This window comes from Balaenoptera acutorostrata, chromosome 16 (assembly GCF_949987535.1).
Source record: "Balaenoptera acutorostrata chromosome 16, mBalAcu1.1, whole genome shotgun sequence".
In the NCBI taxonomy this organism is placed as follows: domain Eukaryota; kingdom Metazoa; phylum Chordata; class Mammalia; order Artiodactyla; family Balaenopteridae; genus Balaenoptera; species Balaenoptera acutorostrata.
The window spans coordinates 28,213,288-28,352,521 of NC_080079.1; the positions used below are offsets into that span (position 1 = coordinate 28,213,288).

Below are 139,234 nucleotides of genomic sequence, written 5' to 3' on the forward strand. Positions count from 1 at the left end.
CTGATTACATGTTAGATACTTTCTCCCTCACCTCCCTGCATTTAGGACTCCTAGGGAGACACAGAAGAGGGAGGGCTGAGCTCCTTCTCTTGCTGGCTATCATATGTAGGGACATCTCTAGGGACAAGCTTCATTTTGCCCAGGGGACTTTTCAAGCCACACTACCCCCAAGATTCTGACATGCCTCGTTGGGAGGACATGCTCCCCATCCTCGAGGCTGAAAATCACTAAAGCTGTGAGCCATTGTTTCTGTTGTGAATATGTCATATCTTTTAGGTTTGTTGAGGAGTAAAACAGATTGAGAACCACTCGGTTAGTAAACTAACCTAGGACCAACATATGAGTGGAGGTTAGGGCACTTTTGGATTCCACATTCATTTATTCAGGAAACATGTATTGTGTACCTACTGTGGTTCGGGCACTATTATAGGTGCTGTGGGCATATAAAAGTGAAGATATGAGTAGTTGCTTAATGGGTAGAGAGTTTCAGACGTGCAAGATGAAAAAGTTATGAAGATCAACTCCACAACAATGTGAATATACTTAACACTACTGAAGTTAAACACGGTTAAGACGGTTCTTATGTTATGAGTTTTTCATCACAATAAAAAGTGAATATCACAATAAAATGCTGCCTGCCCTCAGGTTTTTCATTTAAACTGGAGAGAATCATTTGTACAGGATCAATAGGAATACATGGTGTAGCAAATACCAATCAAGTTAAGTCCCAGCCAAAGTGAGAGAGTGGCATGGACATATATACACTACCAAATGTAAAACCGATAGCTAGTGGGAAGCAGCCGCATAGCACAGGGAGATCAGCTCAGTGCTTTGTGACCACCTAGAGGGGTGGGATAGGGAGGGTGGGAGGGAGGGAGATGCAAGAGGGAGGGGATATGGGGCTACATGTATACGTATAGCTGATTCACTTTGTTATAGAGCAGAAACTAACACACCGTTGTAAAGCAATTATACTCCAATAAGGATGTTAATAAATAAATAAATAAATGAAGAGCAGTAATTATAAAAAAACAAAACAAAACTTAAGTCCCAGCTCACAACAACTGCCCTTCTTTGAGAACAGCCCCAACCACAGAGGTGTACCTGAAGTAACGATGTGCAGTGTCCTTGCAACTTGACCCTGACCTCTGGCCACCTCCTAGGGGTAGACAACCAATCTAAGCTGCACCAATTTTTCAAACTTGAACGGAGAGACTGAAGCTGGCTGAAGCTGTTACCTTCATGGCAGTGTCCATATACTCCCATTGCTGAGGCCTCCAGAACTGCCCAGCTTCTTGCCTTTTCCAAGGCCTGGTTGGTTAGCTCCACGTCTGATTCTGAGAGCTACGGCAGAATCCTTCCAATACATCCCTGCATTTACCGAAGCTAGCCACAATCATTCTCTGTTGCTTTCCACAAATAACTTCAATTATAACCCAAACCAGTGGTGCTCCTTCTGGGAAATGAAAGTTGTCAATTGAGGATTTGCTGGTGATAGGGGAGGGGAGGTCTTCAGTCAGAAAATAGCATGGGTGGTTAACTTATAGATTAAAATAGCAAACTCTTGTTCCATAAGCAAACACTTTACCCTGAAGGAGCTGTGTGTTGCTTGTTACAGGCACGGGGTTATTTTCCTTCTGGAGGTATGGGGATGGCAGGAGGACAGAGTTGTGTAAGTAGCCTAAATTATTCCGAGTTCCTCCCCCATTCTCCTGGTCGTTATTCAGTTGCCAAATGTCGCTGGTCTGAGAAGACTGGAAGGAGAAAGCTGGAGGAGGCTGTGGCCTGAAGCTGAGGCTGCTGTTGTCCTTCCAGCAGCCTGGGCCGGGACTGCCAGTCAGGAAAAAGAAGAGAGAAGGGAGCAGCCCCGGAAGCTGTCTTTTGGAGACTGATCCAGCTGGTTCGAGGTTCCTCCACAACTCCTAGCAAAATGTTGCCCGGCATCAGGACCTGAGATCACTGCAACGTGTGGGGAGACTGAGTTAGAGGGGACCGAGAGAGGTGCCTTAATGCCTGCCCTGCACGGGGCTGTGTCCCTGCAGATGGGAAGGCCCTCTTCACCCAACAGCCCATTTCTACTCAGCGCCGGGCACAGAGCCACACTTAGCAGAGTTCAGTGAACTGTGGGATACAGGGGTGGAGAGACGGAGAGACCACGGCAGGCGCAAGAGGCAGGGCCAAGAGCCTCGCAGGCCACGGGAAAAATGCGGGGCTTGTGACCCAGGAGGGGCCTCGCGTGATTCCTCAATAACCTCGCGGATTTCTAGGCCGGAAGTCAAAGGGCGGGCCCTGGGATGCTCTTGGATTTCGAAACTGGAAAGTAGGGAGGGGATTTGGCGGATTTAACGGTTCAGGACCGAGGTCATCAAGGAAGCGGATCTTTGACGTATGTTCCAGGCTCAGGTAGGCGAGGTGAATCGTATGCCCGGCCTGCGGCGCTGAAGTCATTGCCCGGGAAACGGGAAGGAGGTGCCGCCAGCCGAATTTTGACTGACAGGAGCCAAGCAGGGGCGGGACTCTGCTTCTGACTGGCTATGTCCCCCATGAGGGGCGCGGCTCACCTATGACTAACAGGCCCAGGGGCGGGGTTGGCTTGAGACTGACAAGCTTGACGGGGAGAAAATGGGACTTGGTTTTGGCTCTTAGGACACCAGCCAGGGCGGAACTAGGATAGTCTGACTGGCATGAGTCCACAGGGCCTGAGCTAAAGCTGGCCCAAACCACCTGTCCTTAAGATGCCGGCCTCATTAGCCCCAGTGACCAAGGAAAAGAGCAGGATATGGCCACCTGGTCCCCTCCCTATGGCCAGGGTAAGCCAGGCCTCCAGGTCCAAGCCATTTTTTCCCTTAGAACGTAGGCCAGGAGAGAGGAAGAAGGCTGGGGAGGAAGGCCAAGGATGCAGATGCAGGTTCCCAGAGAAGGTTCCTGGAGTCTGAGCACTGGGAGGAAGAGAGGAGGCCCAAGAATGGGGCCGATTATTTAACTGTGAGAACAGTGCTATCTCTACCCAAATGCTGACTTCCGAGGAAAATTCCAAGCACGTGGAGGCAGTCTGGAAAACATGCCTGGCTAGGATTTGCCCCTAGAGAACCTGTGAAGTTAGCTTAAACCAACCGTTTTTTCTTTGAGAAGCTGGTATGGAACTAGGAATGAAAGATGGCAGGAAAGCCTTCCTTCTCACTGGCCCACTGGTGCCCTGGCCAGCCTTCTCTCTGACGTGGTTTAGTATTATCTGCAGAGCACAGATAATTGTTATTAAATGTTCTTAATGATTTTGTTTTACAGAGATTCCAGCACCTCACTCCCGAAGTGGGTTTCTTTTACCTAGGTTTTCCAGTAAAAGTGCATAGGCCTCTTTTCAAGGGGATTGCCAAAGGCCAAAGCTGTAACTTTAGAAACAGGCTTCAAGATTTGACCCAGGGCTCCAGGTGGGCTTGGTGGGAGGCACTGTTCCCCGGCAGAACAGGATGGAATTGAAACTGGTTATCTAAATGTCTTCCCATAGTTAATCAAGAATGGGAATCTTTGCTTTTACTCCTTCAGCTATAAAACCCTCAAGCTTGGAAACTCCTCAGTGGCTTTGGTAAAAGGTCTGTACACTTGTGGGCCCGTCAGTTTTGCTGGCCTGTAAACAAACTGGGCCCAGGGAGGAGATGTCCTGGAATGTCAAAGGGAGTAGGAGAATGACCTAAAGTTCGGCTGGCAGGTGAGGAAGAAGCATAGAACAGGCTTCATAGTCACTCAACTTGGCTTGAATCCTGGCTCCACCACCACATAGTTGTGTAGCTGTGGGCAACATTCTTAATGTCTTTAATAAGCCTGTGTCCTTGCTATGAATGGACATAACATGTCCGGCCTCACAGGGGTCGTTGTGGAGATCGAAGGAGACAATGAACTTAAAACACTTGGCTTCAGTAAGCCTGCCTGGCACAACAGGGAAGGACTCAGTGAGCAGTAGCTGGTGTTACCCCAAATGCCCAGCAAGTAAACTCCTACTTCCTAAGAGGATCGAGTGAGCGCAGGCCAGGGTAACAGGTCACTTGAGGCTGTTGTGGGACCATTCAGCCCTAAAGATTTCTCCTGACCCCCTAGTGTGAGAGCTTTAGGCTGAAAAAAAGGGAGATGAAGGGTATTTCCTGCAGGGAATAGGGAATGGATTTTGTTATAGATTCATTCACGTTTATTCTTTTGAATCTTCCTAAGCCAAGGCTTGGTAAGAGAGGCAACTATTGGGGGAATTCCCTGGTGGTCCAGTGGTTAGGACTCTGCACTTTCACTGCTGAGGGCAGAGGGCGCGGGTTCAATCCCTGGTCAGGGAACTAAGGTCCCGCAAGCCGCACGGCCAAAAAAAAAAAAGACAACTATACACTGTTTAATAGTAGCTCTCACCAGTTGTACATAGGCATGAACAGGACTTTGGGCCTTATTTTTCCTAGAAAAAAAAGGGTGGGGGGGGCTCATAAGCCGGGAGGGAGTAGAGGGCCCTGGGATGGGGGAAAGGGGTGTTAACTAGCAAATGGTACCGACCAGGCTTGTTCCAGTGTTGCATCAATGAGTGTAGGGGTGTAGAGGTGTGCTGGTGCCCTAACAACTCCTCTGATGGAGCCAGGCAGTCCTTAGCCCTCTAGCCTTCCTCTCCCAGAGGCCACCACCCCATGCCAAATGCCTGAAGGGAACCAAGAAGCCCAGAGCCTGAGTTGGTTTGTAGGTGTGTGATCAGCAAACCCGCATCCCCGCCCCCGCCCCCCGGCCAGAAAAGAAGGAAATGAAGCCAGCACTCCATCTGCTGAGGGAATAGAAGGTGGAGGCATCTACCCACATCCCTCCTACTTTAGTACTCTGGGTGCTGATGGAGGACTGATTTTTCTAATCTCAGAGCTCCCTCTGCTGGGGGCTGAGGCTCCCTACAGAAGGGGAGGGAAGAGACTAAGACCTGAACTTTGCAGGGAGAAAAGGGAAGGCCGCAGGCAGGAAGCTCTTCCTGGGCACTCAGGACATGGAATTGAGTGAAGATCAAGAAGTAGACAGGTTTTCGGTTTATTGAGTAACAATGGCACCATAGCTTTTATTACTGGTGGCGGTTGGTTGGGGGAGCAGGAAAGTGCTCTTAGAGGATCGCACTGGGGCCTTCACCCCACTTCAGCCAGAGGTCACAGGAGCTGGAGTCATGGTCCAGCTCTGCACTCCGTGAATTCACCAGCACATATTCCATCCCCAAGTCCACCTCCCCTTTGGACCAGCCGTTGACTCCTGGGCCCTTCCTCCTCTTGGAGGTGGGGGGGCGGGGGAGCAGGGCCAGGCCTCAAGAAAGAGAAGGAACTAAGATCAGGATCCTGCTGAACGTCCAACAAGATCAGTGGAACACAAAATTCCCTGTCTTGAGATCATACGCTCAGGGCCTAGTTGCCCTTGAGGTGTCCTAGTTACAGCCACTCAGACACCTGTGGAGTTTAAGCACCATTCCCAAGCTGTGTCCCTCCGTAAGAGGGTGCAGTGGGGGCTCTTAAACAGGAATGCTTGCTCTGCCTTTGTGGCTTTTTGGTTAGGGGAGGGGGTTGGGATTGTAACTTTGGACTTAAGGTTATGATGTCAGTGGCCCAAGAACTCCTAGGATTGTGCCTAAAGATGCCCGTACTACAGTGTGGGGGAGATGGGGAGATGGCAAGAGCAGTACAGGACACTGACACTCCTTTGTTCTAGCAGAGAAGAGGAGAGGAAATGACCCGTTCCAGGATGTGGGGAATGCGATAAGCCCCCTGCCTCCCTTATCCCGACATGTCGTCCTCTGCCATCCCAGTTCCTGAGTCAGCTTCGGAAGCCAGGAAGCAGAAATCTGAAGGATTCAGCCCAGTTTAGCCTGCTAGTGTCCCTCAGTCTCTGTCCTGAGATCCTGGGTCTCCTCCTGTGTCCAGAAGGGGCAAGGTTCCATCAGAAATGACTTGGCTGGTGGAACTGTTTAGGCGAGAAAGTCCTGTAGCCTGACCGGCTGGCAGGTGACAGGAAGCCAAGAAGGGAAGCCAGACATGAGGCTATCCCAGGACAGCCTGTACACACACGTATCACATATGTACATATGTAGACACACTAGCGCAGACGAAAGGGATCATGTGACCCTGCTCTTTGAAATCAGAGGAGAGAAAAAGGCTATGGGGGCATCTCTCCCAGCCTAACGGATTGCTGGTCTCAATGGCTGCTCCCACACCAGGCCCCCGCCCAGTACCAGGCAGATGGAAAAGTCGCAGGGACGGCAAGGCTCCACTAAAGCAGCAGCCCAAGGAGGTGAGAGAGGAGGCCAGGGGCTGACGCCCCCTCAAAGCCCCTTGTTGTAGTAAACCACTTCGATACTGGGGTTTTGCTCATGGATCTGAGCTCTCAGCTCCGGCTCCAGCCTCCTCACGTGTATGGAGCTGCAACAGAACAGTGCAGGCAGGCTGAATGTCCCCTGAGCCCACCGCCCTCAGCTGGGTGCCCCCCGATCACCACCCCTCTTCCTCCCAGGCTGCTGAATCTTCTCCTTCGACTTCCAGAGGCCCAGATCACGGTCATTCCCCCACCCCCAGAATAAGTTGAATGCCTGCTAGGCCTCCTCCTGGAACACACTGAAGGAAACTAAATCAGCTGCTCCCAGAGATGTGGAGACCTGTCTGAAGCCCCCAGCCAAGCCTGGGGGCAACACTTACCTTCTCTGGGGGAACAGGGCACAGCACAGGGGGGTGGCAAATACCAGGCTGAGGGAGAAGAGTGTTGGAAAGGTTTGTGAAGCTCTGATCTAAGAGTGTTCCCTCCCGGCACCCCACCCCATCTCTGGAGACAGCCCCTAGGGGTGGAGATTGATTAAAGCCAACGATGACATTAGGTTCTGGCTGAGGAAAGAGCCTCCAGAGCAGTGACCCAGAGCTCCACAGCCAGTGACAGAATCAGGAATTAAATGTGCATGAAACTCTGGGCTGGTACCAAAAGGTATATTTCCATGGTTTCCATGGTAGATGTAGAACCCGTTCGACTAGATTCTTGACCTTCAAGAACAGAGATCACTCCTAACACACACAGTATGCCCTACAGGTGTCCATGACCCCTACCAGCTGAATGTATGAATGAATGATGTATTTAAACATCTTAAAAGCAATAAGACCCACCCACATCCACCACAGAAAGGACACTCCCACACATTCTAGCTAACCCCCTGCACACTTACCAGAAGCCCACCAGTCCCACCTGCAGGGGCGCCCCCAGCCAGGGGCGGTGCTGTGGGGAGAGAGAGAATGTAATGGTGTGTGTCCCCTGCCCCCCTCACCCCTACACATTCACCCACCACGGCTCTATCCCATCAGCACTGCCTTTGAGCCTCTGACATGTGGCCCTTTTCTTCCCCCCAGTCCCATAACAGGGACTGACCACCCTCCACTCCAGCCAGGCCCATTTGCTGACACCCTCCCTAGCGTCCCACCACCCATCTTCACCTCTCAGAATCGCTTCCCACACTTCCTTCAGGAGCTGCTTTCTTCAGGAAGCCTCCTCTAACCCTCCACTCCCTCCTTCCCATCCCACTGAGTGAATCTGTCCCTTTCCAAACACATCTCCTGCTCTGCACACCCTTCTTGATTTGCTCCAGCCTTAGAGGCCACCAATCTATTGCTCCGTGTGCATGGTTGGCACTCAATAAATATTTGCGAATAAATGATTCAATAAATGAGCCAGAGCTTGTATCCCTGTGCCTTGCTTCTCCATCCTGTTCGTGTGCGGGCGAGCCTGTGTGTGTGTCTCAATGTTTTTTGTAGCTGACAGCACGAGCATGATATCAAGCGTGGCTGTGATAGTCCATCCCTATGTGTGTCAGAGGTCTCTGGAGTGACACCAGCTTCCTTCAGGACAGAAACCCTTTCTTTCCTTCCCTTCCCTTCTCCTCCTGCACCCTCAGTGTTCCTTCATTCCAGCTCAATTTATTCTTGCTGAATGAATTAATGAAGGTGGAAGGGGTAGCACAGGGGTGGGGCAAACAGGTAGCAAGTCTTAGACTCAAGTCAGGTTGGAGAGGAAGTTGGGGACCGGTCACTTCTGCCCCCAGTCACCACTACTTCTAGGACGGGAGAGGTGAGAGTGACCTACCTTTAGGAAGTCTTTCTTCTCCAGGGTGTCCATGATCACGGGGGGAATGGCTGAGGGGAGAGCAGGGCAAGGAGGGAGGGAGTTAGTAGAGTGAAAGTCAGGACCCTAAGGAAGGGGCGATCCCCCTTTGCAGCTCCTCCCACTCCCCCCAGAGTCCTCAAACCCCCCGGATAATGGCACCCCCTTCTCTTAGAGCCGCCCATGCCCCACCGAGCCACTCCTGCCTCACCCATGGCAGGAATCGCCATGCAGATTCTTGATACCACCACCTGGAAGATTCCTTGCTTGGCTGCGGCCACCGAGTGGCCAAGCCTCTGACCCTGTTCATCGGTCACCGGGATGCCCACCTGTAGCTCTCTGAGAAAGGAAGGGGGTGGGGGTCAGATCACAAATCTGACCTGCCATGCTCTCACGGGCAGCTAGTCCCCTCAGACAGCCTAGATTCAAAGGCTGGTTCTCCCACCCCAGGATCCCAGCACCAGACTGAGACTAGGCCCAGCAGCTCGTGTGGCTGGCTGGTGTGCCGACATGCACCCTGGGCGTGCACACGCCAGGAGCTGGGGCCACTCACCTCTGCCTCATCAGGGGGATGTTGATGCAGTTGGCAGCTGCCACAGCTGCAAAGGGCACAAATCTGCCAACCAGCGGGGGCAGATGCTGGGGAAGGAAAGATGTCATTTAGTGCAGGGGTCCCCAACCCCAGGGCCGTAGACCGGTACCTGTTAGGAACTGGGCCGCACAGCAGAAGGTGAGTGGCAGGCGGGCAAGTGAGCGAAGCTTTATCTGCCGCTCCCCATTGCTCGCATTACCACCTGACCCATCCCCTCACCCCCGTCCGTGGAAAAACTATCTCTCACGAAACCGGTCCCAGGTGCCAAAAAGGTTGGGGACCGCTGATTTAGTGACCCTAAGGGCCATGGGGTGGTAAGGAACTCTGAGGAGAGATATGGGGAGCCTGTAGGTTGGGATGGAGGAGTGGTAGGGAAGAAGGAGGCAGATAAAGCGTGAACTGGGGGGGCAGTGGAATGGGGGGGATTTACCTTGGTGAGGGATTTGAGTCCCAGGGCCGTGGCCACAGCCCCGGTGGTAGCACTCACGTAAGCCGTTCCCAGCTGCCTGTGGGCAGAAGAGCCAGGACACAAGGTGGGAGGTAAACAGTCCAGCATGTGGCTCTTTGCTTCAGGGACATGAGGTGTGGGAGGGTGGCCTCATTGCAGAGAAACGTCTCCCCTGCTCCAGTGCAGACTTGTCTGGAAGCCCCAATCCCTACCCTTGAAGAGGACTGGGTCCCCCAAAGCATATACAAGAAGACCTCAGGCCCTCAGTCAGGCCAGGAAAGTGAGTGGGGGGCAGGCTGAGAGGAGGGCGCTGAGCCACTGGCTGCATAGGCCCAGGGGAACAAGAGAGAGCAATGGAGGGCCGGGAGAAGAGTCCCAGGGAACAAGCTCTCACCCCACAGTGATGGGAGCGTCGCCACTGCGGTTGGAGTAGTTAACGATGGCATTGAAGGACTGATTCACCCACTGCCAGAACACCACGGTTGGGGTCTTCCTGAGGGAACAAAGACACTTACTTCCACAGTGTCCCACATCCTTGGACACTGATAATAAAACCCCAAAGGTTAACCCCAAACCTTCAGGAGGGGCAATGTTGATGCCCCTAGAACGTGCTCTGGTGACCCCTGCATGACCCTCCTTACACAAACACACCCATTGTCTCTGGGGTGGGAGGACCCCGGGGGCTGAGTTCTGAGGAATGGAAGGGATTCTAACACAAGCTCTCACCCACCTACTATTTTCTGCCCAAACTGACCCAGAGAGGAAGTGCCTAGTCATCAAGTTACACTGTAGCTTGGACAGAGCACCCAGGGAGGAGACACATAGGATAGGACCTGCCTGTAGAAGGTGAGCATGCAGCCGGTGATGGTCATGTTCATGGGCACCTGGGCTGACATGCGGCCAATCAGGACCACCTTCTCCCCTGTGTCCGGATGGAAGGCAGAGTCGTACACATACTTGGCCCTCCAGAGCTGGTCCTCGGTGAGCCCTGGCGTCACCACGCCAGCCCTGCAGAGGTTGGCAAGGAGGAAACAGGCAATTCTAGGGGGCAGATCTGCCCTCCCAAGCCCTGCCCACCCAGCTCAGGGGAAGTCTGGGCAGAGGACCAGGCACTTTGGCTCCCAATCTCAAAACAAAGGAACTACTTGTCTCTGGGGAAGAATCAAGTCTTGCCAGAAGGAGGGCTCCTATTTCTATTTCCCTTCTAACCACACAAAGAGGGGTGCCCTTCTGTTTCTGCCCAAATGCTAGGTCAATGCTGGGTAATGGTGGTTTCCAATGGGTCAAAAATGGCTGGGGTGTTGCATGAGTTTTTCCTCCTGGAGACAAGGAGGCTGCCCTCCCACTTCCTTGGGACTCAGCTGAGCCCCTCTGCCCTTGCAGAGGGTGGCCCAGCAGTGGGACAGGTCCTTGTAGAGGGTTTGTGAAACACAGAGCAGTCCCCTACCCACAAATATCGACACCACCTCCTCAACCCAAACACCCTGAAATCCTTTAAGTTAAAGTTCTGTGCCCTAGTTGTCTGTGATTCCAACAGAGAGGGCAAGGGAGTGAGAGGGTGGAGGAGTGGAAGAGGGTCACGCTCAAGTTAGGGGAGACAGGTGCAAAAGGTACTGTATTAACAGCAGGGAATGAGCCCCTGGGTTAAATGGGGCTGGGGGTCACCTGTAGTTCTGCACGATGTTCCGGGAAGCTTCTAGCTGTGCCCCAGACAACAGCAGATTTCGGGGGTCGGTCACAGTGAAGAAGTGCCGGGCTCTGCCCAGGAAAGTGCTCTGGTCCCAGCGAGGTTCCTGGATATTGATATCTAAGGGCAACTCACCCATTTTCTGCAGGGCAGGCACCAAAGTCAGAGGACTCCAAGGAGGGGTCCAAGGACTCCACATGGGGGAGACGTTGGTGGTGCTGCCCTGGTCCCTGCCAATCCTTCTAGAGCTTAAGATGACTCTAGATAGGTAAGCAAGGATGTGGGGAGGAGATGTTTCCTAGGCAATGTTCCAGCCCCCCTGGGCCACTAGAGAACATGGCCAGGAAAACAGATGTCCTTGCACTCTGGCCTGGTACAGATTTTCATGAGTGAGGATTTACATGTGTGTGGTTGACGCATGAGCCGCAATTAATCCCATGCAGCTACTCTTGTGCTCTGTATGCACAAAAATGCAGATTATATGCATTACACATCCACGTTCATGTCAGCTTTAGGCCCCAGTTGCCTTGAGACCTACATACAAACCCCCAAGGCTGTTTGGGAAGATGGCATAAGCCATCTCACACCCCAGGCCCTGACTGGAGGAGAGCAAGGGTTCATTGGCAACTCCAGGGCTTACCTATTCCAGATCTCAAACAGGGGACTCTGATGCCAGACAGCCAGGTGTGCTCGTGGGCATGCAAAGTCCCCTCTCCAGACCCATCTTCCTCAGCTCACACTGAATGGCCCAAGGCTCTCCTTGTTCCCTAGCTGGGCAGGGCTGGCACGAACACACATCCACCTCTCCCTGAGCTACCTGCCTCTAAAGGAGCAGGATTCAGTGAGTGACCCCTCCACTCAGCACAGAGAGGAAAGCCTGAAGCATTCATCTGGCCATGTTGGGCAAAATCCTACAGAATGACTAATCCTCTCCAACCACACTTCCTCCTTCACAGGCAGACACACCCTCCCCTCTCACACACTCACATTCACATACCCACACACAAAGACACCAGCATACACGCCCTACACAGACCTGCAAACAGGGTGGACACACCCTGCATACAAAGACCGTTACTTACACACACACACAGCTCATATCCATCAGTTGCAGACACTTGAATGTGTGACCATAGAGTCTCACCCCGACATTCCCTCCCCAGCCAACCTCCCCTCGTGCCCTAGAGCCGAAGATGCTGAATCTCGCAGGACAGAGGCAACTTTCCTCTCTGACTCCCAGCCCTCAAGCCCCTACTCCCCTGACCCCCGAACCCCGCCCGGCACAATGAGCACTCACGCTTTCCTAGGCTCCTGGGCTCCCGTCCTCTGCAGCTCTCAGTCCCGCCTTCCTCTCCGCGCGTCGCCCCCGCCCTCACACTCATCACGGGTAACGTCACGCGTGACGCTCGCCAGCCTGAGGGGCGGGGACTCCCTTGGCGCATCCGCCCGGCGAGGCCAGGGATTGGCAGAGCCTGGGGGCGATGGGTGTCATTTAAGGGCGACGCCCCCAGCCCGGGCCACTGAGACCCGGCCCTACGCTGTCTCCCAGAGCCAATCCGGGCTCAGGGATCAGTTCTGGCCACGTCCCCAGCCCGAGAGAGGAGGGGAGGAGCTGCCCCATTTGCTTGCAGTCCCTTGGCTGGCCTCGGGAGGCACCCGGCCTCTGCAACAGGGGGTCTAGGTGCCCGGGGCGAAGGCGGGCGTCGTGGAGGGGCATCCTCTGACGGTACGCCCGGAGGGACTCGGGTTACCCTCGCCTTGTTTACTTGATGGCTGCCTTGGCAGTGGCCTCTGCCTACTTGGACCCCTAGTCTCCTACCCCGGTTCCCTCAAGGTCCTCTCGCAGCACCTTGGCATTCTCACCCCTTCACAGTCCGGTTCTGCTCGTGCCTGTGCCTCTTCGGTGTCCCCAGCCCTTTCCTCCTCCCCAGTCCCCTCTATACTCCCCTCTATAGCCTCTAGCTCCACTGGGTCCCCAGTTTCCTTATGCCCCAATCCCTACCCCTGCATCACAGACCCTGGCCGCAGTCCCTGCCCCGGATGTGAAGGGGCAGAAAGCTCACGGTACCTCTGTCTGCATCAAGAAAGTGGATCAGAAAGATTCTTCCTCCTTCTAGTGTCCTGGAACCAGCTTCCCTGCCTTGCGTCCTTTCCAGAACTGGGTGGCCAGAGAGACACTTTCTGACATAGAAGGAGGATGCATATGAAGGCAGCGCTCAAACACACACACACACACACACACACACTCCCAACTCACCCAGTCACCATACAGAGCATGCGTGCTGCACACCCAGGTGCCAGCCCGCGCTCCTGCCCACCGCAGGCTCACGCCCCGCTCTGCCCAGGTGGCATTCCCTCGCTGAGGCCTCAGGGGTGACCGCGGAGGGGTGGCAATTTCATGAGCCCTGGTAGCTGGTTTGGCCTGGAGAAGATGTGGTTCTGGGCTCCCCCGCGCTGAACCGGTAGCGGGAGCCGGGCGAGCTGAGACCCAAGGCCTAAATTCGCGGTGTGGGGTGGGGCACCAGAACTCGAACTGGAGCGGGTAGAACCCAAAGGCCCAGATTACAAACGGCCGTCCGGGGCACCCAAGGGAGATGGCTGGAGGGAGTGATTGGCGGCCCTCGCAGCCAATGGGAGCCAGGGACTGCGCTGGGCAGCCCTATTCCTGCAGCCTCGGCGGGGCTTGGGCGGGGATCCCCCTGCTGCTGCTGCTGTCGCCCGCGCCCGCGGGCGGGCGAGGCTGGCGGCTGCAGCACGCGCGAGCAGGTGAGGAGGGCCGGGAGGACCGAGCCGGGGGTAGGGTGCTGCGTTCTGGGTCCCGGAGCTGCTCTGAGGAATTTGGCCCAGGTTTTGCGCGGGATGTTGGGGGGCTCTCGCCAGCAGGTCCTTCCCCCAAGGCTGGGAGAGGTTCACGCCGCTCTTTGGACGGGAGGGAAGAGGGGACAGAGGGGACCGCAGCCTGGGGCCTGGGGATCTCTGGGGCCCTTGGCTGCAGTTGTCCCAGGTTCTGAAGCCCCTCGAGGCCCGAGCTCCTGGGGCTGGCCCCCTACCCACATACACAGGAGAAGTGGTTCAGAGAACTGTCCTGGCCCAAATTTCTCTCACACTGCTTGCAGCCCTAGGGCCGGCAATAATCTCATCTCCACTCTCTCAACCTCTACTGAGGACTGGGGACCTACCGGAGTAGATGACTCAGCTGAGAGCAGGAACTAGGGGTGAAAGAGAGGTTCTCACCCACCTTGTTGTATAAATGGCTCCAGAAGTCCACAGTGGTGGCTGGACTGGGCAGTTCTCTGGCCAGGGGGTGGGAGAGGTGAGAGGCCTAAGGCATGGGAGGCAGGATGCTCCAAGCAGGGGGTGGGGTGGAAGTTCTGGGGGGGCAGCGGGAGCAGCATTCACACCCCTTCCCCAATCCCTGCTCTCCCTGTGCAGGCCTGGAGCACACACTCCTGAGAGGCAGCAGAGCTCGGGGACTCCAGGTCCCTGAGATCCCAGTCCGCACAGAAGGCTCATGGAGCCTGGGGCACGTGGGGCCCTCCTCTCAAGGGCTAGCAAGTTCCCTCTGGACCTGTAGGGCACCACCCCAGTCTAGCCACCATGGCGCATGGCTTCCCAGTGGGCTTCGACCCAGTGGGCCTCAGAGACCTAAGCTCTGGCTCTCTGAGCTCCCTGTCCTCCCGAGGCCACCTGGGCAGCGAGTCAGGCTCTGCAACCCGATACCTGCTGAGAAAGCAACGGCGGCTGCTGAATGGGCCCCTCCGCGGAATCCGAGCCTCATCGCCCATGGGCCGTGTCATCCTCATCAACTCCCCCATCGAAGGTGGGAGCAGGGCCCAGCCACCGGGCCCGGGAACTGCGGGCGGGGGGGTAGGAGACAGCAGGCACTAGGCAGGAGAAGGCAGAGCCAGTGTGGGTGGGGGAACTCAAGAAATGGGAATCGTAGGGATGCAGGGAGAGAGGGCCTCTGGTATCCCATAGACTCTTCCTCATCTACCCTTTTCTCACCTTTAAGCCAATCCTTTAGTGTTCCAGGATTGTGGAGAGGTCAGAGGTGGGAGGTCTGGCATGGAGGTAGAGAAGGGGGGTGTGGTATGCCAGCCCCCAAGGAAGCAAGGCAGAGTAATAAATTGGCCCCTCACTCCTATGGACTCTTCCTTTCTCCAGACCCATTCATGTATGACTTTGGGGGGTGGGCAGGATGGAGAAGGACATTCTTCATCAACCAGTTCATTGTGTGCCCAGCTCTGTGCTGGGCTGTGAGGAGTCAATGTCCAGCTGGACAGACAGAATTAAAGGCTTCAGGTGCAGAGGACGGAGACAGAGGTAAAGTGGAAGATGTTCCAAAGAGTGGGGAGAAAAGGAGGGTTGAGGATAGGGAGGGAGCCCCAGGTCTGGGCCCTGAGGGAGGGGGACAGCTAATCTTATGTAGTTGCTTAACGTTTCATTGCACACCTATTGTATACCAACTCTCGTTAGGTCCTGTGGGAACCTGCAGAAAAATAAGGCTCAATCTTCACCTTCCAGAAATTTCCAGTGTAGAAGGGCTTAGAGACAGAGCAATGACAGCAGCTGATGGTGGGGCAGAGATAGCACAGACAAGGTTGTAATGGAAAGCATGGAATATGATGGGTGGGCACTTCGGAGACAGCCTGGCTGCAGTGACAGATGTGAGGCGACAAAGAGCCGGTGACCAAGGCAGGACCTTGAATACCAGCAGGGGAGTGGGGCCCCCTGGGCCTGGGCTTTCCGTGGGTGGGACCAGATAAGTATCTCCAGCCCCGATCTTCTCTCTCAGCCAGCAGGGCTCCCCTGGCTGGATCCCAGCCTGGACTTTTCAGCCTGCTCCTTCCCGCTGACTCAGCTGGGCCCCTCTGTCCCCTACGCAGGGCACCAGGGCAGGGGAAGAGCATGTTGCTCAGGGAGCAGGCTTTCCTGCACCAGGGGCCCATCACGCTCACCCCCGTCATCCGCCAAGCTCGGCCTCCACTTCCGGTGAGCAGCAGGGCAGCGAGTCATTCTGGACATGGAGCAGAAGTCACCAGATAAGCTAGGAAACACAGAGGGGGAGAGAGGAGGTGCTGTAGCACGGCCATTGCAAGTCCCATCGTATTGGAAGAACTACGTCATACCTCCCCCTCACATGCCCACGTACTCCATGCCCAACTGTGATGCCAGGCCTATGCACTGTCCCTCTAAAGATCCTCTTCCAGAAGTTCCATGGTGCTCTCTCCCTCTGCCTCACCCCAGTGCCCTAGTGCAGCCAGGAGAGCAGCATCCCCTAGCAATGGAAGGACTGGGGCATTGCTCCAGCCAGCTGGCTTGTCTGGGTTGGGAACCTGTGAGCTCAGAATCATCCCCTCTGCCTGAGCACAAACATCTCCCAACTCACCACAGCCTGGAGCCTCTCCCCCATGTTATTATCAATATTTAGAACTTTCCAGAGGCCTAAAGTTAACTGATAAGGGAGACACAGTGGGAAGGGGAACACTGCCACCCATATCACCCAGGAGTTCCCACCAACTCCTCAAACTCAGTGGGTCCCAGAGAAATGGTATTATCTTTAATCCCAACCAGCCCTTTCTTCTTACTCTCCTAATTCATTCATTTATTCATTATTCCACTTATTATTTCATTGATTAAAAAAAGACTTAGCAAATATCAAGCACAGTGCACCATACTGGGGATACATTGGTGGAAAGAATTACTAAGTCCCTACCGTGATTGAGCTTACAGTCCAGTGAAAAGAGAGCAAGAATAAATAATATACAAATAAGCAAATGACGAGAAAGGATGGTAAGAATCTTGAAGGTACTAATTTGGATGATATGATAGAGCAGTGGTTCTCAAACTTCAGAATTCATCAGAATTGCCTGGGGGGCTTGTTAAAAGATAGGTTACTGGGCCCTACACCCAGAGAATCTGATTCAGTGAGCCTGTGGTAAAACCCCCAAGTTCACATTTTTAATAACTTTCCAGGTGCTGCTATGCTGCTGGTCTGGAGAGCTCGCTTTGAGAACCATTCGAACAGAGACTACCTGGGAGGAGGGGGAAGGGACTTTCTTAGGTAGGGTTGTCCAGGAAGGCTTCTCTGAGAAAGTGGTGTCTGAGCCAGGAGGAAGTGGAAATAGGAAGTGGCTTTATGAAGGTCTGGGCAAGAGCATCGCAGGCAGAGGGAACACTGAAAGGACTGGCCGGTGAGAGGAACAGGAAGGCGGTCACTGTGGCGAAAGGTCATGAGGCTGGGGAAGGTGGCCAGAGGTGAGTGTAGAGAGGTGGGCAGAGGAAAGCCCAGGGAGGGCTTTATTGGGCGTGGAAGGAATGTGGATCTCCTTCTAGAAGCAGGGGTAGGCACTGAGGTTTTTAATCAGGGGAAAGGCATGATCTAGTATGAAAGTTGACTCTGGCCACTGTGTAGAGAATGGATTAAAGGAGGCAGGAGTGGAGGAGATAGTGAGGAGGCTGCCGAGTGCCTGGAGGGATGCCTGGTGGCCCCAGGCTAAGGCAGTGGAGGTAGAGGATCTTCCCTCCTCAGAGGCCCCAAGCTCCTAGGCTCAAAACCCCAGATTTGACATCCCCCTGGCCCAGGGCCCTAGGGAGGCCCCCCGGGGAGAGACTGAGGAGAAAGAAGGTTGGAGGGCAGGAGAGCAAAAGGCTCCTTGTCTGGGCTGAGAAAGTCCTGGGACCTGTGCAGACAGAATCAGCTAGGAAGCCCCAGCATCTCCCACACCTCTGTCCTGCACTGTCCCCACCTACAGGCTGCCCTTGGGGATTACTTCCTGAGCTGCCCTGCTCATGTACTGTAACCTGTTTTCTCTTAGATCGAAAAGAAGTGTGTGTGTGTGTGTGTGTGTGTGTGTGTGTGTGTGTGTGTGTGTGATATTTCTCCTCTCAAACACCTCTGAGTAAGCCTTCCCCAAGAACTCTGACCTTTCCACCTGGGACCCAACTTACCCCTCCAGTCCCCTCACTTTTCTCTAACCAAAAGGCCACCTCTGAGCCTTTGCTCACTCCATCCCCTCATCAGTGCCTTTCCCTTCCCCTCCACCCATCCAAATCCCATCCTCCAAGAAACCTTCCCTGACAGCTCCAGTCCCTAAGGACTCCCTCCTCTGACTTTCCCCATCACTGATGGAGAGGACCACTTCTGTGCTCTGGGCACATACTGAGGCATGGTGGTTTGAGTTTCTTTCCTCATGTAGTCAGTTAGCTCCTAGAGGGTGCTAACTCAGTTAGCTCTAGAGGGTGAGAGCCCTCACCTCCAGGATCACAGAGTCTATGAGATACAAGGGGCCTCAGGGATCCTTCCACAACATCCCAGACAGGGACTTACTAGGTATCAGCTTGTATGCCTCCAGTGATGGGAAACTCACTACCTTTCTTGGAAAATTCATTCCATTGTCTGCCAACTGAAGGTTTTAGAAAGCTTTCCCTTATTAAATCTTCCTCCATATAACTCCACTGCATGGGCTTGGTTCTGCCTTATGGATTACACAGACAAAAACATCTAATGCCTTTTATAGAAGAGCTCTTCAACTATTTGAATACAGACTTACCATACTCGTCTCTGCTGCAAGCTGGAGAGCCCAGACTCCCTCAACTGTGCCTCGTAGAATGGAATCTTGAACATCTTTCCCATCCATCTGACTCTCAGAGTGGCAGGATTTTTCAGAATTTGGTCTATCCCAGGCCTGTGGTCATGGGTAGCTTAGTAAGGCTTAGACACACACACACACACACACACACACACACACACACACACACAGAGACCCTGCATTATGAGGAAAGGAGAACAGTGTCTTCTAGCATGGAGTCCTGTCCTGCCTGCTCCCACACCCTCCCTGGCCCATGGTCTCAAAATCACCCAGAGAGGACTCAGAAATTAGCTACCTACCCCCTCATTTAGGGCCCTGGGTGCCGGTGCCCAGCAACCCAGCCTTCGCAGGCCCCAAGCTGGGGAGGCCAGGGGCCCTCTGTGCCCAGAATGGGCAGGGGAGTCATGCCTGTGTCCCTACGCCAACAGCCAACAGCGATGAAAGTGACATCATCCATGCAGTTCGAGTGGAGAAGAGTCCAGCTGGGAGGCTGGGGTTCAGTGTGCGGGGCGGCTCTGAGCACGGCCTGGGCATCTTCGTCAGCAAAGTGGAGAAGGGGAGCAGTGCAGGTGAGTGGGGCCCAGGTCCTGGCTTCGGATGTGACCCCCACTTTGGTGGGGTGCGGAGATGCTGTTGTCAAGAATAAGAGGAGAGGGCCCTCAGCTTTGGAGGGCCTGATCCAATGGGGAGATGGAAGGGGCTAATGAACAGGTAGGTCCCTGTCTGATGACAGATACTCAGACCCTACCTGGGGATCCCAATCTCATCAAAGAGGTTTTACCCCAGGGAGCCTAGTCTGATGGGAGAGGCTCAGCCTCAACCTGGGGGACTTCTCCCAAGCGGCCCATGCCAGCCACCCCTCCCCTGGTGCAGAGCGGGCTGGTCTGTGCGTGGGTGACAAGATCACCGAGGTGAATGGGCTGAGCCTGGAGAGCACCACGATGGGCAGTGCTGTGAAGGTGCTGACGGGCAGCAGCCGCCTGCACATGATGGTGAGGCGCATGGGCCGCGTACCAGGCATCAAGTTCTCCAAGGAGAAGACCACATGGTGAGCAGGCCTGGTCCCACTCCACCCACCCCAGCGCCACCACCCAAAGCCGTGGAGGGAGAGGCCAACGGCACAGGGCTCAGCCGGGGGCCTGGCTAGTATGGCTTCTGCTCTTCCCATCCCCTGGCACTGGAAACACAGGAATCCGACAGCCCGACCTTGAAATGAGAAAAGGCCATTTCCTTCCCCAGGCCCTCCTCTCAACACTCTGCTGTCTCAGACCCCAGTGGCCCTGCCCCTCCATGCTGCGGCTGTGAGCCTGGGGACAGTACAGGGCCTCTCCCTCGGGGCCCGGGGAGGATTTGAAATGGGGCCTGGCAGTTAGAGCTGCTCAATAAAGAGAGATTTGCGTGGTTCCCCTGACTTGATGAAATCTATGTCCCAGTGAAGATCTCAGGTCTGGGAGTCCCCCAAAGGCAGCCCTGCCTTTCCTATGCAACTGTCTTGACTGCTGGGAGGTGAGGGGGTGGCCGGTGGTGGATGAGGGCCCAGGCTGAGGGCCCCATGCTGTTGTCCAGGGTGGATGTGGTCAATCGGCGGCTGGTGGTGGAAAAGTGCAGCTCAACGCCCTCTGACAGCGGCTCAGAGGACGGCGCACGGCGCATCGTCCATCTCTACACAACCTCTGACGACTTCTGCCTGGGCTTCAACATCCGCGGGGGCAAGGAGTTTGGCCTGGGCATCTATGTGTCCAAGTGAGGGCTGGGGCAGGGTATGGAACGGGGTTGGGCTGGAACCTGGTGATGGGTCAGCAAGTGAGTCCTGGCCAATGACCTAGGTCAGGGATGGGATCTGGAGAGGGGGTCGGGGGTCACCAGGAGGAGGGTCAAGGGGTTTGACTGGGGTATCCCTGTATCCAAGTGAAGAGTCTGGAATAGGGTGAGGGAGAGCAGCCAGGTGGCCTATCAGAATGCCTCCTTTCTGACCCCAGAGTGGACCATGGTGGACTGGCTGAGGAGAACGGCATCAAGGTGGGGGACCAGGTCCTGGCGGCCAATGGTGTCAGGTTCGACGACATCAGCCACAGTCAAGCCGTGGAGGTGCTGAAGGGCCAAACACACATCATGTTGACCATCAAGGTGGGCAGGACTGTGGGAGACAGGGAGAAGCCAGACTATAGGAAGGACTTCCCAGACCACTCTAGCACTTAATGTTGCCCATCGCTGTGCAACTTATGACTTTCCACAGCCTCGTGAGAGGTAGGGCAGGCATTGTCCTCATACCTATTTCACAGAAGAAGAAACTGAGGCTCAGAGAGGTGACGTAACTCAGGAATCACAGTCAGTTACTCAGCTGATCAGTAGGAGGGCTGCTTTCTGTCCAGCTCCCCACCAGATGTGTAGGCCAGTGCCCCTTTGGATGAGTGGTGGAGGTCTAGGGCCCTCCACCCAGAAAGGAGTCCTGCCCAGAAAGGGGTGGTAGCTGTGGCTTTGGGCAGGACCTGGGTAGTGGGCATCCTCAGGGCACAGGGCAGGGAGGTCTGGGCTGGAGCCAGAGATTGGATTTCAGGGGATGTGCCTGGATTCATTATTCATGTGGGTCTCACACTTGCCTAAGGATCAAGTCCTTCTCACCCTGGCTCCCGGAGGAGGTGATGTCTCACTCTCCCCTAGCGCCCAGCCCTGGCCCCTGCCCCCGTCCCTCTCCCTTGCGAGACTTCTTCCCTCTCACCATTCAGTGCCTCCCCTGCCACCCCCCCCCCACCGCCTCTATTTCCCACCTCTCCCACATCCCATTTCCCCCTTTCCTTCCTCTCAGATTATCCCAAACACTCCTCCTCTCTCCCACTCTGCCCCCATTCATTCATTCAATATTTTTGAGTACCTACTACACGGCAGCCACTATGCCAGGTACTGGGTCACAGCAGTGAACAAGATAGACAAGGTCTCTGCTACTGGAGGGAAACAGACAAACTAGGTGCATGCGGACTGTGACAGCTGCTGTAGGGAAATTAACGGAGAGGTGGGATGGGGTAATTTGGGAAGGCTCTTTTAGCCAGGGGGGTCAGGACCTTTCAGCTCTGAGGAGGTGACACCTGAAGAGCTGGCCATAAGACGAGCTGAAGGAAGAGAATCCAGGCAGAAGGGACAGCAAGTGCAAAGGCCCTAAAGTATAGAGGAACTTGGCACGTTCAGAAACAAAGTGGCTGGTGTGGCTAGAACATGATGAGCTCGGAGGAGAGTAATCAGGTTGAAAAGTTGACTCCTGTCCCATCGCTCCTCCATTCTTACCCCCCCTTCTCACCCACTCCCCTGTGCCCTCCTGTGCCCACCATGCCCTTCCCAGGAGACCGGCCGGTACCCTGCCTACAAGGAGATGGTTTCTGAATACTGTTGGCTGGACCGATGTAAGTAGCCAGGCCTCCAAGGTTGGAAGGAAGGGGCTGAGGCCCTAAATTGGGGCTGAAATCTCTGAAGAATAAGTGGGCAGGGGCACCAAAATCTCCTCAGGACTTTCACACGCCCAGAGCCATTTCTCGGCTCTCCTCCGAGAAGCTGCGGTTCCTTTACAGGCTCTCCTGGGGTCTGGAGTTGCAGGGGGTGGTTGAAGAAGAAGTGACTTGCTTAAGATCTCTCAACCAGTCAGTGGTAGGACGGCTGAGCAGCTGGTTCCCTAGACCCCATGCTTACAACCTTGCTGCCGCGCAACGTTACCCCCTGCCGCCAAGCCCACGGGTGGCCTGCAGCCCCAGCAGGGCCCCAACGCCACCCGGCCAGATCGCTGAGACGCCCCTGCCCTCCCCACTGCCCGCAGTGAGCAACGGGGTGCTGCAGCAGCTGTCACCAACCTCGGAGAGCAGCTCCAGTGCCTCCTCGTTCGCCTCCAGTGCCCCCTGCAGTTCGGCCGATGGCTGGAGCTCCCTGCCCTCGGACTGCATGGATGTCTGCCTGGGGCCTGAGGAGCCAGGCAGCTGGGGCCCAGGCCGGGGGCGGGCAGACACGGCCATGCAGACGGAGCCAGACGCGGGGGGCCACGTGGAGACCTGGTGTAGCGTGCGGCCCACAGTCATCCTCAGGGACACGGCCATCCGCTCCGACGGCCCCCCGCCTGCCCACCGCCTTGACTCTGCGCTCTCTGAGTCCCCCAAAACTGCTCTGCTCCTGGCCCTCAGCCGACCCCGGCCCCCCATCACCCGCTCCCAGAGCCACCTGACCTTGTGGGGTATGTGGGGGATGGGTGGCTGCTGCTCTCTCCAAAGCCCCTGCTCCAAAACCTGTCCCGTACCCTGTCCTGGGCCCCAAACCTTCCTTTGCGCCAGGCTTTGCCCCAGTGCCAGCTGCAGAATACACTCAGACCCTGCTCTGGGCTTCATTTCAAACTAGTCCTGGGCCCCAAACCTACCCTCAGCCCCAGCCCCAGCTTGTCAGCCCTGGGCCCCAAACCAGCCCTAACCCAGCCCCTCCATCCTGTAGTTCCCAGCCCTGTCTACAGACAGACAGACAGACAGACACACGCACACACTCCTCACATAGCTGTAGCTGTGGGTGGGGGAGGGGTAGAAAGCTGGAAGAGGAACCCCAGCCCCGTGCTCATCCCCACCTCCCCACATGGCTGCAGATCCCGTCTGCCCCCTACTCTCCTTTTTCTCTGCCCCTCCCCACACCCCTGCCCCTCGTCCTTCCCTTCTGCCCACCCCTCCAGCCCCCCGGGTGCTCCCTCGTGTCTGCAGAGGAGAAGAAACAGCGGAGGAAGGAGAAGTCGGGGTCCCCTGGGGAGAAGGGGGCCCTGCAGCGCTCCAAGACCCTGATGAACCTCTTCTTCAAGGGAGGGCGGCAGGGGCGGCTGGCAGGGGACGGGCGCAGAGAGGCATGGACGCTGGATAGTGGGAGCACGGCCAAGCCCCGCCCCCACCCGGACCTGGAGAAAGGTAAGTACTGGGCAGGTCAGCCAGGCGGGACAGAGGAAAAGTCCACTCTGGCATCCAGCAGGTCTGAGCTTAAATCCCACACTGCTTCGTCCTAGCTGTGAGCCACCACTTCACCTTGCGAGCGTCATGAGTAAAATGAGAGTAATAATACCTATTTCTTTGGGAATAATGAGGAATAAGTGAATTAGTGTATGTTAGTCACTTAACACATGGTCTGACACACAGAAGGTGCTCAGAAAACATAATGGTCCTTGTTATACTGCCTCATCTTCCCATTTTACAGAAGGGAAAACTGATGAGAGTCACAGCATAGACGAGAAAGCCTTGGGTCAGATCCCCGTGATCTTGGCGCTGAGGGGAGGCAGGGCACTCCTTTCCTAGAGCATTTGGCTTCACCTCCCCTGGCCAGAGCTCCACAGGCTTTACCCAGTTCTAGAAACATCTTGAGCAAGGCCATTTGTAGATCAAGGGCCAGGCAGGAAGGCCTAGACAGGCTTCACTCATGTCAGGGGCTTCCTAAGGACCCTTACAGAGGGTTTCTCATCTCTCTGGTGAGATTCAGAGACTGGACCAAAAATGGATGAGTTGAGACTATCGGGGTTGCCTGTAACAGAAACTCAACTCAAGCTAGCTTTAAAAGGCGCTTCTTGGCTCAGCTACTGGTGTAAGCTGGGTCTAAACGTTTAAACAATCTCCTCAGACATCTGCCCCCTTCATCTTTTGGTTCCTCTTTCCCCTGGGTTGGCTTCATTATCTTGCTGGCTTTGCCACTTGGAGGTAAGAAGGCCACTGTCGCTTAGCAACCCAAGGGGAAGAGCTTCTCCTTAAATAGTTCCAGCTGAAGTCTCAGGCTCTCATTGGCCCAGCTGGGATCACATGCCCAACACATCACTTGTCACCTGGGAGAGAGAGAGGGTGCTTTCATTGGCCAGCCTGGGTCGTGTGTCCACCCTGGAGTACAGGGACTGAGAATGGGGGGTGGGGTGGGATGGGGTGGTCCCCAAGTAAAATCAGGGTGCTGTTTCCAGAAGGGGGAGAGGAGGTTGGGTAGGCAAAAACAACCAGGGGATGAGGGGCTGGGCCCTGCCCCTCCCTGGGGTCTCAAGGTGACAGTCTCATGGGAGAGACAATCCCTTCAAATCAGGGCAGGCCAGCCCCCTCCCTAAACCCATCTCTTTTTCCAACGCCCCCAGGGCCCTGCTCTCTCCTGGTTCTCCTCCTGCTTCTCTGGCCATTCCTCTCTCTCCTTCAAAGGCTCCTCTTTTTCTCTCTGTCCCTTGAAGGTAGGTGATTTGCCCTTGGGGTTCTTCCCTCCATTCATTCGCTTCCAAATGAACCTCCATGAGCAGGGTGCAGACTGGACCCTCTCTTGATCCAAAGCCTTCACTCACTCCCCATTGCCTGTGAATGAATCCCTGGCCTGAGCATGGCCTTCAAGAAACTTGTCAATAGCCTGGCCTCTTGCTTCCTGGTCCTACCACCTTCCAGCCTTGAAGGCTCCATTCCAGCCAGTGATCCAGCCAGTCCTGAGCCCCCAAACCCCATTTTCAGATTGGGGACCAGGGCTGCAACTGAACCTCTTTCTTCTTCATAGCAGGGGGAGTGGGGTCCGTGCAGAAGTTTGTCACCTGGAGGCTGAGACGTGGTAATGCATGCATCCCTCTACCAAGCCTGGTTTACAGTAGAGCTGCAGATGGGGTGCATACTGGGGGTAGTAGCTTAGGGGCTTTGGGCTAAACTCAGTTGGGGTCAAGCACAGGGGATCAGACAGATGGGAAGGTGCACATTGGGGGGCAGCTAAAAGAATTGGACTATACTTTCTAAGAAAGATAGGGTTGCAGACAGATATTGGGGTGCATTTTTGAGGAATGGGAGCTTGAGTTGAGTCTCCCCAAAGACAGATTTTTGGAGAGATGAGGGAGGTAGCCTTGCTAGAACTCTAATGGGGACAGATGAGTATGACAGTGCATGTTCAGGGGGCCCAGGGGGCACTGGGCTAGGACTCCACTAAGGAACAGCCTGGGATAGGGGTCTGTGTTGGGGGCTGAAGGGCCTGGATTGGAGCTCCAACGATGAGCAGATTGTGTGGGAGACCATGGTGGGGAGCATCTGGGCTAGGCTGGGATTCCATCTGGGGTACATGGGCCCCTTAGCCAGTCTGTTCTGGGGTCTGACCCCACTGAGGGAAGCCCCCCTGCTTCCTCTTCTGATGGCTCCTGGCTCCTTCATCATACCCTTTTGCTCCTGCCCTGCAGACCGGGAGAGGGGCCGGGCTCTGCTCTCTGCCAGGTCCAGGAGCCCCTCCAGCCAGCTGCCCAACGTGGATGAGCGGGTGCAGGCCTGGGAGAGCCGAAGGCCCCTGATTCAGGACCTGGCCCGGCGGCTGCTGACTGACGACGAGGTGCTGGCTGTCACCCGCCACTGTTCCCGGGTGAGCCTCCAGCCCGTCCCCAGCCCTAGTACATGGTCACTCAGTCTCCCAGCCCTTCATTCATTCACGCCACTATCTATTGACCAGTATCTGGGCTTGACGCTGTGAGGCCAGTGATAAGTAAAAGCAGAAGTTACCCCTGTAACTCGTGAGTGCACACAGTCACACAGACATGTGGACACACAGACACACAGACACACACACACACGCTGAGCTCACAGCCAGGAAGGGAAGATAGACAGTAACTAAAACCTAAGCACCCATAGTGACAAATCATGTGAAGTACTGTGAAGAAAAAGAACATGAGAAAATAACCTAAGAGGCACAAACTAGATGGCATGGTCTGGGAGGGCCTCCCTGAGGAGGTGATATATTTTTTTTTTTTTAACAATTTTTTTTTTACTAGCAGCCTTTTATTTATTTATTTATTTTTTAAATTTTATTTATTTATTTATTTATTTATTTATTTTTGGCTGTGCTGGGTCTTCGGTTCGTGCGAGGGCTTTCTCCAGCTGCGGCAAGCGGGGGCCACTCTTCATCGCGGTGCGGGGACCGCTCTTCATCGCGGTGCGCGGGCCTCTCACCATCGCGGCCCCCCCCCCCGCCGCGGGGCACAGGCTCCAGACGCGCAGGCTCAGCAGCCGTGGCTCACGGGCCCAGCCGCTCCGCGGCATGTGGGATCCTCCCAGACCAGGGCTCGAACCCGTGTCCCCTGCATCAGCAGGCAGATTCTCAACCACTGCGCCACCAGGGAAGCCCAGGAGGTGATATTTAAGCTGAGGAGAGGAGCCAGACCAGACAGGTGATGAGTTTGGGACCTGAGTCCCTGCAGTCACCTGCTCTGTTCTCTGTTCTCTTCTAAACCCAGGCTTCCCCACCCCTCATGCCTCCTTCCACTCCTGGGTCAGCCAACAGGCCTGGCCTCATGCCAATCCCCCTCCCCTGTTACCCAAGTCAGTAATCTTTTGTCCTCCCAACATACCCCAGGCCTCCCCCAACACCTGCACTGTTGTTCTCTGTTTCGTTCAACTTCAGACAGAAGCAGAGGGCCCCACGGTGGGGTAGAGGGTAGATCTGAGGGAGTCTTTGTAGCCTGGGTGTTGGGGAGGCTGCAGGAGGCACAGGCCACGCCCTCCAGGAGGATTGGAAGGCCCTCTCCTATCCCTCTGTCTCAAGAACCTGCAGGTTTCCTGTGATGGGTTCCTTGTGCTGGATCTGCATGAGTGCACGCGTGATCCTGTATACCAGGGCAAGCTGGAGTTTCAGGAAATTGTTTGTGGTTCCCCCAACTCCCTCACCTTGGTCAGGGTGGGGCTGTGTTATGTCTGTGTGACATGTGCATTTGTTAATCTCTGGGGTACCTGAGTTTGTGTTGACTTAACTGTACGGTTGTATCTGTGTGTATGTCACCTGGAGACTGAGGCACACTAATTCATGCATCCTTTTGCCAGTGCTTGGTTTACAGCAGAGCTACATATGGGGGTGCATCTGGGGGGCAGCTAAAGGCCTCTGGGCTAAACTCAGTTGAGGGTCACGCTCAGCTCTGAGCGCCAAGTAGGGCTGTGTGTACCAAGCCTCTGTGAGCCTGCAACTCTAGGCTCTGGCCACTAGGTGGAGCTCTGTGTCAGTTTCTTTGGTCGGCTCCTGTTCCCCCACCCCTCTGCTCCTCCCACCCTGCTCAGGCCAGGAGGGCCTCTCTCTGCGCCCCAGAGCACCTAGGGAGCAATGCCTACCACCCAAGCCTGACCCAAGCCCCACCCACACCAAGAGATCAGACCCTCGGGGTGGAGTCCTGGCTGGAATGATTAGTAAAGCTCCCCTAGTGACTTGGATGTGTGGTCCCGAACCCCAAGCCTCCCTTCTCTTTCCCCCTCTGAGCCATCTCCCCACAGCCGCCAGACCAGGTATTATAAACCACCTCTCGGATCACTTTACACTCCCCAAGCCCCCTTGCAGCCTCATGTCTTTGGCAGAATAGAGTACAAGTTCCTTATCCTCACATTCAAGGCCCTCCCTGATTTGATTCCCCAATTCACTAACTTCTGCTTTCCCATGGTCACCACATCACATCCTCTTCCCTTGGTACAACATGTAACACTGGTTTATACAGCCTATGAATTGCACAACTCTAGGGGCACTACTCACACTGTAGTCACAAACTGTACAGCCTATATGGAGGCCCTCCATGTACCCCATGTTCAAGTTCAGCCTCTATCTACCCATTATTCCACACTATACCTGCCAGCTATCATACTGTTTCCCTGCATTTATCCTTAAGAGTCAGTGTAAAGGCCATCTCCTCCATGCAGCCTCCTTTGATCTTCCCACCCTCCTCTGAGACTCCCTCTGCCCCATCGCCAGTGGTCTGTAGTTTACTGGAGCATGTGGCTCTCTGTCATTGTGTCCCCACTGCCCAGTACAGGACCTGGCACTTAGTGGATGCTGAACACAGGTTTGTGGACTTGAAGTGTGTGCACATATGTGACTGGTTCTGTGCAATTACGTGGATCTCTCTCCAGACGAAAGGGGGTGTATTGTCCATATTTGTAAGTGTGGGTCCCTGTAATTTTGTGTGTGGTTTAGGGCCACACACACAGTTGAATTTCCAGATATTTATGAATGTCTCACTCTGGCCACCAGGGTGTGCTGTTTCCCTGTGTCTGTGCACGCCTGGGATGCTCTGTGTGTGTCCCGGAATCAGTATGTGTGTCCCTCATGGCACTAGGGGGCAGTGTGCTGTCCAAGTTGGGTGGCTCCCAGTATACAGTTTGCCAGTCTGTCTGCGTCGGTGGGGTGTGGCTGGTGGCATCCGGGCAGTGCCAGGCAGAAAGGCCTCCACCACCCTGGGTACTGACTAGAGAGGCTTTCTATAGGGCCACCCTTCCCCAGAGTCCCCATTCCAGCCTTGAACAAAGCCTAATTTGTGGGTCTGTGCAGACACAAGCTGGGACAGCCAGGCGCACAGCCTAGACTTTGGCTCAAATTCCTTCCTTCAGCCCAGGAGGTGGGGTGGGGAGGAGAGTCCACGCCCTGCATATCCTTTTCCGGTACCAGAGCAGGCAGGAGCCAGAGCTCTCAGGTTCCAGTCCCTCTTCACACTTCCTCATCTGTGTGGCCTGGGGCAAAGTCCTTCTCACTGAGCCTCAGTTCCCTCATCTGTGAAACGGGAATAATTGACGTCTCTCTCAGAGTGGTTGCTAAATGAGGGACCATGTGTAAGAGGCCTAGAAAAAGGCCCAAAGCTGTTATTGTTGTTGCTGTTACAGCTCCGTCATTATTATTGCAGGCTTCCACCCAGTCACCAAGATAAGACGGCCCGGGGGTGGGGAGAACCTCTCCTAAACATGGGGTCCCTCCATGCCCAGGCATGCCCCCTCACCGGGCTCTGGAAGTCCCCGCTGCTATCTGACCTGTGGTGCCTCTCTCTGCAGTACGTGCATGAGGGCGGCGTGGAGGACCTGGTGAGGCCCCTGCTGGCCATTCTGGACAGGCCTGCGAAGCTGCTGCTGCTGAGGGACATCAGGTGGGGAGGGCTTGGGGGCAGGAAGGTGATCCCCGATACCTCCCCTAACCTCTCCAGGGCTGAAGTCCCTCCAGGCGCCTCCAGAACTGAGCCCTGACCACCCCTCATCTCTTGCCCTCCCCCAGGGGTGTGGTGGCCCCCACAGACCTGGGTCGCTTTGACAGCATGGTGATGCCTGTGGAGCTGGAGGCTTTTGAGGCCCTCAAGAGCCAGGCAGGTCAGCAGCCAGGGGGCAGGACTGTGGATCCCGAGCCGCAGGTGGGGCTGGGGGCGGGGCCTCCCAGTGGAGAGGGGCAGAGATTGCCTGGGCCCTTTCAGCTGGGTCCATCAGGGAGCCTTGTTCCTGACCTGCTCTCCTCTCCAACCAGTTTGGCCTCCTGCCTTGCGACCAGCCCGGCAGGACACACCGCCCAAGCGTCACCTCATCACTCCTGTGCCTGGTCAGTCAGAGTCCCAGAGCCCGGGGAGGGGGCACACCCCAAGGGGACTGGGGGAGGGAGAATGAACCTTCCATCCTTGTCCCCATGTGGGCTGTCGCGGCTTCAGAGGTACGTGTGTTTCCCTGAAGGAAATCCCTCGTCTGCCAGAACCATTTTCATCATGTCCACTCACCATTTGTACTATTATTTACTTAATAATTTAAAATTTTTTTAAAAATTAATTAATTAATTTTATTTTTGGCTGTGTTGGGTCTTCGTTGCTGCACGTGGGCTTTCTTCAGTTGTTGCAGCGAGCAGGGGCTGCTCTTCATTGCGGTGCGCGAGCTTCTCATTGTTGTGGCTTCTCTTGTTGTGGAGCACGGGATCTAGGCGCGCGGGCTTCAGTAGTTGGTGGCTCGCGGGCTCAGTAGTTGTGGCTCACGGGCTCTAGAGCGCAGGCTCAGTAGTTGTGGCACACGGGCTCTAGAGCGCAGGCTCAGTAGTTGTGGCGCACGGGCTTAGTTGCTCCAAGGCATGTGGGATTTTCCCGGACCAGGGCTTGAACCCGTGTTCTCTGAACTGGCAGGAGGATTCTTAACCACTGCGCCACCAGGGAAGCCCCTTAATAATTGGTTTTAAACCCACTCATTTTTTAAAATCATCTCATTCTATGCAATAACCTCTGAGAAATTACCAGCTTGGTGTGGGAGTCATATTTTTACTTTCTATTGTAATAGTTAAATAAAACTGTAACTATTACAATAGAAAGTTTTAAAATACTATTGCAATAGAACCCAGGCATGCTGCCACAGGGCCTGAGCAAACCCAGGCCTGGGTCTCCCTACACCAACAAAGGCAAGGACTGGGGTCTGGCAAGGTGGTCTGGGCTGTTGAGGAGAAGGCAGCCTGACCTTGGCCCTCTTCCCCAGACAGTCGTGGAGGCTTCTACCTACTTCCTGTGAACGGCTTCTCAGAGGAGGAAGATGATGGGGAGCTGAGGGGGCGTCTGGGGGGCCTCCAGGTCTCCCTGGGTGCCTCTGCCTCCCGCCACCCTCACAAAGGGATCCCCCCTCTCCAGGATGTGCCAGTAGATGCCTTCATCTCACGCAGAAGCGCCTGCACACCCCCTCCCCAGCCACCGCCCGTGGCTCCCCGGCCCCCGAGGCCTAACTGGCTGCTGACAGAACCCTTGACCCTAGAGGATCCTCGGCAGAGCCGGAGCCAGGGCCCAGGCCAGAGCCGCAGCCGCAGCCGGGGCAGAGGCAAGTCCCCCGGACGCAGGCGTTCCCCATCCCCGGCACCTATCGCCACTCCCAGCACAGCCAGCGGGCGCTACCACAAGCCTCGGAAGGCCAGGCCTCCTCTGCCACGACCTATGGATGGGCAGGTGGCCAAGGCAGGGGGCAGTCGAGGGCCCTCTGAGAACGGAACTGGTGGGACAGCCGAGGAGGCAGCCACGAAGGTCCCCAGTGGGGAGCTGAGGACCGTCACGCTATCCAAGATGAAGCAGTCCTTGGGTGAGTCCTGGCGGGACTGCGCCTGCTGGGGGGCGGGGGCTCTTGGGTGTGGGTGAGGTTGGTGGGCTTGGTTTTGGGGTATAACTAGGGGACCTGGGACTAGGGAAAGAATCGGGGTATTAGGATATAGTTGGGAGGATCCATGTTTGGGAGGTTTGGGGTCTAGAGTGAGTTGAGGATTGAGTAGTAATAGAATCTGGGGGTTTGGGAGAAGTTGGGGGCTCTCTATTTGGGGATGGGTCCTGAGTTCTCCTGGGAGCTCTGGGCTTTAGGGGTGTGGCTGCACGGTAACCCAGTGTTTCTCCCTCTCACTAGGCATCAGCATTTCTGGGGGCATTGAGTCCAGGGTGCAACCCATGGTGAAGATAGAAAAGATCTTCCCTGGGGGCGCTGCCTTCCTCAGTGGGGCCCTTCAGGTGGGTGAAGGGCACCCAGGCCCACTCCCTAGGCCCAGAGCTGAACCCTGGCAGGGGGCGGGGCTGGTACATGCTCATCTTCCAGCCAGACATGTTTAGATCAGATCATGGGAGGAGGCTTGGGAGCAGCAGGGTTAGGCCTGAAGGATGAGCAGACCTAGGGAAAAATCTGTCCCCTCATGCCAGCCTGCGCCTGAGGGTGGCCCATCCTGTTACACCGCTAGCCCCAAGGGACAAAAGGCAATTGTCTGCACCCCACCCTGCCCCCAACCGGCTCTGGACACAAAAGTCCCATTGTCCATCGCCTCCGCCCAGAGCCCAGATGGGGAGGAGTGTCCTAGCTGGTAGAGGTGAGAGGTTGGGTGGTGGTGTGGGGTTGACCTGAGGAGGGAGGTCTGTGATTCTCCCACCCCCATCCCAGGCTGGCTTTGAGCTTGTGGCCGTGGATGGAGAGAGCCTGGAGCAGGTGACCCACCAGCGGGCAGTAGACACCATCCGCCGGGCTTATCGAAACAAGGCTCAGGAGCCCATGGAGCTTGTGGTCAGGGTCCCCAGGCCTGACCCACTGCCCTTACCCTCCGACTCATCAGCCCTCACTGAACAGCGGCTTCCTGGTGACCATTCCCCTGCCCGCTGACCCCTTGATGGTACTCCAGCTACCTCCCACTGGCTCCCAGAACCTCCCATTAATGCCCTTTCCACCCATACCCAGACCCCTCCCGCTGATGCCAGGCTTCTCCAGCTGACCCCCCCCCCCCCCCCCGGCCCAGTACACTCTCCAGTCTTCCAGCCTCCTGATACTAATCCCAGACTCTCCCCGGCTATCCCGTAACTCTTCCCACTGACCCCAGAGAATACTCCTGCCATCCCCTGGACCTCACCTACTAACCTCTTCAGGCCTCAAGAACCTCCCACTCCTGCTTGCCTTGCCTACTCCCAAAGCTCCACACTGGTGGCTCAGGTCCTCTCCCCCCACATTCTCCCTCCCGTTGTCACTAAGGCTCTGCCCATTCCAGATAAACTTGGTGTCAAGGACAAGGTGCTACTGGGCAGCTCTGTCACCAGCTCACTACCCTCAACCGCCCAAGACAGGAAGCGGGTTGGGAAACCCCAGGTCTGGAGCTTAGGATTGGTGTGCACTTTCTCATGATTCCCCCAGTGAGGGACAGGCACTCTCAGATAGGGCCCTCAAGGGGGTCACTGCATCCAGCCCCCAGCCCCAGTGTTCTGTGCAAGGGGCAGGATGGGGGTCTTTTCTAGTTTCTCAAACCCCAAGAGCCCATTTCATGTTGTGGGCCACTAGGACCTCAGATTTTCTGCTGGATTTGTCCCTCCCCCATCACCCTTTCTCCCCCGAAGACCTCCATGAGGGGTAGGGGAATAGCCAGCAAATAAAGAGGGCGTGGGGGTCAAACAAGTTCCCGTAATCTTTATCCAGCACACTCATCTTTTTCTAAAAACAAAAAAATTTTTTTTAATTTTTTTCTTTGGGTTTGTACAAGAAATTTACAATGTGAAAAATATACAAGTGAAAACAAGGCCATAAACCTGGGTGTGGGGGAGGGGCCACTTGGTCACAAATACAAATAAACAAGACATTTCTGAGTTCTTCCTTTGGTCTGACTATAGCCCCCTTACCCCAGGAGAGAGGCTGCAGAGCTGGAACCTGGGGATCAGACCCCACTCCCAGCCCTGTCCCCCAAAATGGGCAGGCTGGGGGCAGGCACATCTGGAGCAGCTGGCGCTGTTTGGCTCGCTCTGGCTGTGTGATGGGGAGAATGTGGAGATGAGGGAGCCCCTTCCTCTTCCCAGCCCCCTGGTCGGGTGGGCTGGAGCGCTGGGGGTGAACGGGGTTGGCAGAGTGGCAATGGCAGTAGTTGGTGAGTGAAATAGGTTGAGTGAGTAGGAGCCTCTGGTGACAGTGAATAGAGGAACCTTCAAGGAGTCTGATCTTGCTCATCCAAGTCATAGGGCAGCCCCGAGTCCTTGACAGAGGCCCAGAGGCCTGGATCCCAGGGGACAAGTGGCCCCAGGGCCCTCAGACTTCGGGGCCCTCAGCGGATCTGAGGCTACCATCTGCATTCAGTAGACCTCCCCGCAGAGCTGGATGCCAAGGCCCTAGATTTCGGTGGCAGTGATCTCCTCCAGGCAGATGCAGGGAGCTGGCTCCGCCAGGCCCAGGTCCGCGAGTTCCCGGGCCTCCAGCTCCAGGCTGAGCTGCTGCAGCTCCTGCTCCAGCTGCCGGTTGCGTCGGTACATCTGGATGTAGTTGTGCTGCAGCTGCTTCTGGTAGCGGATCACCTGCTCCTTCTCCGCCTGCCAGGCCAGCCGCTCCTCCTCGAAGCTGTCCCGCTGCTCCTCGCCTCGCCGCCGCTCCCGCTGTAGCTCCGCCCGGAGCCGCTCCACCTGGGCCCGCAGGCTGCCCCCAACCCCGGCTGCTGCCCGCTGTGCCTTGGCCTCATCACTCTCTGCCAGGAGGAATGGGTCAGCAGTGGCAGGAGGCACAGGGGGTTCCCGGAGTCCGGCCGCCTCGGTGTCCAACTGCCCAGCTTTCTCCCGCAGCCGCTCAGCCTCCTGGCGGTGCCGCTGCAGCTCCTGGGAACAGGCTTCCAGCTCCAGCTCCCGTGTTCGGGCCGCCTCCTGGAGGCCCCGCGCCCGGCCCTCACTGACCCGCAGCGCCGCCCGGGCTTCCCGCAGTGCCACTCGTAGGGCCACCAGCTCGCTGCCCTTCTGCACCAGCTCTGCCTGAGATTCCTTCAGTTGCTGCTTCAGGAGGGAGATCTCGCCTGACTTCTGGCACACCTGGGGGTGGGAGATAGTCAGAAAGGATGATGAGAAGTGTTCTCCCAGGGTGTCAGGCCCTGACATCATGCTGGGCATTTGGGGAGAGGTGGTTTGATTATACCCATTTTACAGATGGGTATAATGAGACAGCTATTAATTGGCTACGGTGGAATATAGACCTAGATCTTTTGCTTTCAAAGCTGGGGTCTTTAAACCATCACGAAGCAGTAGCGCCCTGGGGACTGGGTGGTGGCGGGTTTGGTAGGAGTGGAAGCAACTGAGGGCAGTGCCCACATTTCCAGTTGAGAGGCACTACAGTATCTTGGTGAAAAGCAGAGACACTGGAGCCAGACTGCCTGGGTTCAGATCTCAGCTCAGCCACTGACTAGGTGTGATCTCTGGCTCTAGCCTTTCTGGGTCTCACTTTCCTCACCTATAAAATGAGGATATTAACAGCACCCACTTCACAGGGTTGTTACGAGGATTAGAGGATACACTCTACATTACATGCTTAGAACAGTGCCTGTTGAGCAGCAAGCACTACATTCTCATTCTTAGTATGGCGGGAAGGCAGTGGATGGGAATATTACTGGCTACGTGAGCACTTAGACCAGACCAATGAGGAGACCAAATGTGGAGGCCCAAGAAGACCCTCACCCAGAAAGGGAGGTCAAAGGGGGAGCCTCATCTCACAAAGGTGAGGAAGGGGAGGCCCTCTGGGGGTGGCAGGTGAGGGGGTGTGGCTGGGCCCCTCCTTTCAAGTCTTACCCACTCCCCACCCCCACCTCCACCCCCCTGCCAAAGGCCCTGCTCCCTGCCCATCCTGGTCTGGCCCACCTCCCACTTGGTCTCCTCCAGCCGTGGCCCAAGCTCCCGCTGCTCCCGCTCGAAGGTGGCGCAGCGCCGCTCCAGCTGCTCACGTTCCTGCAGCAGCTGTGCAAAGTCATCCTGCAGCTGCCGCTTCTCCTGCTGCAGCTGGAACACCTGAAGCTGCAGCAGCTGTTGGGCCCGCTGCGCCCGCTGTGCCTGGGCCGCGCCGTCCTCTCGCAGGGCCTCGCGCTCGCGCTGCCAGTGCCGCTGCCGTTCCTCGTACACCTACGGGCGAGAGGGCAGGCCTGGGTCCTGGTGGCTCCCCCAAACCTCAAGCCCTGGCCACCCGCAGCTCCCCAATCACCGACTGCCCTGGCCCCCGTCCTGGGCTCAGGGAAGGTAGATTCCATTCAATAATTACAATAATTACAACACCAACAGTAGCAACTATTTTTATGAAAAGCGACACAACAACAATAATAATAGCAAGCACTTACGTGGCACTTCCCAGGTGCCAGGCATTAGTCTAAGCACTTTACACCCTTCACCCTACTTAATCTTCATGATAACCCTGAGGCCAGGAATATCCCCATTTACAGATGAGGAAACTGAGGCTCAGTACAACTAAGTAACTTGCTCAAGTCTGAAGGACAGTAAATGGTGGTGCTGTGTCAACCACTCTACAGTGTAAGCCAGACAGCTGGGGTGGGGATGGGGTCACAGCGCAACAGCCCGACACCTGCCCCTCAGCACAGACAGAAATGCTTCTTGTATTCCCAGCACCTGTGGATGTCCTGCCATGCCACCCCCGTCACTGCCACTGACCACACCCGGCACATGGTCACCTCGCTCTCGTCCAGACTGTCCCGCAGCTGCTGCAGCTCTGCCTCCCGGTCTCGGAGCTTTCCTTCCAGGACACAATGCAGCAGGGCCTCGTCCGAAGGGGGTGGAGGGGGTGGAGGCGGTGGCGGGGAGCGTTCCCCACAAGAGCTGCTGTCAGGGGAGGCCCGGGGACCGCTGCCCAAGAGCCCCCCGGCCATGCGGCCCCCCAGGGAGCCTGTGCTCTTGCTGGAGGAAGATCGGCCGCTGTCCGAGTGGGAGGGCCCAGTGGGGGCCCCTCGGGCTGGCCCAGGCAGTGCCCCCCGCCCAGGGCCGTGGGAAGGCAGGTGCCCGCCTGGGGAGTTGGTGGCTGGCTCTGCACCCCCAGTGCTGTAAGTGGGCAAGCTGGACAGTGAGTTTCGGCCGGAGTCGGATAGAGTCCCCGATGGACAGCTGCTGGCCCAGCCACTCAGTGTCAGGGGTTTGTCGGTAGCCGAGGAGGAGGAGGAGGAGGAGGAGGAGGAGGAGGAGGCAGGGCCCCCAAACAGCTGCGTTAGGCTGCCTTGGCTCCCTGACAGTCCGGTGGCCCGAGGACCCAGGAAGCTAGGTAGGGATGGTGCCCCTCGAGGTTTGGGCAGCACTGGCTTGAAGGCTGTTGGGCGGATCACAATTTTCTCCATGTTCTGAAATGAGGTGCCACTTGACAATGGGGATAAGGCCGCCCAATCTTTCAAAGCCCTTATCATACCCCCTGCCCTCCCATCCGGGGTCCCCAATCCCCATACATTAATAACAATTGCTACCACGGGTTGAGGGCCTCCTGAGTGTCAGCTTTATGTCAAGCAATTTAAAACGTTCCTCTCAGATCATTACAACAGCCATACAAGCAAAATATTATCACTATCTCATACACAGATGAGGAAACGGAGGCTCAGCAGAGTTACGGGCCTTGCTCAAATTCAAACACACTGTTTTAAGTATAAAACAGTATTTCTAAGCAGCTAACATTTATCGAGTACATATTACATGCCAGGCACTAGGCTAAACACTTTACACACATTATTAAATGTAATTCTCCCAACAATCCTGTAAGAGTTGACCTATTACCTCCATTTTACAGATATAGGAACTGAGACTCAGAAAGGTTAAATGACTTCCCTGAGGTCATACAACCAGAATGAGGCAGAGTTGGGATGAGAACCCAGGTCTGGTGAATCTGGAGCCCACACTCCTTCCTCTAAATAGGTCTCCTAATTTCAGCTTCTCCAGGGAACCCCTGATTCCACCCAGGCCCCAAAGGAAGGGCTGGTCCTCACCTTCTCCAGCTTTCCGGAGACAGGGATGAGCTTTGGTGGGGGACCACGGAGATGGGCATTGCGTGCCCGCTGCTCTCGGGCATCTTCGATGTCACTGCTTGGGCTGGGGGGTGACTCTGTCCGGAAGTCTTCATTGACGTAGGTAAAGTTGGTGCCAGGGACAGCCTTCCTGGGGGGCACAGCTGGGCACAGCGGCTCCTGTGCCTCATAGCCACCCTGCAGCAGCCCATCCTGCTGGCGGAAGAAGGTGGGCCCAGGGGGACCGTGATGGCGGGGAGGAGCCGGCCCCCCAGGGCAGGGCCGGCCTGAGATGAGGCTGCTCACGCTGCCCATGGCTGGAGCTTGTGGGGCAGTGGCGGCCTCAGGAGCGGGCTCCAGTGGCACTGGCAGTGTCTGCACAATGGCCATGGCAGCAGAGGCTCAGGCCTGGCCAAGGGCCTCCAGGGAAACCTGTGAGCAGGGCAGTGGTGTCAGTCTCTCCATCTTGAGCTCCCTCCCTATATAGGGTCTCGAGTCCCTCCTGGTCCTTTGTCCCAGGTCAAACAGCCCCCTGACATCAGTAACAAGCACTGATACCCTCCCCCCAGTGCATCCCCTCCGAGTCTTGGCAGAACCTCAATTATCCCTGGGCCCCAGTCCACTGCCCAATTCTGGTCTGAACAGGGCTGAGGACTGAATCTACCAAGCAGGGATGATGAAGGAATGGGGCCCCACAGAGGCCAGGACTCAAGTTAGGGAGGGAGCCCTCTCTACCAGCTCCCAGCACCAGTCCTTGGTCCCCTGGGACAGGTGGCCTCATTAGAGGCAGTCTGGGCAACCTCAGGGGTGCAGTCAGCAACTCAGATGGTAATTAGGAAACAAAGAGCTAAGGCCAGGCAGTGCCCAGCCTCCCCAAGCTGGGCCTCAGTTTCTCCCAAACAGACAGGCGGCAAGGGTGGAGCTGGTCAAACAAGAACGCAGAGCTCTTAGGGAGCCCATAGGTACCCTCTGGGGTCTCCTGCCTCCAAGAGGTGGATGCAGGCTCATGCCTGTTTCCATGACAACTAGCCTCACCACACCCAATCAGTCAGGCCTAAAGAAGCCTACACAGACCCACTGCCAACCCCTATGAAACCTTCTAGCTTGGGACATTCCCCAGAGTAACCCCAAGGGGATGAGGATAGAAGCTCTACCATCACCTCTGGCAGCTGCTCCAAGATCTCATTTCCCTGGAGCCCAGGGAAGAGGGCTCCACCTCCCCAGGCCCTGCTCCTTCCCGGAAGGGGACATCAAGTCTCCACCCGGAACTCCCTCCCCAGTCCTGAGGCTGAAGACCAGGACTCAGGCATCTGCTGAAGTCATCATGCAGAACGGGAGCCAAGAAGTGGACAGAGAATTGCGTAGGAGTAGGAGTGTATGCATCTTACTTATTTGTGCGTGTGAAACTGTGTGCACAAGAGCATGAATCTGAGCACTGTGTTTGAAAACATCATGAATGAATGTGTGAGTATATATGTTTGGATAGATGCATTAGTACATTCAGATATACATGCATATGTATGTGAACTCATATGTGCATATCTTACAAAAGAGTGTGTGTAAATAGGGTGTCTCAGAAAGTATGTGAAAGTTACAAATGCATACATAAGTGAATTTGTGGTGTATGACTGTGATTATGTGAGAATATATTTGGTTAGATGTCCATTCATATATACATGAGTTTATGTATCTTACACAAGTGTGTGAGTAGGAAATGAGGGTGCACAAGTGTGTACAGAGCACCGTGTGTGCATGGGAGTATGTGAGAGAGAGGGTGAGAGCCTGGATGGCACGCAGGGCCAACTGGTGAGTGGGAGCCTGGTTTTTGTCACTCACTGGATTGTGGGGAGAGGAGAGATACATGAGTCTTTGCTTGATCTGCTCTCCTTCATTCTTACGTGTGTTCCGTTAAGTCCGCCGCCACCCCCCCTCCCCGCTCAAGTCAGAAGATCTGGAGAACCAGGGAGGTGTCCAGACTGAGGAAGGAGGAGCTGGGAGCTGGGGGTGGGGGTGACTGGTGTCCACGGAGCAGGGGCAGGGGCTGAGTCCACCCCACAAGCGCCAGCCCTGAGCAAAGCCAATGGAACACCCCCTCCTCTGCCCTTGCCCAGACCACTCCAGGGCCTGGAGGAAACAGTGGGGAAGGGGCTTCTTAGGGGGCCATGGGGGCTGGCATCTCTGTCTCCCTTTCCCCACTTCTGTGAGCACAGAGAAAGTGGAAACTGAGGGGAGGAGACAGAGAGATTCAGACAGGGACCCAGAAGACAAGAGACAAAGACAGAGAGTCCCCAGGGTCAGGCAGACCCAGTGAGCCGGGGTCCCTGCCCCCCACGGAGCCAGGAGCCCCTAAACCCAGAAGAGACACTGAACTGGGCCCTGAGAGCCAGACACCCAGGGAGCCAGCGCCAGGCGTCTGGAAAGCCAGGCCCAGCCAGCCAGTCTCCTGCTCTTGGAGCCCGAGAGAGAAGGAGGGGCAAGTGGAGGCTCCATTTTGAGAAGTGCGTTTGTGGCTGTAGGCAGGGAACCCCTAGCTCTCCCCAACATCCTTGAGAAACCGCTCCAGCACAGCACACACTAGTCCCCCCGCCCAGTGGGGACTGCTGAGGGCTGGGTCCAGCCGGGGTCCGAGGGAGGTCTGGCCTAGGTCCGAGCTCCCACAGACCTGTTTTGGGGGCAGAAGAGTTCAGGAAAGTCTCCCCCTCACCAAACTCCAAAGACCATCCAGCGGGATCAAGTCTGGAATCACGAGTTCCCATTCCGAGACCGGAAGCCGGGAGCCCCCAATCCACCCTCCGGAATCCATCCCCCCCTCCGACCCCCGCCGCTTCCATAAAGTGGGGGCAGCTGTGGAATGCCGCCTCCCCACGGGACCTCCGCCGTGCATAAGTTGGGGTCACCCCCAGGTCGCCTCCCAGCCCCGGCCCCCCCTCACCTCCACCGCGCTGCTCCATGCTCAGCCCCGGGCCGCCCCCAGCGCTCCACAGGCGCGCCGCCCGGCTCCAGCCCGCGCGCCGCTACTCGGAGCGGCCCGGTCCGGCCCGGCCCCGCCTCCGGGGAGCCCCTGGCCCGGCCCGGCCCAGGCCCCGCCCGGCCCAAGTGGGCGGTGCAGCGCGGGGGAGGGTCCGAGGGGCGACCCCGCCCCCGGGGCGCGGATAAGCGTAGGTCCCCCGCGTCACGCGTGTCCGGCGAGGCGCACGCACGCAGGGGCTACGCAGCGGGACTCAGGTTCCCTGCCTCCGAGGCGCGGTGGTTGTGTGTCTGGGGGCTCGGTCGGCTCAGGACTAGGCGGCGGCGGGTCACCCTGTACCCCTACACGAGCCCCGGGGCCAGCGGCTGCTGATCATTGTTCGAGCACAAAGGGCCAGGCGCCGCGGCGGCCGCCCTTCCCCCTCCGCTCCTCTAGTCGATGCCAACCCCGCCCCGCCCTCGACACACTCTCCGGCTTCGGAGTCCAGAGAGGGAGGCCGAGGGTCAGCTGCCCCCCACTCTGGGCCTTGCGCCCCAGCACAAGTCGGGGGCCGAGGTTTGGTGGGTGCTTGCCCCACCCGCAGCGGGTTGGAGGAGGCACGCTTGGATTGCGGAGGCGGCGCCACCTAGCGGCCTATTCGGAGAACACGCCCAGTCACCCCCAAGACCCCCCTTGGGGGGTCCCTACCCGACTCCCCAGCACTGTGCCCTCTCCCACGAGAGCCCAGGCCTTCCCCGAGCGCGGCTCTGTGCTCCCCAACTTTCCCTACGAGTTATTTGCTAAGAGAGAGGTCATTGCTCGAGAGGCAGCCCCTGGGCCCCCAAAAGTCACTGGGGTGAGCTGGTCCAAACTTACAGGCCAAGCCTACACGAGCCTCACAGCCGACAACATTCCACTGACTTATCAGGGTCAGGGATATTCTCACCCTCTGGCAAACAACACTGTCTTAACACCCACACGATCTTTCCCACATTCAGTCTCACACAGCCACAATCACACAGTCTGTCTCGTCCATCACAAGGTTCCATGTCCCTTCTTTCCGTAATCTTCAGGCCAACTCACAGAGGTACACTCGGTGTCACACGCCTAGTTGTGCACAAGCTTTCGCAGCTCGAGTTCCTTCGCACCCAGTCACAATCTTAAATACACTTCGTCTCCTAAGCATTTTTCACACTGACAGTCTTATTCACAGTCACAAAGACAACTACTTAGACATACACGTTGTATTTCACAAACATTTTAACACGTAGACTTGCCCGTAGGGGTCTCTGTGACCTAGTCAGGTCAGCTGATGCCCGCACCCCTGGGCAAGGACAGCCTCCTGCCCCCTATCCCCGCCCCCCAGGGCCAAGGCCCGCCACAGCTCCTCTACCCCAGGAAGGAGCATTCCCCCCCTTCCAGGCCACAGCCCTGGCCGGCTCTCAGCTCTATTTTTAGCTCTATGGAAAGGGTTGTTTTTCTTTCTTTTTCCCTGGAAAGGGAAACATAGCCCAGCCACCCTCAGGCTCACCCTAGACCCTCTGCCTCACGAGAACAGACTGAGCCGCACCCCCCCGTGGAGACCCCCTCTGCTGGCCTTACCCTGATCCCAGCCTCCTGGGACACCAGGAGCCTCCTCCCCTTTCTGGCAGCCTGCCCAGAAGCTCAGGCAGCAGCTGGGCTCAGCGTGTGTGTAGAGGTGGGGGGTGGGGCAGGGAGGGAAGCCGAGGGCCACTGCCCACTACCTCATTCCCTGGGGGGAAGGGGGGCCGTCCTCCCTTCTACCAGAGGGAGATAGGCCCACTCTGGTATTGAGGGGATGTGTACGCTCATGCATCCTCTGGGGAAGGGGGACTCCCACTCTTGCATGAGTGGGCCTTCTGCTACTACTTTGGGGGTAGGAGCTCCCAGTTCTGCAAGGAGGAGTGGTAGTAGGAAGGGGACCCACAGGCGCTCCCGCAGCTGCTCCCTGGGCTGAAGGACCGGGCGGGGGCTGCTGTACACTGCCATCCAGAATAGCACCCCCTTCAGGGATACTTTCAGGGATGGGGGCACCATGTTCCGGAGAAGGAAGACGAGGAACCCAGGTAACCCCACCCCAGCGCAACAGTCTCTGGTCCTCCTGCGCTACCCCAACTCCAGGGGGCGCTGTGTTCCCATTCCTGGGGGAGGGCTTATCACCTCCAGGAGAATGAAATACAGTCCGGCAAGGTATCTGGCAAACTTGCTTAGTACCGCGGAGGGAGGTTCCCGCCCCGAGGCTGGGGTGGGGGGAGCACAACCCGCTGGTGCGCGAAGCGATCACGTGCTCAGCGCCTGTTTACGTCTTAGTCTTCACCTGCGGGCTGCAGGGAAGCAGGAACCTCCGGAGGTGTCCCACCCGGCCCGCCCCCATCCGCGGTCACTGGGCGGCCCTTTTCTCCCACCCCCCTCAAGTACGCGACAGCAGCGCGCCCTGCCCGCTGGGAGTCCTCGCGGGCCAGTGGCGCTGCTCCACGGACTACTAGCGTGGGCGCGTCCGCCCCGGAATGCACGTGTGTTCGTGTGTCTCCAGTACGCGTGTGTCTGTGGGCCCGTCAGTGTGAGTTTCTGTGTAGGTTCCCTGTTCAGACTCCTGGCCTGCGGCCCCCGGACCGGGGACCCCCCTCCTCAACCCCAATCCCCAGCTTCCCCAGATCGGGAAAGTTCGCTCCGGGGCGGGGGTGTGCGGCAGGCGAGAGTTCCTGCACCTCCGCGGCCCCACCACTCACTCACCCAGAGCCACCTGCACCGCCGTTCCAGCTTCCGCCCGGCTCCTGCTCCAGAGCCGGTAGCTCCTTGCCGCAGACTCGCCGGCTCCCAAGCCCGCTCCGGGCTGCGGACTCCCAGCGCCCGCCCGCCCGGGCTTGGTGGAGCGGGGCGGGGCGGCTAAGGCCGCGCCCCCGACCCCGGCAGGGGAGTGGTCTGCGCAGCACCCCCTCAACAGCCGACCCAGTACCCAGCCCAGCTGTGGCTCAACGGTGGCCCAAGACTGCCCCTCTGGCCTCTGACTTCACAGCTTACTGGATTTGGTTTTTGACTTACAAAGGGGCCAGTGGCGCGACAGCCAAGCTAAGCTACCTGGCTGCCCTAACCAAGTTGGCTATAGGGCTTTACTGCCACCCTCCTCTGCTTTGTAGGGAGCCCACCCTGGTCCACTCTCAGCCCACCCCCCAGACACAGGGGAAACCCCTGGGAATCAGACAAAGAAGGCTCGGGTTTCACCAAAACAGACCCCGCCCTTCCTCACACACACCTCGGGGCTGGGGCTGCCCGAGCAGAACCAGCGTCTCCCCCTCCCCTGGAGTAGGTGTCTGCCCAGGTGAGCAGGCTTGCCAGTTCTGGCCCCTACGGAGTATGGCCAGGTTTCTCTCAGGCTCATAAAGTTCCACCCACAGGCACAAACAGGAAGTTAACCTGTATTGCAGGGAGGCACCGAGGGCTCCCACCCTCCATGGCACTCAAGGCAGCCTGTGATGTCTACAGGTATCTGGGCCATATTTGCAGCCTGAGTACTTGGGCAGCAGGAGTCCTGTGAGTTTAGTCCCTTCTCAAACCCATTCCCAGTAAAGGGATGGAGGACCAAGGCTGCCCCTCACAGGCAAGTGTGACAATGAATCTGAGGACAAGGCTGCAAATCCAGCTGGACTCTGCTGGGCCAGGCTCTTCCTCAGCTCTCAGGAAGATTCTTAATGTCCAGCTGGGCACAGGCAATTTGCCTCAATTCACTCTGGCTACGTACAGGGACAGTGACTCCCAGGGATCTTACACAGGACCCAGGGATTAACTACTGCTTTCTAGGCTCCAGGGACTCCTGAACACCCTTTGGGCTAATTTTGATGTGAGGAGTTCAAGGCAGGTGTGCAATGGAATGTGTTTGTATAGGGGGTGGGGCTGGGGGAGCATTAGCTTCCCCTCCCCCCCCATTCTGGTTTGTGCAGTGTGGGGGGTATCTGCTAGGAGGGTGGGGCAAGACAGGCACGTGTGTATCTATCCCTCTAACCCCAATTCACACAGAGACCTCACAAAAGTCCCCTAATGGAAATCCCTAAAGGATTTCCTGAGAACACACCAGGCATCCTAGGGAGACCAGAATATGGAACCCACATCCTTATAGGTAGGACTGACCTGGTGGTGTGCCTCTGGAAGGCATGGCTGATGTTCAACGTTATAGACCCTGGATGAGGCCTAGACCAGCCAGCGGCTGGGAATGATTACTGCAGGATTAGGAGGCCTGGCTCCAGCCAGTCTGGGAGAGACCCCCAAGAAGGGAGGCCCTGGAGGAGGTCCCCCCTCCCTCCCCACAGAGAACAGCTTTGCTCCAGGGTGTTTCAGGAGACAACTGTAGCCACAGTTTTCACACACCACAGACCAGAGACCCCAGACCATTCCACAGGGTTCCAGAGCCCCCTCTTAGGTTGACAGGGAAACCTTGATAAAGCAGCCCTGCTTTCAGGAAGCAGGAACCCCACTGGCCCCACCACCCTTTACAAAAGGCTTCTCCCCAGCCCCCTTAGAACATCTTGCGTTCTCATCACGCTTGCAGGCAAATCTAAAGGGAAACAGACTTTAGGATATCAGAGAAAGTGAGATGGGAAAGTGTCACCATTTAGCAATATTTCTTTAAAAAAATTTTTTTCATTAGAAGCAGATTTCTTTCTTTTTTAAAATATTTATTTATTTGGCTGCACCGGGTCTTAGTTGCAGCAGGTGGGATCTCTTTTTTTTAATTGCGGCATGTGGGATCTAGTTCCCTCACCAGGGATTGAACCCGGGCCCCCTGCATTGGAAGCACCAGAGCCTTAGCCACTGGACCACCAGGTAAGTCCCTTAGCAATATTTCTGACAGGTCTCTGGGTAAGTTATCTTACAATCTCCGGCAGGGTTTCTTAAAAATGACGATTCCTTCAGCCATAAAAAGAAATGAAATAAGAGTTATTTGTAGTGAGGTGGATGGACCTAGAGACTGTCATACAGAGTGAAGTAAGTCAGAAAGAGAAAAACAAATACCGTATGCTAACACATATATATGGAATCTAAAAAAAAAAAAAAGGTTCTGAAGAACCTAGGGGCAGGACAGGAATAAAGATGCAGATGTAGAGAATGGACCTGAGGACACAGGGAGGGGGAAGGGTAAGCTGGAACAAAGTGAGAGAGTGGCATGGACACACATACACTACCAAATGTAAAATAGCTAGCTAGTGGGAAGCAGCCACATAGCACAGGGAGATCAGCTCGGTGCTTTGTGACCATGTAGAGGGGTGCGATAGGGAGGGTGGGAGGGAGATGCAAGAGGGAGATATGGGGATAAATGTATACATATAGCTGATTCACTTTGTCATACAGCAGAAACTAACACACCATTGTAAAGCAATTATACTCCAATAAAGATGTTAAAAAAATAGGTTCTGCATTTTTAAACAAGAGCCCCAGTTCTGACACACACTAACATAAGAGAAAAGCTGAGAGGGTACAAGAGGAGGGAAATGTACTGGAGGGTGGCCAGATAAGAATATGCTGAGCTTGGGTCCACGATGAGAGGTCAGTGAGTGGCTCATGTCACAGAGGGACAGCTGGTCAGGCAAAGCCTTAGGCATGGGGCCCAGTGACCCACACCTCTGCCAGGGATCACATGGAGATCCTCAGGGAAGACAGAGATAAAGAAGCACCATCCAGTCTTCCCTAGGCCACAAAGAGATGTATGCATGCATGAAGACCCTTTAATACCCCTGCTTTCTTGGGAGCGCGCAGCTCAGACAGGGTGGGGGAGGGGACCTATCTGCTCCCAAGTCAAAGTGAGAGGAAAATCCAGTTAAAGACTGGGGTGACACCTAGTGGTCAAATAAGAAAAAGCACAGAAACAAAGGCAATGGAAACTTTTTTCAGTAAAACTGGAAAAGGCTCTACAAAAAGTCATGATTGCAGCCACTCCAGCAGTCCAAGGCAGCATACCATGGAATGAGTGTCTAGGTGGCAGGCACCCTGGGCTCACAGCTCCCTTCCATGGCTCTCTTCCAGGCTTCCACCTTTATGGCTGTCCCTGGTATTATAAGGGCTGAGCACCTAGATCCAATGGTAGTAAGCACCACCTCAGGGTAGGCTCCAGAGTGGGGAGCAGAGGAGATTGGTATCCACCATGTCACCCCTTGGCTCTGAAAGCCTGGGCTGGAGTTTTGGCAAGAAGTGCCCTATTCCCCTCCGGGTTCAGGGGGCCTGACCCCACTGCTTTTACCTCAACTTGCTCATTCCCACCTTAGGGCCTCAGTATTTACTTTTCCCTCTGCCTGGATTCCTTTTTCCAGATGTTCACATGGCTCAATCCTAGTTCTTCAGAGGCCCCAGCTCAAATGTCCTCTGCTCAGAGACACCTTTTCAGATCATAATCTAAACTAGCCTGTAAGCATTATCACATTACTGTACTGTTTTTTCCTTTAGAGCATTTTTCACTATCTAAAACTATGTTTTGTATGTATTTGTTCATTGCTTATCTTGTCTCTTCTACCACATTACAGGTTCTGTGGAAGCAGGGACCTCATCTGTTTTGTCAGTGCTATATTCGCAGGATGTAGAACAAAACCTGGCACACAGCAGGTTCTCAAATATTTGCTAAATTGAATTCTCTTGCAATGAAACCCTGCCCTAGGCTAGGCCCCTCAGATTGAGAAGGGCCCATAGCTCACAACTACAGGACAGAGGCAGCCCTAGCAGAGAACTAAGAAAGAGTCTCTACCCCAGCCTGTCCTGGCAGGCTCGTTTCAGCGTCCAGCTCTGCAATGCCTTCACCTTGAAGGCTTGGAGAGGTCTGGCTTGTTGGGGTTGGGGACCTGGTCAGAGTGAGTCTCAGAGATCTGGGGCACAGCCCCCTTTTTGCCAGAAGAGGGCTTTTTGGCCACTAGCCCATTGTCATCCTTGATCTTCTTGAGCCGGGCCTTGCTCTTTGGTGGTATGGAGAAGGTGAGAGAGCTCTTGTTGAATTCAAGTGGGAAGACACCTACGTCTCCATCAAAGCGGTTCTTGGACACCTGTAGATACCGTTTCCCTGGCCCAGTTACCAGCCTCCTGTCCTGCAGGATCAGAACATTGTCCGCTTCCTGGCTTGCCTGGGGGAAAAGGGGCAGAAGGAGGAAGAAGCAGTGAGAAGACATATAAGAGAAGCACAAAGGCAGGTTGAAGGTGCAGGGAGGAATATCAAGAATGGGGGAAGGGAAAAGTACTTCCCCCATCACCAAAGCTCTTTGAACTACTGACCAGAATGCTGGGGCCACTAGAGTCTTTTAGTTCCCTGACAACCCTTTTGCTGTCCCAGATTGTGTACACGCTGTTCCCTCTGCTGCTAACACTTCTGGCTCCACAGCTCACTCAACCCGAGCTCCTTATCATTTAGGTCCTGGTCTAAATGTTACACTTCATCAGAGAGACCATTCTTGATCCCTGTAAATAAAAAAGGCACTACCATCTTTCCACTTCTGTGTTATTCTCTTCCCCAGTTCCATGTCTGTTCCATTGTGGCACATAGTTTGTGTTCCTTGCCCTGTATTCCCCGTGCCCAGCCCAGGCCTGGCGTGTAATAGGCACTCAGTGTACCACTGGAAGCTCCAGGATCCGGCTGGTCCCGCTGCCCAGAAGGCCCCCCACTTATTTGCTTATTTAACACCTATTGTCTGACAAAACCCAACCCAACCTCTGTTGACACGTCTTCTAGGAAGTCTCCCCCCAGGCTGACTCAGATGCCTTTTCTCTTTTCTCCCAATACCTGTGCTGCCTATCATAGCTCTTATCATACTGAGTTGTAATCACTGTCTCCTTTTTTTCCCCGTTTTTTTTTTAGGCTGTGCCACGTGGCGTATCCTATCTAAGTTCCCTGACCAGGGATTGAACCCGCACCCCCTGCATTGGAAGCACGGAGTCTTAACCACCAGACCGCCAGGGAAGTCCCTCACTGTCTCCCTCTTTTCCCCATAGAATATGTGAGTTCCTGGAGGTCAAAGAGGGCAAAGGACTAACCATTATCAGCCTTTGTATTCTAGCACATGTGTTCCTCATGTCATGGCCCCAGAGGCAAGCTGCCTCCTGCCTGTTCCAGATGGACAGTCAAGATGATTTAAGGCCGAATGAGGGCTGTCCCTGGTCACACCTGCCCCCTCTACTTTCCATAGCTTGAGCTCCTCTAAAGCCCACTTACTTTGGCTGAGCCAAAAATGGATGCTGTCTGTAGTTCTTTATCATCATCTTCCTTCCGGGGGTGAATGACCAGTGTCACATGGCAGCTACTGTCTGTGGCAAACTTCCGAAAAGCCCCGATGATATAGTCTTGAGCTGCAATCCTACCCAACAAAGAGGTTACCAGACACAGAAGGACAAGAACAAACACATACTCCTGATTCGTTCACATCTCCCCGCAAACCACCACAACCTCACTCTACTTCCCTCTACCCAAGGACTCACACTTAAGTCCCTGTCCATACTTCCCACTGCCACACCCCACACCTCTACAAAGACAGAAATACATATGGGATGGTATGTTCCTGCACATATGTCAGGAAGCAAGAGTACAGTGTGTCTGCCCAAAGGCCAGCTGCCTGAGAAGATGTGTGTTTAAGTGGGTTACAGCTAGACAAGAGGAGGATGTCACCTGTCTGTGGACAGCTGCTCATGACCCATCATGAACTGCAGATTGTCGATAACCACATGACAAATGTCATACACGTAGACTGCATGTTGCATTGTGTCTATTACAGTCCTGGGAAGAGGAAGAGACAACGAATTCAAGAGTCAGTTACAAGTAATCTCCAGACCATGGCAGTCAGAAAACTCCGCTGCGAGTCTGTTCTCCCACCCTCCTATTCTTTGAAAGCTCCAGGCCTGGGAATCTCACCTGATGCTCTGTTGCCCATGAAAAGTCATGAAATAAAGGGGCAGGTCCTCAAAGCGGTCGGCCCACTCGTCATATTTGTCCAGTTGCTCTTCCAGTCGCCCCACAGCGAACTGTGTCAGCATGACCCGGGCTAGTCTCACGTTGCTGATCTCAAAGCTACCCCATAGCGTGTTCACTCCCTGGGTACACAAATCCAGGGCATATTCACTGATGAATGTTGTCTTTCCACTGCCTGTCGGCCCTGCATGGGGGGTTGAACACAGACCCGGGTGAGGAGTAAAGCCCTACCCTTGAAACCAAGACACGCACGGAGCCTTCAAAGTTGGGAGGGGAAGGCGCCTCTTCAACATTTACTGTAGCCCAAACCCACATGCTTCAGTCATCTGACCCTCTGCCCCCAAACCTGCCCAAGCAGTGATTTCCCAAAGGGTCACCTGTGAAGACCGTCAGCTCGCCCTTCCGATGTCCCTTCAAGAGACGATTGAGGTCGGGGAAGCGGCTCCAGCGAACGCCAGCTGCCTGCTCCACATTTGATAGTTCTCCTAGCACCTCCTCCCGAAGCTGCCGGAAAGACACGATAGACTTGTGCCAGGCAGGCAGGGCAGTACGCAGAATACGAGAAAGATTTAAGCCTTGGTTCAGAGCCTCCAGGGGAGAGGGCTGCTGGTCCCCAGGCCGCACCAAGGAGCATCGTTTGGGGTTCAGTTTTCGGGCGAACAACTTGGCAGCTTCCCAGGACCGAAGGTCATCCCCCAGCCAGAGCACAATGCGTCGGAACTGTTCGAGGTAAGGAAGCAAGGCAGGGGGTAAGCAGGCTGTCCCTCGGGGTAGGGCAAGGGTGGGCAGCCCTGTGGACTGGCTCAAGGCCAGGCTGTCCAGCTCACGACTCGTCAGCACCACCTCAACATCTCGACGACTGATCAGTGGTAACCCAAACAGGTTGTGGAAGGCACCAGGCTGGGGAATGGTGGTCTCCACATAGTGCACTCTGTCACCCTGGCCTTTGGCCCCTAGTAGCTTCAGGCCTCGTAATGCCAAACCTCCAGGGGAGAACCAAGGAAAGACAAGGCTGCGAGCAGGCCGCAGATAGCGCACACTGAAACACTTGAGTGTGTCATCTGTCACTTTGGTGAGGCCAAACATCATGCGAGCCAGCTGGGCCTCCTCTGGTTCAGGCAGCTCCCAGAGAGGTACGGCTCGGTCCCAGATCCTCTGGACCTCCTCACTGTCCTCAGCTTCTGGGGCCTCACTAAGCAGGACCCCTTCTCGGGCCCCATCCCCTTGCCCCTCCACGCTGGCCTGGAAGTCTTCCCAGCTTCCCTCTGCTAGGCTGGTCATGCAGAGAAAGCGACCTGTGGTCTTGTCAATGAAGAGGCTGAAGGAAGTGGCAGCACCAGTCTCGTCCTTGAGCTTCGAGGCCCCCACAAAGGGACTAGGTGCCCGCACGCAGCTGTGCCCATCCTGGAAGGGGATCCCATGGGCCCGCAAATATTGCCGGATTTCAGTTGCAGTTACAGGCAACACTGGTACCTCCAAGGCGGCGAGAGCCTCCTTCCTGTACCGTCTGCGAGGAGGGCCCAGGGCCAAGCTTCGTGGCAGGGCCCTCCACCCCATCCACGGCCCACGCAGTGGCAGCAGGATACGGAGGGGGTACCCACTTCGGAGGAGGACCCACATTCCTAGTCAAGCGGGGGAAGTCACTGCTTGAAATGCCTTAGGTGCCCGGTTCGGGTGCCTTCACTACTAGGTCAGACCCTAAGGATCCTGCACGCAGCTCTCTTCTCCCTCTGAATCCTCTTCAGCCCCTCTACATTGCCACCTCACATCTATGCCAGAGGACACGGCCCTTTCACGTCCGCGTCCCTTTGGCCGGTTCCCTACCTCTGAGGTCCTCCACAGCTGCTCCCCCCGCCGCCTCCCCTCCGCGCCGCCCCTCGCCGATGCGGTTTTTCTCGATCATCTCCTCGCCACTACCGCCCCTCCACTGCCCCTCCTCGTCGTCCTCATCTCTGCGGCCGCCTGCGTCCCTTCCGTAGTCCCTCTCCTCTGGGTCCCCTGCTAGAGGACCGCTCCGCCGCTCCTTCACTCAAGGGGACATCAGGCAACCTGAGCGCCACTCCTTCGCTCCCGCCGAGCTCCGCGCTCAGAGGGACGCCCGCCGCGCCACCGCCGCGTGGCTTTCTCGGCTCCACTGCTAGGAGCTCCACCGCTCCTGACCCCGGCCCCGAGTCACCACTCTCGTCGTGCCCCAGTCGCCTGCAACATGGGTCACTCGCGCCACTAGCCACAACCTCGGAAACAAAACTGCCGCGGCGCCAGTGTTCCCGGAAGAGGAAGCCTCGGGTTAGTCCCGCCCCCACACCGCAAGGCCGGGCTCGACGGCTTCGGAGCTGCGGCCATGACGGCGCGCGGGAGCGCGAGCCGCTTCCTGACCAGTGTCCTGCACAACGGGCTGGGTCGCTACGTGCAGCAGCTGCAGCGTCTCAGTTTTAGCCTCAGCCGTGACGCGCCCTCGTCCCGCGGCGCCAGGTGAGCCGGGGAAGGGCGCGGAGGTGCGACTCCAGGCCGAGGTTGCCCCGGGTCAGGGGGTCACCTTGCTCACCCTTCTCCGGTCCCTCAGGGAGTTCGTAGAACGGGAGGTGACCGACTTCGCCCGCAGGAACCCCGGGGTCGTAATATACGTGAACCCGCGGCCGTGCTGCGTGCCCAGAGTAGTGGCCGAATACCGTGAGTGGGGCCGGACGAGGGCTGGAGGGAGGCGTCGTGGGGCTCGGCCCGCTTGCCTGCCGCTCGTGTGACCCCTGACCCGCTTCCTCTTATCCCCACCTCCCTTCGGCCAGTTAACGGGTCTGTGCGCGAGGAGAGCATCCACTGCAAGTCGGTCGAGGAAATCGCCACGCTGGTGCAGAAGCTGGCGGACCAGTCGGGCTTGGACGTGATCCGCATCCGCAAGCCCTTCCACACGGACAACCCTAGCATCCAGGGCCAGTGGCATCCGTTCACCAACAAACCGACAACGCTGGGCGGGCTGCGCCCTCGAGAGGTCCAGGATCCTGCCCCAGCCGAGCGGCTAACACAGTGAAGAGTTGCTCCACCTACTCCAGTCCCCGGGTTTGGACTGACCCCAGTAGAGGTGGTTCTTCCTTCTGGTTTGGTTCACGGGAGACAGATGGAGCCCACCAAAGGGGAAGCTGACGCCAAAGCTTTTGCTTAGGATAAAGAAGAGCTGCCTGTTTCTTTTTGATGTCCACTGTGAGGGGCAGTGACTGTGAGTCTCCTAATTCTGATCCAGCTGACATCTCTGAAACCCGAGAGTCTTCAGATTTTACTGGATCTTCATTTCTTAAATCCAAATTGATAATAGTGATCTCAAATCACAGTGAGAGGATTTAAGGCTGGCTTCTGAAGAATCCCTTATGTCCTGTTTTTGCAGCCATTGACCAAGAGAGAGCTAGTACCTTATATCCTGCTGTGAGCATGGCATTGGGCTAGGCCCTTTATATCTGTGAATGTTTGTGTGTAGATTAGAAAACTGATGTTAATAAACTTGTCAAGGTCACACTTGAAGTCTACTTCAAAATATGTGCATATTTAAACTATAATGCCATTTTTTTGTCTTAAAACCAGAAGCAAAATGAATAATAACTCTTCAGAATGGTGTAGTATCAAAGGCCATGTGATTAATCTAGGCTTGCTTGACCCTTGGAGAGAGTGATTCTCAGGCCAGCTGATAAATAGGCAGCATCTTCTAGGCTTAGCTAAAAATGAGGTGAGGGACGGGGGGAGATGGTGAGAAAAAGAGCCAGGAGGTAAAAACCTAGAAACTGTTGTATGAATTATTGAACTGTCGTAATTTTGTTTGTCATCCCTTTATCACCATGATCAATAAATAGTGAGAGCCTTTAAAAAAGGACTGTACCTGCCCAGGACAGTCAGGATGGAAGCTGAGGATCCCAATTTCCTCTGCAAATGGTTTTATGGGAAGCAAAGCCAACCCTGTAGCACCTTTACCATAGGCTCAGAAGCCTGTCCCCTGGTGATCAGGAGAAGACCAGTCTAGACCAAGCAGACCACTCATAGCTGTGGGGAAAGAGGGTATTTATTAACCAACAGTGGGGGGAGGAACTGAGCCCAGCCTCCCCACTCTGTCACATGCCTCTCCCGCCTCCCTGGGTCGTGAGCGGGGGCATTCCTAAAGAATGGTAGCCGGTTTACAATAAATACATTCATTGTGGGGTAGAGGGGGGAGAGGTTGGGTGAAGGGCAGTAAAAATCCGTGGGACTCCACGTTCTCAGCTACAAAAATAACAGTCATCCTCACCCAAGGGGAATGGGGGAGCTCAGTCAGGTTTTGATTGTCCCATATGGGCCTGGAGACTTCAGAGGCCCCTGGACCCTGAAAGTGCCCCGGTGAGGTAGGACAGGGGTGGGAGCCAAGCATCCAAACTCCCAGCCTCTTTCCTTTGCATAGTTCCAAGAACGGGCTTCATGTGCCAGGTGAGACATCAGATCTCTTCTCCCCCTGCTCTGGTCTAGGGGTAGCAAATGTTTGGTCCCCAAAAGGGAGGCTGGCTCATTGAGTGCAGTGTTGGTCACCCGTCCTAAGGAAGTGTCTGTGAGGACAGCTAAATGGGAGAGAGCTCTCCCTCTGAAATGTTCATGGACCAAACCCAACAGACACAGGTCCAAAGCAGCAAGGGGAGGCTCAGAAGGTGCATGTGAGTGGAAATGTAACCACATGTGCATAAGGAAGACCATGCCTGGAACTGTCTCTGTCACTCTTGAGAGTGACTAAGGGGGTAAGGAGGCTGACTTACAAGGGCTGCACATTAAGGGAGAAGAGGGAATGATGCAGTAGCCTTACCTCCCCAGGCTGGCCTGTTCGCAAGCTCTTGCCAAAGAGATCATCACATGGGGCTGGGACTGCAGGAGAGGACTAGGTAGGATGGGATGTGGCAATTGGGAGGGTACCCAAAGTCCAGAAGAAGGGATGAAACAAGAATGCACCAGGAAGTGGGGGTGTGGGCCCTGCAGCCCAGCTGATAGACATTCTTCCACGTGCACAGGTGAATGTACACAGGGCTCAGGTGGCTCTGGTGGCTGGCAGAGGTCTTGTCTGTTTTCAGGACCATCCAGCACATAGGGCCATGCAGAGGGTGGTGACATTGAGGCCATCTGGACCTGCAGAACCCTGCCTGGGAGAAAGAAGAAGGGTTTGAGCAGACGAATGGGGCAGGAGGATGGTATCCTCTCCTCCCAAGTGCTTAGGTTAAAAGGGAACGAGCTGGGTCTGGGTCTGCAGAGCCTGAGGGAGCACCTACCTCTGAGGAGCACCGGTTGGCCTGGGCTGCTCATAGATGGGTCCGTGGAGACTGAGAAGGGGGCTTTGGCTGGGCCTGACTGGCCAGCCCCACAGGGACATCAAAAAGTTGGGAGAAGGGCCTGGAGTTGCGGGGATGAAGGTAGGGTGTCTGTGCTGGGGAGGCAGCGGCCCAGCCTGGGGCAGGCAGGCTGGTTTGGAAGAGCATTTGTCCTGGGAGGCTGGGCTCAGACAGAGCTCTCATCCAGGTGCTCCACGAGCTGTGTGTGCTTCCTCTTCTCCAGGATGCGGCTGAGCTCCTCTGCGAAGGAGCAGGGCCCTGCCGGCACTCCATTGTTGCTCTGCCTCAGGAGCACGTAGCTGTTGCCATTCATCCTGCGCAGCCGGCTGGGCAGTGCCACCAGCCCGTTGGTCAGCTCAGCCGGTGGCGGTGGGGGTGGCGGGGGTGGCGGGGCTGGGGCCCCCTCCCCGGGGATGATCTGGAGGCAGCCACCTTCCAGGCCCCCAGCCCCCTCCCCATCATCACCATCTTCCTCTCCAGGACACTGGCCTGACACTGTCTGCAGCTGCACAGCAGAGCCCCCTGCCCGGCCGGCCCGACCCAGTGAGTATTTCTGTCGGTGTCCTCGTCCACCTCTCCGAAGACAGGCCACATAGAAGAGGGAGGAAGCCAGGATAAGGCAGAGGCCACCAAGTGTAGCAATGGCTAACACATAGAGCAGCCGCATATCAGGCGCCAGTTGTGCCCCAGGCATTGCAGGGGCCTGTGGAGCAGGGGCAGGAGTGGCTGGCCGCACTGTGAGGCTGTAGGAGGCCAGCAGGGTGCGGAGGCCATTCTCTTCAGCATAGCAGCCGTAGTTGCCACTGTGCTCAGGCTGTGTGTCTGTTACCAGCAGCCCATCCACACCCACGCGGTAGCCGTCCTGCCCATCACTCAGGCCCATGCTCCCATTGAGCATCCACAAGGCCCGGGCCAGGTTGGATGGCTGGTCACAGGGCAATAGGACATCATCACCCCGGAGCACAGAACGGGTCTTCAGTGGTGGTGGTGGCCCTGGAGCGAGCGGGGGACAGGAGAAGTGGTCATTGCCTGCCTGTCCTGGGAAGGCATTGTAGATGGCAAGCCAGCTGGTTCACTGTTAGGTCCCCAGCACCAAGCACAGAATCTGGAATTATGGTGACAACTGACTAAGCTCTGTGCTCATGCTCCCACATAAGGTTCACGTTGGCCCTTCTCAGTGGTTTCAATTCCTGACATCTGCCAATGATTCCTCATCTCTACCTCCAACAAAGAGTTCTCTTCTGAGCATCAGATTTGAATACCTTCCACATGCTGGGCATCTCTTGGACATGTCACAGGAACCAAGGCCAAAATTTCCCTCCCAGCCTACACCAGGTATTTTTCTTGAATTGTCATCACCGTGTATGGTGCTACCAGCCGTTTCCCAGAAACCTGAGTTTCCCTTGGCTCTCTCTCCCCCTCACCTTTCTGTCTAACCCTCACTAAGATTCTGCTTCCAGAATCTATCTCAGACCTGTTCATGTCTCTCCTTCCCCAACTGCTGGCCCCCATCTAATCCATTCTCCATGCAGCAGTGCGGTAACCTTTTAAAAACACTATGCTGATCATGCCACTCCCCTGCCTCAACACAGTCCTGCCCATTTCTCCAGCCTCTTCTCTTGTTGTTCAAACACCAAGCTTGCTCTGCCTGCTCTTCCCTCTACTTGGGTGTCATCCCCCTCCCCATTCCCTCTATTTGCCCGGTTAACTTGGGGGAGAGAACATAACAGTGATCAAAAGCGCAAACTCCAGGCAGCCTGCTTGGGGTCAGGTTCAAATTCAGACCCTACTGCCTAATAGCTGATTTAACTTTGGGTAGTTTACTTATTCTCTCTGTGACCCAGAGAGATTGCCCCTCACGGAGATGGTAATAATGGCACCTTTCTCATAGGAATGCTCTGAGAATAAATGAAATTGTTGATGTAAGTGATCAGTGCTTGGCGCATGGTAAGTACTCGGTACATATTAGCTATGATTATTATTATGATTATTGCTCTTGCTTCAGTTATCAGCTCGGTCATCTGATCTTCCTTGGGGCAAGCCCTTGTCATAGTTGTAATTATTCCTTTTGTAACAAAAACCAAAGAAAATAATTGTAATTAATTGGTTGTGTGATCATTTGATTGCCTGTGCATATACTTGGCTGTAAGCTCCAGAAGTGACAAAAAACTTCACATCTTGAACCTGTTTCCTTATTTACAATTTTTTTTTGCAACAAATGTTTGTCGAGTATTTACTCTGTGCTGGGTCATTCTCGCTGAAAGCACAGACACAGCCATTCAGATACATACATGCACATACAAGTAGCATCAAATGGTAAAGAGGACAGGCTATGCAGCCAGACGCACACACATCCGTGACGTCACTTACCTGTGTCCCTGTTGCCCTCACAGCCTCGGTTTCCTCTCTCTATGTCCTGTATCAGTGCTGTCCTGGAGACAGAAGATTGGGATTTATGAACAAGGAGAACTGGGCTTCAGTTTCCCCAGTGGAAGGGTCAGTAAAGCTGTTACCAACAACTGGCTTCTACTCCCTGCAGCTGGCAGGCCCTCCTCCACCCCTCAGGCCCTGATCCCCTGGGCAAAGGGGACCCTCACACCCCCCTATGGCCTCCCACCTGCTACCCTGGGACCTGTTGGCTCCGGTGGTGGTCACCACGCAGGCATGGTTGCCGGGGTCCCAGCCACAGTAGGGGTCCCGGGCCAGGATGCAGTCGTAGCAGGAGCGGTAGCGGGAGCAGCTGGACAGTGATAGCTGGATGACTCCACTAGGGGCCCCCACGTAGAGGCTATGCTAGGAGCCAGAGAGGACAGCTGGTCGGCAACACCCCACTCCCACTTACAGACACACACACACAGCCACTGCCCAGCCTCCCCACTCCCTCCACTTATTCTGGCAAGGCCGGAATATTGAGGGTCACGAGTCAGGGGCTACCTGCGTCAGAGAGATGACCAGGTTCTCCACAGACTGGGGCTTCTTGAACACCTGTGTCTCCTCAATAATGTGCATCCCAGAGCCCAGGACCACTGCCTTGTGGATCCAGCCATCAGCTGGTATGAGAATGGCAGAAGGTCAGACTCCAACAGTGGAATCTACTCTCAGCCCCCTGCAATAGCCTAATGGGAGCAGCTTGGAGTCATGAGGTCAGGGACAAGGATTCGGCCAGTAGCAGTGGGCCCTCTGGACATTGGGAACTCCAAGCTAGTCATGGCAAGAATTATTGGATTTAGAAGCATTAGTGACTAGGGTCAAATGTCACTGTGGTTGGTGACAGGAGTCAGCAATCACCAAGAGCTATTGGTCACTGGGGACCAGTAGTGAGTGTTCATTGAAGAATCAACATCAATGGTCATCAGGGTTTTGTGATCAGGGGTCATCCAGGGGGCTAGAGGTCAACAGGGATCAAGGACTCAGGCCAGCAGTCACCAAAGGGCTCAGGCCAGGGGTCAGAAGCACCTGTGCCCAGAAAGAGCAAGTCATAGATGGGTCCAGCTGGCGTGGTGACAGGTGTCCCCGTGAGGTGTGTGTAGCGCACACTGCGTTTGAGCAGCAGGGGCCGTCCGCGTGTGGGTACCACGGGCCGAGCCATCAGTGGGTGTAACTTCACAAAGTCCAGGACCAGAGATGGCAAGTCCTGGGATGAGTTGTAGCCTCGGCTGCGCAATGAATCTGTAATGCACTGTGGTGGGGGACGGGGTGGTGAACCTCAGGACTCTGCCACCTGCCCGTCCTCCCCACAAGGCTAGACCTCCTGCCCCTCTCAGGGGTCCCATCTGCTCAGCACTGACCCCAGGCCTGGGCACTCACTGAGCCAGGCCGGGGCTCCGGCACCCCTCCCTCGTAGCGGCCCCAGCGTCGGACACCATCCTGGTATTCCATGTAGGGGCCTGCGAAGACAGCCTGCACCTCGGCCAGGTCGTAGCGGCAGATGGCTGAGGCCTCCAGGGTCTTCCTAGAGACGGGACATAGGGGAGGGGGCTGAGTCACACTGAATGGAGCCTGCCCACCTGCGTGGCCTGGAGCCCACTGTTACCCTGACCAATCCCTGCTCCAGGCCCACAGGGCCTCTCCTGAGGGTGAGCAGGCCACTGGATGTGCCTGAAGTTCTCTGTCTGCAGCCAGCCTCCCCCCGGTGGATCCTATCTCATCTTCACTGACCTCTGCTCCAGCCCCTATGCTGTCCCCGTTCCTTGCCTCCCCACTGTCCCTGCACTGACCACTGTGTGGTCAGCGTGAAGGCCGCATAGAAGTGCGTGCGGGCTGAGGTGTCAGCTTCCAGACTGCAGACACCACGTAGTGTCTCATACTGTGGAATGTGGCAGATGAGACGCGCCTTTAAGAAGGAGGTCCACTTCTTCTGCAGGATCTTCTTCCCTCCCAGGTCTCCCTGGGAAGGTAGGGGCATGGGGTCAGGGGCCAGGGTCAGAGGTTCAGCCTCTACACCCTGGCCCTGCCCTCAGTCCTCCTCACCTTGCACACACGGGCCACACGGGCCACACGGTGGCTGCTGCGGCTCTGAGCAAAGCTTCCAGAGCCCTCCTCAGCAGCACGCTCCGTGAAGAAGTAGTAAACCTTGTCGTCGTCACCCACTGCACTGGCCTTGCTCTCCCACACCAGGACAGAGAACACAAACTCAGCATCTGTGGGTCAGGCAGTTCAGGTGGCTTCTGAGATAGGCTGGGATCTCCCCCAACCGCCCTCACTCAACAACACACAGGAATAGACACCATCACCTGGGGATATGGGGATGGGATGGTCAACTGCCCAAGGGAGTAAAGATGAAGAAATAGTCCCCTGCCCCCCATCATCCTGTGCCTCGTCCTCCTAACCATTGAGCCAGTGCATTGGTGCCTCCTCAGTCCTCAGGGAGTGCGGGTGGCGGCTCCGGCGGATGTCAGGGATGCTCCGGAATTCATACCGAGTAGCTGTGTAGAGGCCTCCATCTGAGGCAGGGACATGCCAGCCATGAGAGACATGTCACACAAAACAAGACATATAACACATGGGTGGCAAGTCCTAGCAACGAGATCCATGTCCCACAAACAGCATGCTTGTGGATGAGGGGCCGATGTGGGGAGGAGGGCATGCTTACCAATGATGAGGCCTGTGAAGCCACGGGCTGGGTCATAAGGACACTTCTCCTTCCCCTCCTCAAAGCTGGTTGGCAAGGTGAAGGCCTCAGCATCCTGGGGGAGTGAAGGAAGGGCCAGAAGTCATTGATCCTGAGGATAGGCCAGGGTTGTTGCCGAAGGTCAGACCAGTCCAGGGTCAGGGACCAGCAATCAGGGCAGGGACAGGCATACTCACAATGGCTGCACAGAGAGGCTGGAAGGCGTGAGTCCCGCACGCGTAGAGGTGAGTGGCATTGAGGCGCTGTAGGAATCGCACGTGGTTGAAGCACTCGGTCTGTGGGACAGGTGGGGGAGGGCTGTGAGCCCTGGGCCTCCTTAGAGACTGCTTCCATTAGGCCAGCTTTGTGGTCTGCCTCTTGCCCCCACCCACAGGACAAATAGTTCTTTCCAAGAGCCTGGTGGGCCTTCTCACTGCCCAGAACACAGACTATTCCCTGGAACTCACTGTCCTTTGGTCTCCCAGGGGCATGACCCCTTTTCCCTTGGCTATCTCTTAGATTGCCTGACACACTTGGCTGGCTTCTCCTGCATCTTCTGTAGTCCCCTGCACCCCCCAGTTCGGGGGCTCCAAGGGCTCTCACCACCCTAAGATGCTTCTCTCTTACATCTCCTCAGCACTGTCCCCCAGTCATGGAGCTCCCACACCTGCTTTGGGGTGGCACTACCCAGTCTACCCCCAGGTTCCAGCCATTGCTCCACCTGATACCCCACAGACACGTCAAACTCATGCTGTCAGAAACCAAGCTCATCCCCTCCCCTCCCTCACCTGCATCCTCCCTCTTAAAACTGTTCATCCAGTCTTTCCCACTTCACTTCATCAGTCCATCCCATACTCAGTCCAGAAACCAGGCGTCATCTTTTCTGCTTCCCATTCCCTCACCCCCACATTCAGTCTCTCTCTGTGATTAAGTCTTTGTCCTACATGTTTCATGACTTGGTCTACTCCCCCTCCACTACCACCACCCTAGTCCAAATTACCACCATCACCTCTTCCCTGGGCAGCTACACGACCACCTGGCAGTTCTCCCGACTCTCTGCCACTCTTTACAGAAACCATTTATTTATTCAGTGAATGAGGAATACGTGCACACAGTGTAAAATTCAAAAGGTAGAAAGGGATATGTTGTAAACAGTCTCCTTTTTATCCTTGTTGCCTTCAAAGGAGACTGCTGTTACCATTGTCTGGATTTTCCTTCCAGAGAGATTCTACCAGTCAGCACCCTCTTGCAACCCACTTTCCAAGGCATATTTAAAAAATGTAAACCAGATCATGTCACTGCTGTATTTAAAAACCCTTCAGTGACTCACCAGAGTCCTGAACATAGGGTCCCATATGCTCCCGGCCCTACATGATAGGGCCCTACCCCTTCCTCTGGCCTAATTCACCCTACTGCAGCCACACTGGCCTCCTCTGCCCATCAAATGCCCTAAGCTGCCACCCTCTTGACTTCTTTGCCTTGTTAATGATTTCTCCTCCTGCCTATTACCCAGGGTTTGAGTCCATGCAGGCCTCTTTGTCTCATCCCACTCCCTCACTAGGTGCAGTACTTTGGCATCCATCCCTCCTCTCCACAAGCCTGCTCAGGCCTCCCTCCTCTGACCCATATGATGCCCCCAACCTCCTCACTGCCTTTCGTGCCTCCAGACTCACTCTGTTTTAAGCCATCTAGTGCCTGGGACCAGATAAATATTCTCATAATAGTGTTTCCCCAAGATGTTTACATTAAAAAAACGGGGGAGCTGGGAGGGGGAATTCTGTGGTCAAATAAGTAGGAAACCACAGGTAAAACCTACCTTTACTGAGGACTCCTCAAAGCCTTAAGGGTATTGCTGTGCATTGTGGGATTGAGCATGCAGCATTTCCCAAACTCATCTAAATATTAAACATCTCTTTTGAAAATTAATGCTCCTCAGAACATGCTTTGGGAAATGTTCTAAAGCCAAACTGTGGTTTGGGACCAGCAGTGTCAGCTTCATCTGGGAGCTTGTTAGAATTGCAGAATCTCAGGCCCTTCCCCAGACCTACTGTGTTAGCATCTGCATTTATAATACACCCAGGTGATTCACTGCACATTAAAGTTTGAGACTCTCTAAAGTGTCAAATGGTGAGGGTGCCCATTGTCCTAGAATAAAATCCAAACCCCCAGCTGGGTGTTTACAACCCTCCATAAACTCGGCTCCATCTGTCTCACCAACCCCATTTTCTACCCATGTTATACTAAGAGGCAGCCTTTGATGGCATCTCCTGGAGACGCCTCTTTAAATGCAGCTGCCTCGACACCACCACAGACCCACTGAATCAGAATCCCCAGGCCAGTGGGCCTTGGGAATGTGTATTTTTAAAAAGCTCTCCAGGGATCTCCCTGGTGGTCCAGTGGTTAAGACTCTGTGCTTCTACTGCAGAGGGTGTGGGTTTGATCCCTGGTCGTGGCCAAGAAAAAAAAAACCAAAAAAAAAACCAACCCACTGTGTAAAAAGCTCTCCAGATGGATGTTACATAGCCAGACACAGGACCCCTGCAGACACCCTGTTCTTTAGCCAGAAAGGGCTGACACTTAACTAATACACCTCCACGGAAAACTGGGTACTTGAGCTATTCCTTGACCAAAGCCTCATTTTTCTCATCTGTAAAATGGAGGATAATACTATTTCATAGGGTTATTTTAGAATTAAATGAGATAATAGCTAAGTCAGCACTTACTAGAGATTAGTTATTGTTATCATGATTATTATTTGGGAGCCCAGAGGAGATTAAGATGCTGTCTCAGACCAAGCTAGTAGGTCACCAGACGTTTGGATTAAAAATACTGCTCCCCAAAAAAAAAAAATACTGCTCCCAGGGCCTGCCACTCCAGTGGCATGTACAGTGCTTACCGTGGTTGCTGCAACTGCCTGGCTGATCTGTACCTCTCCACCTGTGTCCCCACCAACCCTGACATCCCCCACTGAAAAGAAAGAGGAAAGGAGCTGGGGAGAGGGCGAACCACATACCTGGTTGTTTTTCCCTTTTTGATGACATTTGCTTTGCATCTCTGGGGAGGCCTCCCAGTGAATCTGGAGGGGGCGATAAAGGGAATTGGCTGATGCATTGAACCCAATGCCTTTGCCTTTCCCCATTACCTGTGGGACAAGGTGATAGGACCCCAGGGCGGGGGTAAGTTTCAGGAAGAGTATTGGAGGTAAGGGAGACCTGGGCCAGGAAGGGCAGTGCTGTCTGACCAGGAGGTTATGGAAGGCTGACAGGGTTTCCAGGAAGTTGAGGTCCCAAGGAGCTGGATGAAGCTGGAGACCCTCTGGTGGTCCAGGTTCCAGGGGCTGACCTCTTTGTGAGTCCCGTCTCCTATGTTGTGGGCATTGAGAGAGAACAGGGCGCCTCGGGCTCCCACCAGCAGCCTTGCTGAGGCCTCCTCCAGCAGCAGCGTTGAGTAGTTCTGGGCTCGGCCCTTGAAGTGCTGGGTCCCGGAGAGCTCTGGGGAGAGGGGGAGCTATAAGCCCAGGTCTGGGGCTGCCTCCCCACGCCCAGCCCTGGCTCCTGCTGCCTTTCGAGGTTGGGGATGTCTAACCTTCGTAGGGGATGGTTATCCGCGGGGTGGCATCTAGTTCTCTGGATGGTCTCCGCAGCAAAGGTCCAGGGACTGCAGTTGCTGTGAGGAAGCTCAGGAAGAGGGGCCAGAGCCTCCCCCACATCTTCCTGGGGAGGCCCAGACCAACGAGACCCCCAAGGGGAGCCAGGGCCAGAGTTAAGGGGATGATGGGAAGAACAGTCACAGGGGTTAAGGTCCAGGGAGGTCACTTAGAAGGTCAGGAGTCATGGGGCCAGGGAGGGTCCTGGAATTGGGGAGACATGGAATCACAGGGTTGTGTGGCCATGGAATCCCAGGTAAGAGGTCAAGAGGAGGGATGGATTACATGCTGCCTGTCGGCATCAAATACAAACGCCATGGTGAGAGGGAGTTGTGGTGTCACAGAGGGGTTGTAGGTCACTGATGGGGTCACCCTGCCCCGACAGCAGGGCTAGTCCTGGTTCTCTGAGGTCTGTTTTCTGAAGAAAAAAAACAGGAAAAAAAGCCCTTTCATCTGTGTGTGGATGCAAAGTAGATAGCATTACCCTCAGACTTCAGGTGGTACCAAAGGGAGGAGGCCCAGCATCTACGAAACTCCCACAAGAAGATGGATTCAGCCATTCTGTCCCCCTCGCTGTTCTGATGCAGGAAGTTGGGTGGAACTTGTCTGCTTTCAAGACCCTAGACTCCCTTCAACCCAAACCCGAGGTAATAGCCCTCCTCTGACCGAGTCAGAAGCTTGGCTAGGCCTCCATCTTGGTGGAGCTCGGGTTCCTAGGGAGAGTGCCTTTTCCCAACAGGGAGACCCAACTCGGGCAGCAGCTGCCCCTGCCGCCTGCGGGGGTGCCTTATGCAGGAAGGCCTGGGCAGAGATGCTTAATGGGCCTTTGTTTATTTTGTCCTGTTTTCCCTTTGTTTTTTCTTTTCCCTGGCCTGAAAGCTCCCTCTGGAATTTCTCTTTAATTAGATACTTCTCCTCCTCGGCATTCCTCTACAAGGGGGTGCACATCTCTGCCCTGCCCATGCGAGTCTGTACTATACCCTCTGGCTAAGCATCCACACGTGCCCCTACCTGCAAACAGGCACTCACAGGCACCTCGGGGTGTATCTGCCTCCCTCTGCTCTCCACCCCCCGCCGCTGTACAGTTGTAATACCTGTACAGGAGCCTCTAGTGTGCAAGGTCACTTAATTGAGACATGAGCAACATGTAAAAGGTGAACGATAGGATCCCTGAGCTCTTGGCCACCTCTCCTGGCACATCTTGGAGACTATTCCCACACCTGGACCCTCCCTCACGCCAACCAGCTGGGGGTGGGGTTGGGACAGGTGGCAGGTCTGATATGATCTCTGTAATAGGCCTGATCTCTGAAGTTCCTGAGGCTTGGCTGGGCTAGGGGTGGAGAAAAACCTGACCCACCCAATCTCGTCAGACAAGGCCAAGGGGGCAACTGGCCTCTCCCTTTCCTTCCAGGTCAAATATTAACTATGTGGCCTTGAAGAGAGGGAAGGGACTGGGAACTGGCCAGAGGGAGAACAGGAATTTGGAGGGTTTTTTCAAGAGGTAAAGGTCACCACTGTGGTGGGCAGAGCCCAGAGAGGGGAGAATGGAGTATGAGTAGACTGAGGAGAGTGCCAGGCTCACAGAAGGGGCATGGGCCCCTGGTGTGGGGGCTGGGGCAGCAAGAGGCCCCAGGCAAACAGCACATGCCCCACCTCTCACTGTGGAGGCACACCTGTTTACCTTTGGGCCTCCTGTCTGCTTAGTGCAGAAGCGGGGGTGTGGGGGAGCCCTGTGGCTAGGAGGGATCAGCCTCTAGAATTGCGCAAGAAGAACACAGCCCAGGTCAGAGGAGCCACTCAGAGTGTGGTGCATGGCACACTTAGACAGGTTTAAACGAGTCATATATGTCCAGAGCAGGGTGATGTGCATGCCCATAGGTACACACACACATACATATTCATCAGAGGGCTGTGAGCACGTGTACTTGCAGGAGAGTCATGCGCACACACATTCACAGGGAGGTTTGTGCACACATATGTTCACCTAAAGGGCCTGCCACATGTTTATACATACTTACACGTAAAGTTGTATTTATATGCCCATTTGTTCAGCAAGTCACCCAGCCTATAGGGTTAACAAGGAGGGTTATAAACCCACACATGTCCCTATGAAGGATTGTACACCTATTCACAGGAGGGTCCTGCACATACACATGTACATGTAGGGACATGCACACAAACCCATTGATATAGTGGGTCAGGCACCGTCATGTTTGCAAAAGGATTAACTACATGCGTATGCACACAGTCCTCAAACACACAGTTACATCTACGCAGAGACAAACATATGTACATACAGGGGTCCAGTTCTCACTGCAGGCTTGGAGGCTGCCAGTGTCCACTGGGGGTGAGAGGCAGAGCAGAACCCTGCCTCCTTTCCCGAAAAGTCCCAATTCTAAGGCCAGAATCCAAGTATGTGTTTGTGAGTGTGTGTGTGTGTGTGTGTGTGTGTGTGTGTGTGTGTGTGTGTAGTGATGGGGGAAGTTTCTGACCTCGCATGCTCAAATAGGATGGGTGCATGGGTCAAGGCTGCTCTGTAAGGGAGGGAGGGGCTACCTAACCCAGGCAGGAGGAGGCCCCTAGTTTTAGCAAAGTAAAGATGCAATGGAATGTGTAACTTAGTCCTCCTCTACTCCCATGTATACTGCAGTTCTAGATATGGGAGTTGGGCAGGAGCTCTCAGCCCCCATTTAACCTGTTGGGAGGGAGGATGGGGCTAAAGGGGGAGGGCGGAGCTGCCACCCCCCTCCCCCAGTGGCAACAAGGCTTCAAGGTCTACAGCCACATCCCACACTCCACCCCCGGTTCCACAGCTTGGGTTCCTCCCCCAGGGCCAGCCCCCTGAACTCTGACCACCTTCCCTCTATTAGATCTTAGGGTGGAGGGAATTGAGGAGGGGAGCCACCCCGCAAACAGGATCAGTGTAGGATGGGCAGGCTCTCGACCTTCATCCCAGATGTCCACCTGCCTAGTGTAGGTGGTATCTCCCTCTGCCCAGTAGGATGGCGGTCGCTTCTGGCCTGAGAGCCCCTCCCCCGCTACTCCCTCCCTCCTCCATCCTGGACAGTCCGCGGTTCTCTCCTCTCCTCAGGTCTAACCTCAGTCTCTACTGCTGCAGCTCGAGGACAAGCTCTCCTTCGATGCAGCCAGACGCTGGGAGACGTGACCCAGATCCCAGGGAACACTGTTCGCCACGCGGGCCCCCGCCCCACGCCAGTTCCCGACTCTGCGGTGGCGGGTCTGCGCCCAGCGCGGCCCGAGGCCTGGCCCGCGCCCCTCTAGAGCCTTTACGCGGGACCAGGGGACTTGGCGGTGAGGAAGGCCTGGCCTAGCTTGGCGGGTTTAATAGACGTGGGAAGGCCTGGCCTGGCCCCCGCCCCCCGGTCCGGGCACCGCCGCCGCCCGCACTCCACGCCTCTCTCACCTTTGCGCTCAGATCCCCGGCCATAGAGACGGCGGTGCGCGGCTCCGCGGCCCCACAGCACCACAGCACCACAGCACCACAGCACCACAGCACCAGCGGCTGGAGGAAGGGGCCGCGGCCGGAGGAGGGGAGGGGTGGAGGCGGAGCCGGGGGTGGGTGGGGCGGGAGCCTGGGAGGCGGGGCCAGGGAGGCGGGGCCAACAGGGTGGATCGCGGGGAAGGGCGCTCCCCACCCTACACTATAGGTCAGGGCTCACACACTGCCCTCGGGTGTCTGGCTGCCCCGCCCCCTAGGGCCGCGGCCCCGGTAACGCCCCCTGGTAGTGGCTTCACCACCCCGTGCGCCCTCGCAGGGCTGATTCTACCTTCCCACCCCTCAGCCCTAGAACCCCTTGGACTTGACTGCTCCTGGAGATGTGCACACGTCTCTTCTCGGGGCTTAACTCTCCGAAGGCCCTCTGGCCAGTCCTCTAATCTGGAGCTCACTTCTTGTGCTCCTGACACCTCCTTCTGCTCTCTGCCTAGGGCAGAGGGCCAGAGTAGGTGGAGACCAAGAGTTGGGGCAGCTCTCACCACAGAACAGTGTCTTGATTCCTAGCTCAAGGGTCTCCAGCCGCCTGCTCTTTCAGCTTGAGGTCTGAGGAGGTGAAGGGGGTCAGGCTTGGAGGGATGAAATAACAGCTTGACCAGAAGTGCACACAGAAAATGCTGTTTTTCTGATTAAATAAGCCACAACCATTTGCACCCATCCACTCAACCAAATCTTAGATGTAACTGGGGTTCACCTCCTCGGGGACTGGGTCACTCAGCTCCTTACCTTACAGCTCATCTTGAATATCATTCTTACTCCAGATCTTACAGTGAGCTCCTCCTAGGCAAATATCCTGCTCTGCCTAGGCTTAATCATCTTACCCAGCAACAATCTAGGAAGCCTCCTCAGAATCAATTCCCCAACTCCCTTAAACTCAGCTAGGGTAGTCCTCCCATGCCATCTGGCCCTGCAATTTCCCCCCAACTCAGGCCATGCTTCCTTCCCACCACCTATTAAATCCCCCTCTAGGGTTTGAATCAAACCTGAGCTCTAGCCATGATATGGCCTGATCCTCCCTCTCTCATCCGTGACAGTATTGATATGGGCCCAAGAATAAGACCAAAATGATGAGGGCCACAGGGTCATAGGTAACAGTATCACATTTGCCTAAGAGTCTGAGCTCTGGAGGAGCAGGGGGTGGGGGAATAGGCAGATGAGCACTGGCCTGAGAGAGAGTGAACAGGATTAAAGTAGCTGCCATTATTTAACTGAAGGGACCCTGGGAAAGACATGTCATCCCTCTTCTCAGAATTCCCCAAAGCTCAGTTTGGCACTTCATCACATACAGTCTCGTAGTTTGTGCGGTTGTGTGTGACTGCAGACTGCTAGACAGCAGGGCCCACGTCACACTTCCACCACCCCAGCACTCTGTAAATAGGATGTGTGTGTATGTGGAGGGGGAGATAGCTGGGGAGAGATGTTTATATTAAAGTATACACAGGGAATTCCCTGGCAGTCCAGTGGTTAAGACTCTGCGCTTCCACTGCAGGGGGCAAAGGTTTCATCCCTGGTTGGGGAACTAAGATTCCAAAATAAATAAATAAAATGTACACAAACTTTTACAAAGAGTGTCCAACTTCTTTTTTTTCATTGTAGCCTCATTCCACCCTGAGGGATTAATAGCCCTATTTTATAGATTGGAAAACAGGCTCTAAGGGGTTAAGCAACTTGCCTTGAAATCAGGACTGGAAAAGCCTGAGAAGAGGGAAGCAGGGTAAACCTGAAGGGGAATTGTCAGAGCAAAGGCAGAAGTGTGCAAGTTTGTGCACAGATGAGTGTTGGGGGAGTAGGCAGATGGGAAGGGGCATGAAAGAGGAAAGTGAGTTTGATTTAATGAGATGAGAAGGTTCCTAGTAGGAAACAGAAGGGAAAAGTCAGCAAGTAGTGCAGAAAAGACTACAGAAAAAAATCCTAAAAAAGAGCTGATGGATTGAGTAAGGAAGTCCAAGCTGGGAAGACCAGGAGAGACATGGCTATGAAAAATATATCTGCAGTCCTTGTGGGAAAGTGGGTTGGGGGACAGTGGAGGGAGGGCAGGAAGACTGCTAGCCCCATGGTACCAAACAGGAGAGAAATTAAACTGCAGGGGGCCAGTGGGCTAAGGGACACAGCTCCTCATGTTCTCACAGAACTCAGTGCCAACCTCAGATACCTCAGGAGGTGGCAAGAAGGCCAAAGTGACTTGGTGGTCGGTTTGGCATCCCACTTGCGTACACTCTACGAGGCAAGCCTTTCTCCTCTAAGGTGCTCTGATGGCCGATTCAGAACCTCACACATTTTCAAATGAACGGAATGTACAAATCACAGTGTTGAGTTCCAGCATGGCACTTGCTAAACTGTAGCTGGGCAGTCACTTCGCTATCTCTGATAATATAGATTCAGACCAAATCCATTTCTCTCTGCTGTCCTCCCACTTCAATCTCTGAACTTAATGAAATGATCAGATGTAACAGCAATTAATGGAACTTTCTATAGGAAGCCCCTTCGATTGATAATACTCCTCTCTACAAATCAAGCTGATAAAATACGAATGAGGGGATAGTGACAGTGAAAGAGATTCAAAATCAAACCAAGCAGTTAATCCTAACCTAGCCATGACTCTGTATCCTGGGACATAGGAAGGTCGTTCTTTGAGTGGGTTGTTACTTACCCCTAAAGTCACTACCCTGGCTGCTTCATAGGGTGGCTATGAGAGGATCCCATTTGAAAACCTTCTGGTGTACTTCAGAAACACAGAACACAAATATGGGTTTTATTTTTGCTAGGCTATTCTCCCTAACTCCGCTGTAAGAGTGGCAGAGGGCAGTGCTGGTTGTCCTCAGCCACCTACACACCAGCGTTTGGCTCCAGGCTTTGCACAGAGCATTTACTCACTGTAGCAGAGATCCTAGGTGAAGGGGGTAGGTATGAAATCCTGAAACTTGAGCAGAGGTTCCCTGAGGCAAGAGAACTCTGGCCTAGTCAAGTTGTCCTGCTTCCTGTTCACTGTGGCAGCATTTCTGTTCCTACTTTGCCATCTCCAGCTCTGGTCTGCCCAGTACTCTCCCTTTAGGTGGTGTGGATCTTTATTTTGGCCACACATACAGCTGAGGTGCTTCTTCTGTAGGCACTATCACCAGTGCAATAATGCTGTAGTCTGTCCCACTGTGCCTCAGAAGCCTGTTTTGCCTGTTAAGTTTTCCTCCCAGCCAGTCGTCTTGGAGTCAGACCCAAAGCTGGGCCTTCTGGTTTGCCCTCTCTTGACTCCAGCCTGGGGAATGGTTAGCAAGGAAAAGGGAGTGTTAGGACATGTCCACAAATGATGGAAAATCACCACCCACCATTCCTTTCTTAGCTTTAGCATGCTGGGTTCAAAAAAAAAAAAATCACAATTTTTTGCCAGCAGAGACAGAGCTGGACAGAGCAGCTTCTGGAGGTCCCTGTATCAGAAGGAATAATCACACATACACTGTAATATTAAGAGATATGGTTTGCTCAGATGTCAGTGAACCCCAAAGTGCCAAGATCAATTTTGTCATCTGAGAAGAGCCTCAAAGTAGAGCTAAATAATAACAGCTATCATTTATTGAGTTCTTGCTATATGCCAGCCACTTTGCTAAGCACTTTTCATGAATTAGCTTATTTAGCCCTCACTAATCCTGAGGTAGACACTGTTATTATTCCTTTTAACAGATGAAGAAACTAAGGCTCAGAGGAGCTAAGTAACTTGTCAAAGATCACATGGCTGGTATGGTGAATCTGGGATCTGAGGTCAGGACTAAGGGCAAGGTCAAGGCCCTTAACTTGTAAAGGCTATACTGCCTGTCTCCCAGTAAGTATTTAAGGCAATTTCTCTGCTTTGCCTAGGCTGTTGCCCCCTACCCCTCCATCCCACGTCTGGAGAAAAGTGCTCACAGGCGGGTTGGTCTCCTCCTAACCAGCCTGTCAGAAGGGAGAAAGAAATACTGGCATGGTTCTGGAACTCAAGCCTCTGGCAACCATGCCTAGCCCTTCTTTGAGCTCGTAAGAACAGTTTCTCCTGTGAGGAGGTCTCAACCTATGTCTCCTCTCAGCTGGCATATCCAGAGCTGTATCTGCCTGGCAGGTTGGAAGCGGTCCTAAGCTCTGCCTCTGCACTGTATGGCTTCCCCTTTCTTTGCCCTGAGGTCTAGAACAAGGGAGCCAGGCCGAGGGAATTCTTTTCCAGTCCCCTTTGCCTAATAACAGAAAATATTTTCACCTGGATTTCAGAAAGTAAGATTCATGAGAGCTCTGTTTGTGTTGTTTACCACCGAATCCTAAAAAGAGTGCTTAGCATGCAGTAGGTACTCAACAGTTGTTGAATGGACATAGTGAATGAGGTAATCTAAAAATGAGATTACCAAATTCCTGACTGCAAAGTATGCAGCAAATTATTAAGTGGGTTACATAAAAGTGAACTATGTACAACTATGGCTTTATGTATTCCAGAAACAGGAAACCTCAAGCTAAAAAACTGACTGGAGAATCCAATGCAAGAGGAAGAAAGGAAGAAATCAGTTTAAAAACTAGGTGGGGCAGGGGAAGAATCAGGACATTCCAGATACTTAACCATCCCCACTCCCAAACAAATATTACTAAACACATGTCCAAAGTGAAGAAAAAGCCATTTTAATAACAGACACATACATTCATAGGACTTAAAACAAGATGTAAATAGTATAAAATTAAAAAAAAAAAAGAGGAAAGAAAAAGGAAATCTGCATTTACTTGTAAACTTCGTAAAAGCTGGTGGATTAACTGGCTGATAGGACTGCCCAGGGAAAACAAACACACAGATAAGGAGGTGCACCAACACTGTTAATGAATAAGAAATAACTGCAGATCATGCTCTACATGCCCAAGCCACCTGTACCCTAACTTGTCTCCTTAGAGACAAACCAGAACAGTCCTCCCCTAATTCTCCAACTCAGTCACTTGTTAATGGGTCACCTCTTAAATTTTTGTTTTTTTAAATTTCAAAACTACTCTTGGTTTAAAGACTCCACACATTATTACTGGCCAGTCCCCACCAACTATACTTGTTTTGACAGAAATAAAAATACAAATGCTCCAACTGAGCCTGGATGACAACACACCATTTCCTTTTACATCTGGGGAGATTTTTGTGAAGTCCAAAGCAAGCTATTACTTGTACTTCAAAACAAAAACAAAATGCCAGCCTTCTAAAAGGTGACAAAGGCACCATTGCCCTCAGGAGATAGACAGAAAATGTACAAATGCTGTTACTTTACTGCTACATAGATGCATTTTGTACATGGAAAGCCTCTTCATTTAACATGATATAACCAACAGAATTATATTTTAGGATAACAAGAAAAGCAGTTTAGAAAAGGCAAACAGTTACACACAGAAGCATAAACACAAGTACCTTATTTTTCAGCTTGCAGTAAGGGTAATAAGTTTGACATACATATCCAGAAAATTAGACAAGGTGATTTTTGGCAGAGTAATATTGCCAAACACACCACCACTCAGTGCAAGCTTTGTTTGCCAAGTCCAAAAAAGTGGCCTGACATTCTCTGTGCAATGAACATATTCTCCCCCACTACCATCCCATTCACTGGGCAACAGCAGCAGGAGGGAGACAAAGCATGGGGACTCAGAGGGAAAAGGATAATACTTAATTTGGGAGAAAAACCATGGGCTAATTGTGCTAAAGAGACTCACAAAAATTTTTGAGAACCCCAATGCAAATACTGGCTGGAATATGACCTGGAGACTAAAGACACCTACCAAAGTCATAAATACAAGGGTCCAAACTGATGTTTGGCCATTGATTTTAAAGGGACAGATGAAGTATTTTTCTCTAATGGAGAAAGACAATTAAAAATAGAGACTTTTCTTATTGGAACTGCTAAATAAAAATGTATCAGAGTGGTTTTAAATTTGATGGGCAGTTATCCTTTGAAACTGCAATACAAAAGGGTCACTTAAAAAAAAAACCTGAATAACCCACTTGTCCCCCTGTCAATGTACACAATTAGAAAATATTTACACACTGTAATTACAAGCAATATAAGCAGTATTTTATACTTTGAGATATTGTACACTTTACACAATGCAAAATGAGAAAAATATGGACACTTATAAAATTACACACAAATAATGTATCTACAAAGTATTAAATTACAGAGAGTGAAAGCCCCCATCGTTGGGCAGATAGATGCCAGAGTTTCAAGCTTCTGTCAATATAACTCTTTGTATCTATCTCATTAACCATAAGTGGCATTTTCTAACAATACCCTTGAGAGGTAGTATCAAGATAATAATATTCTTACCAGTAAACTCAACACAGAATAAAACTTTTGTTGGTCTGACTCCTGAAGCCTCATTCAGCCCGGGTTCTTGGGAACTGGATTAATTTAGTCTTCCCTATAAAGTCTCTAACTGCTCAATGCTTGACATGGGCTCAAAAGTTAGATACTATTTTAAATGATAAATTTAAGATAAAATGGTTTTTACTCCTAAGCCTCAATTTAGAGGTAGAAAGCTATTTTTAAAAATTTATTTTCTCCCCTCTCAAACCATAAACGTCAAGCCCAATTCCCTTCCCCTCCATCATCCTTCCCTCACAACTGGAGGAAGCGGAATGCTCAGGAGAGCAGTGTCATCCAAGTCAATATTGAAAGAAAGGAAAACAAAGCTGGCATTATCTTTCAAGAAACAAACCCTCCTAAAAGGGACACTCAGTCAACAAAAGAATTTTTCAGTTAGCTAGTAAGAGGCTATTACTACCTAAGGCTTCAAAAGGCCCTTAGGCTAAGACCAGCATGTGCACTTCTACTAACCCTCCACCATTTAAACCAAAGGATGGCTTTCCAGTGTTTAAGAATTTAGAGCAGCTGTGGTTTTCAAGTGCAACAAATTTAAAATACAAGCACACATGCGCACACACACATACACACGCGTGCGTAGTGTACCAAAGAATAAATGCCATTCAGGTCTCTGCCAAGGTTATATACTCATGAAAGTAAGGTTTTTGGAAACTTGTCCAGATCTTTAAGGTTTTACAATATAGACTTCTGTAATATGGCTACAAAGGGCCAGAATTCTAAGATTTAGCCAAGGTTCTAAAATTTAACCAGTATTAAAAATATATATATATATATATATATGCACTTAAAGAAAATCCAAAACAAACTGCATATGTATGTTTTGGAATAAAAACAGAGACACTATTTTATAGCTTAAACTCTTCCCCTTAAGGGGATCTGACAATATACCAAACTTCTGTCTCTCAACTGTTTGTTCTGATGTATTTTAAAAACCCAACAGATTTATAATCTTGAATAGCCAAGAAAAATGCATGGATTAAAACCCGCCAGTGGTTTACAGGAGTAACAGAAGAGATTTATCCTTTCTATTAGTAAACTCAGTTCTAAGCGTTCCCTTTGAGTCGTAAAATAACCAAGATGGAAAATTAAACCAACTGGAACTTGATCTTGGTTTCCATGTCCATCTCCTCAAGTTCATCCAAACCCTTTCTTACATCCTTTCTGTGATTATCCAAGTGCGGCAAATACAATCCAAACAAACAAACAAAAAAGATAACTGGCTTACAATTTAACAAGAGTTAACAGGGGAAGGTTAGACATGCAACTATTAGCTGCTTCCACCCCTCCCCTCTTGTTATGGGATTCTGCTCTTTTAAAAGGCCGGCTGCCTTTTTAAGCAGATCGCATTTCGTATCTGCTTCAGAAATGGCAATTTCTTCATTACCAGCTTCATACTAGATATTCAAGTAGCACATCTGCTGAACATTTTCTTAGCCTTCCACTGGGTTCTGTACTACTTTCTACTCCTTTAGGAAAGGCTCTTATTGAATTTCTCTTGGTTCATAATTTTGCTGCTGCAACTCCTGTTAAGAATCTGGTACCCAGAAGTCATGAAGCTGCCCCTAGAAAAGGGAAGGGGGAAAAAAACAGAATAAAGGAAAATCAGATTATGAATTAATCCTTATAAAACCACTAATCATCAGACAATGGGCTTTGATAATGAAAGTAATAAAGTCTTTTTTTTTTTTTTAAGAGAACTGCTTTTTTTTTTTTTAATAGATTTTTTTAAAAAATATTTATTTATTTATTTATGGCTGTGTTGGGTCTTCGTTTCTGTGCGAGGGCTTTCTCTAGTTGTGGCAAGCGGGGGCCACTCTTCATCGCGGTGCGCGGGCCTCTCACTATCGTGGCCTCTCTTGTTGCGGAGCACAGGCTCCAGATGCGCAGGCTCAGTAATTGTGGCTCACGGGCCTATTTGCTCCGTGGCATGTGGGATCCTCCCAGACCAGGGCTCGAACCCGTGTCCCCTGCATTGGCAGGCGGATTCTCAACCACTGCGCCACCAGGGAAGCCCAATAAAGTCTTGATATTATACATTGCTCTGAAAATTTACGGTAATCAGATTCAAGTTTCACGTTTTATAGTCTAAAAATTTTTTTAAAGTATAAGTAAGTACAAGATGTTTTCCTCAGTAACACACACATGTGGAGGGACATATTTAAAAAGATTAAGTAAAACGTTAAGCTGATTTTTAAAAAATTATTTATTTATTTATTTATTTGGCAGTGCCGGGTCTTAGTTGCGGCACGCGAGATCTAGTTCCCTGACCAGGGATCAAACCCGGAGCCCCTGCATTGGGAGTGCGGAGTCTTAACCACTGGACCACCAGGGAAGTCCCTGTTAAGCTGATTAATACAAAGTTTTGGTATTAAATTCTTTTCTGTTTTAATGTTAAATCAACAAAAATGGCAGGCCTAAAAAAAAAGTCTACTGAGATTAAAAACTAAAACAAGAACAACAAAACGTTAACTTAAGATTTCTCAAAGACTTCTCTATCTTATGAAGAACACCAACAGCAAAAGAGTCAAAGTGTCATAACACAGCGAGACTGCTTTTCTTAACTAATCTTCAGGTTCCTGCTACTTTTATATAAAATATGAGCAACTTCTAGGCCCTATCTAATGAAAGTATGGTCTCCGGATCAGCAGCATTGGCATCAGTCTGAGAACCTGTTAGGAATGCAGAATTATCTCAGGCTACACTCCAGATCTATTAAATCAAAATCTGTATTTCAACAAGTTCCTTATTGAAGCCTATGTACATTAAAATTTGAGAAGCAGGGAATTCCCTGGCAGTCCAGCAGTTAGGCCTCTGTGCTTTCACTGCCAAGGGCACAGGTTCAATCCCTGGTCTGGGAACTAAGATCTCACAAGCCACATGGCGTGGCCAAATTAAAAATAAATAAAATTCGAGAAGCATTTTAGACAATCCCATATTAGTTGGTTTGTAAGTAAGCAGGATGGCAAATAAAAATAAATAAAATTCGAGAAGCATTTTAGACAATCCCATATTAGTTGGTTTGTAAGTAAGCAGGATGGCAAACTTAACATCAGGTGTTTAAACAATGCCCCTCTTAAGGAAAGTCTCCTTAGATATAACACCAAAACCCTAAGTGACAAAAGAAAAAGAAAGATAAAACTGAACTTCATCACAATGAAAAACTTCTGTTCTACAAATATTATCAAAACAATAAAAGACAACACACAGAATGGGAGAAAATATTTGCAAATTATATACCTAATGAGGGACTTGTATTTAGAACACATGGAAAATTCTTAAAATTAGAAAATTTAAAAATGGGCAAAGGATTTGAACAGACATTTCTTCAAAGAAGCTATATGAGTGGCCAATAAACACATAAAAAGATGCTCAACATCATTAGTTATTAGGGAAATGCAAATTAAAATCACAATGACATTCCATGTCCAACCCCCTACTATGACTATATCAAAAAGACAAATAATAACAAGTGTTGGCAAGAATGTGGAGAAATTAGAAACCTCATACATTCTGGTGGGAAAGTAAAACAGTGAAGCCACTTTGGAAAACAGTCTGGCAGTTCCTCAAAACATTTAACACAGAATTACTATATGATCCAACAATCCCACTCCCAGGTATATGCCCAAAATGTTTTCATTTGAAATCATACATTTACACCAAAACCTATACACAAATGTTCATGGAAGCATTATTCGTAACAGCCAGGAAGTGGAAACAACTCAGATGTCCATTTAATAAGCAGATATATAAAATGTGATATATCCATATAATGAAATATTATTTGGCAATAGAAAGGACATACAACATGCTACAATATGGACTAACTTAACAATATGTTACATAAAAGAAGCCAGTCATAAAAGACTACATCATATATGATTCCATTTGTATGAAATATGAAAAACAGGCAACTCTATACAGACAGAAAGTGGATTAGTGGTTGCCTAGGGCGTGGAGCAGGGACGGGAGTGCAGGTGGTTGGGAATGAGAAGTCACTGCTAATGGGTATGTGATCTCTTTTTGGAGTGACAAAAATGTTCTAAGTTAGATTGTGGTGATGATTGCACAACTCTGTGCATATACTAAAAAATACTGTACACTTTGGGTGAAATGAATGGTATGTGAATTTTATCTTAATAAAGACATTAAGAAAAATACTCCATGTGAAATAACCTCCATTTGATGCAATGTAACATTTTAAAATGGGGTCAAACACCTTTGGAAATAAATTAATGAATATAAGAGCAAACAAAAATTTAAAAACATACATAAAATATTATACTGGGGCTTTCAGTTCATTTTAGGATACCTAGAAGCAAGTGCTCTGTCATGCTTTTTTTGAATAGTATGAAGAAATAATATTTAGCAAAACTACTGAGAATAAATGAAACTGTTTAATAAAACGACACCTGAGTAGGCCGACAGTTCTGGATTATTTCCTGCCATTTTCCATGTATCCTGGCAACCAAGTCTTTTACCTTAAAAATATCAAGAAGGGGAAAAGGGATCAGAGCAAAACAATTTAATGCTTGATACAAAAGACCTCATAGCTGTGACAGACCCACACCCGACAACTCAATGTGGTTTCTGTTAAGAAAGAGAGAATAAACTCAACTTCTGGAGGGGCTTTCAAGTCATAGTGATTACTAAGACCTTCCTTCATCACCATATCTAAAATACTGAATGCTTAGGACTCCATTTTCCCATTAGTTACTAAAGATCATCCAGAAAAACATACTCCCTGCCTTCAAGACACATATTTTCAACTTGCTGTCTTTTGAACACCCACAAAGGGATGCTGAAGAGTGGCCTTTGTTACAGGACCCAAAGCTTTGGCTGTTCCCTGCCTTCCAAGTTCTATTTGAAAGACTCAAGGCCACAAAAAAGGGTTGTCGTTTGTTCCTTTTCACACTATTAGGAGATCCAAAATTCAATGCTAAGCCTCTCTACGTTTTTGCAAAGTACAGTGGACTCTTGAACAACGCGGGGGTTAGTGGTGCCAAGCCCCCGCACAGCAGAAAATCATACTGCTCTCTCTGCCTCAAAAACAAAGAAAGTGATAAATGACTCACCCAAGGGCAGGAAGCTGAAACAATTTGGACAGAATCAGTACTCAAATCCGTGTTGTTCAAAGGTAGACTACACTATGAATCCTCTTTAAATACCTGATCTATTCCTGTATTTGGAGGTTTAGCAAGTCTCTGTGTTAAACTCCTACCACATTAGAGACTCTCAGTTAGTTCCTGGACATAATTGCTTGACAAAATATTAAATTAAATTAAATTAATTTATTTATTTGGTCGTGCCACACGGCATGTGGGATCTTAGTTCCCTGACCAGGGATCGCACCCATGCCCTCTGCAGTGGATGCGCAGAGTCTTAACCATTAGACTGCCAGGGAAGTCACAACAAAATGTTTTAAACAGGTCAGGAATTTTATAGTTGCTTTAAGTTTATAAAGTAAATTTCAAGGTCTGCTTTTTTCTCCATTTAGAGTTCAGCAGATTCAGTTTCTCTAAAACAATCACCACCTTTTCTACCAGATGCTTGTGGAGAAGCATGCAATTCATCTATTTCAGCAGGACCATCCCCTGAAAGCAACTGCCACAGACCTCTGTGTCATTCTCTGCTCTAAGTAAGAGGAGCCCTGGCAGCAGTCTATGCCCAGCCTCTTGGCTTTAAGAAACAAAAACCTTGGGTGGTCCCCCTTACTTAGCACGTCTGTCAGCAGTAGCCACTACCACCAAGTTCTATGGGCCAGTAACTTTAATGTTCAAAAGAATGTGCTTCTGAAACTACAGTTTCCACTCTAAGGCAAAGAGCTATCCCCTACATGTATTTGAAAATCTGCAATCTGATACAATTTCATTAGTTGCTCATTTTTTATTTAACTTAAATCTAGTAAAATAAATACAGATACTAAATCTAAATGAGCATTGTTGAAATATCTGACCTTTACAGCTAATTAATGTAAAATATAAAGTTACAAAGCCGAAACTATCCAAACACAAATGGCAAGAATGGATCGGCTCTACACTACAAAAGCTAAAAGATGATTTAGAATAAAAAAAATCCTTAGAAGAAAAAGTTTCCAGAAAAACCTGTTTTGTTTCAGGAAAAATCGTCAAATTGTTTTATTAATACCAAAGTTGCTTTCCTAACTCCATACTCATATATTCAGCTTTTCTATTCGGCTTGTCTTAAAATGTATTTGCTTTGAGAGTTTTTCCCCTCCTTTACTTTCAATCTAGCTAGAAGTACTTAGTAGAGGTTAATTTGTTATTAAAGGAGAAAGTCATATTTCTAATCTTATATGTTCCTTCTTTTTTTTTTTTTTTTAATAGTAATCTTTATTTATTTATTTATTTTATTTTTATATTTATTTTTTGGCTGTGTTGGGTCCTCGTTTCTGTGCGAGGGCTTTCTCCAGTTGTGGCAAGCGGGGGCCACCCCTCATCGCGGTGCGCGGGCCTCTTCACTATCAAGGCCTCTCTCCCTGCGGAGCACAGGCCCCAGACACGCAGGCTCAGTAATTGTGGCCCACGGGCCCAGCCGCTCCGCGGCACGTGGGATCCCCCCAGACCAGGGCCCGAACGCGCGTCCCCCGCACCGGCAGGCAGACCCTCAACCACTGCGCCACCAGGGAAGCCCTATGTTCCTTCTTAATGAGAGGCTTATATGCTTTTCTTACTCAAGTATTAATGAAACCAAGGTTAAACAAACAAACAAAAAACTAACAATAAGTAAGAAAAACACACACTTACCTTAGTTCTATAAAACAGTCTTGCATCTTCCCTAATATCACACTTAACATGCTTTTCTAAAGCCCCACAGAGGTGCACAAAGTGTTTCTGTGCAAAACAAATGCAAGGGATGAAAACAACTCTGAAGCATTACAAATTAACAAAGAAAAGATCATGTAGCTAGAACAGCTAACAATCATTTTAAAAAATCTACCTTAGCAATTTCTGATATTAACCATCCAACATAATAGCAGTCATATCAGTAAAAAGTACTAACTGCCACACAGTAAGACTGTTATGGTTTATTGCTAGTTAATGCATAAAATATACACAAAAATAAAGGTTGTTTTGCTATGTATTAAGGCACATTAATGAAAATCAACCTTAGAATTCAGACTGTGAAGTAGTGCCTAGAAATTTAAGAGTCTTTCCATTAACACATTCTCTAATGAAATATTCAAGTAACAGCTAACCTATTTTTTTCTCTATGAACAAAAGGAGGTTTAGTGGTAGTTCCTTGAAAAATTAAGTGTCTTAAGTTTTAGAAGTGTATGGTCCAAAACAGTCACACTCATATATATATATACTAAGGTTCAATATACTACGGCGAGAATGTAAATGGACATTCTTTGGGAGGGAAATGTGATAACAACCATTTTAAAATAATTAAAATTTGAAAAATTTATAACCTTTGATCTAGCATTTCTACTTCTAGGAATTTACCCTAGAGAAATGCTTCCAAAGGTTCATGTAATGCTTCCAAAGGTTCCAAAGGTTCATGTAATCACACAGAAAGGAATGTTCATCCATAAAGGTTTTTGAAATACTACAGTTATTAGATAGATGTGCCAGTAATTTACAGTGGGGGAAAAAGAAGGACAAGTTGCAAATAATATGAATAACATGACCTCATTAAAAAAATAATTATGTTAGTATATGCATAAATTATGGAGAAATTTATAGGAGGGCACTGGATTATAAAGTCTTTCACTTTCTACCTTATATGGTTTTATAATAATTGAATTTTAAAGCAATAATCCTTGATTGTTTTCTAATCAGAAAAAAATAATTTAAAAATGTAAAGACCATATATAAGAACAGATAGATGACTATGTTAGGTTCCAATCAGGAGAGCAAACATAGTTCTATGTACAGCAGTGTTTATAAAAAGACATGAACCAGTCTTGTGTCCTTCTGATCATGCCTAAGGAGATACAAAGTTTTAAACAGGGGTTGGATTACCTAAGGTGTGAAACATGAAGAATTAAACAAGAACTTTCCCCAGGAGTATGGAACATGATAGGACAGGAAGAATAAAATAATTCAAAATGAAAATCTTAACATGGGGAGATAATTTAGAAATGCATATCTGAAGTAGCCTGACTTACCATCAGTTTAATTTTGAAGGCAAACATTATTTCTAAAGAAACAGGAAGTGGAGTGGGAGCAGAGATGGGAAGAAACCAGCTAAGAGCTAGCTCATTTGGTATTTGGTGATCTTGATATCTTATTAATGTATTACACTACTGCCAAGTTATCACAGTTAAGTTCCACTCCAGTAAACAGAACATGTGCAGACAAATAATTTTTGTCAGTGACATGGCTACAAGGTTACTATTACTTCTCTCTTTCCAGTGTACACTGGGATTTCTATAGTGAATCAAAAGGTAACTTGATAAGTTATTTTATTAAGTTTTCTCCTATATAAAGAATGTTCATTTATTCCATCAAGAGTGACACTTATTAAAAACAAAAAACACTAAAAAATACCTACCCGTTGTCCAGAAGAAAAAGAGTGAGAACAACTAACTTCACCGACTAAATGAAGAAGAATGTAGGTCAGGTAATATGCCTGGTAGAGAAATGAATAAAATCAACACCCATGAATTAGCTAGAATACATGTCATCCCAGTTTATGCATTAGGAAAGCTGCCTAGGAAGGATTAAGGATTTGTTAAAGTTAACTGAGCTGGTCAGTAAGGAAAAGCCAAGCATTTATCCCAGGTTTCTGATTTCTAACTCAAGTGCATTCCTTTTACCACCTCACGACTGCCCTAGTAAAGGGCTACAAAAAATACTCCCAGTATTAAATTACCAACAACCATCCTTTTACCTAAATCCTCAAGTTAACTGAAGAATTTCATGACAGCAATAAACAAAAATGTCATTCACTATATAATTGTGTTTGCTAGAATGTATCTAGTCTCTAAACCCAGAAACGTCTATGGTTAGGAAGTTGTCATTGGTTATGCTCATATGTACTCTTTTGAGATGATCTAGCCGTGGATACCTGCTTTTCAAGTTCCAAATGAAGACTATCATCAATAGTGCCATTTGGTTGTTCAGCCCTTTTCTTCAAGACCATCTTCTTCAACAAATCTGAAGGCTTCATTTGCACAAGATAGCGATGCAAAACTGATATCTATCAAAAGAAAGAGGAGACACTGAATAATACTAGGCAATACACTTGCTCTTTCTTAGGCTATTTTTTTTTCAGTGTGTCCTCTGTTCATTTTGCCTTCTCTGATTTTGCCCCTTTAGCTTCTTATAGTCCAGTGATATTCACTTCTTTACTTAAAAGTCCCCAAATGACCCACCAAGGTCATGTGACTTTTCTGTACTATTAAACTTCACTGCAATAAAATGAGAGTAAAAAAAAAAAAGTCCCCAGTTGCTTAAAAGGGATCTTATTTTATTTTATTTTTTTGGCTGTGCCATGCCGCTTGCAGGATCTTATTTCTCTGTTCAGGGATTGAACCCAGGCCCCAGCAGCGAAAGCACTAAGTCCTAACCACTGGACCACCAGGGAATTCCCTAAAAGGGATATTAAAGATTTAGTACTTGTAATTGAGGATGAAAACTTAAGGAGGAGACCAAATGGCATTACAATAGAGGTCAAAGGGAGGACTTCCTTTGAGAAATTATTTGAAAGGCAGCAGAGTTGAATCTTCCTCCCCGTGAGTAGCATTATTGAATTCTGAAAAGAATTCTCTTTTTTAAATAAATAAATTTATTTATTTATTTATGGCTGCATTGGGTCTTCGTTGCTGCACGCGGGCTTTCTCTAGTTGCAGCGAGCGGGGGCTACTCTTCATTGCGGTGCGTGGGGCTTCTCACTGAGGTGGCTTCTCTTGTTGCGGAGCACGGGCTCTAAGCATGCGGGCTTCAGTAGTTGTGAAGCACAGGCTTAGTTGCTCCGCGGCATGTGGGATCTTCCCGGACCAGGGCTTGAACCCGTGTCCCCTGCATTGGTAGGCGGATTCTTAACCATTGTGCCACCAAGGAAGTCCAAGAATTCTCTTTTGATGGCAGTAAATATCACTGAAAGGACTGAGAGCTATTTGCTAATTACCCTGGTGGCTCAGGTGTAGTCCCCCAAAAAATCTAGAATGAAACCTACCATCAACTCTATTAATGTAGAAACCAGCTGTCCTTTTCAATCTCTCTGTCCCACAGCACCTTGTGCATACTTCCATCACAGTTCTTGCTACACTGTACCACAATGGTTGCTTAATTCTGTTTCAACCACTACATTATGTTTTCAAGGTCAGAGTCCCTATGTTATTCACTTTTTTTTTCTTAATCTGTAGGACCTAACGGACTATCTTGTACTGAACTGCAATTCAAACAAGAACACCACATCTAGATCAGGTTCTGTGTTGAATTTTCAGATTCAACTATGAATAACCCCATTAGTGCTATTATGCTTGTAAAAAGCCTTCAGGACTTCTCATTGTGGGGTTTCTACAGGACATGTTTATACACACTCATATATACATGATACTACTGGGCAACCACATTTAAGCTCTATAATTTAAAGACTGTTTAATATTAAAATAGGTACAAGATGCAATTAATGTTTAATAGTTCTGCAATTTCTAATCTTGTGATAAAATTGCTAACACTGGGGCTTCCCTGGTGGCGCAGTGGTTGAGAATCTGCCTGCTAATGCAGGGGACACGGGTTCGAGCCCTGGTCTGGGAAGATCCCACATGCCACGGAGCAGCTGGGCCCGTGAGCCACAACTACTGAGCCTGCGCGTCTGGAGCCTGTGCCCCGCAACGGGAGGGGCCGCGATAGTGAGAGGCCCGCGCACCGCGATGAAGAGCGGTCCCTGCACCGCGATGAAGAGTGGCCCCCACTTGCCGTAACTAGAGAAAGCCCTCGCACGAACTGAAGACCCAACACAGCCAAAAATAAAGAAATAAATAAATAAAGTAGCTATAAAAAAAAAAAAATTGCTAACATTGACAAGGTGAACTAATTAAATAAATAATGTCATATTTATATAGCACATTATGATTTTCCCAGTACTTTTTTTTTTTTAATTTATTTATTTTATTTATTTTTGGCTGCATTGGGTCTTCGTTGCTGCGTGCAGGCTTTCTCTAATTGTGGCAAGCGGGGGCTACTCTTCGTTGTGGTGCGTGGGCTTCTCATTGCGGTGGCTTCTCTTGTTGCAAAGCACGGGCTCTAGGTTTGCGGGCTTCAGTAGTTGCGGCACACAGACTCAGTAGTCGTGGCGCATGGGCTTAGTTGCTCCGTGGCATGTGGGATCTTCCTGGACTAGGGCTTGAACCTGTGTCCCTTGCCTTGGCAGGCAGATTCTTAACCACTGTGCCACCAGGGAAGCTCTCTCCCAGTACTTTTTATTTATTTATTTTTTAAAATAAATCTATTTATTTATTTATTTTTGGCTGCACTGGGTCTTCGTTGCTGCGCGCGGGCTTTCTCTAGCTGCAGCGAGCGGGGGCTACTCTTTGTTGCAGCGTGCGGGCTTCTCATTGCGGTGGCTTCTCTTTGTTGCGGAGCACAGGCTCTAGGCACGCGGGTTGCAGTAGTTGTGGCACGTGGGCTCAGTAGTTGTGGCTCGCGGGCTCAGCAGTTGTGACTCACGGGCTCTAGAGCGCAGGCTCAGTAGCTGTGGCACACGGGCTTAGTTGCTCTGTGGCATGTGGCATCTTCCCGGACCAGGGCTCGAACCTGTGTCCCTTGCATTGGCAGGCAGATTCTTAACCACTGTGCCACCAGGGAAGCCCTTTCCCAGTACTTTTTATACATTAATTCATCTAATTGTCCACAACCATCCTGTGCGGTAGAGAGGGTGTGATACTGTCTCTATTTCACACATAAAGAAACAGGGTCTCATTAGTTAAGTACCATGCTAAAGATTACATGAATAGTATTATGCCTGAGTTAGGCTCTAACCTCAGTACTTTTGACGTAGGATCCATCAATTTTCTCTACACATCACTAGCTCTCCCATTTATTAAAAGAAAACAAGGGCTTCCCTGGTGGCGCAGTGGTTGAGAATCTGCCTGCTAATGCAGGGGACACGGGTTCGAGCCCTGGTCTGGGAAGATCCCACATGCCGCGGAGCAGCTAGGCCCATGAGCCACAATTACTGAGCCTGCGCGTCTGGAGCCTGTGCTCTGCAACAAGAGAGGCCGCGATAGTGAGAGGCCCACGCACCGTGATGAAGAGTGGCCCCCGCTTGCCACAACTGTAGAAAGACCTCGCACAGAAACGAAGACCCAACACAGCCAAAAATAAATAAATAAATAAAAAGAAATGTACTAGGAATTTGAAAGATAAAAAAGAAAACAAAAATGTTATTTATACCTGCAGATTATTCGCATTAGGGATATCTTCATGTTTCTCATCCAAAAGCTTTGAAATAATCACTAGGCTGAGGCACTGTCTCAGTTGCCTGGAATTAGAATTTTAAAATATTTAGAATGTGTTTAATCAATACTGCTTAAGAAGCAAATGAAGTTTGCCAAAAGAAGTTCTTCTAATTCGAAACATAGCTAATGTTTCAAGAGAAGGCTATACAAGAATATATAAGCTATACTAGAACAGTAAAATTTTCATGTAAAATATTTGTACACAAAGTTAAAGTTGCCTGAAGCTCAGGAAAACCATTAAGAGCCTTTATCTTTGACCCTGATGATTTACTGTTAGAAAATCTATTTTACTGCTGGGATTTCTTTTTACTAAAGCCAAAAAAAAAGCAAAAACAAAAAACAAAAAACAAACTGATTCATTTTCATGGTATATGCTATCTATATTAAGTTATCAGATAAGCTAAAATCAAAAATCAAGAATATTACAAACTGATCTAAGTATCAGAATCAGGCTGTCAATGCCTTTTCCCACAACTGAATATGAAATAAAAGACTCTGATTTAACATTCAAGGAATGATTAAAGGAAATAAAGGACCTAAAAGCATTTCATTAATGTAAACACACATTTTTCTTAGTGTTTAATTCTCACTTTTCAATACCTTCCACGTGATGTCCAGTTAGGGACCAGCTGTACCAACCACAGAAGGTTGTGGGGATGGCTGGAGAGTTCATTTATGGCCAGACAGAGTTCAGGCACCTGAAAACAAACAGGGAGCAAGATTTTTCAAATAGGTCAGTGGAATCAAATATCTAACAGATCATCCACATCCCTTCTTAATGAAGCATTATTATAAAAAGCATTCATTTTTAGAAACAGCATGGAGTACACATATTCAGTTTTATCTTAAACTCTAGAATAGACTGAATATTTACCAGAATTTCATTTGGCTTTTGTGTTTTGTGCTACATCATATCTATCTGTATTTAAACAGTCCTTCGAAGAATAAAGTAATCTAAGTACACATACCAGTTTCCAAAGGTATATAATGAGAGTTGCACAAGATAATACATGTTCCTGACCTGGGATTTCTTGAATTTTAGGAATCCTCAACTATTCCAGTATTTAAAGTCTAACAGAACTGCTTCAAAATAATCCCTGAGTAGGGAAGGGAAGTATGGGATGAGGGTAAGAGATAAGATTGATTATGTCTTGATAATTGTTGAAGCTGGGTGATAAGTATTTAGGGGTTCATTAAACTCTTCTCTCTACTTTTGCATGTTTGACATTTTCCACCAAAAAAGGCTGAAAAATATAATTTTAAAAAACCTAACAAAAACTATACATGTTTACCACCAATGGCTGCAGAAGTTCAACTCAAATTCTTGCTGTATGTATGATTCACTCTACCATTTCATTTAGGTCTCTGTTCAAAGGTCACTTCAGAAAGGGCTTCCTTAACTGCCTCATATGAAATAGTACAGCATCCCTGCCTTGTCCTGCTTTATTGTAATTTGTAGCACTTATTACAACTTAACATGATATTATAATCCACATTTACATTGTTTATAACCTAACCCTTTGACTAGAAGAGAAGTGCTGGGAGAGCAAGGGCTCTTCTTCACAGCTTTATCTCTAGCACCTGCATTAATGCTTGGCCCACAGTAAATCCCCAGTAAACATAACACATTTTTTGTGGAATGAATTAACTGCAGTTTTAGAAAAGATTCAGTTTCATGAATTTAAATACAGTGCCAGCACAGACAGTCGTTTCTTCAGTTTATTTTTCATCTGCTGAAGATCTTAACTGAGGTTAGAAACTTTCAATTCTGCATGCACTATGAAAGTCAAATTGTGATGCTATACAAAAAACAATATTAAAATTTTAAGTAATGTTACCTTTGTATTCCAATCTCTGATGTTTTTCATCAGGTTTATCAGGAGGCTTTGAAAGTCCACTAGAGGAATCTGTTTCAGTTGTTTCTCCAGACTCATTTTAAACAACATTAAAATCAGTAACATTATTTCACAATCCTGGTAACCTTCCGGATGTATAGATGTACACAAGCCTAGAAACTTTGACACATATCAGAGACAAAACAACTTAAGGAGATATATTCTGCTTGAAGAGTTTACATTATAAAAACTTTTCAACAAAAAATGCAAAAGAGAACTATATAGAAATTGAAACATCAGTTGTCTAGGAAAAAGAAGGCAAGAAATACTCATGTTAATAGTTGACTTGATAAGTATTTTCTTCCCCATTTTTAATTTTCAAAATTTTCTTAACAGTTCAATATCATTGATTTGATTCAGCCACTAAAAATGTTTTAACAATGTTATTAATTCTTGGTCACTAAGTTATACTGTAAGTAACAATTTTTTTCTTCATATATTCTAATTCTAAAAAATTACTGGTTTCAAAACTACTAGTAGCAAAAAGCTTCTTGGTAAAGGTATTCCTAGAACTATTTTAATCACATAACTGATTCAAAGTTCCCTTTCGTTCCTAATATTAAAACAAAAATAAGGGACTTCCCTGGTTTGTGTTAGGGTTAGTGGTCCAGTGGTTAAGACTCCAAGCAGGGAACCAAGATCCCACATGCCGCACAGTGCGGCCAAAAAACAGAACAAAAAATAAATAAAACAAAAATAAAACAGCAGAAACAACCTTTAATATGAAGATTATTGCTAAGAAATTTCAGAGACTAGAAATCCCATGGTAAAACACTAGTGAAATTTTTTTTTTTTTAATTTAATTTGGCTGTGCTGGGTCTTAGTTGTGGCACACGGGATCTTCGTTGCTGCATGCGGGATCTTCAATGTGGCACGCGGGGATCCAGTTCCCTGACTAAGATCGAACCTGGGCCCCCTGCATTGGGAGCGTGGAGTCTTAACCACTGGACCACCAAGGAAGTCCCTGATTTTGTTTTAAAACCATTAAGCAAAAAACTAAGTGGTTCCAGCTCTGTGCTAAAGACATACAAAAAAGAGTTTTCTCCTACCTTGACCACATTTAAAATGTTGGTTTCAGGGAGAGATGAAAATATTGGCTTACAAGATGAATCTTCACTTCCTTTCACCCCCAGTGTTGTCTGTGTTTCAGAACTATGGAAGAGTGAATAAAGCAATGTGAAATTAGGCACAAAATTGTGAGAAGTACTGAACAACAAAAGTTTTACTGAGGTATAATTTACATACAATAAAAGGAATACACACATTTAAAATTTTGATGATATGTATACTAGTGTAACCACCATCCAAATCAAGAAATAGAACATTTCTATTATACCTCAAAAGTCCCTTCATGTCAGATCCGAGTCAGCTGGCTATCTCCACTCCAGGTGATTTCTATGCATTAGTTTTCCCTTGAACAGCTACTTTTTATGAGGCATTCTCTCTGTTGCTCTTGGTGTCAGAGAGCTATGTAGAAGGTGGCTCTGACTACAAAGAACTCATAATATTTAAAGGCCTCATAAGTGGCCCAACAAAACTTCCACAGCAATATAAACAATCCTAAGCACCCCAATTTTGGTTGAGGAATCAGTGAAGGTTCATGGAAGAGGAGACACATGAATTTGGCCTTCAAAACATAGATAATATTTTCTTGTTTAATTTTTTTTGAATAAATAACCCTTTCATATGGTTAAAAAAAAAGTTAAAAGAAATTAAGGCACCGTGTGCTGAAGAGAATTGTCCTCCCAGTCTAGGCCTTCAGCCACTCATTTCCCCTCCTCACAGACAATCACTACTAGTTTTAGTCCTTCCTCCCACAGGCATTTTATATACATACAAATAAATATGAATACACCTCTCCCCACTGCTTTAATACAAATGGTAGCATACTATACACTCGGTTGTGCACCTCTCTTTCGTCACTTAATATGTCTTACAGATACTCCTGTAACTACATGGGAAGAACTTTCTTATTTTTTAAAATATCTGCTCAGTAGTCCTGTGTCCATTCCTAGCTATACAACCTCAGGCAAGTTACTTAATCTTTCTGTGCCTCACTCACCTGTAAATGGGAATGAAAATACTATCTAGTAGTTGTAGTGACTATTAAATGAAGTACTATATATTAAGCCCCCAGAACCATGTCTGGCACATAGTAAACAATATGTAATGTTGGTAATTCTACTCTTATAAACAGTGCTTCAACAAGTGAGACAGATAATATTTTGGTGAGTAGACACTGAGGATGGAGGTGAGGGACTAGCATGAGGAAGATCCAATGCAGCAACGGCTAATGTGGAGGAACAGCAACAGAATCAATTTGGTTAGAACAAAAGGGTGAACAAAATAGAAAACAGGTCAGAGTCAACTGTAGAGTCTTAAATACAGGTGTAAAGGTTTAATAGTGGAGAAACAAGCTTTCATAAAAGGAATCCTCTAACAATGAAAGGAATAAATATCTTGGAGGTGTAAAGCCCCCACGGGAAAGGAGATTTTTGCCAGGCTAGGCATGAAACGAGGATCTGAGTTAGACTGACACCTGGAACGAAAAGGAAAGAATAGCTGTGAGATAGGTAGAGGAAGAGGAACACAGGGATGTGACAATTGATGGAATACAGACTAGAAAGAGGTTAGGACTAGGTCTGTATTTCCTGCAGAATGGTAAAGAAAAGAACTGTCCTAGTATCCTTTAACATCTTACTCTCCCTACCTGAATATTTACTCTAACAACCTTTAAACATTTTTCACTCCAAACCTATTTGGATAGAAACTTGCTACTGTGAATATGCACATATATACCAGCAAAAATGGATAAGCTGCATGTGAGTCCTAGTGAGAAAAGAGTGAGTTGTGATATCTCAACAGAATTCACTCTTGTGCTCATGTTGTTTAAACAGGTATTTGATTATGTTTCGCTCATCCCTTCACCAGCTTACTCTTGCTTACCTGTGTTCATCTTCGCCTACCACTACACAGCAATGGTGGTGACTTATAGCCACCACCTCCCGGCTCCCAAACCTGACTGAGGCAACTCTTCAGTTGGTAAATAATCAATCAAAAAAACAATTTTGCTAAATATTATTTGCATTTATTATGTCTCAATGAAATAATTATATATCTTTATTTCACTATTTCCACTACAGTACCTGTTCACTACAGTGAAGAAAGGAAAACAAATCTGTTGCATACAACATACAAAATCACCACATACTATTCAGTTCATTAAATGTTAAATAATAAAATAGTATTTTAACTTTCTAAATATAGGTATTTGAGTATTTTGGTCATGTTTGGGGTTTTTGAATGGTCTGAGAAAGCATTATTTTTCCTATTTAAATGGAATAGGATGGATGATGGAATACAGCCTTTATGTGAAAATTTGCTGTCCAACATATTTTCAGATACAGGTTACATCTGAGCAACAAGGAGGGATCCTGTATGGGGTGGAAAGAAACGGAGAGATGAAGAGTTTGGTTCTGGATACACCAAGTAACAAAAATATGCTTTTTTTTTTTTTTTGAAAAAGTGAAGATGAGAATATTCTCATAAAGTTTAAGAACTGTTTTAAATTTCTTTTCTTTTTCTGCCTATTTCCTTTGTCTATTTTTCTAATAGGTTATTGATCTTATTAATTTGAAATTAAGCCTTTGTCTGTGACCAGAGTTCCATTCTTATATAGTTGACCCTTTTTTTCCCTTTTTTTAGTATGTATGTATGTATGTATGTATGTATGTATTTATTTTTGGCTGTGTTGGGTCCTCGTTGCGGTGCACGGGCTTCTCATTGCAGTGGCTTCTCTTTGTTGCAGAGCACGGGCTCTAGGTGCGTGGGCTTCAGTAGTTGTGACACGCAGGCTCAGTAGTTGTGGCTCACGGGCTCTAGAGCGCAGGCTCAGTAGTTGTGGTGCACGGGCTTGGCTGCTCCGCGACATGTGGGATCTTCCCAGACCAGGGATCGAACCCGTGTCCCCTGCATTGGCAGGCGGATTCTCAACCACTGTGCCACCAGGGAAGCCCCAACAGTTGACCCTTTAACAATGCAGGGGTCAGGGCACCCACCTGCTGCAAAGTCAAAATCCTCGTATAAAGTATAGTTGGCCCTGGACTTATTTTGTTCCACTGATGGAGCTATGAATACCTGCATTTGTCCCATGTTATTATCTGCTAAGGTCAGTCCCACCTCAAAACTCTTCTTTCTCAAAACTTTCCTGGGTATTATTTTTTCTATATGACTTTAGAATCACTTGTAGAGTCCCCAACTCCCCTCGTCCCCACAAAAATCTGACTGGCATTTCTTTATTTTATTTTAATTTTATTGGAGTATAGTTGATTTACAATGTTGTGTTAGTTTCATTTATTAGGATCTCATCAAGTTCACAGTTTACCTTAGGGGTAGCGCTAATGTATTTATGATGTTGAATTTTCCTATCTGGTCTTCTTTTTTGTCTCTTAGTAATGTTTACACACACACACACACACTTCTATTTAAGTTTATTCCAAGGTATTTAATATATTTTTCTTACTATTGCAAATGAAGTGTATCTTTTAACTAGCTACAGTTCATATACCTGAAGGTTACTAATTTCTCTTTATTAACATTGTACCCTGGCATCCATAACAAATTCTCTTACTGGTTTGCCATAGCTTTTCAGTTGATTCTTAGGCTTCTATGTATACATTAAATCACTTTTTCTGCAAATAATGAATCTTTCACCAACTCATTTCCTATCTTTATATCTCTTTTTTTTTCTTGTCTAATTGTTTTGGTCAGTAGCTCCAAAATAATGGTAAATAACAATAGGCAGTCTTATTTAAAAAAATTTTTTTAATTTAAAAAATGTTCCCATGTTTTCCCTGTTAAACATACTGATGGCATTTAGATTAAGTTAGATATTAAGAATATATCTAGGGGCTTCCCTGGTGGCGCAGTGGTTGAGAATCTGCCTGCCAATGCAGGGGACACGGGTTCGAGCCCTGGTCTGGGAAGATCCCACATGCCGCGGAGCAACTGGGCCTGTGAGCCACAACTACTGAGCCTGCGCGTCTGGAGCTTGTGCTCCACAACAAGAGAGGCCGCGATAGTGAGAGGCCCGCGCACTGCGATGAAGAGTGGCCCCCGCTCGCCACAACTAGAGAAAGCCCTCGCACAGAAACGAAGACCCAACACAGCCAAAAATAAATAAATAAATTAAAAAAAAAAAAGAATATATCTAATTCAAGATCCATTTCAACTTTAAGATTAAAAAAAAATCAAGAATGAATACTGAATTTATCAAATGAATATTAACTGTTTATATATAAATTGTTTAAAAGACAATTTTTGGAGTTAATTATGAAAAGAACACTTACACTAGATCATCTTCATTAAAGTCTGGCTGAAGATTCTCCAGAGGAAACAAAGATTTAAAATCAATTCCCATATTGAAAAACACAGCAGCTACATCAGACAATGACGGAATCCAAGGCCAAACTGGTGAATCACTGAAGGTATCTAGTTAACAGAAGAAAATATTTTATCCCAAATCCTGGGTTCACAAAACCATAGTTGCAAGAAGACAGTCTGCACATGAAACATGGATTATTACTATGATTTTATAGAAATGGCAGCTGGTAATGATATGTTAACCATATAGTTATTTAGAATGATCATATAGGAATTACAGATTTTCAAATAAATGTGAAGGAAATGACATTTATGAACAAAATACCTGCAAGTGATGGATAAAAGTGTGTAACTCAGGAAGAACATTTTCAAAAGACTGGAAAATAACGAGTGAAAAACCAACTACTGCTAACACAAAGATTTTACCATGTTCAGTGCCTATATAGTCCCAAGCCTTAAAACAAGTGAAAAAGGTAAATCACAATGCTTGTTTCATTTTATAAGGGATCTCAAAGGTAAGAATGCAAGTGTCATAGTTCTGCAGTGGATACGTTCAATCTTCTCAGTGCATAATCAGTACAATACTGCTGCTCACCAAAAAGCCATCAAAGTTAATTGGCTAAATGAACTTGCAACTATTTCCACTTATCCAGCACAGTAAGCTATGTCTTGGTAAAAATTAGGTAAGGGATGCCACTTGTAAGATCTTATACCCTTCTTCTCAATGCAACTAGAAAAATGCACTCATTTTTTATTGGAGTTTAATTTCATTATAAAAGACTTTATATTACAAAAATAATTTTTTATTCTATATATCCAAATATCCTAATTGTTTAGTAATATGAAAGAGATCATGTACAAAGCAACCAATAATTCACTGTTAATCACAATAAATTTATCAACTCACCATTTCTTATTGTTATTTCCATTAATGTACTTAAAATCTGCATAGACACAATACAGTCTGTATGAACTGACATCATCTGCCAAAGTAGATAAATGATAGAGTATTAAGAGAGAAGAAAGAGCAAAGAGGCTCAGAGAGATGAACATACTCCACCCAACATAATACATGAGTTGGAATTTAAATCCAGGTCTGATTTGTAAGTCAGAGCCCTTTCCATTCTAACATGCTGCTTGTTTCTTTTTCTTTTTTTTTTTTTACAACTTTCATCTATAATTAGATAAATATAACTTTAAAAACTATCAAAAATACCTTTCTAGTTCATATTATGCCATGAAACCCAAAGACCATAAAGGAGAAGGCTACTAAATTGATCACATCACAGGCAAAAATCAAACCACAAACTAGTAAAAATATTTGAAAAGATACAAATATACAAATTAATAGACCAATGTATATTTTAAAGAGCTATTCAGTATCACTAGTAATCAAAGAAATGCAAAGAAAAATGACATGATTATCATCAGCTGACTTCAAGACTGGTAAAGATTAAGAGTTTTCATAACACCCAGTGTTCACAAGAGTACTAGGAAAGAGGGAGTATGTCCAGCATGAGTATAATTTGGTAAAAATTGTAAAGTCATTTGGTAATATTTATGCAAAGTCATTGTCCTTACACTTTGATCTACTCAGCCTTTTTAACATACAGGAATTTATATACAGAAGCATATAATTAATGTAATTTTACAAGACAACTTTTTGGGAACAAAATCTCAAGTTTAAAAGACGTTAAAAAATCATAACATATTGAAAGTTATTTTAAAGTGGTTTTGTAGAGAAAAACATGTTGTATTTCTATTTCTCTTTTGTTTTGAAACCATGGATTATGATTATAATAAATTTAAATCTAAAATATAATGGTGAATAGTCCAAACTCTGGTTTCAATCAGGCATATAACTTGTGTCATTTTGAAGTCAACCTATGTGAAAAAATGTCTTTGCTATGATGTTTGAGTTATTACACTCTGCCACTAGGGGCAGCACCATTCAAAGGCATGTTGGACACAGGACAAGTCCTGCTTAAGAATCTTTTTGTGGGGGGGGGGTGATGAATTTTAAGGTGGGCAATACAGTACATGAAGATAAATAAATATGTAAAGAGATACATACATACATATAAAACAATCTAATGTCTGTCAATTGAGATTGGGTTAAATAAATAAATAAATCATGGTACAGCACTACAAAGGAATACTATTACTATTACAATATAGTATACAATATAAAGCCATTAAAAAGAATGATAACATGTCTATACTGAGATGAAAATACTCAATAATTTATTGTTACCTGAAAAAAAAGTTATAAAACAGCACATATTCTGTTCACATTGTCTTTCTGGTCAACTATGTTTAGACACATGATAAAACCATGAAGATGCAAACATTTCAATTACATTTTAACAATTAAATTTCAAACTATCAGGACTATAGCATTAAAATGAATTCTGACATACTTTATTAAAAAAAAACAACTTATAAGTTGGTAAGTCTCTCCATCATGAAAAATGGACTTGGAATTGAAAAGGAGAAACGAGACAAAGTGTCTTACACAGAAAAAGCACTTAACAAATGATTATTAGTTTGCTTTTCAAAGAATAAATATAAAGAGTACAAAAAGCTGCTTACATGAAGATATGCTTGTATGTCATCATTAGGGTTTTAAAGGCTATAATGATGGGCCCACACCAACAAGATGAAAACACAGATAAATGCAAAGTCCTACTTGTAAGTTTAAGAAAAGATATATTACATAATTAGAGAATAATGAAGTCCTGGTGTGACAACAAATGAAGTTTTGAATCGCAATAAACATAAGTATGTGGGGGCGGGGGTAGATGCGTAAGAGCCTTGCTGGAAACTGCTGGTAGGAAAGACCTTATCTGGAGCATATATTCATTTACTGGGGGGGAAGGAGGAACACTTTAGGAGGGAAACTGACAAGCTAAAGGTCATTCAGAAAGGTGATCGGTAAAGGGACTGGATATTTAGTGACTCGAGAAAGTTTAGTGTGGGGAGTGATGAGGGTCATGATAGTTGTTTAACTGAAGGACTGTTAGACAGATGAGGCATACTGCGGGAAGCTATAGAAAAGATAATTAGTACTACTACTTAAAAAACCATTTGGAGGCAAATTTTGATTTAATTAGGACTGTTTAAAAAAAAAAAAATCACTGGGATCCAAGTAGTGAGCTCCTAACCACTGGAAGCAAATGCTCCTGCCCCACAGTCTGTCCCACCTGTTATTCTCTCTGCCTAGAATGCCCTTCTCCCATTTACCATCTGACATATCTATAAACGTACACACACCTGTTTATTGTCTATCTCCTCTATATGAGAATGTGGGTTTCATAAAATCAGAAACAATGATTTTTTAAATTTCTGTTCTCTCCAGCACCTGGCACAGTTGGCACTCAAACATGGCAGCTATATGAAAAATGAATGAAAAACTATATTGGAATATCTAGTTCTTGCAAATATGAGATTCTTTGAAATGTAACCTTAAAGCCCAATTAGAAACTGCATATATTTTCCCCACTTCTCACTTCACATATATAGTAGTTACAGTTCTCTGATACCACTGATATTTATAAAGTTACCATGTAGATAGTACAAAATTAATTATTTAAGTGGATTTAAAAGTTAAATATGAATGGGGAAAAGAAATATTCAGTTGGATTTGCACTCCCTGTACCCAGTTATGAATGGAGAAATATCAGTATACAAGTCAAATCCTAAAAATGTATGTAGGCACCTCCACAAAAATGGGGGGAAAAGGTAGAAAAAAATCCCCCCAGGTACGCAAGCATTAGAAGACTTCTTCTAAAGCAAACTACAATAGTGATTTACCAGTGTGATGAAACGTCTTAGGCACAACTAGCATTATTGCCTATCTTGCACACTATCTGCATTAGCATTCCTTTTATAATCTCTTTATACGACTCTTTTTGCTTCATTCTAGCCCACTAAAATCATGGGTTTGATATGCTAGATTTTTTCTCTAGTAATGTGCAAATAAGATTATATTTTAAAAGTTTATTTTTGACTGCGATATATAGAAAGAGGCAACTATACCCCCCAAATATTTGTCTTACCCGAAACAGCCACTTTAACACAGGTACAGGACACTGGACATAGTGATAAGCAGAGGTAAGGAAGCCTTGTGTTGTCAAAAAAATCTGATCTGTTTTTCCTGATCTGAAAAAATACAGTGAAATCAATATGACTGTTATCTTCAATGGCAAGAAACTTCTACCACCACCACATCTGACATAATCAGGGAAATGAGCAAGCAAACCATCGCAGTCCGTGGAGGTGGACTCTACCCCAATGTGGATGGGTTACTCATTAGAAATTCAATCAGTGGCCTAAAGCTGAACCAATCTGTTGGCTTGGCTCCAGATTTATCTGGTGGACAAATCTACAGTAGCTGGCAGTGTTGAAGAGCCTATCAAGTCTCAGAGTATCGTCTGCTTTTGCCAGCTTGGGTTTGTACTTCCATAAAACTCAGCACCACAATTAATGTGATCTCTCTGGATCTGAGCTATCATGTACTGAGAGAAATTAGACCAGTTTGGGTATTGTGGTAGAGACTGTTAATCCCAACATCTATTCTTGTCTTTCCTCTTGGTAACTGAACCCTGGGGTTTTTAGCTGGGCACACTGGCTGCCTGAAATAAAAATCACTTCTCAGCCTTCCTTGTAGCTAGGTGTGGCCATGTTGACTAAGTTCTACCCAACTAACCATAAGTAGAAGTGTTGTGTGGGGTTTCTGGGAATTTAAAGGCTGGAGCTCCAGTAGCACCTGAAGCAACCAGGTGCTAAGGATGGTGGGGAAGAAAGATTATATGGTGAAACACCAGCCCTGGACTTCCTACCTCTGAACTTCTTCCACATCAGAAAGAAATATACTTCTTGTTTAAGCCTTGTTATTTTATTTTATTTATTTATTTTTAACATCTTTATTGGAGTATAATTACTTTACAATGTTGTGTTAGTTTCTGCTGTATAACAAAGTGAATCAGCTATATGTATACATATATCCTGATATCCCCTCCCTCTTGCGCCTCCCTAAGCCTTGTTATTTTGACAGTCCCTGTTATTAGATACTGATCTTAACCCTAACTAATAAAGGCATGTAATATGCCAAGCGACTATCTTACACTGCTTCCTATAACTAAATAATAAAACACAAAGAGCAACAGTAATAAGTAAGAGGATGAGGAAACTGGATAGGTCAGAATAGAAATTAACCTTTCAGAAGATCACATCAGTCAGAAATCTTTCAATTTTTATACAAGAAAAAGTAAAATGTCTATTTTCCTACTTACTTAAGAATAAGCTTTTCTACAGCACTTTGTCCGATAAAACCAGAGTCTCTTAAATCCAAGGTATACTGATTGAAAATTTTTCCAGAATTAAGGAAATTAAATATTTCTTCGCCTGGATGATGATCAGGAATAGCATCAATTGTAACTGAAAATTTCTTTAGAAATTCTCTGAAAAAAAGAAGTTATTGAATACTGAACAGTTTTACTGCATATAATTTTATATTTAAAGAAAGGGTGCAAAAAACCCTTTTCTTAGGACCACTATTAATCCCACATTAGAAGACGAACATGAGAACACATGTTCTGCTCTCCCACTTTTTGCTAGTATTGAATAGTTATAGTCCAAAGCCACTAAATGTGTCTGTGTGAAAAGAATAGGAGAAAAGACAAAAAATGTAACTTGGCCTTAAAATCTGCCTTTCAAATCCACCTCAGATGGATTAAAAACCCATCATAGATTATTCACAGAGTAAATAACCATCAGTGGCCCATTTATTTTACGAAAACAAAATTTTAAAATGTATTTTTAATACAGCATACATCATGAAAAATGCTGTACCTGTGCTCTTTTTTCCTCTGATTTTATTTATGTACTTATCCAGTTTTATTGAGGTATAACTGACATACAGGACTGTTTAAGTTTAAAATATACAGCATAAGGATTTGACTTACATACATCATGAAATGATTATCACAAGTTTAGTGAACATCCACCATCTCATATTGATACAACATTAAAGAAATAGGAAATTTTTTTTTTTCTTGTGGGGAGAACTCTTAGGATTTACTCTCTCAACAACTTTCATACACAACATAAAGCAGTGTTAATTATATTTCTCATGTTGCACATGACATCCCTAGTACTTATTTATCTTATAACTTCAAGTTTGTACATTTTAACCACCTTCATTCAATCCCTCCCTCCCCCAAACCTTCTGCCTCTAGTAACCACAAATCTGATCATTTTCTTTGAGTTTGTTTTTGAAGTATAACTGACCTACAACACTGTTAGTTCCTATTACACAACATTATATTGATTTTGTACTTCTATACATTGCAAAATGATCATCATGATAAGTCTAGTTATGATACACCACCATTTACAAAGATATTATATAGTTATTTACTATATTCTCCACATACCTGTGCTCTTCTAAGAGGCCATCTTCATCATCTGTACTGTCTTGATCGCCAATTCTGATTGGGGATTTAATGCCTCGGCCCTGCCTTATGTCTTCCTGTAGTTGCTTCTGCAGTTCATCTAGCCTGAGAATCGAAAGAATGTTATAATAAATGGCTTAAACTAAAGATTTTTTTATTTTTAAGGTATGTCTAAAAGCAGCACCAAAGAAAACTCTTATTAAAAGATTTGAATATTTCTTTACGGCTAGGACTTCAAGAATGATGTCCAAATCATTTAGAGATCGGGGGAGGAAAAATCACAAAGAATAAACACCACTGATTTGATTATCCCTCTAATCTTTAATGCTCACTGGACTTCCAGTAGACCAACCACCTGATAACGTTAACTAGGCTTTCTAGAAGCAGTAGTCATCACCATTGTCACTGTGATTATCACAACACCCAACACTTACTAAGCAGTTACTATGACAGTGTACCAAGGACTTCATGTATTAACTCTTTTAACCCTCACAACAATTCCATGAGGTAGATTATTACCCATTTCATACACGAGGAAACAGGCATTAGAAAAGCTAACTTGCTCAAGCTCACAATGTAAGGAGCTGGGATTCAAAGCCAGAGAGTTTAGCTCTGGAGTCCTTGCTTATATTGCTTGCCAAGATTAAGTTACTTTAACCAAGGTCCTTATTCCCAGCTCCAGCCCCACAGTAGATGAGTATAATACAACAGTAAATGACCAGTGAAGGCACTGCTCTATCACTACAGGAAAGAGTTAATCATCAGATCAAACTAGAACCTCTGCCTTTGGTCTGTGCAATGTTCAATTTTAAATAAGCAACTTCAGATCTGACATCACAAATCACATGAATTCATGAAACTTTTAAAGAATTTTACAGTTGACGGGAATTCCCTGGCAGTCCAGTGGTTAGGAATCCATGCTTCCCTTGCAGGGGGCACAGGTTCCATCCCTGGTTGGGGAAACTAAGACCCCAAATGCTGCACAGTGAGGCTAAAAAAAAATAATAATAATAATTTTATAGTAGAGACAAATTGCTCTAGTTAAATTCAGAAAGGGGAATACTCCTCACTTACTGTCTGCAATTCCTATGCTTAGCTACTTAAAGACACATATATACCAACTTCAAGCCAACTGAGGTTTCAGTGAATTTCTCTGCATTCGTTTCAAGGATAGTCTTTGAACTAATAAGGAATACTATTTTTCCCCTTTCATAAGCAAAAGCAGTTTGCAACTAGTTACATAAATTTCATTGGGGTTATTATAATTCCCAAACTTTTTGATTTCTGTATGTGTGTGTGTGTGGGGGGGGTATCAGTAATAATTCTAAACTTCTTTCTCAAAAGAGTAATTTGATGTAGAAATACCACTTTTGGTTATACTCATTTCAAAACTTGGACTTGGATGGCATACAAATGTTTAACAAGTATGAAGATGCCACTTCATACCTGTTAGGATGGCTATCATTAAAAAACCAGAAAAACCAAGTGCTGGTGAGGAGGTAGAGAAACTGGACCCGTGTGCACTACTGGTAGGAATATAAAATGGTACAGCCACTATAGAAAACAGTACAGCAATTCCTCAAAAAATTATGTATAGAATTACCATATGATCCAGCAATTCCACTTCTGGGTATATACCCAAAAGAACTTAAAGTGGGTACCTGAAGAGATAATTTGTACACCCATGTTCATAGCAGCAAAATTTACAGTAGTCAAAAAACAGAAGCAACCCAAATGCGTCCATCAATAGATAAATGGATAAATAAAATGAGGTACATACATACAGTGGAATATTATTCAGCCTTAAAAAGGAATGAAATTGGGTCATTTGTAGAGACGTGGATGGATCTAGAGACTATCATACAGAGTGAAGTCAGAAAGAGAAAAACAAATATTGTATATTAACGCATATACATGGAACCTAGAAAAATGGTACAGATGAACCGTTTGCAGAGCAGAAATAGAGACACAGATGTAGAGAACAAACATATGGACACCAAGGGGGGAAAATGGTGGGGGGAGTGGTGGTGGTGGGATGAACTGGGAGATTGGGATTGACATATATACAGTAATATGTATAAACTAGATAACTCATAAGAACCTGCTGTATAAAAAAGTAAATAAAATTCAAAAATTCAAAAGAAAAAAAAAAGGAAATTCTGACACATGCTACAACATGGATGAACCATGAAGACATTATGCTAAGTGAAATAAGCCAGTCATAAAAGGACAAATACTGTATGATCCCATTTATATGAGGTACCTAGAACAGTCAATTTCATACTAACAGAAAGAGTAGTAGTTGCCAGGGGCTAGAGGGAAGGGGAGAATAGGGATTTATTGTTTAATGGGTATAAAATTTCAGTTAGGGAAGATGGAAAATAAAAGTTCTGGAGATGGATGGTGATGATGGTTGCACAACAATGCGAATGTATGGTAATGCCAGTGAACTATACATTTAAAGATGATTGAAATCGTAAATTTTATGTTATATATTTTTGTCACAATAAAAAAAATACAAAAAAAAATTTCTACCCATGCTTTTGATCAAGAACTTCAGCTACCAGATACCAGCTGTGGTAAGCAGAAAGGAATTCATACTATTAATCAATGCAGTATGCCATAAAAACCAGGATCTTCTGATTCAGCCTGTAAATAAGAACACCTTATTTCTAACATAATTGACAGCAAAACTGTTATAACAGCACTAGCACAAAATACATGTTCATTTCTCATGTTTTTTTAAGGTAAATTAAAAGCCAGCCATATAAACAAACAGTATGTTAAATTTAGCAAGATAGTCACGATGCTAACCTACCTTTGTGTGTCTTCCATCTCCTTCACTAGACGCTCTAAAGTATTTGTATAAGTTCCACTATGAACATGTTCCTAAAACAAGAAGAAAATTTGGGAATACTTTATAACATATCTTAGTAGAAGAATTGGGATGTTTTAATTTATTCAGAACACTAAAAAATATTTTCTATTTCAATAACCTGGGCCAGGAGGATATCTTTCTTAAAAAGATAATTTTCACCATCATGCTTTAAATCTAGAATTTTGTACTGCAGGCAATTTGATTTTACCATCTATTAGGAAAGGCACTACTTATAAAAACCGTGCTAGCCTTAGGAACTGACTGTCAACACCCAAGGGCTCCACAGCTACCCTGTCTTTATTTTTAAATTCTATTTTAGTGGAATTAAACTACTAATTTTTAGGTGTTACCATGAAACATTAACACCTTCCCCACCAAATTTTACACAATGAGAATTTAATTCAGCTTATTCCCAAGATAGAATGAAGCACTTTATAAATAAAATTGCACACCACAATTAACAACATTTCTACACTCTACCTTCATTTACAGCAGTGGTCTCCAAAGCAGGGGGTGTGCAAGGTGATCCATTGGGGTGCAGGAAGAAAATAATAGAACTTCTATTTATATGGAACTTCTATAGAAACTCCAGTAGAACTTACTCTATTGTAACTTCTATATAACTTATATAGGAAAATACTTTTTTCTTCTTCCTTTCAAATTCTGTTTTCTTCATATGCTTTAGAAAGTACATAGTAGTATAGTAGTACATGTATATAATCTATAGGTATACATATATATTGGGGTACATGCTCAAAATTTTTTTACTAATAAAAGTGTGTGTGATCAAAAAAAGTTTGGAGACCACTGATTTACAGTTATAAAGCTGAAAATATGGGAAATTCATTAACCAAAAAGAACTATACCGCTTTCAGTCTAATTATAAGTTGTAACAAACAGTGAATTTTAAAGTAAGTTCTAACAATCTATCCCTCTTTCACTAGTCAATCCATCTTTCTCTCAAGTAAAGGTAAGTGTCATAAAACTACTTACTGTATAGTCTGATGACTGAGATCTAAGCCCCTTAGAAAGAGCAGGAGGCTTTCCTGTAGTTGCAGGAGTCTGATTGAAGTTCAAAGCCATTATTTCTTCCAGTGATTTTAATGTTTCCTCTTCCTCATCACTGTCTAGGTTATAACCTAAACTTTCTTCATCACTATCAAAATCACCCCTTAGTTTTCTTTTCAGTGCACTGCTACCTGCATTGGAATTTCCTGAACTCTCTTTATCTGAAGGGGCTTTATCTGAAGGTGCTGTTGGGCTCGGAATACATGGCACAACTTCCAAAGCAGCCGGGGGAGACTTTGTAGGAGTGCCATATTCTGAACGCAAAGATCCCCCACAGATTTTCCCTGTAGATACGTTAGAATCAGACTTATTAGTCTTTGCTTTGTGTTCCTTGTGTTTGGAGGACTCTGTAGAATGCCCAGAACATTCTTTAGATGAGGAACGCTCTTTATCTTTTTTAGGAACTGGAAGAGTGCAATTTTTAGCATTTAACGGAACCCGAGAGGAACCAGCACTTGGAACATGGGAAAGTAAAGGTAGAAGTTTTGTCTCCTGTGATGCCACAGAGCTAGCAGTTTTATTTTTCTGAAGGTTGCTAGCTTTTTTAACTGCAGACTTTTCCTGAGGTAAAGATAAGTGGGGTTTCTGTATCTTAGTCTCTTTGGTACTTGCCACACGAATTTGGTCACTATTCCTGGAAGAATGGTGCCCAGAATTTGAAGGTGCCAAGCCTGCAGAGGAGCAATCAGCTTCTTCATTCGGTTCCTTGGATATATCTTCCAAGCGCAATACACCACCAGGTGTCTTCAGTGCAATATGTTTTATAAATTTTTCTCTCTGATGTGGTCCATCAGGACGCTTCTCAAGGAAGGACTCTTTTGCTTTTGGCATTATAGATTCTCTTGTGCTTTTCAGATCTGAGTCCACAGAGTTCCTTTTTCTTTTGTCAGGGAATTTATTCTGCTTAGAGCCTGCTAAAATTTAATTTTTGCCAGATTAGTGAAAAGTATACTTTCCTATCTTATTAAAGTTTATTCAGTAAGTGTCTAGAATACCCTGACAAAATGTTTAAATTCTAAAAGTTTAGGCTGAGATTATTAACCACATATGGAATGAGGAAACAGAGTTAATATTTTATTTATTAACTGATAAATAGTAGTGTCCATGAAATTTAGTCCAAAGCTAATGACAAATGCTCATTTTCATTCAAAAGCTATTAAAAGTTTACCACCTAAATAGAATTAGAGATGTTACACCCCAAAACACTAAAAAACTGCTTATCTGTATCAAGGAAAGGATCCTAAAGGCACTTTTCCTCAAAGTGCATATACTCTTTCTTAGACTAAAGCCTACCTGGTTCTAGAAATGTAACACTTTTACATCTAAATTTATAGTACCTTAAAATACATATACAAGAACTAGTTGAAGGCAGAAAAATTTTAATTTCTCAATTAAAAAAAATTCCCCTAAGTCTTTTTCCCTACAATTAAATTATTTATTCTTTCCCATGTATCCCTCTAGTCTTCAGCTGTGTTATGGGTTGAACTGTAGCTCCCAAAATGATATGTTGAAGTGTTAACTCCCAGAACCTCAGAATGTGACCTGAATTAGAAATAGGGTCTTTATAGGGGCAATCAAATTAAAATGAGGTCATTAGGGTAAGTCCTAATCCAATACAACTGGTGTCCTTATAAAAAGAGGAAATTTGGACATGGAGAAAGACATGCAGAAGAAAGATAATATGAAGACACATAGGAAGAAGATGCCACGTGACTGAAGTGATGCACCTACAAGTCAAGGAATGCTAAGGATTGTAGACAAACACCAGAAGCTGGAAGGGCAAGTAAAAGGAGTCTCCCCTATAGTTTTTAAGAGAGAGCATGGTCCTGCTGATAACCTTAGTTTGGGAATTCTAGCTTCCAGAATCATGAGACAATAAATTTCTGTTGTTTTAAGCCACCTAGGTTTAGGTACTTTGTTATGGCAGCCCTAGGAAACTAATACAACTTGTCTCTGTGTTAGGAGCTCCATCCAGAAGCACATATATTTGAGTTAACCAGTTTTTTTTAATTTCTGTGTTTAAAAATGTGATGTTTCATTAATTCACTCTTAAAATTTATTATTCATTAAAAATTCACTATTTATATAACTAGTATTCTCAAAATCAAATGTCCCTAAATCAAGTTCTTTCTGCACATGGACAGATGTCCCCAAATTCTTAACAGCTTGATTTAAAAAACAAAAACCAAAAAACCTCAAGAGTTAAGCAATTATTTGCATAACCTGATCAATACATACTCTGGAAAACTCAATTTATAAGAATGAAAAATCAATTAATAAACAAATGCTCCTATCTACATTCTTCTACAGATACTTTTATTACCTGAGAAATCATTCCATGCCCACTAAGTTTTCTGGAGTTAAATGTCTTATAAAAAAGGACAGAGGTCCCTTATAGGGCAGGATGAGAAATCAGATAACTAAGAAAAAGAGAAGACTTAACACTGATTATCTTAAGTTTGGGGGTTACAAAAAAGCTACAGAGCTGCTAATTTGAGTTTTGCTCCATTTCCTTAGAGAAGTCAGACAATTTATACACAGCTAGTAATGAGGGGAAATTCCTGCTTTGTTTAAGAAGTAAAGACTTACCTAGGAGGAAAGAAAAACTGTGTGCAAAGTTTAGGAAAAATCAGCTTATTATTATTCTTTTTTTTAAGTGACGGTGTTTTTTTTTTTTTTATGTTTGGCTGCATTGGGTCTGTGTTGCTGCGTGCGGTCTTTTCTCTAGTTGCAGCGAGCAGGGGCTAGCCTTCACTGCCATGCGCGGGCTTCTCACTGCTGTGGCTTCTCTTGTTGCACAGCACAGCCTCTAGGCGCGCAGGCTCAGTAGTTGTGGCTCGCGGGCTCTAGAGCGCAGGCTCAGTAGTTGTGGCGCATGGGCTTAGTTGCTCTGCAGCATGTGGGGTCTTCCCAGACCAGGGCTCGAACCCGTGTCCCCTGCATTGGCAGGCGGATTCTTAACCACTGCGCCACCAGGGAAGCCCGAAAAATCGGCTTATTAAGAGCTTTTAACATCTAGTGTTAAGAGGAGGGTGAATTGGTATTACAGGTCTCCTTTTGCAAGCTCTCTAGGGCAGTAATGTAACTGTAAACATTTCATGATTCTTTTCATACTTCTTGTACAACCTGTAGGCTGAATGTTTGTTTTAAAACACTTCAAATATCTATTAATATATAAAATACTCAGATAAGATAGGGACTGAATTTGTAAAAAGAAAAAAAGGAAAGATCCAAATGCTCAATAGGGGATTGGTTATTAATAAATTATGGAATAAACTAGGGAGGGATTAAGTTGGTCCTCAGAATTCAGCCAAAGGACAGGGCTCTGGAAGACCAAAGAGCTAAATGCCTACCCTACCAACATTTTTGAAATCCCTGAACTTGTGTGTGATTAATGAATGTGTGACTATGTATATCACCACAACTGTTAAGTGTAATTAGCAGTAATATAAATATAACATAATATTTGGATTATTCATATCTATTCATTATTTATCTATCAGATAAAGATAAACATTCTTCATGTTATCTAGAGTGAAAAATCCCCTTATGCCCTTTATATTCTGTTGATATTCAACTGAAGTATAAATGTATGTTTACTAAGGTTACAACACCATAATTATTAATGAGGATTATGAAAACATGCAAACATATTAGAAATAAAAATGCAAGTGAAGGCAATTATCTTAAACCTGCCTCTGAAAATATGTAGAAAGCATCCTTTTCAAGCAGTCTTCAAGAATGCGGGAAACAGTATATGGGAAACTACTTTAGTCACCACTGATGAAATCTGCAAACCCATGAACTGAAGAGAATTTTTATCTTAGTCATTATCAGAGAAAAAAATGCTGAACAGCTTGGTGGCAACACCACCACCAGTGGTCCCTTATACTAGCAGAGGTAGCCTAAAGACATTTTGTTTTCCATACACCTCAGTGCAAAGTGATCATTTATTTATTTAGTTTTACAAATATGTAACACAGTACAGGAGCAATCTCATGGCTCATGGCTGAGAAATTATTGTTCTTGTACTATAATGTCAAAATCCACTAAAATTTGATCACTAAAACCAACAATACTGTAAAATTTTTAAAAATTAAAAAAAAACACATAAAACCTCAAATTTATTCTTTTATCCTAGAAGGTCCTTCTACAACAGTAAAATATGATTTCAGCCTTGGCTGCAGATGGATTTTAAGACTCAAGATCACTTGGTCAAAATGCAGTACACCTCTACAATGTATAAAAAACAGAGTTTTACATGAAACCTGAAGAAGAATGAGTCAGAACTGTCTCTCTGTACCTGTTTTTTCATCTCTAAAAGTAACCACCTTATAAGGATGTGAATCAAATGATTAAAAGCATGGTGCACAGTAAGTGCTCAATAAATGTTGGCTATTATCAGTATGTCCAATGTATCTTACTGATTGTGGAAATTTGTAAAGTCCATTTTTCAAAGTCTGCAGTTATAGCAGAAAAAGAAATTTGATACACCAGACTGTTCTGAACAGTTGGCATTTCCGGGGGCCTTTCATTTTCTATGTTATACATTTCTGCAGTGTCTGAATTTTACACTGTTCTATCTTCTAGTTAAAAAGAATACTTTAACAATTACTGAATTAACAGTAGCTGTTTGTTATTATGTATTTTCTCAATCAACAGTTACTGAAAGTACAAATTAATATCATGTAGGTGTCCTTGAATTTGATATTAAAAAGGGACCTTTGTATTTGAAATATTAAGAAACAGTTTTGGACCCTGATAACAGTTTCAAACTTAAACAAAGCATCTATAATATCAAGACCTCAGTCCACAATTCCAAGAATTTAAGATTATGCTTCTTAATGTAGCCAAGGATTCAGAAATAGAACACTGAGTACCAATATGAGAAGCACATTGTTAGGAACTCTCGAAGAAGGCAGAGAAGAGCCAAGACAAACCACTGTTTACACATACTGAATTCAAGAACTATTCCTTCTGAATATAACATTACCAAACTTTTAACTAATCTGAGACACGCAATTTACCTCTAGGAAGGAAACTGCATATTTAAACAAATTTAAGTAAAAAACAGTGCCATTAAGATGCAAATTTATTTAAAATTCTGAAATTTAATTTTGATTCTACCTGAAGCAGGTTCCCATGAATCAGAAGAGGATCTTTTTCTTGAGAGAGGTCCATTTTCCTATTAGCAAAATGAGAAAAAATTAATTAGGAGTTGGGAGCAGTCAAGAATGTGAACTTTTCTTCATAATATTTAAACACAGATTTCTAGACTGAATAAAGCAAGCACGAAATTTGGAGGTAAACCCAAACTTCTATAATAAAATATTTCAAATTCTTAAGTCCCTTCATAAAAATGAAGTACATTTGTATATGTAAAAATGTCAGTTTTCATAATGTAGATTTAGAAATTTTTATTAATAGCTCAAGATTAATATTAGAGCACTGTACTACTATTATTTTAATAAAGAAATAGCCTAACATTTGCCTATCAAATGGCTACAACTCACTCTTCAACACTTCTGTTTAGGTACTGATACACCACCAAACACTGAAATGTTATGAAAATGGACCAAATGTTACTAACTTCTATTGATCATTAGCAAATCTCACTGGTAAAGGCACCAAATTCCTTGCAAACAAACCCATGAGTTTACAAATATAATTTTCCAGCAGTATAAAATACAACTCCATTCACTCTTAGAATGTCATAGTTTGGTTTATTTTTGGTCCATCTGGTTTTAAAATCTCATAGTATCTTATCAACATAGCACTTTCTTGATATCTCATCTTCCTTTAGTTGCTCTGTATGTAGAGAAGCTTTCTGATACAGATGTACTTAACAACTTGACTTTCCAGGGGACAGGAACACCTTTTATGCTAATTCTCAAAACAGAAGTTTGATGAGCTTAAGATGTATCTGGATAGTTTTCATCATATTCTAAGTTTTCTAAGACCTATACTCAACTACTTAAGACATATAACCTAAACCAGTGATTTTCAAACTTTAAAGTGCAGCAGAATAATCTGGAAGGCTTGTTAATTGCAGATTGCTGGACTCTACTTCACAGTTTCTGGTTCATTGGGTTTGGAGTGGGGCCTGAGAATCTGCATTTCTAACAAGTTCCTAGGTGATGCTGATGTTGCTAGTACAGGAACATTTTGAGAACCTCTGTTCTAAACCATTCCTGTTGTTTTAGATTTTCCATTCCCTTAAGAATCTCCCTTCAGTGCAGCCTAACTTAAAAATGACTGTACTTGTCTTAAAAAAAATGCTTACTTTCCTGATTAAGAAAGATCTTTGCTCCTGGTCTGAAAAAATTATGGGCAAAAAACAATGCTTTACTAAGTTCGACGGACAGTTGGAGGAAATTTAATGAAACTAGCTTCTATACAAACTGTGTATCAGTATTTCCTTAACAAAAGGTACCAAATTGTTTCTTAACAATTATCAAACATTTTTAGATTTAGTATTCTAAATACGATAAAATAGTAGCCAAGCTAATTCAGCATTTATTGCACATACCAGGTTTGAAAGATTACTATTTCCGGCTGTGACATCATTCTGTTTACTCTGTTCCTGCCTTGGTTTGCATCTTCTTCCTATACTAGAGGATTTTAAGGAAAGAGTGCTTGCTGCTGAGAAAGAATTTTCTGAGTTGATTCTCTGCTCCATTTGCTCCCTTCTCAACCTCTTTAGTTCTCTTTCTCTGCAGTAAGAAGCTAGAGACAACTGGAACTTAGCTCCCAGTGGGCTTTCTCCTGGGTGGTGCCTGGATAGGCTGCTCCTGCTGCTAAGGCTTCTGGAGCTGTTCTTGAAGATGTCAGCTTCTGTCACCGCGGCCTGCTTTTTAGAATCTGCACTGATTTTGCCTCGATCTCCATCATTCTTCTCCCTGCTATTTTCATGAATGAAATGTGACTTCCTTCCCTCTGGAGACTGATGTTTTTTCTTCGTCTCTTTTGACAAGAGATATGAAGGAGGAACGTATTTTGTAACTGCCTTTGGACATTTGGTGGCCAGTGACACACAAGGCTGACGTGACTCATGTACACCATGATCTCTATGGTGCTCTTTAACACCTTTCATGAATGCCTCTAAGACGGGGCTCTTTTCTGATGGCACCCTTTTGGGTTTAGATCTTTTTGGTGAGGATAGTTTCCTTTCAAACTGCTCTGTCCCACTGATGGACAATCCACTTTCTCCATATTTGATGTTCGATTTTTGTGGAGAATCCAACATATGTCTATCTAAATAGCCAATTAAAACACATACACATTGTATGTTATTAAAAATAGCACAAACTATTACATTTGTATATTTATTATAAATTATTATACTTAAAATATTAAGCTATCACAAAAGTTTTCAAATTGATAATTAAATGATACACATATTATTGGGGGTGGAAATTAAGACATGATTTAATAGCCTTACTTTCACAAAGCTCCCTTTTTGTTACATCATGTAAGCTCCCTATAGCTCCACTTATGAAATAAGTTACTTTAATACAGAATCGAAATAGTATACATTATGAACATTATTGACTGGAATATTTTCAATTAAGAAAGCGTAACAGCAAAAAGTTTCTTCATGATGTTTAGAACTTATCTTTGTAAACAATACTGCATCTTCTTTATATTTTCTATTTTGAATACCATGTTTAATCAAATTCATAAGAGTTTAGAGTAGATTTAAAAATTGACTCCATCTTCCTCCCCAAAAGATCCCACAAAAGATGCATTAACAGTATACATACCTTGTTTTGAAGCTGGTTTGAAGAAATCTATAATTGACTGCTTCCTGAAAATAAAAGCATAACTAATATGGGATCACATTAGCAAATATTAAAACTTCAATAATTCAGATTAAGTGGAGAATATTAGTAGATTTATAGACTATAGGCTGAATTTCACTATCTGGTTTAATCAAGTTCTGACAATGACAATAATGCTTTGCTAAGCTGATTATAAAAAATTTTAAAAATTAAATTCAGCACTTCCTGTAGGAGTAAATTTATAAAAGCAGTATTGAGGTTTATATACTCTATAGTACTAAAATGATAAGACTGGAGTGTGGATCTAAGGAATTGGTAGAGTATTTCCTAGGACTGAAAAGCTTGCTGCTGTGTGGGAGAAGAAAAGAACTTGAGGGGATCTGATCCTATTCCTTGATATCTCCAGTGCCAGGTACAAAATAATGCTCAATAGATGTTTGCTGAACAAATAATGGAGATTATAAAAACTAAGTAAAACCTGAACAGACTCATAACAAGAGCAGATGGTAGAATGGCAAATATGGGTGCTTTTGCTGGTCTGGAGAGGCAGATGAAGAGTGTACTGGGCAAAAGGAAGAAAGGATCACGTTCTAACCTTATACTATACTCTTTATACACTACAGTTAGATGTTAATCTAAGTAACAGCAAAAACTGGAATGCATAGTGTTTCAAAATCTTAATTTTTTACTAAGAATTCTTAAGATATTTATGAAAATAATGCGTTGCCTAGGAAAAACACAAAACAGAGAAAAAGGAGAAAGTTAACAAGAATAACAAAAACCAAACTGTTTTAATTTTTAAGGGTTTCTGCATCCTACAATGAACACAAAGTGAAGTAGGACCATATTACCATAATTTGTATTCTGATTTGTTCATGTGTTTAGAGTTGTCAACTGCATAGAGGGATGTTATTGTATGTTGAGCAACAAATCACCTTTCTGGCAAATTTTGCTAAAATGTATTCATTTTAGCTGAAAGAAAATAAGCAGTAGATGAGTTTCCCTAAATATTTGTCCACTATGAGCTTGGAATGCTCAGAGGAAACTTGAACAATCCAAGTCCTTTGAAGGTTATGCTTCTTCTACATCTTGTACTCTTTACTTGCCACATTAGAATAGCAATGCCCATTCTTAATGGTTTACTGAGAGTCCACAATGTTTGAGATGCTGGTAGAAAAACTAAGCAGCTATGAAATGAATGAGTGGGAACGTATGCATTTTTTTCATAAAATAAATTATATCAGAGGGTAAAAGAAATACTAGAGGTCTGCAAAGGGGAGAAGGATGATGCCTTCAGTTACTGGTTGAGTAAAGAGAGATGAGAAAGGACTAAAAAGCAGCTAATTAACTCAAAACAATACTGAATGTTTTTATGTTAATTACTAAAAGTAACTCTGTATCTCTTCCGTAAAGTATTACATCTTTTTGGTTAATACACCTGAGAGAAAAATGGCTTTGGGTAAAACATACAAGAAACCTGTAAAATAACCATGAATGTGACTTTCAAGAAAGAACAGTCCCCTAAGTTCACATGCACAGAAAGGTCCATTACTTATTTATAACTAATTAAACTAATTATAACTAATTAAAAAATTATTTGTAACAGCACACAAACCCTTATCTGAAACTTTTGGGGCCAAATGTGTTTTAGAATTCTAAATTTTTTTTTTGGATGCATTATGTAAAGCCCCCAGTGGGGTCTGAGACTGCACCCTGTAAGCAAACACATTAATATTTCTCCAGCAAAACTTACGAACACTCACACCTAATGAGATAAAGACCATCTATAGCCTTCCATTAGTTCTGGTCAGGTTTGGCTGCCAAGTTAGATGTGGTGCCAAACTTATTGAAAACTTTCGATTTTCATAGCTTTCTGAATTAAGATAAGGGGTTGTGGACCTGTACCACAATATTAGAAGATAAATTTACTGTTAAACTTATGTTACAAGCTTTTAAACTTAAAATAAAAAAGACAGTACCAAGTGCGTAGAGAATTTAAACATGTTTTATTGTCAGAGGATTTCATTTGATTAAACTCCCCATCTCATTACATAGCTCCCACAAAATCTTTACAAAAAAACCTGGCCTCTTGGAGAGGCGTAAAGTTACTGAAGGAGAAAACATATCACATTCCAAATCTGCATGTTTTTTAAATTAAGACTTATCGTGCATAGTGGACTTTAAAGCAATTCGTGGAAGGGTTTCCCTCATCACATCTTACATAATTTCACCCACAATACAGAAAAGGCTTATACTATTCAACCACTAGAATCAGTAAAACTGACAGCGTACAGAAAACCACTTAAATATGCATTTAGCAGCCAGGGCCCCGGGTCCAGCTAAAGTAAAGGACAAAAATCACGTTCTACCTAAGGCGGGTGGTCCGTAGCCATCCAGGCTGTGGTCACTAGACCAAGAACAGCGTCCCAACTACAGAAAAGGAGACTCCAGCTCCCAGCAGGCCCCGCGCGGAGGCGGGACGGTGGTTTGCCAGGCCCCGGACGCGGAGGCCTGAGCTCGCGGAGGATGGCGGGAACTGGAAGAGCGGCCGTCCGCAATCCTCCCTCATACCCTTGCCCCCGCGACCCGGCCCCTTCTCAAGCCCTCTGCACGGTACCTGTCCCCAGGACTCTCTGTTCTCTTTCCCGCTGCAGCAGGGGCGGTACTACCGGGTCTCAGATGGCAGCGCGGGGGCGACGACCCCGGGGCTGGGGATGAGGGGAAACCTGGCCTAGCGGGCATGCAGCGCCTTGTCATGTCGGCGCCGCTGGCGACGGCGGCATGTGCTGTGGCTGGAGAAGTTGGGTGCGTGGTTGCCGTCTTGCTGCTGGGACTCGGGGAGGCTGTCGGAGCAGAGGTGGGCGGCACCCCCTTCTCTCTTCATGGCGGTTCTCTCTCTTCGGAAGTGACTCCGGTGTGAGCGGGAAGGAACCTGAGGACCAACAGGGGGCGGGTCTTACTTGAAGCGTCGCGTTTTGATTGGCTGGCACGGTGGTCATTCCTGTCGTGGCGCAATAGAAAGCCGCAGCCTCTCAGGGAAAGGCGGGGTTTCGGGGAGGGGGAGGAGAGAAGGAAGACTGCCCCCCGTCACGTGCACAGGGACGGGGACGGAGATGGGGACGGGGACGCGGGGGGCGGGGAATGTGTGGGGGCGCCGCGGCCTCCGGGCCGCGTCGGCTTCGGCGGGCGCGTGGGGGCGGGCAGGCGCTGGCAGTCGAGGGTAGCAGAGCGCGCTGCGGCAGCTGGCGACACCCATCTTGAAGAGGGCGAGGGGGGAGGCAAACCCCGAGCTCGGTAGCTGTCCTCAATGAAGATGGCCAACATTTGGGCTTCCAGTGTCACACAGTTGTGCCTCAGAAATCCCCAGCTGTTCATTACATCTTCTCTTTAACATCTTAGGCCAAAGTGCCCTGATGCTGTCACCATTTCCTCGGTAGTCTGCACAGCCCAATCTGAAGACTTGTTCATTCTGTGAGGGTTCTTGCTAAGTGCTGGGGGTGGCTCCTTTTTCTCTTTCTTTTAAAGAAGAAAAAACACCTCATTGAAATAAAGACTATTTTTATTCCACAAACGCATTTTGTTTCTCAGTTGCTGAAATGAGTTATCCATAAAACCTCTGCAGCCAGATTCCTGGGAGATATCTGAAAGGAACATAGGCTCAGCTTTCAATTACCCATGTTAAGTGTGGAGAGCATAGTTTAGTGAAAACTGCCAGCAGCCTCCAATCCTCCTTTGCAAAGGGCTTGTGCTTTGGAGGCTGTTAGCGTTTTCCCTACAAACTGAGAGGCTGGTCAGAGTATCTCTTAGCTTGTTTCCACATGTATAAAATGGGCATTCTACTTTTCTGGGCAATTGTAAACCATAAAAATGGTAAGCAATGCAAAGTGCACAGCTCAGAGTCTCTCATGTAATAAGTACTGGGCAAATTAGTGTTCCCTTCCCCTGTTCTTTAGACAGACTCTTACACTTTAACTTACTACAAAATCTTCCAGAGACAGATCAGATATTATAATAACTATTAACCAAAATATCAGTCTCAAGGTTGTTCAAGCCTTAACTGTCAGGCCTGTTCAATCAGTTGGATGGAACAAAATCTTAAATGACACGGAATTTAGACGGGTATTTTATTGTACTCAAGATTTAACTGCTTTGCTAGCTAAGCATGCCTGACTGGCCTCAAGCTCACCTCCTTCCCTTCCCCGTTAGCCTTCAGGAGGAAGAATTAATGAGGAACAAAGTGGCTAACAGGGTGGCAAAGTGGAGGATAGAAGGTAAACTGAACGTACAGGTCTCTCATTCATCCCCAAAGTATATATCCATAGGTATATACTAGGTAGCAGGGATGCAACAAAGGAAATACTGAAATAAGGGGCATTTTTCTGCTCCTAATACTTGAGAAGTTACTGTATCTAGCATTGTTTCTTAGATAAAAAAAGAATTTAATAAATGCTCAAAATGTGTTGAATGAATAGTGACTTATATGTTTGTTTATTAAGGGCGTTTCACACATATTATTTCCAATCTCTTGTCTTATTGTGTTCTGTTGGATGTTACTACACTAGCAAGCTCCTGTTTCTATAACAGCACATCTACAAAACATTTAATCTGATTCATTTCATTGCATGCTTGGATCATAAAAAAGAGATGCATAAAAACATGTTCTGCATAATCAATTAGTTGCTTTTCTTGGATTATAGTATTTGAATCATCCAGCTTCCAAGGTGTCGCTTTAAAGTCTATACTCATGCTACCAAACAATAGTTTTCGGACTTTCTTAATCTGAGCAACAGATTATGGAGTTAAGTGAGGCAAGAAATCCCTTGATCAATAAATGGAGATGGAGTCATAATGAAAACACAATTTAAAAAATCTCTTCCTAACAGTGAAGTAGTTATCCAAATCCTCAATAAGCATTAAGGCTCTTCTTTGTTTAAACTGTGTTTGAGAATGATACAGATTTGGGTTGCAGGGTGAAATATGCTCAACATACCAACCGGAACTGCAGGGAGCCTCTAAGGCTCTTCCCGCCCCCCCCACCCCGCCTCCCACCAAATAGTGCTGGTCGGTCTATTATGTGTTTATATCCCTTCTCTCACTTTGAATTTGTGTGTGTGTGTGTTTGTGTATGTGTATACACACACGCGTACATACACTGTGTGCACACACATGGTTAATGTAAGGGATTTTTACACATTACTTTGTAGTGGGCTGGAAATAGATGGCCTGGAATCTGTACACTAGGTGAAAGATGTTAAAGAACCAGGTATTTGCACGTGAGGAGACCAGGGGAGAGAAAAACTGGGGTGGGGCTGGGGGAAGAAGATGATGAATAAAGTAGACAAAACTGAATTAGAGACTTAAGACAAAACTTCAGCCAGGATTGGAAAAGTAATTTAGAGAAATGAATGCCGGATGACCATAAAAGGCTAGTTGGAAAAGATTTCTGGGCATGGGATGAGGAAGCAAAGATCACAGGAATGGAGTGGCTTCTGGCCTGAGGCTTCTATGGGGTACCCCTCAGCTCAGTTTAGCACCCTGAGCTGTTAAAGGCAATAGGAGAAGCACAGACTCTGGCCTTGATGGGAAGGGATGGGGCAGCCGCAGAAACAATGTTACATGCACGACAGATCAAATCTGCTGGGAGCCTCAAACCCAACGTGGGAGTCCTGAGAGGAGTGACAATATAGCTGATGCCAGAGATCCAAGCAGTCACAGAGAGAGAAAACAACTTAGGGAGATTGGCTCAAGCTGTACCTTAGCAGGCAGGGGCTAAGAGAACAAAAGGTCAGTAAGTTGCGCAGAATGTTACTAATAAGCAGGGAATTCTACCTTTTGATTCAACAGTAATGACATACTTTTGCTCTGAGATTGCTGCACTCTGGAATAAAGCCCAAGGCTCTTGTTGGAGGGTGCTCCACGGCAGGCGAGAGACAATGATGGGTTTGCTGCAGAGCTGCCTTGATGGTGGCCAAGAATGTGTGTGTGGAGGGGAGGGTAGAGGGTGACCTGGGAAAGGGGATAAGGAACAGACTCAGAAAAACAGGAAATAATTAACTTGAAAGCCTGACAGAGAAAGACCACGTGATGATCTGGAGGAAGGAAGGCGAGCTCCAGCATCTCAAGATCTGCACAAATCACTTTGCGAATGGATGCTGAACTCAAAACTGCCTAACAAGTGCTTGGAAAAAGCACTAGCTTGGGTCTTAGGGGCTGCTGGGGAAAAGCCAAATGTAATATAACATAATGTCATGTCATGAAACCTAAACTTCCTGGGAGTAATTAGTAAAACTGTGCAGAAGCAGCTCTAATGTTAAGGAAAGTAAGTTTCTTGTTATTTCATTATGGAATGGTGCAAGATAGAGTTTCCCACACTTTAGGACACGAGTAACATATTTGTAAATTTTGACATACCTGAATGTTTCCTATATTAATAGTTAATTAATATTTTTCTGTAAATCACTTTTTAAACTTAAATACATTTATTTTAGAAGAAAAAATCATTTCCACAAGTGGAAAATCAGTATCACTTGGAAAGGGATATCTTTTCAAATGGAAGCTAACTCTCAAAACTAACAAATAACTGAATAATATCTAGAAAAAAGTCTCCATGTTTCTTCTAGAGACCTCTTGTTTTCTATTGGTGGTAGGTATAGATATTACCCATACATCTGAAATATAAAAGACTCTTTGGGAAATATTGGTTTTGGGAATTCCAGCCTGGAATCAGGTGTTTTTCACACTGGGTTAACAACCCATTAGGTTTTGAAATTGGTGTAATGGGTCACAGACCACATGAAAAGAAAAAAGAAAGAGAGACAATGGAATAGAGAGTATTGATGCACTGCATACAGTGTATGAGTATGTGTTTTGCAAGACTTTTACTTATTCAGTTGTACATATATATTTTATATGGCAGTGATGTAAAAGGTATTCCTGTGGCCCTACTGTAGGTGGTGGCATAAACATTTGAAAGTTGTTGCTGTAATCTGTATTCATATTTCACACTTCTGTGTATTGGTGGCAATGAACAGCAGAAGCTGCTTGGGGGGCAAAAGGTGGGCTTTCTTTGGTCACTCCTGCTGGTGGAGAGACATAACTCCGGCTCTCCTTATGCCCTTTTAAGACCATACCCTCCAGGAGTGGGGGAGGATTGTAGAGAGAGGCAGACTGTCTCTCCAAAGAAGCTTTCCTTTACCCCTCCCGGGCTGTAACAGCTTCAAGATGGGGAGGAGCGGCTGAAGTGGTCCTATCAGATCCCTCCTTGTCCTCAGTAATCTTGAGACTGCGAGGGAGAAATGGGAGAGAAGGGAGAATGATACAAAAGAGGTGGAAAGACCTTATATCCCTTGACCAACTTGCCCCTCACATAAAACCCCACCACCCTGGAAAGAAGAGAGTCTGTTGAGGATAGTACATCTGATCTCACACCTTTGCAATGCTCTTCCCAGAATTCATCACACCTATCATGACCCATAAAACCTTTCTTTATCGGGCTCAGACCTGCCTCTTCAGAGTCATTCTACCACCACTGTCCTTAAGCTGTAAACTTCCACGGCACCAAAATACTGAACCCTCTATGCGAGGCATGGTAAGACGGCCTCCTGAAGAGCCATCCTTCATCTCCTTCTTTTAGCTCCCAAAGAGGTTTTGGTTTTTTTTAAAGATGTGGGGTAACATTTAAAAATCAAGAGATTTCCCACAAAATTCTAGATTTCTGGCTTCAAGAATTACAAAGAGGGGTCTCACATTTATGTCTACAGGGGCTAGGTAGACAATATAAGTACACGAATCAGGTCAGTTCAAGGACCCCGCAGGCTGCTTGGCCACACAAAATGGATGCCAAGGCAGCAATATATGGAGTAATTTAGCTGAACTCTCAACACTTGTAAACAATATAAACTGGTATGGAATAATCTCTAAAATATGTTAAGTGAAAAATTAGGTTGCAGAACAGTGTATGCTACAGTGTATACATATATTATGTTATTGCTTGTATAAATAAAAGGGGTTATTTGCGTGTATATGCCAAGACTATCTCTGGAAGGATGCTGTGCTTTCCAAATAACTTCCTAATGCAACATAGTATTCTACTGTATGGATCTGCCATAATTTACTTGACTAGTCCCCCACTGCTGGCCTAGTTAGTTCCCTTTCAGCCTTATGTTACTGATAATGATGCAACAAATACCTTTATACATCCACCTTTGTGAACATAGAAGCATATCTCTAAGATACATTGGGAAGGGAATTGCTGGGTCAAAGGACATATACATTTTATATTTTGATAGACATCAGCCATTGGTCCTTTTAAGTGTCTAACTTGAGCATAGGTAAATAAGCTCATAACAGCAGTTGCCTCTGGAGAGAGGATTTCCCCTATTTGTGAAATTTATATTTTACCAGGTGCATATATTACTTTTCCAAAGAAACACATATGTCTATCTCTATCTATCTATCTGTCTATCTATCATAAAAGGTCAATGGTTTTTGATGAAAAGTTAGACTGTGTTACATTAATTGCTTTCCATGAAGACTTCGCCAGATACGTTCCATTATTTCTGTTAGCATCTGCTCATTTCTCCTTCATCTCCCTTCTGTGGAACCTTGCCACTGACACCCCTATTCCTACCTGCCCCTTTCAGGCAGCGTGGAGCCTATTAAGTTATGTTGCCTGACCAGGGATTTGGTAGTACAAACATTTGTTGTTGGGTTCTCAAACTCAACGTGTCTTAAATAGAACGAATTATCTTCCCTCCCTGACCTCCAGATTTGATGTTCTCTCCTCCTGTATTTCTTATCTCAGTGAGTGGTATCATCATCTTCTCTCACCTGTCACTCCAACCAGAAACCTGTGAGTCTTACTAATCTCTCCCCTCCTTCACCCTCAACCCCCACCTGTTATGTCATCAAGTCAATGGTTTTGTTAAATATCACTTGTATCCTTTCTTTTCTCTTAAAAACACATATACACACCTACCCATCCACCCATATTTGATTCTTTTTAGAAATGTAAAAGATATAGACAATACAAAGAATAATATTACAAACACATATTCACCATTCTGAACTCACAACTGACTGTTAAAATTTTAACCAGTTACTTCTCTTTTCTGGTTTTCTTTATTTTTATAATAAAACATTACAGGCGTAGCTAAGTCTCTTTTTATTGACACTCCAGTTTAATTCCCTTCTCCCCTACTCCTGTGGTTTTTCAAGTCCACAAGCCTCAGATTCCTCAGTTTTTACGTACATGTATAGCTCATCATAAGGAATATAGAGGATTATTTTGTATATGTTTTTTAAAAAATATGCACACATGTACATTTTATTTATGTATGCAGTTCATATGTCACATTTTATTTGTCCATTACAAACAATAGTGTCACAGACATCTCTGTACATGTTTCTTTTCACCCATGTGCAAGAATTTCTATGGGTTATATAATCAGAAGGGAAATTGCTGGGTCATAGGGTATTTGCATTATCAAGTTTATTGTATGCTGCCAAATTGCTTTCCATGAATGGCTGAGTTAATTTGCAGTCCCACTAGAAATATATGAGAGCACTGTTCTCCTCATGTCTGCTCAAATATTTGATATTGTTTGCTAATCTGAAGGGTGAAAATGGTTTCTCACTGTTTTATTTTGCATTCCCTTAATTGGGTATCTCTTCATACATTTGGGAGTGGGTCATTTGGATTCTTCTTTTGTTAATTGCCTATTTCTATATTTCACCCATTTTATAAGCTCCTGTGTTTTTCTTATTGGTTTGTAGAATTTAAAAAATGCATATTTTGAATACTCAAAAATCCTTTCCATCCCTCCTGCTGCACCCCAGTACAGGTCTTAATCATCCTTTGCAAAGTCTCTTGCAACAGCTTCCAAACTGATCTCTCTGACTTCAGTTTGCCCTTCTTCATTCCATCTTCCACACTGCAGCCTGAATGATCTTTCTAACAAGCAAATCTGAGCATGCCACTCCCAAATTCATTACAGGGAAACAAGGCAAAACAAAAACATCATCATCAACAACAGAATTACCAAATAAACCAACTTTAAAGCCCTAAACTCTCTGGCATACCATACCAGCTACTCCATGATCTGATCCCTCTCTACCTGTGCGAGGCCATCACGCTGTTCCTCCCCAAACATCTTACATCCACCCATTCAGAACGATGGTACTGGCCATTCTTTGAACACATCAGCCTCACTCATGCTTCTGGGCTTTTGTGAATCCCAATTCGTACTGCTATCTTGTCCTCCTAGAAAAAATTTCCCTGACATCCCTAAAGAGACCTGGTTGCTCCTTGCTCAACTGTTATATGCACTATAGCTCCGCTATAGTCTTTATGACTTTGCATTGACATGATTTATTGTATAGATGTTTTCTCTCTAGATTGGAAGCATCGATAGAACAGGGCTCTGTCTCTTGGTCTCAAAAGGCAGTATAGCAGAGTGGTTAGGAATGTGGGCTCTGAAGCCAAACTGTCTGGGTTTGAATCTTAGCTCTGTTACTGTTTGGGAAGTTGTTTAGCTTCTCCATGTCTCGGATTCCTCATTTGTAAAGTGGGGATAATAATAGTACCTATCTCATCCGCTTGTATTAAATCAGTTAATAAATATAAAGTTCTTATTACTAGCCAAAAGGTGAAAGTGACTAAAGTGTTGATTAATCGATGAATTGATAAACAAAATGTGATATATATATACATACAATGGAATGTTATTCGGGCTTAAATAGGAAGGAAATTTCTGACATGTGCTACAACATGGATTAACCTTGAAGACATTATGCTAAGTAAAATAAACAGGTCACAGAAGGACAATTACTGTATAATTCCACTTATACGAGGCACCTACGATAGTCAAATTCATAAAGACAGACAGTAAAATGATGGTTACCAAGGGCTGCAAAGAGGGGAGATTGGAGAGTTAGTGTTTAATGGGTATAGTTTCAGTTTGGAAAGATGAAAAAGTTTAGAGATGGATGGTGGTGATGGTTGCACAACAATGTGAATATACTTCATGCTACAGAACTGTACACTTAAAAATGGTTAGGGGGCTTCCCTGGTGGCGCAGTGGTTGGGAGTCTGCCTACCAATGCAGGGGACATGGGTTCGAGCCCTGGTCTGGGAAGATCCCACATGCCGTGGAGTGACTAGGCCCGTGAGCCACGGTTGCTGAGCCTGCGCGTCTGGAGCCTGTGCTCCGCAGCAAGAGAGGCCGCGATGGTGAGAGGCCCGCGCACTGCGGTGAGGAGTGGCCCCCACTTGCCGCAACTGGAGAAAGCCCTCGCACAGAAACGAAGACCCAACACAGCCATAAATAAATAAATAAAATTAAATTTAAAAAAAAAATGGTTAGGGAATTCCGTGGTGGTCCAGTGGTTAAGACTCCACACTTTCACTGCCGAGGGTGCGGTTTCGATTCCTGGTGAGGGAACTAAGATCCCATAAGCAGCATGGCACAGTCAAAAAAAAAAAAAAGGTTAAAATGGTAAATGTTATGTATTCTTTATCACAATAAATGAAAAAAAGTGCTTATAATGGTGTCCAGTATATAGTAGCTGTTCAGTAAAGGTTAATTCTGATTATCTCTATTAACAACCCATTATTAATAACCATTATTTATTCATGGTAGGCACATAGTATTTTTGCATGAATGCCTTGTCCACCCACTCTGGATATCTTAATGCTATTTTCAGAATTAGGACTGAGAATGTTGAAACACTTTTCCACTGTCCTTGAGGTGTTGCATCCTCCAAGGGGGCTAGCTCCTACAGCTGGGTCAGTTCCCCCAGTATGTCTCCTGTCCAGTCCTAACTTCCTCTGATTTCCTGACACAAGGCCAATTCCTCAGAAGGAGATTCCTAGGGCAAGAGGATGTACTTGGTGTAGGAGCAATGTTAGCCTAGGTGACACTTGGGCATCCCCAACTATAATTTCAGGAGTAACTCCCACTGTTCACTTAATCCTGGCTTGAGTTCTTGGTCAGTAGTGACCCCCGCTTCCTTCCTTCTTTCCCCAGCTCATCCATCCCAGCCACCTAGCTACCATACCAGAAATAAGTGGAGGCATTAGAAAAATACATTACATTAAATGAATCTGAGAACATTCTTAGCACTTTAAAAACCTGTGCTAATTTCACTCCAGTCCTCTCCAAGCCACTCACCAAATCTGCACTTTCTCTCTTCTCTTCACCCTAGATGCAGGCTTCAGTCTGAGGTCTCAACATGTGGTAAACACAAACCATCCGTTCCAAGATTCCTCCAGAATCCAATTTCCCATGTTGGGGCCTCAGATGGTATTTACCATAATGTTCTCTTTTTGAAGTCTTTCAAGCACAGAATTCTCACTGTGTTCTTATGACCAGAATAGAAACAAACCTTTCCTGGGTAGTTGGGAGCAGGAAAATATGCTTTGTTTTTGTTTTTTAGAGCACAGCCTAGAAATGCCATGCCTGATTTTCTAGAGGCCCTTGGAGTGCTGCTGGCTTAGATCACAAATGAAAAATTCAGATGTGGGCAGGTGTGAAAGTCAAGGGCTCAGCCTGGGGGATTCTGGGTGTCTCCAATTCAGCAGAACAAATGGCAAAACAACAGGTGTCCACAGATGTACCGACCCATGAGGCACTCATACCCAAAGCTCGCCTTGGGATTGAATTCTCTCATTGAAATCTGCCCCCTCTTTGTGCAGCCCCCATCACCTAATCTCTGCAGGGCTTGGGAAATTATGCATTCTGCTGGCCTTATATTACAGGTACCAGGAGGCTATGTGTGACTCACCCAGGATTAGCTGGCTTTAGGACTAAAAGTTCTGACATTTTCAAGCTGTTTATTAGTCATAGAATGTTGCAGCCTACCTACAGATGTTGCATAATAATGAAAAACTATAGTTGGAGCAAATGCTCAGGGGTGACCACAACTGACAGGACAGAGAACTGTGGAACTGGGAACCCAGTCTAGGGTCTTCAGGGCCGTAAAACGTTTCTTTTTTAAAAAATATTTATTTATTTATTTTATTCTTGGCTTTCCCAGGCGGCTGCCGAAAATGGCGGAGGGACAGGTCCTGGTTCTTGATGGCTGAGGCCATCTCCTGGGCCGTCTGGTGGCCATCGTGGCTAAGCAGGTGCTTCTGGGTCGAAAGGTGGTGGTTGTGCGCTGTGAGGGCATCAACATTTCTGGCAATTTCTATAGAAACAAGTTGAAGTACCTGGCATTCCTCCGCAAGCGGATGAACACCAACCCCTCCCATGGCCCCTACCACTTCCGAGCCCCCAGCCGCATCTTCTGGCGGACACATCTATTCTTGGTGTCGGGTCTTAGTTGCAGCAGGCGGGATCTTTCGTTGTGGTGTGTGGGCTTCTCTCTAGCTGTGGTGTGCGGGCTCACGAGTTGTGGCGCGAGGGCTTAGTTGCCCTGCGGCATGTGGGACCTTAGTTCCCTGACCAGGGATTGAACCCGTGTCCCTTGCATTGGAAGGCAGATTCTTTACCACTGGACCACCAGGGAAGTCCCTGTAAAGTGTTGTCTTGAAATAAGACATTTGCAGGTTGGGGAAGAAGGAATACTATGGAAAAAGAATCAGTATGACTTTTCCTAATTAGGGGATCAGAAATGGTGTTGGTAAACCTTGGAAATTAGGTATTCCATTTACTGTTTCTTAAGGTAGACAGAAACCAGGGCCAGGAACTATTAAAGTAAAAACTTTACAAGCTTTGTACCATCCCACATTTGTTCTTATTGTTATTCTGTGTTTGTTTCTTGGAGTGATGGCACAGAACACAAAAAACCAAAAAAGCCTGTGTGCTAGTCATCAGAAGCACCAGCAAAACAGGGAGCTTAGGTAATTCCATGCTGCTCCTTAGCCAGGCTTAGGATGGGTGGGTGGAATGGCAGCCTCCAAAGGAGAGGGTAGCAGGTTGAACACCTGAGTCTGCAACAAAGAAAAAAGAGGAGAGCTTTGAGTGAGGTACACAGTGGAAGGGAGCAGTTGCCCTGAGAAAGGACTGAGCCAAGCAGCAGCAATTTCGTGTGTGAACCAAAGTTGCTCATAGCAACATTGTCTGTAATAGAAAACTAGAAGCAACCCAAGTGTCCATCAACAGAGGACTGCTAAACAAATTATGGAGCAGCTTTACGATGGAATACCATTCAGCCATTAAAAAGAATGGAGAGGATATAAATATGCTGATATAAAAAGATGCCTGAGGTATGTTAAGTGAAAAAAGCAAAGTGCATAACAATATACATATGTAAAATCCCATTTCTATATGCTGTTTCCTTTTAAGGTGAGGCATGTTAATATGTATTTGCATTTTCTTGTATGTATATAGACAGTGTCTGGAAGGAAATACATAAAAAATTTAACACTGCCCCACTTCCCCCCTCTGGGACTGAGACTTAGGAGAGGTATTAGGGAATTATTACTTTCCACTTTATAATTTTTATTCTGTTTGAAAGTTTTAAAAAGCATTTATAGTTAAAAAAAATTCTTTTTTGTAAATCTTTTGAGGGTTTCAGCCAGGCAAATTTCAGGACTTACAATTATTGGAAACCTGTCCCTCAGTTCTAATTTCAAATTAGGAATGTGGACTTTAGTTTCCTGATTTTTTCCTTCACCCAGGATGGTGGACAAACTTGCAGTTTTAATATATATTCTTTTCAAGCACATGTGGAATATTTACAATGACCATGTTCTAAGTCACAGCAGGATTCAATAAGATGCCAAAGAACTGATAGCATGTAAATAACATTCTCTGTCCACAGTGCAATAATATTAGAAATCAGTAACAAAAGCACCATATTTAAGCAAGAGTTAAATAACCAAATCAAGATGTAGTCTAATTCTAAATTCTCTCTCTAACAGTGATAACATAAAGGAAAAACTTCTATTAATGAACTTTCTCTGATTTTTACCTTCACCCTTAATTATGATGAGGATATTCACTGCTCCTAAGTTGATCTACGCTGTGACTAAATGAACGAGTCAATTTATTTATTTATATCTCTTCTCTTTCCATAAAGGTTTGAAGGCAGTTCAGTTGCTTGAACTCAATTCTGAATCTGGAGGAATCTTCTTTGTCACTGGTTATAATGTTAGTGTATTAAAGCCATAAAATTCCTCCAAGATCCTAACCCTTGGCTACAGGCACCAGCAGTTGAAAGATCCTTTTTTTCTCTGGAGAGGAGCCCACACCTGCCAGTCACAATAACGTTTAGATACTGACATGGACAGATGCCCAAGATACATCTTACGTGAAAAAGAAAAACAAGTTACAAGACAATGTGTAATATATGTAGTATTAGATGACAATGTGTAAATCAGGCATATGCTTAGGGTGCCAAGAAAGCTAAAAAGCAGTTTCGAAAGAATATATATGTATATATATATTTTAAAAATACTGAAATAATAATTAAAGGAAAAATAAAAACTTTGACCTCCATATGCTTATTTTACTGTTTAGTATTTTTATTTTGAATGAAACACGGGTGGGGTAGGGGACATCCTAACCATTTTCAGGTTTAGGGTTGCCTAAGTTCTAAGTCTGGCCATGATTTAATGATACTGACTTTGTAAAACTTTACGTACATAGCAAATGTTCATCTATGAAGAAAAAGCAATCTGGATAAATACACCTCTGATTAAAAGTGGTTATCTCTGAAGGATAGAATTTTAATTTCTACATTATATATTTCTGTAACTTTTAACATTTTTACACTTACTCACTGCAGTTTCCCATGACTTCTTTGTGACCTTCTGCTGCCACCTCTGATCTCTGGCCACACTCTTCTTGTCCCCTTGTCCAGCTGGGCTTGGTGGGTATTCATCTAACTATTAAGATTCCCAACTCTTTCTCTTTTCCAGCTTGGCTTGATCCCCTGGGATTGACATTACTGCAGACCTTCAAATGAAACCCTACTTCTTTTTCCTATGTAAACAGGCCTTCTGGCCATTTTCATGCATGAGTCATACTTTCTGTAAATGCTCTGGCAACTGGATGAATGTAAAATGTGGACGTGATCCATTAAAGATAGTGAGCACAGTAAGTTCTTAAAGCTGCGCTTGAATGGGAGATGGCCAACACCAGGCAGAGGATGCTCACCAGTTTCCTGACAGTCTAGGGATGAAGGCGAAACCACTGGAAGAGAAGAGCAAGACAAGAGGTGCCTAGTTGGCAGTGAGGAGATAGCAGAGTTTGGGGAGGTGGAGGTATTGGGTGGCGATGAAGGGTTTTGACAGATGAGAGACTTCTCTGGGTGGAGAATTCATCAGGGTCTGGAGCTTCCTGAAGGCAAAGGCTATTGGGGCCAACTGGGATTTACTGGGCTTTAGCTAATCCTGGGCTTGGAGACACACAGATTACCTTTCTGGCCTATTTGTGGGTGTGTCATTCAGAGAACAAAACCCAGTAAAAGAGAGGTGGAAGAGCAGAACTCCTCTGAGGTGGAAGGATCCTTCCCCAAGGTAAAGCTGATGGCAAGTCAGTAGGCCTTGCTTGGTGAATAGTTGGCCACCCAAAGACAGAGGGTCTGAGAGAGAAAGACTGGGAAAGCGAACGAAAGGGGACAGAGGCAGCCCAGTGAGCACTTCCAGCTCCCATATTAGAAAGGAGTCAACAGCCAGGCCCGGGAAACAAACCTGGTGACACCTGTATGATTCTTTTTTTAAATTTATTTATTTATTTTTGGCTGTGTTAGGTCTTCATTGCTGTGCACAGGCTTTCTGTAGTTGTGGCAAGCGGGGGCTACTCTTTGTTGCAGTGCGCGGGCTTCTCATTGCGCTGGCTTCTATTGTTGCAGAGCGCGGGCTCTAGGTGCGCGGGCTTCAGTAGTTGTGGCACGCAGGCTCAGTAGTTGTGGCTCACGGGCTCTAGAGCGCAGGCTCAGTAGTTGTGGAGCACGGGCTTAGTTGCTCTGCGGCATGTGGGATCTTCCCGGACCAGGGCTCGAACCTGTGTCCCCTGCATTGGCAGACGGATTCTTAACCACTGTGCCACCAGGGAAGTCCCACCTGTGTGATTCTTAACTGTTGTGTGGCTTCCGCATTTGTGGTGTTTATGTTTTTCCATGTCAGTTTCCATGGTGATTAGCTGTAAACCAGTAGCAGTAAAGCAGCAGAAGCTTTAAAATGAAATGGGTTTGTCTTTGGGGGCAGCAAGGATGGGGGAGCTGGGGAGGCTGGCAAAGCCACCTCCCTAAGGAGACAAAAGCCCGCCGGTCCCCAGGGCCCACTGCAAGAAAGTGGAGGAAACCTGGACCAGGCAGCAAGTTGGCGCCAAGGAGGGCCTTAACTTAAAAAAAAAGCTCTCCCTGTGGGATTTTCTTGCCCCTACCCTCATTTTACTTATCCCACTATTGTGGCACTTATTTTGCACCTCATAGGAGAAAATAACTTGCCCTGTGACTTTTGCTTTTACATTTCCAGCTAGAGTGAAACCGTGTCCCACATGTTCCTATATTATCAGGAGCCTTGTATAGAACTGAGCATGTATCAGAGGCTCAATATATCTTTATTTTTGTAAATTAAAAATAATTTTACTTTTATACAGATATATAATGCATAAGTGTGTCCTTTTTTTTACTGTTTTTCCTTGTCTCTGCCCTCCCCCTCTTCTCATATTCTTACGACCATATATAAATAGAACACACACACACACACAGAGTTTTTTTTCTTTGTCGATAGATGTTTTACAAAAATATAATTATGTCATCTTAAACATTTTCTGCCCCCTTGCTTTTCTTCCTCAACAATACCTCTTGGAAATCTACCAAGTAAACTTCTATAGGATGATCTTATTATTTTTAATGGCTGCAGAGTAGCTCAAGGTGTGGCTTTGCTATAATTCATTCATAGTGGGATTGTGCTGGAGCCCCCAGCTTTCCAGAGTCGATTGCTCACATCTCTTCCCAGCTTGGCATTCAGTGACACTAGGATGGTAGCTTGAAATTGGACATGGTGGGAATATTTACATGATAGGAATATGCAAAAGGTACAAATCAGGGCTTTTCCAATGGTTTTAACTAGCAAACCACTGATCTCTATTAATGGATTTTAGTTTGTTTCTAGTTTTTTTTCTGGGGTGGAGGTGGAGGGGGAGAATTGGCCAGTACAAATAAACAATGCTGATAGTACAAATAAACAATGCTGAAACACATACACACACACACACATACATACATACATGTGTATAAACCTATATCTCCTTATGTACTGGTGTCTTCATTTCTGTGGGATATAAGAGTAGGATTGATGGATCAAGGGAATACATATTTTCAATTTCAAAAGATGTTGCCAGATTATAAAGGATTGTAGAAATTTACATTTCTACCAGCAATGTAAAAACTTTTTTCTGTTCATCCCTGCCAGCAATGGAAATTAGCCTCATTTCAATTTTTGCTAGTTTGAAAGGTATAAAATAATATCTCATTGTACTTTAATTTGCACGTCTTTGAATACTAATAATTTTGAGCTTTTTTCCCTAAGCATGTTGACCATTTAAATATGCTCTTTTGTGGGGTGCTTTCTAATAGCTTTTGCTCATTTTTCTATTGGGTTATTTGTCTCCCTCTTGTCCATTTATAAAACCTTTTTGTTTATAGCTGTTTTTAATTATCTGTCTGTCCTATACCTTATGAATATTTTCCCCCAAATCTATTGTTTGTCTTTTGACTTTATTTTATTTATTGCCATACAAATTTCTTTTAATAGTTACAAGGTAAAATATATCTATATTTTCTTTTATGGCTTCTGGATTCCAGTCTTGGTTTACAAAGCCCCCACCCACCCAACCCCCACCCCTATATTGAACATGTAGCCTCCTAAATTTTCAAGGTTATTGTCTTATTTTTTATATTTGTCTTTAATCTATATGGAGTTTATATTTGTATGTGGTATAAAATAGGAGTCCAGTTTTATCTTATTCTAGATGGAAGTTGTCTTGGCACCATTTATTAAATAATCCATCCTTTTTCATGGAATTGAAATACCAACTATGTCATGCAGTAAATTCTCACATATACACACTTGGTCTATTCCTGGGTTCTCTATTTTATTCCAATGATACATTTATCTATTCCCATGTCAATACTGAATTGATTTAATTACAGTAGTTTTATAGTACATTCTGATATCTGGTAAGACAAATCTCACCCTTTTTCTTTTTCATGTTTTTATTTGCCATTCTAAAGCATTTATTCTTCTATGTAACTTTAAGTTCATTTTATTCAATTTTCTTCCCAAATCAAAACTTTCTTGTTATCTAATTACAATTGCATCAAATCTGTACATTAATTTTGGAAAAAAATGACATTAAAAAAAATAAATTTATTTTATTTATTTTATTTTTGGCTGTGTTGGGTCTGCGTTGCTGCGCATGGGCTTTCTCTAGCTGCGGTGAGCAGGGGCTACCATTTGTTGCGGTGCACGGGCTTCTCATTGCAGTGGCGTCTCTTGTTGCCGAGCACAGGCTCTAGGTGCACAGGCTTCAGTAGTTGTGGCGCATGGGCTTAGTTGCTCCACGGCATATGGGATCTTCCCTGAACAGGGCTCGAACCCGTGTCCCCTGAATTAGCAGGCGGATTCTTAACCACTGTACCACCAGGGAAGCCCCAAAATGACATTTTAATCAATATTCTTTCCAAAGATATTTACTGAGTACCTACTTTGTGACAAGCTCTGGGGATATAGCACTGAAAAAGACAGATGTTGTCTTTGCTCTCCTTGAGTTCAGGTTGTTTTTTTTAAATAAATAAACAGCCCAGCAATTCCACTTGAGTATATACCCAACAGAAATGAGTGCTAACATCCACCAAAAGACGTGTATAAGAACACTCATGGCAGCTTTACGCATAATAGAAAAAAAACTGGAAGTAACACCAATGTCCTTTCAGTAGAATGGATAAATAAACAACGACGTAGACGAATCTCAGAGATATTATGTTGTGCATAAGGAGATGGACACAAAAGAGTACATACTCTATGGTCCCATTTATATGAAGTTCAAAAACAGGCAAACCTTATCCTGAGATAGGGTAGAACAGTGGCTATTTTTAGAGGATGGATGCATACTGACTGAGGGGACACAAGGGAAGCTTCTGGGGTGGTGGTAATACTTTACATTTGGTCTGACTAGTGATGACACGAATACATATATACTTTCATCAAGCCATACATTATGCACCATCCACTTTACTGTTTGTAAGTCATACTTCAATTAAAACGAAAAGGAATAAAAAGGAAATTTATCCTCACAGAACTGCCCTCCTCCCCTTCACGTGCCTAGGGTGAGCAGCCAACTGCCCACTTCTATCTTCTGCCTTCTCCATCGCTGAAAAACTGATTTTTCTAGTACTTTCTAGGCTGGGCTATTGCAGTCTTGAAGTGCCTGCAGCTGCTGTTCACTTCGTGATTTTCCAGCTCCCTCCCCCCTTTTAAAAAAAATACTAAAAATAAAATCTCTTGATGGAATACAGTACAGTATTGTGGAAAAGCAGCAGACCTGGACCAGCCAGCTCAAACTCCCTCTCCCCCACTGGTCAATAAGAAACCCTGGATTTTTTGTGCCTTACCCCCAAAAGAGTTATAAAGTTCAGTAAGTGCCTGGAAAGCAGGCAAGACTCTGCGATGCAATCTGGATCACCCATTACCAATTTGCTTTGCTCACCCACCATAGTGGCTGGGCCTTATGCTTCCTAGGGGAAAATGAGCAGTTTGAATGCCTGCCCCCTCCTCCCTTCTCCCATCTCACCCACTCTCCTCCCTTTGTTCTCGATGAATGGTTCCCCGATGTGGGGATGCCTGTATTTGTGGCTCTTTGGGGAGAAAACTTTGAGCCCAACTTGGGGGTTCACATGTAACCCCAAGATTGTAAGCGTCAGATGCAGCCTGCAGCGGTTACAAAAGGCAGATTACCATGTAGCGCTGCTGAGCTGCAGTTCATGCCATTTTGTACTTCCGCCCTCTAGGGCAGTGACTCACTGCTTTCCAGTTCAATGTGGGGACATGTCCCACGGTGTTGACTGCCTGATGCTCCTGGAGGACATTCCTAACCCACCGCTCAAGTTATTAGAAATCTAACTCTGAAATCACTAATCCCCAAACAGCCTCTATTCTCTCAACTGATGGCTTCCTTGCTTTGATTTTATGCACAGTAGTTCTAAACTCAAGGCCAAAAATTCTACCCCATGCCGAGCCACTTTCAAAGGAGAACCAATATGCTAAGACGAGAGGGGGATCTGAATAGTGGCTAATTGTCAGTTTGTCTAGTGAAAAAAGCTTCCTCTATCCCCTGAGTGGGCTGGTTATTTGTTAAAGTTTGCTGGGGTTTTGGAGCACCTCGCTGTTAGGGGCAGCTCAGACTCAGCAGTTTTAATTATTAATCAGGTCAAAGGCTGATGACAATTTTTCTTCTCTTCAGGGGAGGGTCTTGAAAGTTCACAGGAGGGGCTGTCCAAGCCCTTGTCCTGTGATGGGTGGAAAAGAGGGACGAGGGAAGCGATTCATGCCAGAACGGTCTGAGTTCTTAATGGTTCCTTGCCCCAGACAGACTGTGTTGGAAAGTTGCTTATTCTGCCTCCGGATTGATTTTTAAGTGAATATAGGTCTTTATACCTTCCAGGGGGTTGTGGCCTTCTGACTTGAACAAATTCCAGACTTGACAGCACATGTGAAAGCGTATCCAGCTGTACCCTTGCAAATTGGAGTGCAGGAAAGGTGCTATCCTCTCCAAGGAATGTGTCCATGTGGGGCATCAGCTCACTCGGGTGGCGGTGGGGAGGGCTTCTCCGTGCTTCAGCGCACTTTGGGAAAGGCACCCGGCTTTTTCCAGTTTGGGTTTCTAACGTTTCCAAAAAGTCTGCCTCTATTCTTGCCCTGCCTCCCACGCTTCTCTCCTGGTGTCTGTGGATCTGCTTTCTCTTTTTGGCCTGAGACCCCAGCTTGACAAGATCCAGAAAGGTCTCCTTTTCTGTCGGCCTCTCCGTCAGCCATTCTACACGATTCCAGCAGGCCCCGCCTCCCGCCCCTGTTGCTAGGCAGATTCCCCTGTTGCTAGGCCACCACTGCTTCTTCCCACCCTCAGAAAGAGGCACAAATTCCCTGTGACCCACTCAACCGTCCGCCCACCTAGCCACACGCTGACAAAACAAGTCGATCCCAAACACCTGCTATACGTGAACTCCCGTGCCCAATGTAGAACAGTTCCAAACCGAGAAGAGGCAGCAAGCCCACGGCTGTCAGAGATAGGGGTGACCAGTTGTCCTGGGGGTGGTGATCCGGCTGTCTTCTGGGAGGTTCTCAGGGGACAGACATTAACTTGAAGACTTTTCCCTGGTCCAAGATTTGACCCTCAACCTTACAGGTTCAGAAAACTCATTTTGTGTGCAGCTAGAAACAGATCTTTGTCCTGGTAGCAAAAGCATATTAATCAGGCTTGAAAGACTGATGCCTAAAATGAGAATGTGAATTTATTCATTTATAATGAGAAGTCTGTCACATGGAGATAGGATACTCCTGCAGGCATCACTGTCTCACGGAGGAGGTCGACTTTTCTGGAAACAGTAGCGTCACTGAAGGATATTGGAGAGTTGATATGAAGCACCAGTTTGCCTAAGAAAGGGAGTGTATTTATATATATCTATATCTGTATATCTATTTTTAAAGATGTAATTCTGTTAATTCCTCGCATCAGCCATGAGAGGGAGCTACAAACACTCATCCCCATTTCACAGAAAGAAAGCAGTTCAGGATAAATTGCTTAACTGAGGTCATCCAACTAATAGGTGACAAATCCAGGGTTGGAACCCACAGCCTATTGTAGAACTAATAGATCTCAGCTCCCTGGCAATGTTGAGATGACAAATTAGGTTGGGAGCGAGTTGGATAATGGATACTGAGGTGCTGACGAATCAGCCAGATGGAAATTTCCTTTAAGTGATGGGACCTTTGGAAGTGGAGCTCGGCTGAGCCTAGGTCTTGAGGTGGAAATTAGAAGCACCATCCAACATATGCTACACCCCTTCTGGAAGTGTTCTGAGAGAACAGCTTTTAAATTCTTATTGATAATGGATAAGTATTTGTGCTTTTTAACTCCACTGTAGTGATAGAATGAAGGAAGGTCACCTGTGCTGGGTAGGCATCTGAACAGGGTAGGACAGGGCACCTGAGGGAGTTGCCAGGGTTAGAAGCTCAGAGGAGAAAGGCTTCTGGGATAGTGGCTTCACCACCATCTTGCCAGTTGGCCATTAACTCAAGAGGCCCAGTACCTCAGCAGACCAAGAGAGCAAGATCTTAACTCTAAGGACAGGTAGAAGCAGCCTTGGGGAGAAGGTGGTATTCACTGAGCTCCCTGGAAGGGGCAGCCTGGAGCCCCTGTAAGAAGAAGGGGACAGAGAAGTGCCTTCCTTGTCCAGGGGCCTGGTCAGGAGCCCCTATGAAAGGGCAGGGCAGATGTGCAGATAGCCCAGATCTGGGAGCTGGATCAAGACAGGGGCCTGAAGCCTCGCTGCACAGCCAAAAAAAAAAAAAGAGAGAGAGAGAGAGAGAGAGAGAGAGAGAGAGAGAGAGGAGCCTGGATGGCAGTTTCTGAAAGCAACTAAGAGCTCCACCAGGCATGGCCAACGCCTCTATCTCTGTTAACCTGTATCTCTGGCTAAAGTGTGAGCATCTTTATTCTGTATCCAAGCCTTAAAGAACTGAGAAGGAGTGAGAGGCAGGAGACGTGGGTGTCCAACAAGCTGTAGCTTTTCTTCTCTCCCTTTCCCCCCATCTTTCTTATTCACGTATTCTTACAACAAACTTTCCTGTGTCTAGACTTGAGTCATTCCGGGAGAAGGAATCTGTGCTCTATAAGCTGTCTGTTTCTCTGCTTTTGTAATTTATTTTTTTGGCGTTCCCCCCAGTTTCCTAGTGAAGTACTTTTTGAACAATCTTAGCCTTGTCTGGACGCCTGAGATTTGCCCACATTTGGGCCAAGAGAGTCAAGGGGTTCAGGGCCCCTGGAAATTTAGCATGGTAGGCCAGCAGCTGTCTCAGCTGGATTTGCAGGAAACAGCTGGTGGAGCCAGGGCAGAGAGAGGTGAAACCTCGAGAGAGGAAGAGATTGAGCAAGAGAGAGAGATGGGAGCAGCTGCGGTAGCTAAGCCTTCCCGCCTGGGCTCCTCCATCAGAGGCCAGCTCAGCTCTAAGGCTCTCCACCCTGGCGTTACTCAAAAAGAAACAAACAAGTTAAAGTTATGCCCTGGGGACTATAAACAGCGGGCAGGGCCAGTATCTGATGGGGGACTCAGACTAGGGCTCTTACCTTAGAGCACGGGGTGCGTTCACCTGCAAAGCTTAAGGGTACCTGGGGTGTGATTCAGCTAGAGGGGGATTATGCCCCAGACGCTAGACCGTGACTGTTTGGGGATGAGATCCAATCAGGGTACACTGCATTCAACGGAAATAGCAGAGAATTGGAGGAATTTGGGCCTCTTCTGTTAGTTTAGTAAACTGAGAGTCTCTTAGAGATTTGTGCACAGCACTAGCCTGTGCCTGATTGGAGGCCCTCCCCAAGCCCCATCTCCCTTATTCAGGTGAGAGATGATTTTTTTCCTTAAAGACTCAGAATTATGTAATAACCGGGGAAAGACAATACTTTCCTTGACTTATTACTGGCTGGCCTTTGGGAAGGAATGGCTGGAGTTGGGAAGATGTCAGGGTCACTCTGAAAGTTTTGGGGGATACCTTCTCCTAACCCACTAATATATTGCAGACTCAGACTTGGTTCCTGGGCAGCAGTGGTTAAATTGAAATCTTGATTCTCTTGGTAACTTGATGGCTTAGTTTAGGCCTCAGGTTGCTGTTCCATGAACTGCCTTGAAATTTAATCACCCAAATTTATTTCCTCGAGTGTTTTTCAGCGTCTCCTCCTCTAGGCCCATTAGTCACCATCCCGTGACCTGACAGAGTGATTATTAAAGACCCTGTGGTTCCTTTTCACTAGATTTAGGGATGTTGGTAATTCTGGAGGCAAGTTCTAACTTGAGTCACAGTTGGGTGGATTTTCCCGCAATTGGTTGTGAATCTTCCCTAAGGGCATCCTCTCAAGGCCTGGGAGAATAACACTGTGGACCTTCTGTTCCTTCTTCAAAACCAGGGAGATGGTTTCTGGGTTCTTCTAGGGCTGGTGTTCTTGGGCTGAGGGTTATATTATCCTTTGCCCCTGGGCACATCACGGACATCTCCCAGCTTCAACTTATGGGGATAATGCACGTAAAAAAAAAAGGAGTGTTGAGCCAAGCACACAGGCCTGCAACACGTGTTAGCTCCCTTCCCATCCACCTGGGACAAGGCTCAGGCCTTCTGTTGGGAATCTTGGAAGAAAAATTTTATCAGTCTGATTTCAAAGCATTCTCAGAAATTTTTATTTCAGGAGTAGGTCCATAAATGAAATTTTAGCTGTCTCCCCCCTCCAACCTGATCCTCTAAAGTAGCAGTTGCAAACTTATACGATTACAGGTGTCTGGCAGGTAATGTAAATATATAGCAATCTGGCTGAGCAGTGTGGGTGAAAGGAGGGTATGAACCCTGTGAAGACAAGACACTGTCTCTCCGCTGGAAACAGTGAGAATGAGGCCCAGTATGATGTTCCCAGTGTTTAAGAGACGCTAGATATCAGCCTATTTTGATGAAAAGTCTCAAATTTTAAATGCATTTCAACATTTCAAAATGCTTTAAATGTTTTCAATGTTTTAAAAACATTTTAAAGTGGAATGAATGAAACACTGTATAGCTCTCCACTGGTTAGAGTTTCACCCTCTGCTCTTGGCAGGTTCTGGAGGGGGTGCTTTCCCCTCCCCCAAGACTGGGCGTTCCTACTCGCTGCTTGGCTGACCTCGGGAGGCATCTACCCAGGCCTGCTCTTCTCCTGCAGACATGTTGGATCAGTTAAAGGTTATTCTGTAGAAACCTCCACCAACAAGTCAAAAGATGAGTTTCCTGCTCTTAATAGATAATTTTTATTGGTTTTGCAATAAACGTATGAAATAGAAACAATAGCAATAAACCAGCTCAACAAGAAATCGAAAGGCACAGGCCCCCCAAAGCCCTTCGCGCCTCTTCTTAATGAGTCTCTAATTTATAGACCAGCTAGAAGGCCCACTTTTCTTTTTCCAAGCTTTGCAAACTTTTCCATCTCGGAGGCTGGTGTGCTCTGGTGGCTTGCGTGCTTGTTTCTGCAGAGCTGCTGTAATGGAAGCCAGGACACAGCGGAGCCAGACAGGAGCGGGTGGCACAGCTTTGGGGCTTGGGGCTCTGGTCCTAGCCCTGTTTCCTCTGTCTTTGAGGGTTTGCCCTTTTTCATTTCATATTTATCAATGGAGGGCAGAAAGGGAGAGTAACCAGGATAAAAACTCATGCTGAAATGAACAAAGACCACAATTTAACTTTTGGAGAGCCCAGGGACTAGGATGGGAACAAAAAGTATCCCGAGGCTGGGGAAGGGGTTTTTCACCCTTTAAACCTCTGACCTTTATCTTTTGAAATGTGCAGAATATTTTTAGTCCATGGTGCTGTGTGTTTTCTGAGGACACACGTCTGCCTACCCCCTGTCTGCTAAGCAGCACCAAGGGGTGAGGGGGATGAACTCAGTGACTTTGTGACAATGATGAGACCTCCTGGCTGTTGTTCTCAGTGGCAACTCAAGCGAGCTGGAGGCCCTGGGTCCCTGCCAGCGGGTATTTACTTGCGGGGTTACTGGCGGTGTCAGATGAGTGATAGCTGGAGTCAGAAGGGCTCCGTTTGCTGTTGGAACATTTCCCCTGAGGCTTGCAGCCCAAAGAAGGGTTCTCTGTGTTCCTGATCACACCTCAAAGAAAGTGCAGGCCTCCTCAGGGCTCATTCCTCAACAGTGAAAGGGAAAAAACAAGACCAAATGGGTTTCCATACCCACCCATTCAGGGACTGGATGACCCCGGGCCCTGCATGGGGAAGACCCTGGCAGCCCATGGCAGGAGAGCACAGAGCGCTTTCACTGGGGATGTTTATGCTCTCTTGCCCTCGGCCAGCTTGGCTCACGAACACCGCCCCCTTCCCCGCTTCCTGCCACGCCCTGCGTGAGGAAGGAGCAGTGGGTGCCTCTCCTAGGAATTCACGGCCAGGAACGGGCTGCAGGTTCCTCCAGTGTCTCATCTCTGCTGCACTCCTCCTGTTCACCTTGTTTCCCCCTCCTCAGTGGGCCTGGGGGAAGAGGCCGCTGACTTTGCAACCCACAGCCCCTGAAAGTCCCCATCTATGGCATGCTGTTATGCTTCGAGGACACAGGACTGTGAACTCGAAATTGTCTCGCCTTTGTCACCTCCTGGCAGGTCTTTAGAGCTCGGGGAAACAGCCGAGCGGTACAAATCGCAGCGGCATGGTAAAGCCCCTCTTACTCCTGATGGGCTGCCTGACTCATATCCGTTTCCCTGGCAAAAAATAAGTTTTTGTTATTGCTGGCTTGGCAGAAGCATGGAAGAGTGCGCGAGGATCTACTGCCCCATGCATCACTGGCCAAATTGCCTGAGAAATCCCAGCTCTAGAACTTTTCATCGTTGGCTGTGATGTACGGAGCAGAAAGGCAGCTCCATGTCCCCCGCGTGGGGCTTAGCGACGCTGGCACTTAGCAGACCTGCTCTGCTTGCAACTCCCAGCAAATGTGGCCTCTTCTTTCCCTTCCCCTCTTCTTGGCCCCATATCCCCCCGACCCTTTATCTTTCCCATCCCCCGGTCTGCTCATCAAGCCCCTCCCTGACTCTACCCAGCAGAGCCATAGCTGGAGAATCAGGAGGAGGCCCACAATGTCATTTCCCCATCACTCTGCAGACGATTCCACACTAATGTTCTTTTAATGCTGTGATGCTGCACTAATTAATAAGCATCCTGCAAAGAGGCCTCGCCTCGCCTCTCCTCCCCTCTCCTCTTCTTCCCTCCCCACCCCTCCCCACCAGCCTTCGAGAAGGCCTCATGACATCCTGGCATCTGGCAGCAGAGAAAGGATTTCACTCCTCTACCTGGGCTGCCTGATATTGCTATGAGAGATAACTGTATACGAACCAATAATCTAGCCTGAC

At 47.4% G+C, this 139,234-nt stretch overlaps 7 protein-coding genes across 21 annotated transcripts; 2 read left to right on the top strand and 5 right to left on the bottom strand.

Annotated features, from left to right (window-relative positions):
- Positions 1-5,021: 5,021 nt before the first annotated feature.
- Positions 5,022-13,396, bottom strand: SFXN3 (sideroflexin 3). Of its 4 annotated transcripts, XM_057531460.1 has the most exons (13): positions 13,109-13,396; positions 12,920-13,032; positions 12,149-12,323; positions 10,830-10,957; positions 10,002-10,172; positions 9,559-9,653; positions 9,147-9,222; positions 8,678-8,763; positions 8,336-8,463; positions 8,107-8,156; positions 7,196-7,245; positions 6,681-6,728; positions 5,022-6,407 (listed from the first exon to the last, which is right to left on the bottom strand). In XM_057531460.1, exons 2-13 carry the CDS (start codon positions 12,929-12,931, stop codon positions 6,311-6,313), a joined length of 1,116 nt encoding a protein of 371 aa, XP_057387443.1. In that variant the 5' UTR covers positions 12,932-13,032; positions 13,109-13,396; the 3' UTR covers positions 5,022-6,310. The 4 variants fall into 4 exon arrangements, with proteins under 4 accessions (XP_057387443.1, XP_057387444.1, XP_057387445.1 ...); XM_057531461.1 differs by lacking the exons at positions 12,920-13,032; positions 13,109-13,396 and adding an exon at positions 11,492-11,674 and having other exon boundaries at positions 9,998-10,172; positions 10,830-10,993; positions 12,149-12,221; XM_057531462.1 differs by lacking the exons at positions 12,920-13,032; positions 13,109-13,396 and having other exon boundaries at positions 9,998-10,172; positions 10,830-10,993; positions 12,149-12,281.
- An 845-nt stretch (positions 13,397-14,241) lies between these two features.
- Positions 14,242-33,641, top strand: PDZD7 (PDZ domain containing 7). 2 transcript variants are annotated; one of them, XM_057530350.1, is made up of 17 exons: positions 14,242-14,671; positions 18,872-19,012; positions 19,317-19,491; positions 20,010-20,186; positions 20,423-20,570; positions 21,778-21,838; positions 22,246-22,653; positions 23,162-23,359; positions 24,553-24,642; positions 24,954-25,004; positions 25,615-25,790; positions 29,222-29,313; positions 29,439-29,530; positions 29,682-29,753; positions 30,662-31,249; positions 31,565-31,665; positions 32,087-33,641. In XM_057530350.1, the coding sequence occupies exons 1-17, from the start codon at positions 14,449-14,451 to the stop codon at positions 32,300-32,302; spliced, it is 3,009 nt and encodes a 1,002-aa protein (XP_057386333.1). In that variant the 5' UTR covers positions 14,242-14,448; the 3' UTR covers positions 32,303-33,641. The 2 variants fall into 2 exon arrangements, with proteins under 2 accessions (XP_057386333.1, XP_057386334.1); XM_057530351.1 differs by lacking the exons at positions 31,565-31,665; positions 32,087-33,641 and having other exon boundaries at positions 30,666-30,826.
- Positions 33,633-43,241, bottom strand: LZTS2 (leucine zipper tumor suppressor 2). Of its 5 annotated transcripts, none has more exons than XM_057530356.1 (5): positions 43,114-43,241; positions 37,395-37,844; positions 36,105-36,761; positions 35,287-35,544; positions 33,633-34,467 (listed from the first exon to the last, which is right to left on the bottom strand). In XM_057530356.1, exons 2-5 carry the CDS (start codon positions 37,800-37,802, stop codon positions 33,784-33,786), a joined length of 2,007 nt encoding a protein of 668 aa, XP_057386339.1. In that variant the 5' UTR covers positions 37,803-37,844; positions 43,114-43,241; the 3' UTR covers positions 33,633-33,783. The 5 variants fall into 5 exon arrangements, with proteins under 5 accessions (XP_057386339.1, XP_057386340.1, XP_057386341.1 ...); XM_057530357.1 differs by lacking the exon at positions 43,114-43,241 and adding an exon at positions 41,962-41,981; XM_057530358.1 differs by lacking the exon at positions 43,114-43,241 and adding an exon at positions 40,345-40,786 and having other exon boundaries at positions 36,105-36,777; positions 37,395-37,625.
- Positions 43,242-45,065: 1,824 nt separating this feature from the next.
- TWNK (twinkle mtDNA helicase) lies at positions 45,066-51,551 on the bottom strand. The gene is made up of 5 exons (XM_007187326.3): positions 49,687-51,551; positions 49,253-49,493; positions 49,010-49,117; positions 48,560-48,701; positions 45,066-47,477 (listed from the first exon to the last, which is right to left on the bottom strand). The coding sequence occupies exons 1-5, from the start codon at positions 50,927-50,929 to the stop codon at positions 47,157-47,159; spliced, it is 2,055 nt and encodes a 684-aa protein (XP_007187388.1). The 5' UTR covers positions 50,930-51,551; the 3' UTR covers positions 45,066-47,156.
- Positions 51,552-51,597: 46 nt separating this feature from the next.
- Positions 51,598-52,811, top strand: MRPL43 (mitochondrial ribosomal protein L43). The gene is made up of 3 exons (XM_007187329.3): positions 51,598-51,781; positions 51,873-51,979; positions 52,093-52,811. Exons 1-3 carry the CDS (start codon positions 51,651-51,653, stop codon positions 52,332-52,334), a joined length of 480 nt encoding a protein of 159 aa, XP_007187391.2. The 5' UTR covers positions 51,598-51,650; the 3' UTR covers positions 52,335-52,811.
- A 522-nt stretch (positions 52,812-53,333) lies between these two features.
- SEMA4G (semaphorin 4G) lies at positions 53,334-66,892 on the bottom strand. 3 transcript variants are annotated; one of them, XM_057530354.1, is made up of 16 exons: positions 66,814-66,892; positions 63,329-63,807; positions 63,086-63,234; positions 62,757-62,819; positions 59,941-60,039; positions 59,726-59,819; positions 59,463-59,576; positions 59,104-59,273; positions 58,851-59,020; positions 58,441-58,585; positions 58,090-58,312; positions 57,568-57,683; positions 57,266-57,426; positions 57,004-57,065; positions 54,574-55,626; positions 53,334-54,447 (listed from the first exon to the last, which is right to left on the bottom strand). In XM_057530354.1, exons 2-15 carry the CDS (start codon positions 63,450-63,452, stop codon positions 54,800-54,802), a joined length of 2,517 nt encoding a protein of 838 aa, XP_057386337.1. In that variant the 5' UTR covers positions 63,453-63,807; positions 66,814-66,892; the 3' UTR covers positions 53,334-54,447; positions 54,574-54,799. The 3 variants fall into 3 exon arrangements, with proteins under 3 accessions (XP_057386337.1, XP_057386336.1, XP_057386335.1); XM_057530353.1 differs by having other exon boundaries at positions 53,334-54,443; positions 57,251-57,426; XM_057530352.1 differs by having other exon boundaries at positions 57,251-57,426.
- A 4,617-nt stretch (positions 66,893-71,509) lies between these two features.
- On the bottom strand, positions 71,510-114,050 carry SLF2 (SMC5-SMC6 complex localization factor 2). 5 transcript variants are annotated; one of them, XM_007187331.3, is made up of 20 exons: positions 113,766-114,050; positions 111,131-111,174; positions 109,897-110,621; positions 108,495-108,552; positions 103,293-104,278; positions 102,240-102,310; positions 99,404-99,526; positions 98,261-98,428; positions 97,025-97,127; positions 93,874-93,949; positions 92,933-93,074; positions 88,634-88,736; positions 87,528-87,704; positions 86,290-86,387; positions 85,625-85,712; positions 82,293-82,424; positions 81,777-81,854; positions 80,024-80,110; positions 77,669-77,737; positions 71,510-74,821 (listed from the first exon to the last, which is right to left on the bottom strand). In XM_007187331.3, the coding sequence occupies exons 1-20, from the start codon at positions 113,903-113,905 to the stop codon at positions 74,786-74,788; spliced, it is 3,504 nt and encodes a 1,167-aa protein (XP_007187393.2). In that variant the 5' UTR covers positions 113,906-114,050; the 3' UTR covers positions 71,510-74,785. The 5 variants fall into 5 exon arrangements, with proteins under 5 accessions (XP_007187393.2, XP_007187392.2, XP_007187395.2 ...); XM_007187330.3 differs by having other exon boundaries at positions 103,293-104,281; XM_007187333.2 differs by lacking the exons at positions 109,897-110,621; positions 113,766-114,050 and having other exon boundaries at positions 103,293-104,281.
- Between the last annotated feature and the right edge of the window lie 25,184 nt (positions 114,051-139,234).

What these genes read in the sequence shown, in the direction of transcription:
- PDZD7 (XM_057530350.1), top strand. Translation starts at nt 14,449, where the DNA reads ATGGCGCATGGCTTCCCAGTGGGCTTCGACCCAGTGGGCCTCAGAGAC. An exon ending in ACATCATGTTGACCATCAAG is followed by an intron (nt 20,571 to 21,777) that starts GTGGGCAGGACT and finishes TGCCCTTCCCAG; the next exon opens with GAGACCGGCCGGTACCCTGC. An exon ending in CAAGATGAAGCAGTCCTTGG is followed by an intron (nt 31,250 to 31,564) that starts GTGAGTCCTGGC and finishes CCCTCTCACTAG; the next exon opens with GCATCAGCATTTCTGGGGGC.
- MRPL43 (XM_007187329.3), top strand. Translation starts at nt 51,651, where the DNA reads ATGACGGCGCGCGGGAGCGCGAGCCGCTTCCTGACCAGTGTCCTGCAC. An exon ending in CCCTCGTCCCGCGGCGCCAG is followed by an intron (nt 51,782 to 51,872) that starts GTGAGCCGGGGA and finishes CCGGTCCCTCAG; the next exon opens with GGAGTTCGTAGAACGGGAGG. An exon ending in CAGAGTAGTGGCCGAATACC is followed by an intron (nt 51,980 to 52,092) that starts GTGAGTGGGGCC and finishes CCCTTCGGCCAG; the next exon opens with TTAACGGGTCTGTGCGCGAG.
- TWNK (XM_007187326.3), bottom strand. Translation starts at nt 50,929, where the DNA reads ATGTGGGTCCTCCTCCGAAGTGGGTACCCCCTCCGTATCCTGCTGCCA. An exon ending in GAGCAGCTGTCCACAGACAG is followed by an intron (nt 48,702 to 49,009) that starts GTGACATCCTCC and finishes TTTGTTGGGTAG; the next exon opens with GATTGCAGCTCAAGACTATA. An exon ending in CCATTTTTGGCTCAGCCAAA is followed by an intron (nt 47,478 to 48,559) that starts GTAAGTGGGCTT and finishes CTTTTCCCCCAG; the next exon opens with GCAAGCCAGGAAGCGGACAA.
- LZTS2 (XM_057530356.1), bottom strand. Translation starts at nt 37,802, where the DNA reads ATGGCCATTGTGCAGACACTGCCAGTGCCACTGGAGCCCGCTCCTGAG. An exon ending in ACAGTCTGGACGAGAGCGAG is followed by an intron (nt 35,545 to 36,104) that starts GTGACCATGTGC and finishes TCTCGCCCGTAG; the next exon opens with GTGTACGAGGAACGGCAGCG. An exon ending in TGGAGGAGACCAAGTGGGAG is followed by an intron (nt 34,468 to 35,286) that starts GTGGGCCAGACC and finishes TCCCACCCCCAG; the next exon opens with GTGTGCCAGAAGTCAGGCGA.
- SEMA4G (XM_057530353.1), bottom strand. Translation starts at nt 63,452, where the DNA reads ATGTGGGGGAGGCTCTGGCCCCTCTTCCTGAGCTTCCTCACAGCAACT. An exon ending in GATAACCATCCCCTACGAAG is followed by an intron (nt 63,235 to 63,328) that starts GTTAGACATCCC and finishes CCCTCTCCCCAG; the next exon opens with AGCTCTCCGGGACCCAGCAC. An exon ending in TTCACGCTGACCACACAGTG is followed by an intron (nt 58,586 to 58,850) that starts GTCAGTGCAGGG and finishes TCCCGTCTCTAG; the next exon opens with GAAGACCCTGGAGGCCTCAG.
- SFXN3 (XM_057531460.1), bottom strand. An exon ending in GACGCTCCCATCACTGTGGG is followed by an intron (nt 9,223 to 9,558) that starts GTGAGAGCTTGT and finishes TTCTGCCCACAG; the next exon opens with GCAGCTGGGAACGGCTTACG. An exon ending in GACTCAAATCCCTCACCAAG is followed by an intron (nt 8,764 to 9,146) that starts GTAAATCCCCCC and finishes TTCCTTCCCCAG; the next exon opens with CATCTGCCCCCGCTGGTTGG.
- SLF2 (XM_007187330.3), bottom strand. Translation starts at nt 113,905, where the DNA reads ATGACAAGGCGCTGCATGCCCGCTAGGCCAGGTTTCCCCTCATCCCCA. An exon ending in ATAGTAATCTTTCAAACCTG is followed by an intron (nt 108,553 to 109,896) that starts GTATGTGCAATA and finishes TTTTGCTAATAG; the next exon opens with GAAAATGGACCTCTCTCAAG. An exon ending in CTCAGTCATCAGACTATACA is followed by an intron (nt 102,311 to 103,292) that starts GTAAGTAGTTTT and finishes TTCTTGTTTTAG; the next exon opens with GAACATGTTCATAGTGGAAC.